Source organism: Bos taurus, chromosome 4 (genome assembly GCF_002263795.3).
Source record: "Bos taurus isolate L1 Dominette 01449 registration number 42190680 breed Hereford chromosome 4, ARS-UCD2.0, whole genome shotgun sequence".
Taxonomy (NCBI): Eukaryota; Metazoa; Chordata; class Mammalia; order Artiodactyla; family Bovidae; genus Bos; species Bos taurus.
In genome coordinates, this window is record NC_037331.1 from 11,715,778 (window position 1) to 11,859,956 (window position 144,179).

At 39.6% G+C, this 144,179-nt stretch overlaps 1 protein-coding gene and 1 long non-coding RNA gene across 3 annotated transcripts; one reads left to right on the plus strand and one right to left on the minus strand.

The window, feature by feature from the left end:
* The first annotated feature begins 60,639 nt into the window (after positions 1 to 60,639).
* Positions 60,640 to 97,336, plus strand: COL1A2 (collagen type I alpha 2 chain). 2 transcript variants are annotated; one of them, NM_174520.2, is given in 52 exon segments: positions 60,667 to 60,846; positions 63,276 to 63,286; positions 63,872 to 63,886; positions 64,531 to 64,566; positions 65,783 to 65,875; positions 67,159 to 67,206; positions 70,285 to 70,329; positions 70,418 to 70,471; positions 70,563 to 70,616; positions 70,937 to 70,990; positions 71,440 to 71,493; positions 72,027 to 72,080; positions 73,600 to 73,644; positions 73,941 to 73,994; positions 74,097 to 74,141; positions 74,503 to 74,556; positions 75,149 to 75,247; positions 75,369 to 75,413; positions 75,514 to 75,612; positions 76,063 to 76,116; positions 76,269 to 76,376; positions 76,748 to 76,801; positions 76,903 to 77,001; positions 77,926 to 77,979; positions 78,420 to 78,518; positions 78,893 to 78,946; positions 79,645 to 79,698; positions 79,851 to 79,904; positions 80,431 to 80,484; positions 81,469 to 81,513; positions 82,876 to 82,974; positions 84,156 to 84,263; positions 85,024 to 85,077; positions 85,997 to 86,050; positions 86,768 to 86,821; positions 86,923 to 86,976; positions 87,073 to 87,180; positions 87,542 to 87,595; positions 88,433 to 88,486; positions 89,476 to 89,637; positions 90,608 to 90,715; positions 91,381 to 91,488; positions 91,833 to 91,886; positions 91,976 to 92,083; positions 92,230 to 92,283; positions 92,889 to 92,996; positions 93,468 to 93,521; positions 93,644 to 93,751; positions 94,302 to 94,560; positions 94,975 to 95,159; positions 95,821 to 96,063; positions 96,771 to 97,336. In NM_174520.2, coding segments are annotated over 52 exon segments (4,095 nt in total). In that variant the 5' UTR covers positions 60,667 to 60,776; the 3' UTR covers positions 96,918 to 97,336.
* LOC132345065 (uncharacterized) lies at positions 71,143 to 78,819 on the minus strand. The gene is made up of 2 exons (XR_009494166.1): positions 78,651 to 78,819; positions 71,143 to 72,358 (listed from the first exon to the last, which is right to left on the minus strand). It is a non-coding gene; the product is annotated as an uncharacterized lncRNA (long non-coding RNA).
* Positions 97,337 to 144,179: the final 46,843 nt, after the last annotated feature.

The window sequence follows — 144,179 nt, forward strand, 5'->3', positions numbered from 1 at the left end:
ACTGTTTCCCCATCTATTTCCCATGAGGTGATGGGACCAGATGCCATGATCTTCATTTTCTGAATGTTGAGCTTTAAGCCAAGTTTTTCACTCTCCCACTTTGAGGCCTGGAATAGTGGCAGGGGGCTATAGACAAGAAGACCGATTGCCAGAGACACTTGAAGAAGTTATATCTCCAGGATCTGATGATTTATTACATGTTTAGGTAAGGGAGTAAGGGGATGACTTACAGAATCAGTAAGACAGAAGATCTATGGGGAATATTTTTATTTTGCTTTTACTTGAGAGAGATGAGTAACATGAACAGTGGGATGGCCCTGGGTATTCACAACTAAAAATATGTCTATTGTTCATTACTGTGTGTCTTGATATTGGCAGCTCAGTAAGCTACTGGGACATTTGCATCCCCACAGGTGGAGAATTCGAAATTTCAAAAGACTGCTTCATAATTAAAACAGGCTAGAAACAGATAGAATGCCTTTTTAAAATAACACAAAGTAAATCATCTTTAAGTTCTTTAAGAAATGGATATTAAGTGGAGGTTGAATCACTAAATCTTGACTTAGGAAAATGACAAATTAACAGCCAATTTTTTTTATTACTCTTTGCCTTCAGATTACGAAGAACTTTACCAAAGATGGAAAAAAAAAAAAAAAAAACAAAGCAAAACAAGCAAACAGCATCTCTCAGGAGATGTTTATCCAAGTGGAAATGCTGGGGAAACAGCCTTATAATAGAGATAGGGAAAAGACATGCTTGATAAGAGAGAAAACTTCAACGTCAAGGGAGGAAATGGTTTTCAGAAAACGTTTTGAAGAGACGCGAGAGGACATGAGGCAATAAACAAATGCTTTCATGTGCGTGGGAGATGAAGTTTTTGAAAGGACCAGAAAATCAAGAGGGCTGAGTACAGAGCGAGAATAACGTTTACGGAAGATGAGAAAAATAGGAGGGAGAGATGGAAGCAGACTTGCTGTTAGAGGAAACAATGACAAAGTGACCCCTCAAATCTCACCCTGAGCTGCAGGAACACAGAGGTCACAAACAGGTTTAGAACACCATCAGAATGCCTTGATTTAGTCATCAAAGCCTTAGTTTTCTCATCTGTAAAAAAGAGACCCAGTTAAGGTTTGTATCGATCATCTCAGGCTGTCATAAAAAAATACCATATACTGGGTAGCTTAAACAACAGACATTTATTTTTTTCACAGTTCCAGAGGCTCACAGTCCAAGATCTAAGGTCTGGGAGAGGCTGTTTCCAGCAAGGGCTCCTTTCTTTGTTGGCAGACTGCACCTCCTCACAAGGTGAACAGGGAGGAAAGAATTGTGATGTCTCTTCTCATAAAGGCACTAGGGCACATGAAATTAAAAGACACTTGCTCCTTGGAAGGAGAACTATGACAAACCTAGACAGCATACTGGAAAAAAAAAGCAGAGACATCACTTTGCCAACAAAGCTCCATCTAGTCAAAGCTATAGTTTTTCCAGTGGTCTTGTACAGATGTGAGAGTTGGACCACAAAGAAGGCTGAGTGAACTGATGCTTTCAAATTATGGTATGGGAGAAGACTCTTGAGAGTCCCTTGGACTGCAAGGAGATCAAACAAGTCCATCCTAAAGGAAATCAATCCTGAATATTCATTGGAAGGACTAATGCTTAAAGCTCCAATACTTTGGCCACTTGATGCAAAGAGTCAACTCATTAGAAAAGACCCTGATGCTGGGAAAGATTGAAGGTAGGAGGAGAAGGAGGTGACAGAAGATGAGATGGATGGCACCACTGACAACGGACATGAGCTTGAGCAAACTCCGGTACATAGTGAAAGACAGGGAAGCCTGGCATGCTGCAGTTCGTGGGGTTGTAAAGAGCCAGACACAACTTAGCAGCTGAACAACAATGACAAGGTTGATAGAAGAAATGTGTGAAATGATGCAAAGTACATTGCGTCTGGCACATAGTAAGCGCTAAACAAATGTTGGCTGATTTTACCCATACATCATTGTTCAAGGTGTCAGCTCTACACTTTTTTTTTAATATATTTTTTAAGGAATTCTACAGATGGAAAAGGTACCTGTTCCCTACTGTCCCTGACAATTGACCAGCTGTCCAGCATACTAACATGTCCTCGGGCCTGTTGTAGAAACATCACCCAGCGCAGAACTAGACACAAAAGAAGCAGAGTCATGGAGAGATGGTAGAGGAGGAAGAGGAGAAGGTGAGGAGGGAGGGAAAGGATAGGAAAGAGTGAGACCCAGCAGATTCGCTCTTCTTCCTACATGCTTACAGTGTGCAGCCAAGTTGTCTGATGAAAGAAGGAACATCCAAACCACCACCTCCGGCGGTGTTCACTGCAACTTTCCATTGCGAAGGAGATAAAAATGCCACTTTCAGACATTCCAGCACTGGTCTCCTGCTATTCCATTCAAAGACCGTGGTCAGCAGATCAGGCCAACATCTCAGGTAGTCACAAACTTGATTGGGAGGTTCTTTTGACTTATAGGGCTTCCCCAGTGGTTCAGACAGTAAAGTGTCTGCCAGTGGTTCGGGAGACCTGGGTTCAATCCCTGGGTTGGGAAGATCCTCTGAAGAAGGAAATAGCAACCCACTCCACTATGCTAATGCTAAGTCACTTCAGTCGTGTCCGACTCTGTGTGACCCCATAGACGGCAGCCCACCAGGCTCCGCCGTCCCTGGGATTCTCCAGGCAAGAATACTGGAGTGGGTTGCCATTTCCTTCTCCAACGCATGAAAGAGAAAAGTGAAAGTGAAGTCGCTCAGTCGTGTCCGACTCTTAGCGACCCCATGGACTGCAGCCTACCAGGCCCCTCTGTCCATGGATTTTCCAGGCAAGAATACTGGAGTGGGGTGCCATTGCCTTCTCTGCCCACTCCACTACTCTTGCCTGGAAAATCCCATGGACAGAGGAGTCTGGCAGGCTACAGTCCATGGGGCCGCAAAGAGTTGAACACAACTGAGAGACTTTACTCTCTGACTTATAACAATCTTTGAGCTTGGAAGACATGCTGCTACTTTTACTCCAGAAAGTGAAAAGTGAAAGTGAAGTTGCTCAGTCATGTCCAACTCTTTGCGACCCCATGGACTGTAGCCTACCAGGCTCCTCCCTCCATGGGATTCTCCAGGCAAGAGTACTGGAGTGGGTTGCCATTTCCTTCTCCAAGGTAACTGTAAAAATAGGAGCAAAGGGTAAGTACAGCTATGAATTTAAAGGGTTCATGGACATATAAAAAACACTTTTATTTATTTATTTTTGGCTACAGTGAGTCCTCATTTCTGCACACAGTCTTTCTGTTGTTGCAGAGGATGGGCTCTGGAGAGTATGGGCTCATTAGTTGGGACACACGAGCTCAGTTGTCCCAAGGCATGTAAAATTTTCCCAGATCAGGGATTGAACCCATGACCAAGAAACTTGGACTTCCCTGGGGATCTAGGGGTAAAGAATCCACCTGCCAATGCTTTTTCATTCCCTGTCATAGATGTTAAAATAAAAATACAGCTAGAAAGCCACTGTATTGCAAATCAGGAAAATGCATCCTGAATCACTTAAATGATCACAGACCCACTGTGATATATTTTTAAACTACCTTCGAAAAGGGGTGAGAAGTGCTAATTTGAAACAAGGCCCCACTTGGCTCTACTATAACTAGAAAGGCCATCGTTTGTTTGGTGCCTGGAATGGCAGGCCCTTTACAAATTCTATTTCACTCACTTCTTCTAGTAATCCTGTTAAGGTTGCTATTATTTTAACCATTTTACAAATAAGTAAACCAAAGAGCTTGCCCAAAGTATGACAACAAATAAATGAAGGTTAGAATTCAAACCATATCTGACTCCAGGTGCATCTTCTCTTTTTTATATCAGAATCATCATCCTTAGGGTGTTGGGACATGTGAGCCTGACTAGAAAAATGGGCCAGGCTGCTTTAAAAAAAAAAATCATGTTGATTCTTAAATCCATGTATTTATTTTTCAGTATTGTTCTTATGAGTATTTACTTTCTCAAATTTGTTTTTTAAAAAAATCACCTGAAAAATGCCTCAATACTGAAAAATTGCTCTACCAATCTAGTCACTTGATCATGTAATGGGCTTTTTAGTTTCAATCTAGAGCAGAAGACTTGGGTTGCAATTCAGTGTTACTACTTCATAAGCATGTGATTTCGGGCAAATTGCTCATCTCCTCTTAGGATGAATTCCTGAGGGAGCATTATTACCTATGTCACAGGGAAATTTTAAGAATTACATAAAGTGAAGTCTGAAAAGCACAGTCAACTGCCGCATCAGTGTTTGTATTTTAAAAGCAGGCGAAAACATTGCCAACATCTCTAGTTCTGAAGTAGGGAAAACAGGAGAGACTGTAAGGATTTTTACAAAGAACCTAATGCCTGAGATTTAGGACTCATTACCATGTAAACTCCAGACATAATCAAAGTTGTTTTCAAGCCTCATTGTTCCAATCTAGTTTATCTCTTTTCTCCCCCAGTTATTTTGATGGGTTTTTACAAACTATACAGACTTCAATAACTCACTCTCTAATAATATACTCCGGATAATTGTTAGCTTCGTGAAATGCAATTGCCTATACTTTAAGTTATAATTAAAGGCATTACTTAAACCCTCAAGTGGCCTCTGGAAATCTGAAAATGGAAGTTGAATTCATAAATGCTAGTGAAGAATAGGAAATCACAGAACCCTAAATCAAGCAACTTCAATTCACGTGAACTCAACTGAAAGAAAAGCCCCCTCTTGTTTTGGTTATCACCATCAGGCTTACGGGGACATTAATAACACCAGCGCTACAACTACTAAATGAGAAAACTGGACTCTTTAAAGTTCAGTACATTTACTGACGGAAAAACCTCTGTAATTCAGCTGAACAGAGAAAATGCAGGTTTAAAAGGCCCGCTGAGTAAGGGGCAATTCTAATCACAAAATAAGTCCAAATGTGCCTATGTGGCATGTGACTGACTGAGAATGGTGAGGTCTGTAAATCAGACGTTCCGTGATTTGATCAATCTGGGACCATTTTCCTCCTTTCTCATGATATTATTCACTGAGTAATATCATGAATATCATTGTTGGAGAATGACCTGATGAACCATATAGGAAGATCCAGAGGTCATTGCCATCCTTGACAGCTTCATTATTCTATTTTATTTTTTTAAGAAATCAAGCATTTGTCCACAATTTAATAACCTTGCCAGAAGAATTCTATTGCACTCACTATTTTAAAATGAAGTTAAGAGCATCTCACCCTTAATTCCTGGTCCAAGTTGTATCTTTTTTTCATCACTGCTTAAGCCTTAATTCTCTAATATGTTCATTAGAGTGCACACACATGCGTGCACAGTCGTGTCTGACTCTTTGCAACCCCACGGACTGTAGCCCACCAGACTCCTCTGTCCATGGGACTTCCTAAGCAATAATACTAGAGTGGGTTGCCCTTTCCTTCTCCAGGGGATCTTCCCAACCCAGGGATCAAACCCTCGTCTCCTGTGTCTCCTAGATTGGCAGGCAGATTCTTTACCACTGAGCCACTTAATACCACAAAAAAACTAAAATCAACCCTTCCTACCTACACAGGCCATTAAAATATAAAACATAAGTCTTTAAATATAGAACTAAACTCCCCTCTGAATAGTCAACAATAGCTTTAACTTTCCTATTAAGTTCTAGTTAATACACATTATTTTTTATTCTTACTGCTCAAGTGCTATCACTAAGATGAGTAAGCCATGAGCCCTCCTCTCAAAGAAGGGCTTTTCACAAAAAAGTAAAACTTACATGACACCTCTATTATAAAATGTAGATGGTGTCCAGTTCATGATCCCATCTTTCATTGAAGACCTATGAAGTGAAGTGAAAGTCATTCAGTCATGTCCGACTCTTTGTCCAGGCTAGAATACGGGAGTGGGTAGCCTTTCCCTTCTCTAGGGGATCTTCCCAACCCGGGGATCGAACCTCGGTCTCCTGCATTGCAGGCGGATTTTTTACCAACTGAGCCACAAGAGAAGCCCAAGAATACTGGAGAGGGTAGCCTCTCCCTTCTTCAGGGGATCTTCCCAGGAATCGAACAGAGGTCTTCTGCATTGCAGGAGGATTGATTTTCTCTTCGATTATCTCTTGCTATATCTCTCAACTAATGTTATTATCTGGACCACTTTTTTTTTTTTCCTAATTAGAATCAGATTAATAGAGAAGAAAATGGCCTGACATCATTGAGACCAACCTACCATTTTATAGGTGAATTGTCCTGAAGAATACTATGCTGGGTATAAGAAAGTACTTAAAATCTATCAGATAAAACTCAATGATAAGCATTCAACTTCTAGTGCAAAATTATTTTATCCCTGGAATTATAATCCAAGAGAAGAAATCTCATGGTACAGTTCTGATTTCTAACTATTCAGAAATGAGTAGGTTGTGTACTCAGCAGGTCTGCTGAGCCTAATTGCTGGCTCAGACCTTGTCCAGAAGCACCAGAAAAGTGAGAGATGAATTCTTTGTCTAAAGGATCAGACATTAGGCTAAATATCTGAAGGCACTTAAGGTATATACATAACACACTGGAGATCTTGGAGAGCTCACAGTCTTCCTCTGAAGATTCACGTTTATAAGGGCCCTACCACTCGCTCTACTCAGGAACTCCTTTGTTCAGAAACCGGGAAATTCAGCTGGCTCCACTCTTTACCTTTCAGTGATGAGCCAGGCTCCTTTTTCCCCTGAACAGATTTAATGGACCCTGGATCCTGTGGTCCTACAGAATGCATCCGAAGATACATAGAGCCATTCTCAAAAGCTCTCCAATCTATAACATGTGTAAGGCCCAAATAAAACACACTTAGCTATCTTAAACCTAAAAATAATAACCACACAGAGAAAAGAAGAATTAGGTTGTACGTTTGTTAGAGTTCTTTATGGTACTTCCATTGCAAATGGTAACTTTTTAAATGTTAGTATAACCTAATACTTTTATATTAATTTTGTTTATATGAAAATTTGAGGTGACTATGTCCTTGAGGGTAAGCTTTGTCTTTTTCATCAGTATATTTTTAAAAGTTGGCAAAGTGCTTTGGACATTATTAATGTTTGTTGATTGAATGAAAGGATGAATAAATGAATATAAGTGAAATTAAGACATATTTCTTACTGACAGACACTAATGACTAAAAAAGGGTTCCAACAAATGAACAGAGTTGACAATTAAAGTGTAAATAGGAATCTAATGAATGCTCTAATTGATCTTCCCTGCTTTAAAATGTAGCCAGGATTTTTTAACCTTGAGATACAATGCTTAGCAAATTAGTAGACTGTCCTTGTGCAAAACTCTCTTTAATCAATCTAATAGTTGTCAACCCAACTAAAGGCTTTAAGACATCTGCCAAATTAGCATTTCATTTTGTTACTCTTAATATACCTCTTAGTAACAGATTCATATACAGAAGCTTAGTTTAGCACTTTGGACTTCTGTAACAATGGTGAGAATATATTAATTTTTTTAAGTCTTCAAAGTTAATGAACCTGAGAGGGTAAAGAAAATTCTCATTCTTTCTGAATAATTCTGCCATCAAGAAACAATACACCTCTAATGTCTGAGTAAGGTTTTAACCAGATTTTTAAATTTATTTTGTTTATTTATTTGGCTGCATGGGGTCTCGTTTGCAGCATGCAGGATCTTTAGTTGAAGCATGAAACTTAGTTGCAGCATGTGGGATCGAGTTCCCTGATGAGGGACTGAACCAGGGCACTCCCCCTGCACAAAGAATGCAGAGTTTTAGCCACTGGACTTTAGCCACAGAGAAATCCCAATGAGATTTTTTTTTTAAATTGAGTCTCTTGTTTTACAGAAGTCTCAAGATGATGGGTGCTAAACATTTTTAAACCCATTGAGAAGTTTGATACCACGTATGTGCTAAGTCACTTCACTCATGTCCGACTGTGTGACCCTATGAATTGGAGCCAGCCAGGCTCCTCTGTCCATGGATTCTCCAGGGAAGAATACTGGAGTGGGTTGCCATTCCCTTCTTCAGGGGACCTTGGCTGGAAGAGCACAAAAGGTCTCCCTTTCTGGAATTCATGCCGGACCAGCCAAGAACCTGTCCCGCTGAGCGGGCTGAAACAGGAAGTGGGGAAATATTAAAATTGTCTTGTGAGTCCACTGGAAGAGGCTTGCTCGTTCACTACCACAAAATTCCAACAAGTTCTGTCATCTGGTCTTCATGACAGGTATTTCAAGAAAGAATGAGGCAAAGAGCACACAGCTGTTGGATATCAATGTGGTTCAGGGGGAAGATAAGCTAGGGATAAGTCATGAAACTTTTCCTCCCAGTTCCTCTAGCCCAGTGCCTCCCCAAGTCAGACTCAGGCAGACAAACAATATCAGGAATTCCTTCTGCTGCCCAGAGTTCAGTATCAGCTGAGACTAAGTTTGGTCTCTCCTTCCCTTAACCCCTTCCCCCCAAGGTTCCTCCTAATGGCTCAAACTGATCAATTTGGATTTTCAAATGCTTATTTATTTGGCTGCATTGGGTCTTAGTTGTAACATGCAGGATGGGCCTGCAGGATCTTAGTTCCCTGACCAGGGATCAAATCCATGCCCTCTGCATTGCAAGGTGGATTCTTAACCACTGGACCACCAGGGAAGTCTGAGCGGTTTGGTTTTTTGACTGTAATGATAATCTGCTTTCCCTGAGACACCTGGGCCCTCTGTCCATGTGCCCTGCCATGAGCCAGGGTCACGGTCTCAGTTGACAGATCTCCTAGACTCTGTTGGCCTGAAAACAAATTCTGTCCACCATCTGTATTTCCTCTGCCCTGCCCCACTGACCAGATTCAGCCTCTTTGTAGCAACAGCCATCCACAACCTCGCCACACCCATGGGGAAGAGCTTGCAGCCAGGAAGACTTTCCCAGATCTGACTTCAGCCTCTACCCAGCAGCCTTTGCTAGTAAGATCCCAGCATGCCTTGTGTCTGAACCCATGTGTGTGTGTGTGCTCAGTCTGAACCATTAGAAATCTGGGGGCGGGGAGGAGGGAAGAACTTGGAATGATTCATTTGCAACTATTTCTAGTCATTAAAAGTGGCATGACCCTTAAGAAAGAAAGGTGGGAGGTAAAAACTGGGACCTTAAAAAGTAGTCTTCTGTTACCACACGAGACTAGGAAAGTAGCCACAAAGTATTCTTAATGTTCCTCGGTGGTTATCATTTCAAATCATATTCAGACCAGGAAGATGCAAGGATAATCATGAAATATGAGGCACACTGCTGCCGAGCACCAGTTAGTTCCAAAAGTGTTCATTTATTCATTTGCAGTAACAGCCTCTGAAATCAGTGGAGTGGTCTCTAGAAAGTAGAGGAATAAAATAATTTTCCAACTCTCATAGTCAGAGGGCTAATTCAAGTTTCAAAAGCAACACTAACTTGCTTAAAGTATCATAAAAAGAGAGAGAGACAGAGTGGAAATTCCATCCTGCTTTAATCATTGTCCACTGCAAGTTCCCTTAATGATTTCCAGCTGTCTCCATTTAAGTTGTTGCCTTGACAGAACTTTCATACAAACTTGGAACATTTTAAAATAACTCCCCCAACAACCCCTGCAAAAAGAAAAAACCTTACTTTTCCCTCAACTGCATTCTAACCAAAAGCAGATTTCTCTTGGATTATATAAGAATATGATGAGCTGGAAGGGAGCAGGGGAGGAGAACGGAGTAAGGCGTCAGCCTCTGCTTTTTTGCAGTCTCCACAAGCCATTCCACAGGAGGTACAAAGGAAAATGTGAAAACCCAGAGAGAAGCCCACACCCTTGTGGAAAGTCAAAATATGCTTTTACTTCAACATACCAGCGTTCCAAAGTGAGGAAAAACTATGCAGAATTAAGGCGCCATGAAACAACTACCCCCAAAGTCGTATCAGTTAAAGTTTTCTCTGTGTGTATGTGTGTGTGTGTGGTGAGTAAATGGAACTATTAACAGAAAATATTGTACTGGCTAAATAGCCTGTAATCCCAAATCACTCGTTCTTTGCATGGGAGAGGGGCACAATGGAAACATGAGTGCCCAGCATAATGAAAGGTTAGATTTTAACTACTGGATAATGCGCATGCATGCTCAGCCATGTCTCACTCTTAGCAACCCTATGGGCTGCAGCTCACCAGGCTCCTCTGTCCAGGGGATTCTCCAGGCAAGAACACTGGAGTGGATTGCCATGTCCTCCTCTAGGGGATCTTCCCAACCCAGTGACTCCTTTGCATTGCCAGGCAGGTTCTTTATCACTAAGCCACCCAGGAAGCCCATTGAATAATGTATTTTGTTACAGATCACGAGTTTGACATTTCATGCCCCTTTAAGTTCATGGTTTTCTTTCCAACATGGCTGCATGCTCTTAAAAAGTAAAGAACAGTCACTTCTTAGTAATATTTGCCTTCCCCCACAGCCCCTAGCACTAGCATCTCAATGAAAACGAGTTAAAGTAAACAAAGGAAAACATTCAGAGACATGTTAGTTAAGCAATAGGATATGCAGATACAGAAAATACAGACGGCTTGAGAATAGATGAAATAAGTGTTTCACTCTCATGATTGCATGGACCTACAGTTTTTCATATATCATTGTTTTCCATGTAGATATAGTTTTACATTGTAGGGCAGAAAGGAACTTAATAGGTCCTCAAATTTTTCTCTAAAACTATTCCAGACTACTGAAAATCTACTCTGCTTTTTTAAAAAAGAGTTCTATAAATTAACTGGCTAGTACTTTTTTTGGTCCACCATATCTGTCAGGAAATATTCCATCTATCTACCTCAAATCCTTTATTTTGCATATTGAACCCTTTGACGGTAGAGGGGGAGGGTGGTGGGATTCCTAACAACATTAACAAATTCACAATAACATTCTACTTAAAACCCAAAACAGGTACCAAGGACGCACAAGAAATAATTGCTAAGTCAGTCTTTGAGTCACTTCTCATCACCATCTTCATTCATTTTGACAACTATATTTGAGTACTTAGGGTGAAGGAAATGGCAACTCACTCCAGTATTCTTGCCTGGAGAATCCTATGGACGGAGGAGCCTGGCGGGCTACAGTCCATGGGGTCACAAGAGTCAGACATGACTGAGTCAGTAAACCACTTAGGGTATAGCAGACGTTGAAAATCCCATAGATGTTCCTCATAAATCTCATTTCCATCTTTTAGGAACATTTGGAGACTCTAGAATTTCGGTCTGTGAGGATGCTGGGGCTAATAATCTGGTTGGCTGGCAAAGATGTCTGTCAACTTTTGTCCTGGAGTTGCATGTGAATATTGAGCTCACTGTTTTCCTTACGTTGCATCTTTCTTTTAAAAATGTATTTATTTATTTGGCTATACCGGGTCTTAGTTCTAAAATCTAGGATCTTTAGTTGCAGCATGCAAACTCCTAGTTGTGGGATGTGGGATTCCCTGACCAGGGAGCCAACCTGGGCCCCTGCATTGAGGGGGAGTCTTAGCCACCAAGAGTCTGAACCACAGTGAAGTCCTGTAAGGCATCCTGCACTGCATCTTATTGGGAGGCCTTGAGGACTTAAATTCCCCTAGCCCTCCTCAAGCCACTTTGTACTGCCTTGAGGATTTGTACTGATTTGTACTGCACTTTGAGGATCTCGCTTTAATAAATTTTTAAACTCTTATTCTGAATCTTTCCAAGCTTTCCATATTATTCTCAAATTCTAGTGTCAAAAACTGTACAGAAGACTCTAATGTGGGTAAGCACATTAGATGAAGACAAACAAATTCATCACGTTATAATTGCTGGGTTTTGCTTATTTGTAAGACTCAGTAATTATACTTTTCAAACAAATTCACTCTTCTTTTGATTCCTTATGACTAGATAATTTCAGCTGCCTATCACTGCAAACAATCATTTATTTTCAAAAAAGTGTTCTGCAAATGAAAGCTGTCAATAATATAGAATGTGAGTATACTCTCTCTGTACTGATTCTTTCTGTACATACCTACCCCTTCTGTTTCTTCTCTTACTTTTCTTTCTGTTAAATATATTAATAAAATACTATTAATAAATATTCCTGTGCCACTTGTTTTTTCTTTCATGATCTGTGTGTTTTGCTTTTACCAGATGTAAGTTTCTTAATTATAAAGACATTGCTTAGTTCATCTTTTCATCTCACTGGCCAGCATCTGATACCTCGAAAAATATTAAGAATAGTTTGCTGAGTGAATGAATGAATAAACCCGAACCTGAACCCTGGAAGGAAGATATAAAATAAATGTTTAAAACTTTAAGAAATAGATTCTAAAGCTGTTTTAGATAAGCCATTAGCAAGTCCTCAAGTCTAACACTTCTAGGAGGCCCCCTGGGGAGGGTCAACATAACCCTATCAGGGCATAAACACAGCTGTTGTTCTCTACAGGATATGATTAGTTTTGATTTATTGCACACATCCACCTGCAAGGCTTCTCAAGCGCACAGAGTCATAATCTCCAAAGTCACCTGGTGACAAGTGAGTCCCTCAGCTCCATCGCTCACCTGGATCAGCAGCTCTCATTTATCTATCAGGAGGCTCAGAACCTCTTACAGCCTCAAGGCCCAAAAACTCAGGCTTTGTCAAATCAAATGGGTAATAATTTACAATTTAAGTATCTTTTACAGAAGAGTGAGTTATTTCTCTTCTTCTTCATCTGTTTTGCTCACAAAATAAAACCCTGGAATTACAGACCCCAGATAGATTTATAGTTAGTGCTTTTCTTTTTTGAAAAGGGAGGTGCATGATCCTGTCATTGGTCACAAGGAAGATGAGGCCAGCGATTGAAAGGGTCCAAGTAAACACATCAATACTTCCCCCAGAAGGGCTCAAAGTACATGGACGGGTTGCAAAAGCTAAGTCACAGAAAATGCCAGAAGGAAAGAAGGACATCAGGTAAAACTCGGTTTTGAAACTGAGATAGAAATGTAAAACAGGAATGAAAGACAGAATGTCCACAAGGGAAGCTATGCTCCCTTAAGGAGTTAAATACTGACTCCTGAGATGTTAAATTCTAGTCAGGTTTTAAGCCAGATCAAGTTACTTCTACCTGTAACTTGCCTCTTCTGTGAAGTCTGTTCTTATTTCCAACTAAAATAATGCATGGACAATAAATACTTGAACATGGGCAAAAGGATACCACAAATGAAGAGCAGCCCGATCAGTGTGATTCCCCAGTGGAAAAAGGAAATTATCCCTGTAGTTATGTTACATTATAAACAGCACTTAACACAGGGTCCCTGAATAAAGTATGCCTTGCAATTAATACTCTCATCCATATATGGCCCCTTTCATCTTAGCAGAAAAAAAAGAAGGGAGCATTTCAAAATTTTACTTGCCCCCTGATAGAACGCTGAATTAGGAATTAAAATTCATGTTTGAATCCTGGTTCAATCTCTTAGCACTGTGTGATTTTTTCAGTGAATTACTTAAAATCTCTTGAAATTTTTTAAATGATAAAATGGAGAGGTTAAAGACATTTGCCCTAATAAACTCCCATATGGTTGAGATAACCAAATGAGATGTTATGTTTAAATGTGCTTTGTGAACTCTAAACTGCCAGGTGAATATGACACTAATTGAACACATTTAATAACATAAATGGCTTTCACAGAAATTTTTTTACCACTCTGAGACAAAGAGCTGTGGTCAATCTTTCCTATAACAAAACAGCATATAAATAAATAGCTCTAATGATACATAAACAGCTTTTCCCTGTCTACAAACCATCTGTCCTGGCTGAAAAACGGCTACTAAAATGAGAGGTAAGCAAATTCTTCCAGGTAGTTCCTTTCTCTTGTTTCATTGAGCTTTAGGGAAATATATATATTTTTAAGTTTTAGTCTATTCCTCCTAACAGGTTTCTGAGGCACATATGAAGGATAATTCTCCAGATGCTCGCTCTTTTCAGAAAGAATTTACTTAGAGAAAATTAGAATTTAATTTATACTGGGTGATCAATACAGACCTTTATGCATGCAATACATCTAATACATTGCAACCAGATTAATTTCTCCAGTCAGTGATTAATTGCCTGTTCTGTCCCAGGCGCTGGAGAGGGTGCCTGGAATTCAGTGGCAAGCGCAATGGACAAGGTCTCTGCCCTTCTAAATGTCAAATCCATAGTTTCGTCTCAGAGCTCATCTTTCTCCACTTCCATGACATTTGATTTTGTTGCCAAATCACCTTCTTGAAACTTTCTTCTCTCTCAGCTTTGAAGACATTGTTCTTGCTTAATGGGGCATATACCACTGGCCAGTTGCCCTAGCCTGAATGCCCAACCTCTTCTCCTTCATCACCCTCCATCTAGAGGTGGAGATGTTATGTACTTCTGAAGAAGTAGATGTGAGATGAAGTCTACTGATGGTCCTGCAATACCTAGGAAGCACTGCTTCCTCTTGCTGATTTCTTCTTCAAAAATGTAGATGGCTAACCAGAACCATAATTGCCAAACTGCAATCATGGGGAAAAGAAATGGCAGGTACAGTCTAGGAGATAATTTATACCAAAGCCAAACTCACCACCAGTCACAGCTTAACGTCTCCTCAAAGGGACCTCCCCAAACCTCCCATCTAAATTAGCATCTCCTACTAAATATTTAGAGTCTGAAATGCAGTTCTTGGATGCAATCTCAAAAATGATAGAATGATCTCTGTTCGTTTCCAAGGCAAACCATTCAATATCACAGTAATCCAAGTCTATGCCCTGACCAGTAACACTGAAGAAGCTGAGGTTGAATGGTTCTATGAAGACCTACAAGACCTTCTAGAACTAACACCCAAAAAAGATGTCCTTTTCATTATAGGGGACTGGAATGCAAAAGTAGGAAGTCAAGAAACACCTGGAGTAACAGGCAAATTTGGCCTTGGAATATGGAACGAAGCAGGGCAAAGACTAATAGAGTTCTGTCAAGAGAACGCACTGGTCATAGCAAACACCCTCTTCCAACAACACAAGAGAAGACTCGACACATGGAGAGCACGAGATGGTCAACACAAAACCAGACTGATTATATTCTTTGCAGCCAAAGATGGAGAAGCCCTATACAGTCAGCAAAAACAAGACCAGGAGCTGACTGTGGCTCAGATCATGAACTCCTTATTGCCAAATTCAGACAGAAATTGAAGAAAGTGGAGAAAAACACTACACCATTCAGGTATGACCTAAATCAAATCTCTTATTACTATACAGTGGAAGTGAGAAATAGATTAAAGGGACTAGATCTGATAGAGTGCCTGATGAACTATGGATGGAGGTTCATGACATTGTACAGGAGACAGGGGTCAAGACCATCCCCAAGAAAAAGAAATGCATAAAAGCAAAATGGCTGTCTGAGGGGGCCTTACAAATAGCTGTGAAAAGAAGGGAAGTGAAAAGCAAGGGAGAAAAGGGAAGATATACCCATTTGAATGCAGAGTTCCAAAGAATAGCAAGAAGAGATAAGAAAGCCTTCTTCAGAGATCAATGCAAAGAAATAGAGGAAAACATTAGACTGGGAAAGAATAGAGATCTCTTCAAGAAAATTAGAGATATCAAGGGAACATTTCATGCAAAGATGGGCTCAATAAAGGACAGAAATTGTAGGGACCTAACAGAAGCAGAAGATATTAAGAAGAGGTGGCAAGAATACACAGAAGAAATGTACAAAAAAGATCTTCACGACCAAGATAATCAAGATGGTGTGATCACTCACCTAGAGCCAGACATCCTGGAATGTGAAGTCAAGGGGGCCTTAGGAAGCATCACTATGAACAAAGCTAGTGGAGGTGATGGAATTCCAGTTGAGCTATTTCAAATCCTGAAATGATGCTGTGAAAATGCTGCACTCAAAATGCCAGCAAATTTGGAAAACTCAGCAGTGGCCACAGGACTGGAAAGGTCCATTTTCATTCCAATCCCAAAGAAAGGCAATGCCAAAGAATGCTCAAACTACTGCACAATTGCACGCATCTCACACGCTAGTAAAGTAATGCTCAAAATTCTCCAAGCCAGGCTTCAGCAATACGTGAACCATGAACTTCCAGATGTTCAAGGTGGTTTTAGAAAGGGCAGAGGAACCAGGGATCAAATTGCCAACATCTGCTGGATCGTGGAAAAAGCAAGAAAGTTCCAGAAAAACATCTATTTCTGCTTTATTGACTATGCCAAAGCCTTTGACTGTGTGGATCACAATAAACTGTGGAAAATTCTGAAAGAGATGGGCATACCAGACCACCTGACCTGCCTCCTGAGAAACCTGTATGCAGGTCAGGAAGCAACAGTTAGAACTGGACATGGAGCAACAGACTGGTTCCAAATAGGAAAAGGAGTACGTCAAGGTTGTATATTATCACCCTGCTTATTTAACTTATATGCAGGGTACATCATGAGAAACGCTGAGCTGGAGGAAGTGCAAGCTGGAATCAAGACTGCCGGGAAAAATATCAATAACCTCAGATATGCAGATGATACCACCCTTATGGCAGAAAGTGAAGAAGAACTAAAAAGCCTCTTCATGAAAGTGAAAGAGGAGAGTGAAAAAGTTGGCTTAAAGCTCAACATTCAGAAAACGAAGATCATGGCATCTGGTCCCATCACCTCATGGGAAATAGATGGGGAAACAGTAGAAACAGTGTCAGATTTTATTTTTCGGGGCTTCAAAATCACTGCAGATGGTGATTGCAGCCATGAAATTAAAAGATGCCTGCTCCTTGGAAGGAAAGTTATGACCAACCTAGATAGCATATTGAAAAGCAGAGACATTACTTTGCCAACAAAGGTCCGTCTAGTCAAGGCTATGGTTTGTCCAGTGGTCATGTATGGATGTGAGAGTTGAACTGTGGAGAAAGCTGAGCACTGAAGAATTGATGCTTTTGAACTGTGGTGTTGAAGAAGACTCTTGAGAGTCCCTTGGACTGCAAGGAGATCCAGCCAGTCCATTCTAAAGGAGGTCAGTCCTGGGTGTTCACTGGAAGGACTGATGTTGAAGCGGAAACTCCAGTACTGTGGCCACCTGATGCAAAGAGCTGACTCATTTGAAAAGACCCCAATGCTGGGAAAGATTGAGGGCAGGGGGAGAAGGGGATGACGGAGGATGAGATGGTTGGATGGCATCACTGACACGATGGACATGGGTTTGGGTGGACTCTGGAAGTTGGTGTTAGACAGGGAAGCCTGGCGTGCTGCAATTCATGGGGTCGCAGAGTCGGATACGACTGAGCAACTGAACTGAACTGACTAAATATTTTCATAGTACTTGGTGATTTTCCTTCATATAACCTTTATTTTTTTTTCTATATTTCACTGTGTTAGTATTTATTTTACATCTTACTCTTCCATGAGATATCAAAGGGAGAATTGAGTCTTTTTATTGCCATTCCACATTCAATACCTCACTGATTATCTAACACATGTTCTCTGCTTAGCAAGTACATACTGAAATTTTATGACTTCTCTAAACTTATATGTTTCAAATTATCTTCTGGGTATCTCTACTTGCATGTTTTGCAGAGCCTTAAAAACAAAGATCCAAAGTAGATTTTATTTTTACTGAATTTCTATTTCCAGTTAATGGCACCACCAGAAACCAAAGCCAGAAACCTCTAAATTCTCCTTATCTTTGACTCCTCCACTCCCCTCTCACAACCAACTGGTATCTAAACCCTCCTGATTCCATTAATTTAATATTTCTTCACCCTCCTCTTCATTCCCTTGGTACTGTTCATCCTTCCTTACTTAAAGCCTTCATTTGTACCTGCATTACTACAGATCACTACAGTGTTATTATCACAGTAGGCTGCTCACCAATCTTCTTGTGTATTTGAATTTTGTCCTTATCAATAATCTTCAACTAACTATTCTGCCAATTTTACAGATCAGAAAAACTAAGGCTCCAAGATTTTAAGAAACCTACCTCTGGTCACCCAACTAGTAAGTAGTAGAGCTGGAATTTACAATGGTGTATATCCCTAAATCAGGAGACTTGGGAGAGATGTTCTAGACCTCGGCATGACCAAAAGCCCCAGTGCAGGCAGCCTGAATTATAAGACTATGTTCTTACATGGATCACCCCTGGAAGTCTGTGCATTTCTTGAGAACAGAGAAAAGATCTTCATCTTGTCCCTTTTTATCACCCATCATTGCCATTCTCCCAGAACACTGCATAGTATGTGTCCATTGTAGAATATCAAAGGATGCTTGAGACAGGAAGGAGAAGAAAAGAAAAATAAGGAAGTCTTCATCCAGGGGAGAGAAAGGGAGAAGGGTTCAAAGCAATAAGATGAAAGAGAGAGAAAGGAATGAAAACGTAACTCAATTTAGATTCTTGTTCAGAAGTTATGCTTCTGCAAAAAAAAAAAAAAAAACAACGTTGGCTTGAATTCTGGCTGCTGTTTTACTCAGTTCAGCACAGGGAAAATTCCAACTTGGCCTCTTCCCTCGGGAACATTTATGAAGAGCTAAGAGTTACATGGTGATGTGAAGTAAAGAAAGTCAATTCACATATACCCTTCCTCAAAGTAAAAGTTAGCAGCTAAATGCCAACAAGTGAATCACCTCTCTTCTAAAAGCTCTCCCCTCTCCCCTTCAAAACAATTACAGTCTAAAAAGCCGATTGATTTGTCACATTTTTATTTCTTTTTTACCATTTTGTGCTTTGAAAGTAATTTGGGACTGTATCTAGGGCTGCAATTTCTCCTCTATAGCAACTTAAAAGCCTTAAACCTTTCAGTCTGATAATTAACCCACCATACTGTTTCACCCAACTAATCTCCTGGAAATTTGATGACGTTACTCCTCCTCCCCAAATCTTTTGTAGGCTGGTTTTTGCCTCAGCACCACAAACTCCTTCCATATCATGTTTCTCATGGGCGGCAGCTGAAATGAAATATGCAAACCATGTAATTGGAAAAAGATTCTGTCTCATTTGCCTCAGCTGTTCTTCCTTGTTGGAAATGCAAAGGAAAAGAAGGCGGTAAGAAAACCTTCCTGCTGACAATTTAGAAGAAAAGCCATCATCTCACAGCCACATCAGCAGGGCGAGCCTGAATTCTCTGCAAGCGTCTAACAAGGCCCTTTGACCTCTAGATATTCATCAAGGTCCCTTGACAATAAATGAGAAGAGTTTCGATAAAGCAATATGGTACACAATTACAGAACACATCCTCAGTACCCCCTACTCATTGGCTCTGTTCCATTTCCAAAATGCTCTTGTTCTGCTTTTCCAAAAAAAAAAAATTTACTTCTGGCCAAAGTGCCACATGTGCAGAGAAATAATATATTCTGTTTTTATTTTTTATGTGTTTCCATAATCCTGGTAATAAAACATATTAAAATGAGAATCTTCCTCATTAAGCTGGGGTTTATACGGGAGATGATTTAAAATTTTATAAATTTTCTATCACTTTTATTTTCTGTTCTCTATCATTTAGAATTTAATTGTTCAATTCATGAAATAGTTATAGCTAGCACTTATTATACTTGCCACGTGTCAGGCACTGTTCTAAGTGCCTCATGTATGTTAATTGTGTCCTCAAAAGATCCTATGAGGTAAATGTTGTTACTATCACTCCTACCTTTACAGATGACTGAAGCACAGCCAGGTTAAAATCTCTGCTCACATCACCGGCTAGGAAGTGGTGCCCACACCATCATGCCTCTTCCTTAGATCGGCTGTCATTTATGTGTCCACTACTTTTTTTTCCCCTCTTTCTATGTCCCCTTTGGGGCCCTTTTATTCATATATTGCTTTAGCAATACCCTTAAGAGATGGGAATACCAGACCACCTGACCTGCCTCTTGAGAAACCTATATGCAGGTCAGGAAGCAACAGTTAGAACTGGACATGGAACAACAAACTGGTTCCAAATAGGAAAAGGAGTATGTCAAGGTTGTATATTGTCAACCTGCTCATTTAACTTACATGCAGAGTACATCATGAGAAATGCTGGGCTGGAAGAAGCACAAGCTAGGATCAAGATTGCTGGGGGAAATATCAATAACCTCAGATATGCAGATGATACCACCCTTATGGCAGAAAGTGAAGAGGAACTAAAAAGCCTCTTGGTGAAAGTGAAAGAGGAGAGTGAAAAGTTGGCTTAAAGCTCAACATTCAGAAAACTAAGATCATGGCATCTGGTCCCATCACTTCATGGCAAATAGATGGGAAAACAGTGGAAACAGTGTCAGACTTTATTTTTCGGGGCTCCAAAATCACTGCAGATGGTGACTGCAGCCATGAAATTAAAAGATGCTTACTCCTTGGAGCCACTTCCCTGGTAGGTAGCTCAGACAGTAAAAGTGTCTGCCTACAATGCGGGAGACCCAGGTTCAATTCCTGGGTTGGGAAGATGTCCTGGGGAAGGAAATGGCAACCCACTCCAGTGTTCTTGCCTGGAAAATCCCATGGACGGAGGAGCCTGGTTACGGTCTACAGACTACAGCCCATGGGGTTGCAAAGAGTCAGACACAACTGAGTGACTTCACTTTCTTTCTTTATTCCTTGGAAGGAAAGTTATGACCAACCTAAATAGCATATTGAAAAGCAGAGACATTACTTTGCCAACAAAGGTCCGTCTAGTCAAGGCTATGGTTTTTCCAGTGGTCATGTATGGATGTGAAAGTTGAACTGTGAAGAAAGCTGAGCACCAAAGAATTGATGCTTTTGAACTGTGGTGTTAGAGAAGACTCTTGAGAGTCCCTTGGACTGCAAGGAGATCCAACCAGTCCATTCTAAAGGAGATCAGTCCTGGGTGTTCATTGGAAGGACTGATGCTGAAGCTGAAACTCCAATACTTTGGCCACCTCATGCAAAGAGTTGACTCATTGGAAAAGACTCTGATGCTGGGAGGGATTGGGGGCAGGAGGAGAAGGAGACGACAGAGGATGAGATGGCTGGATGGCATCACTGACTCAATGGACGTGAATCTGAGTGAACTCCGGGAGTTGGTGACGGACAGGGAGGCCTAGCATGCTGCAATTCATGGGGTCGCAAAGAGTCAGACATGACTGAGTGACTGATCTGACTGACTACCCTTAAGAGAATGTCATCAGTATATGGAGGAGATATGAGGCACACCTCAAAGTCACAAGAGAGGGAAATAAAGTGGGCTTGGACAATCCTTCAGAACATGTGGCAGAAGCAGTCAGTGATCTCTCAGTATCCATGGATTCCTTATATTTCCAGCTTTCCTTGAAGGTGGAGGGAGCCACGTGACACGTTCTGGCCAATGAGCAGAAGCAAAGCCAAGCGAGAAAGTACACAGGAGGACGGAGCATTCGACTGGGTCAAATGCCAGTGGTGGGGCCAGTATGCTGGGAACTGAGAACTGACTGTGAAGTTTAGCTCTGTGGAGGCTATTACTGAACATGATAAAAATAGTTTCCCTATAGAAATCCACTAGCAGCATTATTGAGCCAGTAATACCCAGAAACTACTTCACCACTGGGGACAGAAAATGGGTATATAGAAGTTAATCAATGAATGGCATTAAGTTACAGAACCTAGATCCTTCTCCTCAAACCTATGCAGTTCTCTTACCTAACCCACTCAGAATTCTGTGTCTCTTTCCTTATTCCATTATGTATCCACATATTCACACACATATTGTGTGTCATAAACTGAACTATTGGTCCAAAGTCTTTTACTGTCCTATGGTAGTGTTATACACCTGTAGTTTTGCCATGGTCTTATGGTAAATAGCGTGTATTTCTAAGCCTCTTAACTTTGGACTTGGTCATATGATTTTCTTTGGCCAGTGTGAAAGTGAAGTGAAAGTCACTCAGTTGTGTCTGACTCTTTGCCACCCCATGGACTGTACAGTCCATGGAATTCTCCAGGCCAGAATACTAGAGTGGGTAGCCTTTCCCTTCTCCAGAGGATCTTCCCTACCCAGGGATCAAACCCAGGTCTCCCACATTGCAGCCAGATTCTTTACCAGCTGAGCCACAAGGGAAGACCAAGAACACTGGAGTGGGTAGCCTATCCCTTCTCCAGAAGGTCTTCTGGACCCAGGAATCAAACTGGGGTCACCTGCATTGGAGGTGAATTCTTTACCAACTGCGCAATGAGGGAAGTTGGCCAATGGGACCTGAGCAAAGACAACCTCAGCATTAAAATTGAAACTCACACACCAAAAAAAAAAAAAAAAGAGCAAACAAAACCAAAAAAAAAACACATAGATACAAAGAAAAGATGAATGGTTCCTGGAAGAGAAGGGGAATGAGGGGAGAGCAACATGGATACAGGGGTTAATTATATGGTGATGGATGAAAACTAAACTTTTGGTGATGTGGTGTCATACAGAAGTGAAATATAATGTTGTACACATGAAATATATGGGTTTCTCACATGGCACCAGTGGTAAAAATTCCGCCTGCCAGTGCAGGAGATTCAATAGACACAAGTTCAATCCCTGGGTCAGGAGGATCCCCTGGAGTAGGAAAAACAACCCACTCCAGTATTCTTGCCTGGAAAAATTCCATGGACAGAGGAGCCTGGTGGGCTGTAGTCCATGGAGCTGCAAAGAGCTGGACACAACTGGGCAATATAGCACATACACACACGAAACATATAATGTTATAAACAATGATACGTCAATTTGTAAGTTAAATAAATAAAGTTCTAAGACAGATAAAGAAAGTGAAACTTACCTGAGCAATTGGACTTGCCCTCCTGCAGGTCTACACAGCCCTGAGAAAGTCCACACATTCAGGAGAGGCCACCAGTCCCATATAGGAACCCAAAGCAAACCTCCAACCTGGAATCTAGTCCAACCAACATCAGTCAAACTCTAGTTGACATGCAAAGGCATTAGAGAGAAAGAAATGAATTTTTTGCTAGAAGCTGGTGAATTCTGCAGGGTTTGGTATCTAGCATTATTGGGAATATAACTGACTGAGACAAAATTAAAGTTATAAATCTCTCAAATGTCCTGAAAAAGAAAAAAGACACAAAGTTTTGTCTGGACTCTTCTCTAATTATAAACCTCAGATTAATCCCAAAATGCATAAAGCCACTCAGTGCAGTAACCACACCACACAGTAAAATTGGTTCATTCTCTTAAGAAAATCAAGATCCTTCTTGTCTTCAAAAAAAAAAAAAAGAAAATCAAAGACTTTAAGAACTGGAAGGGGTCATCCGCCACTTCTCTTTACATCTGAGAGTACCCAGGAAGTGAAATGACATGTCAGATATCACACTACTAATCAGACGGAAGAGCTATTAGAACCCAGATTCTTAATGGCTATTTCAGTACTATTTCCACTGTGTCATACCACCTGTTTGAATTCTAAACTGAGAACTCGCAGGTTCAAGCTATATTCAGAAACAAGAAATCTAGGACTCAATACTATAAACGTTCATTCTCTTGTCACCCACAATATCCTCTTTCCTTTTTTATAAACTCCTTTCTGTCAGTGTCTGAACCACTCCAACACACACGCACGCACACCGGGAATTGAATTCAGTCTTTAGACTTCATTCTGAATACGATTCTACATCCTCCAGAAGTCTCTGTTCTATCAACAATTAACAGACATGTTTCAAATTTTTCATTGAATGATGTTTAAAAAAAAAGTAGTGTGCCCAGGAGAACCATAAAAGTATTCACCTAAAGGCTTCATTTTTCAGGCAAGAAAACTGAGCCCTAAGAAAAGTAAGATGATTTAGCCAAAGTCATATGACTGGATGGCTGGACTTTTCTCTAATTATAAACCTCAGATTGATCCCAAAATGCATAAAGCCTCTCAGTGCAATAGCCACATCATACAGTAAAACTGGTTCATTCTCCTGTTAAAAACCTATTGAGTAGTTTTGACTCTCTCTAGCATCTACTTCCCAACCCCTACCATTTATTGTCCTTCTGCTTAGTTGCTCAGTCGTGTCTGACTCTGTGCGACCCCGAGGACTGTAGCCCACCAGGCTCCTCTGTCCATGGGATTCTCCAGGCAGGAATACTGGAGTGGGCTGCCATTTCCCACTGCAGGGGATGTTCCCGACCCAGGGCTTGAACCTGCATCTTCTGAGTCTCCTGCATTGGCAGGCAGATTCTTTACTACTGCACCACTTGGGAAACCCACCACTTATAACAAGGTACATATATTTGTGCCTTTATGGCTAGTAACTTCATTACTTCAGGGGAAACTAACTCTGGGTTACTTTTTCATAGTGGTAGTTTTCTAGAATGGAGACAGAGGTTTTTTGTTTTAGAGTGTAATCCAAGTATTTTTGAGGGCTTTCAAAAGTCACTATGGCTTCTACTGTTTCTAAAAGACAATTTCTCTCTCAAGAAGACAGTGACTTGCCTTTGTATTACTGTGCTTTGAGACAAAGCGGTTGTATATTTAAAAGGCACTTTTTATCTTCTCATCTGCAGAGTTCAATGCTTGCAAAACAACTCATTGTTTCTCCACCTTTTGTTTCCTTAGAAAACAGGAGAAACTCAAGTACTCAGAAACTAAGTCTTTGCCCAAAGTTGGACAAGAAGACACTAATTTAGCATATTGCTTCTACAAAGCTCTGGTATGAACTTTTGTATATTAGTATTACTAACTCCCAGAAAACCAGCACCCATTGAAGTTACACTGTGGTCTAGACACCATGATATAACTTTTATATGCATGAACTTATTTAGTCTACAATTATTGTAATTTTAACATGTAATACTATTATCTTCATTTTACAGCTGAGGATGATGACTCTTAGAGGTGTTAAATAACTTCTCCAAAGTGACACAGGGGGAAGAATATGTCCAGTTTCTGGCGAGGGCTTCCCAGGCGGCGCTAGTGGTAAAGAATCCACCTGCCAGTGCAGGAGACAGTGTTCGATCTCTGGGTTAGAAAGATCCCCAAGGGGAGTAAATGGCAACCCATTCCGCTACTCTTGCCTGGAGAATCCCATGGACAGAGGAGCCTAGTGGGCTACAGTCCATAGGGTCGTAAAGTCGGCCACGACTGAAGCAACTTAGCACAGCACATTAGAAGTTAGGACACGGTTTGCTTTGAAAGGGACGAATACTCCTGACTTGGAGAGAAGCCCACAGTTTTGTGGGAGTCGCTGATAGTGACTTCTTGTCCACAGGGTCTTTGGCAGCACAGGCAAGGTTCTATACTGTGCTCTGGGTGGTTGTTGGAGGAGGCAATGGTGACCCACTCCAGTACTCTTGCCTGGAAAACCCCATGGACAGGGGAGCCTGGTGGGCTGTGGTCCTTGGGGTCGCTAAGAGTTGGACACGACTGAGCGACTTCACTTTCACTTTTCACTTTCATGCATTGGAGAAGGAAATGGCAACCCACTCTAGTGTTCTTGCCTGGAGAATCCCAGGGACAGAGGAGCCTGGTGGGCTGCCGTCTATGGGGTCGCACAGAGTCGGGGCACGACTGAAGTGACTTAGCAGAAGCAGCAGGGCGGTTGTTACGTAGGGGTGTTTCCTTTGTGAAAGTGCTTTGGGAAGGACACTTAGGATTTATGCAGTTTTCTGTGTGTATGTTACATGTTATTAAAGTTCACATTAAAATTAACCTTTGAAAATGTCTAAAAAACATATTCAGCATAGAACCACTGTCTACCTCTGAGGAAATGTTACCTTTACCAGCAGGGTAACAGGGGAGGCGGTATATCAGAGGTTATGTCTGTGCGGGCTGACGATGACAGGTCGTGTTCAGTTCTAACCCAATTAAGGATGTCTAAGCTTCAATGTTCTTGCCTATGAAAATGAAGGGACTGAGCTCAGTGAGGTCTGTTATAGTCTCAGCTGCAGTCTTTGTTCCTTCATCTCCCAGTGAAGGTTTCTGCTTACCTTGTTTGTTAGTCTAGAAAAACAGACACTGAGATGGAATTAAATGTGAGACAGATTTATTGGGGAAAACATCAGAGGAGGCTGAGAAAGATGTCAGCTGCGATGTGAGTCTGAGAAGGCGGGGGTCACCACAACAGATAATGCTTGAAAAGAACCAGGTTTGGGGAGAGGGAGAAATAATGAATTCTGTTTGGGCATATTGAACTCGAGGTGCTTTTTTAGACATCAATGCTAATAAGGAAATGGCAGCCCATTCCAGTACTCTTGTCTGGAGAATGCCATGGACAAAGGAGCCTGGTGGGCTATAGTCAAAGGGGTCACAGAGAGTCAGAGACACGAGTGAGCACACACACACCCAAGATGTTAAAGGGAAACATGGGTCTGCAGTGGCACATTTGTGAGTCATCTGCATATAGGTGGGAATAGAAGCTGGAGGCATAATGAGGCAGCCTAGGGACAGAGTACCGATAGAAAAAAGAAAAGGACCTCAAGCAGTGAAAGATTCTAATATTTAAAGTCAAGAGAGAGAAAGATGAGACTGCAAATGCAAGGAGTCCACAAAGATGCAGGGAGAAAACAGAAAAGGATTGCGTCCAGTCAAAGAAAGTAAGAAACAATCAGTGGTGATGAGCCTCCTAGGGAGGTCAAGTAAGAAGCAGTCTGAACATGTCCATTGAGTTCAGAGACCTGGGAGCCATTGCTGATCATAGTTCAGTGCTGGGAACAGGCCATTCTCCCTATTGAGTTGTGGTGGGCACGGGGAGGTGGACAGAAGTAGGCAGTGTACCCATCTAAAGGGCAAGTGAGCAGACTGGCTTTCTAAAGGACACAGGCAGCTCCTCTGTTAGGAAGAAAGGAGAATAGATTAGATACAGGTATAGGCAGAGATACATTTGGAAAAGAGAAGATGAGAAATCACAGTCTTATATAACAGTTTCCATTTTCTCTGTCAAAAATACCTTCTGAGAGCAATGGAAAGGATAGAAATGTTGGAGGAACAGAGAAATTGAAAGTCTTTTCAGAAGATGGAGGTGGGAACTGGCCAAAACAGGTGGCAAGTTAAACGTCCATTTGCAGTTGTTGAGGATACATTGAGAGCAGATCCAGAGAGCCCTGCTGCACGACCTTCTCCAGCCAGGGTGGGCTGTTAGCAGCACACACACAGCAAGGGCAGATCTCTGGGCTAATCTGGGGCTGAGTTTATGCCAAATGGATGCAATGAGAAGCCGGAAGTGCATGCACTTAGTGGTACTGGCCATCAAGTTCCTGAAATCATAACACGTGGAATCGTGGTTGGAAGGGAAGTGACAACAGAAGAGGAATGATGGGTTGAGAGAAGGCAAGAGGTCACTAGAGATCCCTGCACAGCCTTACCCTCTAGCCTTAAACAACTCTTCTAAGACCCATCAGTTTGGTCCCAGGAAAAATCATAGTATAAATCTTCTGTTTGAAAAATCAACTACATTTATGGCAGAAAACACAATTGAAAAATTGCTTGCCTTCACAGTGTTTGTACTCTAAGGGAGCCAGAATAACAATATTTACTCTGGAGCAATACTATCTACAGAAATCAAGGAGACCATGGATGTAACTTTAATCTAGTAGTCATATTAAACGAAGTAAAGAAAAGAGGCAGACTTGCCAAATAAAAAACAGGGATATGCTTATACTAGAAAAAAATCATTTCTTGCTTATCTGAAACTCAAATTTAAATGGGCACATTATTCTTTTATTTGGTAAATCTGTCCATCTAACAAGGTGAAATAAATCTTAAGATTCTGTATCTTTTTTCATTTGCATATGTAATTAATGTTTTTAAAACTGAGCTATTTTACATTTTAAAAAGTTAAAAGAAAAGTGAAAATTCAGTTTCTTATTCACACTTGCCACACATGCCCCACACATGACTAGCTGTTACTCTGACAGCAGAGTTCTAGATAATCAACTCCGATATCATGGATGGTGCTCACCTTTGTAACCTCTCCCACTGGCTAATATAATAGCAACAGGAGACATGCTCTTTAGAGTATAATTGCTTTACTATCTTGAGCTAGCTTTTGCTTTACAATGAAGTGAATCAGATATATGTGTATATATATAAATATATACATACCCCCCTTGAGCCTCCCTCCCACCCACTGCCATCCCACCCCTCTAGGTCACCACAGAGCTCCAAGCTGAGTTTCCTGTTCTTTATAGCAGTTCCAACTAGCTGTCTATTTCACACATGGTGGTGTATATATGTCAACGCCAATCACCCCATCCTCTCTTCCCCCAGTGTGCCCACAGGTGTGTTCTCTACGTCTGCATCTATTTTCCTGCCCTGGATATTTGGTTCATCTGTACCATTTTTCTCGATTCCACATACATGTGTTAATATCTGATATTTGTTTTTCTCTTTCTGATCTACTTCACTCTGTATGACAGACTCTAGGTTCATCCACATCTCTACAAATGACCCAATAGAAAGGATCATTAAGGAAGGGAAACTTTTGAATAGAAAAGATACACAATAGTGGGCAGAGAAGAGAAGCAGCATTTGTGTTGAACAAAAGAACCTTCTGGAAACCCAAGAAATTATACCCTTCAGACAGAAACATAGATGAAAAAGATGATCCTTAGAGAAACAGTTTCATAACCAACTGGAATCTAATTTTAAAAGAAAAACATATAGCATGTACTTCAGCTATATATACAGAGAAAAGAAAAAGGTGTCTTTTAAGAAAGTTTCTATCCCATTCATTCACCGGACATTTCTTTCTCTGAATTTTGCACAGAGTTTAATTCCTAATATGAATATATGTTTCACAGAAACAGCATCAGAAACTCCACTTCTATAAACTCTACAAAGACAAACTCTCCCTGAGAATTCCACAGTTGTGAAGCTGGATATCTCTGATGAGCGTGGCTATTTTCTCTAAATCCTCTAAGGGTGTTTTCTGTTTTCCAAAATGAAAGCAACCTGGAAATTATTTACTTCACGGAAGAGACCCAGAAGAGTAAGGGCAGGCTGAAAGCTCACAAAAGAGAAGGCTGAAGCTGTCCTTTTCCTCAGGGAAAAATAATCTGAGTCTGATGCAATGTGGTCATTTTTTCCTTGCCATTCTTTTTATCTGCCAGAGCTGTGCTCTCTTAGAGCATTCATCAGTTCTTTCTCAGTTAGCAGCGAGAACTCTGTATGAATTCTAACTCTGCAATATGATCCATCTTGGAGAAAGGAAATACAATGAAAGAAGAGGGAGAGATAATTCTCGTATTGATATTTACATTTCCCAGAACATATAAAACTAACATTTGAAATTAACGGCTCACAGACCAGGCTCCCACTGAGGAAATGTTAATTCAGAGAGAAGATTGACCTAGAGCCCTTTAGAATCAGAGTCACTGTTTTAATTATTCCTTTCTCCCCACTCATCAAATGAGCCCCCTTTATGGCTTGGTTCTTTTGTATTTTCAGTCTGCTGAAGGTTAGAATTCATTCTATCATTTTAATTAGATAACAAGTAAATTTTATAAACTTCTGAACTGACAAAACAGTCATTGGTTTACAGTCTATAAACAGATTTTTTTCAGTGACAATTACAGGGCCAATTTTTGAAGTCAGACTCTACCTATAGTGCTAAGGTTAAAGCCCTGGTTTGTGGGAGAGGATGGTATATAAATTTTAATGATATACCAGTGGTTGGATAATGTTTGAACACTGAAAAAAATGACACCCAAGTATACTACTCACTGGCAGTTTTTTGAGGCATGAACTCAGGAGCAATATCCTGAAAAGAAAGATCACTATTTAGTGAAGAATCATTTCCACTACTCAGCATTTACTAAGAACTGACAAGTTATGAGTCCATCAGCACATTTAACATTCAAGAACAACTCTTTTCATCTTTTTCTTCTCTTAATCTCCCAAATCAGTATCGCAACCCCACAGAAAGAGAACACAGCCTTGGACAGAATTAGGGGGTGAAAATAATTCAGCTTTCACCCTAAAAAAAAAAAAGTCTTACCAGCTCTGTCATATGCACACAAAATCGTTGGCAGACAATTCTTTGCGGATCTCACATTTCTGCACATTTTGCAAGAGAAGCACTGATTGTTCTTTTACTGCAGACTACATTTTCAAGGATGTTTGTACCATGAACAACCTTGGGAGAAGAAATCACTTTGGAGAGACTTGCATGTTTACCATCCAGTAAAACAAAGATACAGAGCAAATACAGGAAAGCTTACTGCCCACTGTAAAAGATTCGGGTTCCCTAAATTCAGGGTTCCTCGCCTACAGTGCAACCTACTGCACGTTCAGATGTCACCTGGTTTTGTTAAATCACCCTGAGGGGCTCAGAGAACTGGGGAAAAAAGCATTATTCCGACTGCTGTTATTACTGAGAGTAATAAACAATCTCCTGTCTCTCATCCAGCAGTCATTTGTCTTCTACCAGTATTCATGAAACTATGGCAGTCTTACTCATTAGTTTGCAAGCAGAGAAGTTCAAAGCCTTAACAGTTCTTAACGGGAAACAGCTAGGAAAAGATGCACAGAAAGATAGGATATACTACTCAAATATTTCTGATATATTCCTTCAAGCTGAGGCCAGAGAGGGCCAGAAAGTGCGGATTTCTGGAGTTAGAGATCACTGTTGTCACAGGGATGGACAAGCCCTTCATCACTGTACAGTCGGGGCTCAATATGTGAAATGTATTTTTGCACAACAGAGGACCTGAACCCTTATGGTGTGGTTCATCTGATAGGATACTGAACTCCCTGAGCACGCGGTATAATATAGAACAGAGATACCTTGCTGAGAGTAAGAGAAGAGAGGTTAAACTCCAGCCCGCAGGAAAGAAAAACTGAGGATTCACTGCAACGTGTGAGGGTATTGCTTCAAAAATGCAAAAGTATTGTCAGAGGATAGGGATTCAAGCTGAGGGACCTAGGTGTGACCAGTTGAAGAGGGTGGTTACTTTAGTACAGTATTGTTTTTTTAGTTTTCCAATACTTTCCCTTAAAAAGAAAACTGTTGTCATCTTTTCAAGGATGCTGATTTGAGAATCTAGAATTCAATAGTGTGCCACAAAGACAGAAAATGATGGGAACCACAGATCTAGAATGTCCAAAGCCATGAGGTGGGTTGGCATTGCCAAGCCCAGTATCCCCAAAGAAACCCACCCCCCACTTCACTTGCACCTCCATGAGGTTGATTCTCACAAGAATTTACAAGTCACACCGGGGTCTAAATACAGAGCTGAGCAAACAGCTGGTGTACTCAGGACCCTTTTCCTTGGTGTCCTTTAAGAAGCTGTGGGAAAATGCTGTCTCCTCAACCCTCTAAGTTCCCCTCTAATTCCTAACACAAACTCAGTGTAGGAGTTATATGAACAGACTTAGAGATGTAAGCCCCCAGACCTCATATATAAAGCTTTTCCAGTCATACCTAAGGGATAAGATAAGAGTGACTCGGTGCACTATCTATGCCAGAGGGAGGCCTCCAGGAGAAGGTCTTTGGGCCTCTGAAGGGAAATGCCAAGATAAGGGAGGGATTCCACATAACACAGACAATGAGTGGCAGGATGCAGGAAGGAACGGACACAAGTCAGCTTAGCCGAGCCCTGTGAAGAATGTGGCAGACACTGATGGCGGGGAGCGCCCTCCAAGCCAGTCAGAACACTCTGCTGCCCTCAGACATTTTAGGGGGCCTGCCTAATGACAACTTTAAAGGAGAGCCGCTGTGCCTATGAAATCCTGGAGTCTGAGCCCCAGGAAGCAACCTCCTCTGACATTATCCAAAGAACAAAGAGAAGTGATGTCTCTTAGGAAGAACATCATGCTTCACCTTTGCTTAAAAGCCAGACAATAAATAAATGTAAATAAACATAAATATTTTAGGTGAGTGTGCTCACTGACCACCTGCTCAGTGTCCAATGAGACGTCGAAGAGGAAAACCCTGCTGTCTCTCTACTGTTGCTGCTGCTAAGTCACTTCAGTCGTGTCCGACTCTGAAGCCTTAAACGATAAAGCCCTTTTCAGGGAAGACAAATCTGAGGTGGCTGTTTGTTTTAATGAAGACTTTTGACCCTTGGGAAGTAGAAGAAGGGACATCCAGAAAGAGTGCTAACAGATTTTCTGTCTTTCTGTCATGATGGGAAATCTTATTTTGGAGAGTTTTAATTCTTAATGAAGAGCCACAGCAGATGACAGAACTGATTAACGCCTAGGAGTTTGATTCTTTTGCAGCAATCTGCTCAGGGTCTGAGTCCCCTACTAAAACTCAATGCTAAGGTCCACAAGTGAGAGAAGGAATGAAAATTCTGTCTTTTGCTTCGAAGTCAGAACGGCCTCCAGCTCTGCTGTGCCCACTTTAAGCAGATTGCTTGGTTTGGCCACTTACACTGTTTTTTCTGGAAACCACTCGTACTTCTTCTGGGTTGCACTCCTAAACCACTGGAAGTCATCTGGTTAAGAAGGAATTACAGTCCAAGTACTTTTTTTATGACTTTGTTTTACCTGCTCCTTTTGAGCACCCTGCCCTTTAACACACAGAGAAAACAAGCTTATTGACAACTTTTTACAACAATGTCCTTTCAGGAAGATTTTGTTGTAACCCACTTCTTTTTCCCAAGGTTTAAGGTAAGACCAGCAACCCTGCAGAATCTAGCTGGTGACTCCCATGGAAAAGTTTACCACAGAAACATTTGCAATCAGTTAAGACTTTGGTCCCATAATGCTTAGCAAAGGAAGCTGAAGACAATTCAGAATGGGAATCGAATTCTGTATGCCAAACCTTGGAGCTAAGCTCTGGAGAATCACCCAGGGGTGATGTGTACTTTTTTTTTTCATGGTTTTTTGCCTGGTGGATGCAGAGGACTGTGTCTTTAACATTTTTATTCCCCAGATTTGTGTCTGCATCTGTATAAGACATTATCTTCCACTTGGCAGGTCACCTAGACTTGCCCACATCTGTTTCTGCTTTCATTTCTGTTACCCTATTCGTTTCTGGCCAGCAGTCAAAAAGAACTGCAAGTTTATAAGTGCCACGGAGGCATATGGTTAGAGGGAATGATTTCCCTTTCATCAAGCCTCTATTCCTCTTTTGACTTTTTTCTCTATTTTTCACTTAATTCAGGGTAATCGCAATTAAACAGAGGGTTTCATTAACTTTCCAGAAAATGGTGTTTTAAAGAGACATTTTTGGAGTGATCTAAATGCTTTGAAACTTTGTTTTCAGTATGGAACTACAACCCTTGTTGAGAGGCAGCTTTTTATTGAAAGACCCTGGCCCTCAGAGCCAGGCAGAGCTCATTGTGATTCTACTTTTTCCATTTACTGGCTGACTAGAATCCTAGGTTTTCCCGTCTGTATTTATGGGATCTTTTAAAATACCTATATCTTCAGGCTGTCGTGAAGAATAACTATAAGTGCATGCTAAATGTCTGGTAAAAGAAGTATTATTAATAAAGAATAGCTCTTAGTAATATTTTGTAGCAGAAAAATGCAACATTCTGGTCGCACTCAGCAATTAAAAAAAACCCTGCTGGTTATCATTTCCATGAAATCTATTATGTAGGGGGTTTTCTATTACTCCCAACAGAAGGTCTTTGCTCATAATAAAGGATGCAGAGTCACTGAGGCATAGAAGTAGTATTTGCTGAATGTGACAGAATGGGCCCAAGGACAATACCATTATGGTTTCAGAGAGAGAAACAAATTGCACTAAAAGCATCAGCAGGCTGAACATGTCAGAGAGAAACTCAACTCCGATAAACAGGAAAATAAGTTCTGGTACCAGGAATAAGGTGAAACAGTGATTATCTACTGGAAATCCAGAGAGTACACCTAAGTAAAAACAGACAAGATTAGCTAGAGGAAACCATTCTCCATCTCTCTCTATTCTCTTGGCTATTATCAGTTGTGACTCTTAACTGAGCAGGGAGAGAAAGGTGCCAGCCAGGTAAGGCCATTGCCAATCAGAGTCAGCCATCTGACATGACTAAGTGGATGTCAATTTCAGTTTGGCCTTAAGCAGGGAAATCAAGCACAAAGACTTACTGGCACTCATCTAGTACATAAACATGAAAGAGACAAAGTTAGAATAAAGAATTCGGACAATATTTTAAAAGATGACATTTTAGGTGTTTATTTCACTTTCAGGGTTATGCAAAATTGAGTAAGATGCAGTGTACTATTCTGATAGAATTTACTTAATTGACTGGACTTAAACATTGCTTCTTCTGTGTGGGTGATGGTGTTTGCTGGATCAGAGGAGATTTTTTATGAGTCTTATCTTTAAAGCAGTGATTATATCCTATCATTTCTAACAGTTTCTCGGCACCCACAAAGATAGCTATGTTCATTTATTCATAGCCTCTACAAACATATTGTATGTCTTCTCTCTCTCTTAGGTGAGGTTGACTTTCATAAAGAAAGACAGAGATTCAGGTAAACAATGGAGTTTTTCTTTAATCAGTTTTCTTGTCTCCTATTGGGTATCGCTTACTTCCCTCTGGGTCATTCAATGAAATTAGACTTCACTATGCCATACTAAATAAAGGAAAAGAGGAGTGTGCATTAATGAAGTTTGGATAATATAATTCTTTTAATGAAATTCAGATTTATTACTTTAAAGAATCTATGGTAATTAAAACTAGACTGAGAACTTGTTTCATCAAGATTCAAATTTAATAAATAACAAAGCAAGATTTGCAATTAGATTATCATATCCAGGTGCCAGTCTAAGTATTGCCAATGCCTGTTCATGAGTATATTATTTTAATCATTTGTTCATTCTTTCTTTCCACACAAACTTATTGAGCACATATTATTTGCCAAGAACTACAGTAGATGCTAAGGACAGATTGGTTAACAAGAGAGAATTACTTTTTCACTTGCTTGTTACACTTGAAAACTTTTCCTTCTAATTAATCTCTCTCCTGATGATCTTATTAATACTATTCCATGTATTGATATATTCACAAACTCACAATTAAGTCTAAATCAATGAGGCTTTTTCCTACTTTTCTCCAAGGGCAGAAACTGATCAGCAACTCTTTCTTTTTATGCAGCTGTGTATCTTGAAAGACAAAAGGCTGTCTGAATGCATTTTCTTTTTCTTTAACAATTTGTAGGAAATGGGTGACTTCTAAATGGAAACTATTTATCAGGTCAGTCTTTTCTCTCTTTCCGGCTGCACCAATTATTACAAGAGTTCTAGCAAACAACAAGTTAAGGGAAATACTATGAAGTCAAGCAAATATTTTTGTACAGTAAAAATGTGGGGATATACATTTTCACGGGAAGAAGTGGTTCACAGTAATACAATTGTCTCGAGTGGCAGGTCAGCTTTGGAAAGTTAAGCACGCAAGTGCTCTGTGGTGTGTAGCACTCAGAAGTACTGACCCCCTCAGCAGGAGGCTCTAGCCATTAAGGGCATGATGGAAAGTCTGGTGGTCCCAGTTCTGCCATGACCTTGGGCCAGTCACCTCACCTCATAGGCTTGCAGCAACTCAAAAGCACAGGAGTTGAAATCCAGAGCCTGGTATGACTTATGACTGTGGGCAGAACTCTTTCCAGCAGCAGACTCTTCTGTCAGAAGGATGACGTCAGACCAGAAGTTTTCTAAATGAAACTCCAGCATTAGCATTCTTCATTTCGAGAATTAGTTAACACCAGAGTTATTTTCCAGGTGGAAGTTTTTTTAAATTTAATTGTTTTGAATGACACCTGTCCCTTCATTCACCACTCCACTTCATGGTACTTCTTTTGGGATCATTGAACTGACTATCCCAGCACAGAGAAAGTAAAAGTGTTAGTCTCTCTGTCGTGTCCGACTCTTTGCGACTGCATGGATTGTAGCCCGCCAGGCTCCTCTATCCATGGGATTGTCCAGGCAAGAATATTGGAGTGGGTTGCCATTTCCTTCTCCAGGGGGATCTTCCCAACCCAGGGATTGAACCCAGGTCTTCTGCATTACAGGTGGATTGTTTACCATCTGAGCCGACAGGGAAGCCCCAGCGCAGAGGAGAAGGTAGAAATCCCCCAAATATGTATGTTGAATCCAAACCCCCAGAACCTCAGAATATGGCCTTATTTGAAGATAGACTTTTTAAAGAGATAAGCAAGTTAAAGGAGGTCATTAAGGTAGGCTCTAATCTGACATGTTTTTATAAAAAGGGGAGATTTGGGTAGATACACACAGAGAGGATGTGAGTTGAAGGGAGAAGATAGCCATCTATAAGCCAAGAAGAAAAGTGTGGAACGATCCTTCCCCCACAGCCCTCAGGAGGAATCAAGCCTGCGGACACCTTGAACTCAGACTTCCAGCCTCCAGAAAGAGGAAACAGCAGATTTATGCTGTTTAAGCCACCAGGTTTGTGGTACTTAGTTTTGGCAACACTAGCAAATGAAAATACCCCATGAGGTAGTTCCAAGAAAATTCCAAAGGGGTCTGACCATCCCAAACAACAAAAAGCATTAGGCTTGGATCCAAGATTTCTTGCCCCTTCTAAACACACACCTCATTTTGCATGATTCCCTTTCCTGGTATCTCCCGTATCTCCCCCTCCTCAAAGCTGCCTCCAGGCACACTTCAACGAAATATGAGACGCTGACGCGAAGTCCAGGATGGATCACCTGACTTGTCCAGGCTTCCACACTCCACTTGTCTCCCCCAGAAAAGTCTCCTTTGTAAACTAGTTGGTTGGATTTGATAGTGAGGACCCATTTTAGCTGCGCTTCCCCGATAGCTTGGCGAGTAAAGAGTCTGCTGGAAATGTAGGCGATGCAGGAGACACGGGTTCAATCTCTAGGGCAGGAAGATCCTTTGGATGAGGAAATAGTAATAGCAACCCACTCCAGTATTCTTACCTGGAGAATCCCACAGACAGAGGAGCCTGGCGGGCTGCAGTCCAAAGGGTCGCAAAGAGCCAGACATGACTGAGCACACTAGCATGCCCCTTTTAGCCACCACCTCCACATAAACATATATGTTGGGTAATAAGATCCCCTGAGACATTTTGAGAGAGGGAATGAGATGATTAAAATGGCACTTTAGGACAATAATTAGTGACAATGGGAAGGAGGCATTAGAAGGAGACAGAAGTAGAGACTTAGAGACAGCAACAATTGTCATTTTTCAAACAGGTGATGTGACCAAATTGTCAACAGGATTAGACTAGAGCAGTGGTTCTCAAACCTGAGGGTGGACCAGAATCACCCTTGTTAAAGAGACTTGTTAAAACACAGACTGCTGGGCCCCACCCCTAGAGATTCTGTTTCAGGAAGTCTCGGGAAGGGGCCCAGAATTTCCATTTCTGACAGATTTCCCAAATGATTCTGATTCTACTAGCTTAGGATCCACACAGTAGGAACCACTGGAATAGACTGTCACAGACATAGTGCTCTGGATAATTTGGGTTATAAGTCCAGTTCTTCTTAATCTGTTTTTTTGTTTTGTTTTTAGCAGGGGGATGGCTTTTGGCAAAAACAGGGCTTGATTTTGTTTATTTTATTTTGGCCTGAATTATTAAAGCTGTTGAAGATGCAAGAGTACCAACTCAATGAAAATTGATCATGCAAAATTCTATCTTAGTTGAGGCCATATTAATCAGGGATTAGAAGCCGAAGAACCTAAAACTGAGGGGAAAAGATGCTGAATTGGTGTCCTCCAATCTGGCTTCAGACTTCTTCAAGTTAAAAAACCTGGGTGACTGCCACTTCTCCTCCAGCTTCCCCAGATTCTCCAGTTGAGAATCACTGATTTATAATATGCAAAGCCTTTCCATTTGACTTTCCAGAGTAATTGGGAGATGCACAAATAATGGTTCTGTCCACCATTCCATGTATGCAGGCTGGGAAAATACTATCCCCAGTTTACAGGTAAAGGAAATGAGGCTGAAAGAGGATGTTACCCCAACTCATTTCTGTCCTTGCCAAGATTTGAATAATTTGTAGAAAAAGATTAATCTTCCAGCTTCAGAAGCTTCCCTGAACGCGAATGATTAGGAACAACATGAGACATATCATGAAATTCACACAAGTAATTTAAGGCAAAGAACCACAGAATTAGAGTCCGCTTAAAAAGAGTCAATTGGCCCTAACAGATCTCTCCAGTGATAAATGATAGATTTGGCTTGAATATTCATCCTATAAGATTGATCGAACTTCTGTTGCTTTTCTCTGTGTTCTTAGTTAACTTGATAGGCACTTCCAGCTGCCGAATCTGCAAATAGTCAATCGTTCAATGAGAAAATAAGCTTCTCTTTTCTGATTTCCTTCAAGTTCAAGGAGAGGGAAAAAAAAAAAAAATCCAAGAACTGTACTTTCTATTAAACTGAGAAGCGAGATGTGTAATGAGGAAAGAATTTTGTTCAACAATAGCAGCAGTGCCACATAGCTGACCGGCTGGAGGCCAGCCCAGCTGCAGTCCCGCTGCCCCCGCCTTCCAGCAAGAGGCCAGCGTGGCTCCACAGATGCTCTCACAGAGGGCACCTGCCCCCGGCCGCCACCCCAGAGACCCGTCCATTCCTGTAGCGGAATCCACGTGCTTATAAAACACACGGGCCCTCTCTCTCCGTCTCTACCTTGATCTCTGTCTGTCTGTCTCTCTCTCTTTTTTCTGTCTCTTTCTCTCTCCCTAATTCCTGTCTTTTAAATCAATCCTGTAGCTTTCACAGGAGCTTTTTGGTATGTGGGATCCACCCAGGCTATCTTTGGATTTAAATGAAAAATGAACTGCTTTTATCTCCTTCGGGCTTCACTGTACTCAAAAGATGAGGCTTCCACACTGAGACTTTATCTTCATGAGAGAGCAAGAGAGAGACAGAGAGACATTGAGAAAGAGAGCCCATTCTGAGACCAGCATTTCACCCTCTCCTTCCTGACTGCTATTTAAAGCACTTATTCTAACTCAGAGAAAATGTAATATATAGTTCCTTAATGTGTTTAGTTAAGGACCTCATGAATCATGCGGATTTCTCCACAACCTAAATGGTTATTATGCTGACCCAAGGGTGTGCCGCTTTGTGGACGCTTCATCTTTGTGTCCCGATTTATTTGTGTCGAGCAAGCTCAGTTCTGTAAGACACTGATTAGAGGCACAATGGAAGTTTGTTATCTACTGTAAGCTGCGTACAGCAAAAAGCTGCCAAGTAGCGTTCACGTAATTGAAGATGCGAGTTTTCAGACTTGATTGTGATTTTTGGTTTGGGGCTTCCAATTCTAGCTCAGGCTCTCAGGAAGGCCAAGATGATTCCTCAACCTGAATTATTCCTTTTCAGGAATAACACTCCAACTGGGCATCTCAGAAATGGCATACCAGTTGTTGCATTTAAAACCTTTTTAATGACAACAATCTCATCTTTATTCCTCCCTAAACTAATGAACCAAAGCTGCTTCCTGGGCTTACCACTGGATTTCTACTCTCGAAAGGCAGTGGGGGATGGGGATGGCCTGAGTTACTTCTATGGCTGAGCTGAGCGCAAGGGAGACTGTGCTTTCTTACCAGCTGTTATACATCAAGAAGAGACAGGCTGCTGTAACCCTTTCCTAGCTTGCTGGTTCAAAACGAAAGCCAGATGCTCCGATTTGATAAAAGATTTTTCCTCTGGAAACATACAAACAACATAATCAAATTTGTAGCTAAGCAAGATTAATAAAAGGTGACCCTGTTTGTGTTTTGGATTGTCACAAGCAAGTGTGAAAGGCGTTCCATGGCCTTGGTCACGTTGGCATCCCCAGAAGGTGCTGTGATTTGCTTCTTTTTCAAGGAAAACCACTCTTTTCCCCTGAGGTGTGGGTTAGGAAAACACCAATCTGAAATACAGAAGGAAAATGGCTAGGGTTGGACGCACTCTTGATCAAATTCCAGACGTATGTGTATTCAGATGTGATCCCCTCACGGGTTAAGGGCCAGACTCCTCCCAGGAAATGACAAATGGTTCCTCAGACAAAGTTTTCCTCACTCCCCTGCCCCCAGTATCCAGACTTGCAGACTTCAAATAGTTAGAAAAAAATGTTTGGTTTGAAATAATTCCTCAGCTTCAACTGGCCTCACAAACCACATTCTTTTTTACCCTCCTCCCTTAGCCCAGTTTAAAAAAAAAAAAAAAAAAGGCAGAAAAGGAAAATGGCCTGGAATTCTGATGATAGACTTTCATAAAACTGTCCACGTTGCCTGCTGAGACAAAAAAAAAAAGTCTATCCCAAGTATAAGACTTCTGTTGTTCCTAAAATCTTTGTCTTCAATATAGAGATATTTGTCTTCTATGTGGACTTTTTCAGGTCTTGTATTCTTACTGTAGTTTTCATTTTGCAATTTTTCATTTTAAAAACTTCATTCTGTTTTAGCCCTACCCCCCATGAAGACATCAACCCTTTTGTAAAGCTCCAGGTCCCGAGATATACCCAAGCTCACAAGTCAGTGTCTGTGAGATTTTTTTTTTAACCTGCGGATGCCTGGGACCTGCCTATAAAAATTCTCAGTAAATCTGGTTTGGGGTCTTACAGAGTTCATTGGTCCTCCAGTGATTTTAACAAAGAGCCTGGCTGGGAAAATCCTGCTATAGAGTACATGCACACACACACAATTCCTACATAATGACTAACATCAGAGAACAGTCAGCATTAAGAGTGCTAATTGCAATTCTGTTGTAAAGCATACCCTATTTTTCTTTTATTGCTAAACTTCTTGGAAAAGTGGCCAGGTCTGCCTTCACCACTCTCCTTCTTCCTAACCCTACCTCCCGCTTATACCAGGCCCTCCTAATGATACTTAGGGCAGTGGCCAGTGACTTCATCAAGTTCACTGGCCTTCTTTATTCTCTGCCTCTAAAACACATGCTGAGCCTCAACACTTGACCATCTTTGCCTTCTTCCTTTGGATTAAGGAGCTTTGCACTCTCTCAGGTCTCTTCCTAATTTTGTTCTTTCTCTGGATCCTTATTATTCTTTCTATGTCAAAAAAATTCCCCTCACATCTGTCCTTGGCTGTTTTGTTTTCCATCTCCACAACTTCTTTTCTGACAAGTTTATTCAACCCCACAGCTTCAACCAGGACCCCCTCACCAGGCAGTTCTCAGATCTCCCTCTCTCTCTCCCTCTCTCTCTCTCTCCTTCTGACCTCTCTCCCTTTCTCTACTCCTCTCCCTTTATTGTTTACAAGACTCCTTCATCTGGCTCTTCTACTACACCTTCAATGTAACATGTTCAAAAGGAAATTAATCTTTTCTCCCAAACCCACTGCTTATCTGGCATTTTGTGATTCTGTAAACTGTAGCTCAATCCTCTCACTTACGGAGGCTGGAATCCATGCCATCTCTGACTGATTCCCATCACTATCCTACAATGTTCAAACAGGTATCTAGCCCTGTTTATTCTTCCCCTCAAATATCTCCAACTCAGGCTCCTCCTTTCAAGTCCTACTGCCAGACCATAAAGACTGCTGCTGCTGCTGCTGCTAAGTTGCTTCAGTCGTGTCCGACTCTGTGCGACCCCATAGATGGCAGCCCACCCGGCTCCCCCATCCCTGGGATTCTCCAGGCAAGAACACTGGAGTGGGTTGCCATTTCCTTCTCCAGTGCATGAAAGTGAAAAGTGAAAGTGAAGTAGCTCAGTTGTGTCTGACTCTGTGTGATTCCATGGACTGTAGCCCACCAGGCTCCTCCATCCATGGGATTTTCAGGCAAGAGTACTGGAGTGGTGCCATTGCCTTCCCCATAAACACTATTGCATTTTAGATATAGAGAAGATTGCTTTGAGAACAAGAGTATTCAGAGAAAGATTCAAAATGCTCAAGATGAGGAAAATCAGTAGGATTTAGGTAAGCCAAAGGAGAGGTGGAATAGAATCTGGTGAGAAGATAAACATGGGTCAAGCCAGCAGCAGGAACAACCATGGCATGTACACAGTCAAGGAGACATTGACTAAATGTGTCAACTAAAGCTACATGTGTTTTATTCGTCTCCGAATGTTGCTCCATCATAAGCCACACTTCCAGGTAATCATACCTGTGTGTAACCCCATCCTCCTGAATCTCAGGTGGCACTGAGGCTCTCTTTACGATCACAGAATGAGGTAAGTGACACTGTGTCACTTCCATGGCTAAGACAGAAGTCACAGCTTCTGCTTCAGTCCCTTTAGAACCCTCTCTGTGGGAGCCAAGTGAGAAAACTGACTGCTGTGCTAGAGATGCCTCGTGTAGGCATCTCTGTCCACAGGCCCAGCTGAGCCCAGCCTTTCAGTCATCTCCGATAAGGCAACAGATATGTGCACAAAGCCATCTTGGACACTTTGGACCAGACCAGCTGCCAGCTGAACTCTGAGTGACCTCATTCAATAAAAAGTAAACACATCACCCAACTAAACCCTACTTGAATTCCCAGTCCATAAATCAAGAATGTATTGTTTTAAGCCACTAAGTTTATTAGGCATGAGCAGATAACCAAAGCACAAAGGTAGATTTTCTGGAGCAGTAGAAAATCAGATTGAATGTGTAGGATGCTTCCAAATTATGGAAAGTCTCAATAATGTCAAGCAGAGAGGTTTTCCTGCTGAGGTACACTGATAGAGAACTAATAAAAGTTGTTGAGCAATAAGATGATAATCATAGCTTTGGATAAAAGATCGTTTGACAGAAATAAACAAAATCCATAGATGATGGCAAACATTTGGCAATTTGATACAGAAGATCTGGGACCTAAACTTGGCTTTGTTAATATTGAAAAAGTTACTAAATTCGGCTTGCTACCACCTCAAGGGGTTGTCGTGATGGGTAAATGGGTCATATACATGCCAGTACTTTGAAAGCTCATTCTAAATACCACGTACAATCAATTCTTTTTAGTCACATGAGGGAAAGGCTAGCGGCATCGAAAGAAGGTCGAAAGTTGGAACAGCAATCTGGGTGTGTAGAATGACGCATTCCTTATTTGGGATGACTGATCTGATCCCTCTTGAGCCTTATTTCCAGCCACTTTCTGCTGCCTAACTTGTGTTGTAGTCATACTAACCATGGAGGGTAGCTTCAACAAGCCATACCTTTCCTGAGCGTCAACTCTCTTGTTCACGCTCTGCCCACTACAGCTACAGCTTCTCTGCTTTACTCTCATGCCATTCCTGGTCATTTTCAAGACTCAGCGAGGGTTTTTCTTCTCTTGGAAATATGTCCTTGATTTTCATAGTTTGAATTCATTATAAGAGCCTCCACTATACGTCACGCTCAGCAAATAATTATATACTTGTAAATAATAATAACATTTAATAACATATTAAATGGTATTTGCTGCTTTACATATTCACCTAGTCCAGTGGTACCACACTCAGCACCTCTGATTACCTGACATACGTAGGGTCTTAATACATATTTTTCTTTTCTTTTTATCAACTAGAACATTGGGGATAACAATATAGGAAAGATTGAAACAAGTAGCAACAGCAAAAAAATAGGAGTTTGTGATTGACTGAATTTGGTGAATGAAGACTATGGAAGCGCCAGGATTGATCCTGAGATATGACTAGGAGAACACTGGCATACAAAGAGATTCAGGAAACATTATATGGATTCTGGATGCAATAAAAGAATTTTGGAAAGCTTTTAGATGTGAGTATGCTGAATTGAAAAAAATGACAAAACATCCAGATGGAAATATCTAGAACTAGTTGTATATATAAAGCTAATGTTGAGTTCCTGGAGGAAGAGTCAAGCTTTAGTGGTTAGAGTGATGATATTTGGTTATTTCTTTGATAAAAGGTCTTCTCAGAGAAGTAGAAGAAGGGGCTCATCTTTGCGAACCAAGAGAAGGAAAGGAGTTACAGAGGGAACCTGAAATGAGCCAGCATTAATAAGGCTACCGGTAGTGATGTCACTGAAACCAGCAGCTGTTGCCTGCTAGTCGGCAGCAGATGGACATCCTGCCTCATTCTCAAAGATACCACATGCAAATCTAACATCAGATCCATAGCTCTGCCTTTCCTGTTCTTTCCCCATCTCTGTTAATGACATCACCATCCACTCAGTGTTCCAAGGGTCATTTACGAATTATTCACAATTCTTCCCTCAATCCTGATATTCTTGAAACAAGTTCTATGCACCTGTCCCTGAAATATGATTCCTTTCTTCTTTCTCCTAACCAACTGACCACCACTGTGTCATGCGATACAGGTGCTTTTTAACTACCTGCCTCCAGTATCAACTCCTTATAATTCATCCTTCCCATTGTCAGAATAACTGTTCTCAGACACAAAAGTGCCCTACTGAGAATCCATTCTTATAAGAGATACCTTTTCTCCTCCATGCCATCAGTTCAGTTCAGTTCAGTCGCTCAGTCATGCCTGACTCTTTGTGACCCCATGGACTGTAGCACGCCAGGCCTCCCTGTCCATAACCAACCCCTGGAGTTTACTCAAACTCCTGTCCGTTGAGTCAGTGATGCCATCCAACCACCTCATTCTCTGCCATCCCCTTCTCCTCCTGTCCTCAATCTTTCCCAGCATCAGGGTCTTTTCACATGAGTCAGTTCTTCACATCAGGTGGCCAAAGTATTGGAGTTTCAACTTCATCAGTCCTTCCAATGAATATTCAGGACTGATTTCCTTTAGGATAGAATGGTTGGATCTCCTTGCAGTCCAAGGGACTCTCAAGAGTCTTCTCCAACACCACAGTTCAAAAGCATCAATTCTTCAGCACTCAGCTTTCTTTACAGTCCAACTCTCACATCCATACATGACTACTGGAAAAACCAAAGCTTTGACTAGACGGACCTTTGTTGGCAAAGTAACGTCTCTGCTTTTGAATATGCTCTCTAGGTTGGTCATAACTTTTCTTCCAAGGAGCAAGTGTCTTTTAATTTCATGGCTGCAATCACTATCTGCAGTGATTTTGGAGCCCAAAAAAGTAAAGTCTGTCACTGTTTCCATTTTTTCCCCATCTATTTGCCATGGAGTGATGGGGCTGGATCCCATGATCTTAGTTTTCTGAATGTTGAGTTTTAAGCCAACTTTTTCACTCTCCTCTTTCATTTTCATCAAGAGGCTCTTTAGTTCTTTGCTTTTTGCCATAAGTGTGGTGTCATCTGCATAGCTGATGTTATTGATATTTCTCCCAGCAATCTTGATTCCAGCTTGTGCTTATTCCAGCCCAGCGTTTCTCATGATGTACTCTGCATATAAGTTAAATAACCAGGGTGACAATACAGCCTTGACGTATTCCTTTTGCTATTTGGAACCAGTCTGTTGTTCCATGTCCAGTTCTAACTGTTGCTTCCTGACCTGCATACAGATTTCTCAAGAAGCAAGTCAGGTGGTCTGGTATTCCCATCTCTTTAAGAATTTCCCACAGTTTATTGTGATCCACACAGTCAAAGGCTTTGGCATAGTCAATAAAGCAGAAAAAGATGTTTTTCTGGAACTCTCCTGCTTTTTTGATGATGCAGCAGATGTTGGCAATTTGATCTCTGGTTCCTCTGCCTTTTCTAAATCCAAATTGAACATCTGGAAGTTCACAGTTCACATCCTGTTGAAGCCTGGCTTGGAGAATTTTGAGCATTACTTTGCTAGCGTGTGAGATGAGTGCAATGGTGCAGTAGTCTGAGCATCTTTGGCATTGCCTCTATGACGTGGATACTGCCTATTGCTCCCCCTCTCTTCTGAACCTTTATCATAATCAGCCCACATATGCCAGCCATGGGAAATTATACTATTTCAAACACAACATGCCTGAAAGGGAATTGCATATTCCTTTTTATTTCATGCAGTGTCAACCTAAAAAACCTAACCCATCAAGACTCATCATCTCCTTTGGGGGGGTTCACCTTAATATTCTCAGGCAAAGTTAGATACCTCATTTTGGTTTTCCCACAAAAAGACCTCTATCACATTGTTTTGTCTCTCTCTCACATGTCCCCACTACATTTTGAGCAACTGGAAGGCAATGATCATCTTAAGCAGCCTTCTCTCCTCAGTGCCTATGATTCAATACATGTTTGTTGAATGAATGGACATATGATTCCCTTGAGAAGGAAATAGGTCAATATTTCTTCCAATATTGACAGATGGAGTGATCCTTTTCTAGTAGCAATTTTTATTTTCAATCAAGATATATACATAATTTCTATGAACTTACAAAACCGAAAGAGACTCTTAGAGAACAAACTTTGGTTGCGGGGGGAAGGATAGCGGGAAGGGATAGTTAGGGAGTTTGGGATGGACATGCACACACTGCTATATTTAAAATAGGTAACCAACAAGGACCCACTGTATAGCACAGGGAGCTCTGCTCAACATGAGGCAGCTGGCTAGATGACAGGGGGGTTTAGAGGGAATGGATTTGTGCATACATATGACTGAGTCCCTTCACTGTTCACCCAAAACTATCATGACATTGCTAATTGGCTATACTTCAAAACAAAATAAAAAGTTTATTTCTTAAAAAAGATGTATATACCTAATTTTTAAATGACGTGTTTCTATAAAAGTTGTTCATTTAAGAAATAATTGCCCCCAACTCTTGCTCCCAGTGATAATTACTTTCACCTCTTTCACTTTTCCATTGTATATTTGCTTTCATGTTTCTAATAATGTATTTATGTTGAGTTTTGGATTTTTTTCAGGTTTAATAATTACGCCCTTTGAATAGCAGGATTGAGCTTTCTTAAACCCACTACTCCTCCAAGCCCCACCCCTCCCCATGGAGCTGTCTATCCTATTACATGATTCTAATTCTCCATTACCATACTTGGGAGTTACTGTAAATATATGTGAAACAACATACTATTTTTTAAAAGGTGTGCAGGAAATAAGAGTATATTTATATAGTAATTTTGCATCAGGAAAATACCTTCAGTTGATTGTGAGATCACTCTGCCAACTCTTTATCGTTCACTACAGTACATCTCTGAGCCCACTCTTTATTTTTAAAAACAACTTAGGTAGTGGAGATTCCTTAATGTTCTTTGGAAAACTGGTCTAAAATGTTTTAAAGGCCATTTGACTTTTGTGTGTCATGAGTCTCCATTAAACTCTCTTGAACAATTATTTTTTTATTTGTAATCCTTCGACTTACCACTGTCATTTTCTAGCTTTATTTTCTACAAATATTTTGGAGATGAAGTCTATAGAAAGAGAAGATTAAAGTTCTAAGAACTGATGAACTGTACGATTTCAGACCTTTGCCACTGACTGGCCACGCGACATTGATGGAACCACTTTATGTCTCTGGAATAACTCCATTACGCCTTACACGAAGTGCAGCAATCAGCACTATAAAAACAGAACAAATGGTCTCTTCAATCCCTCCTTGCTCCCTGCTCCTGCCATGGGCTTTCATAGCCACTGAGGCGTTTTCTGGACAGTTTTGTCCGCTTGAAGAACATTTTGTATCATTTGAGACAATTAAGGATAGCTCTCATTTATTTGCCATATTTTTTTTCACTAGTCTTTCTCGTGAGACTGTGAGCCTCCTTTAAAAAAAAATTATCGAGGTAAAATTCACATAACATAAAAGCAACCATCATAAAGTGTAAAATTTAGTCAGTATATCCACAGTGTTATGTAACTATAACTATATACTACATAGTTCTGGAACATTTTCATCATCATCAAAGGAGACCCCATACCTGCTAAGAAATCATTCTCCATTGCCACTACTAGAATGTTTCCGGCCTCTGTGGATTTACCTATTCTGGATATCTCAAATAAATGTAACCAGACATTATACAAATTTTGGTATCTGGCTTCCTTCACTTAGCATATTTTTGAGGTGCATCTTTGTTGAAGAGTGCTGAAGTGGTTTGCATTCCCTTCTCTAGGGGACCACGTTTTGTCAGAACTCTCCACTTTGACCCGTCTGTCTTGGATGGCCCTACATGGCATGGCTCACAGTTTCATTGAGTTTGATCCACGTGATCATTTTGGTTAGGAATAATCCTAGAAAAGACCCTGATGCTGGGGAAGATTGAGAGCAGGAAGAGAAGGGGCGACAGAGGATGAGATGGTTGGGTGGCATCATCGACTCAACGGACATGAGTTTGAGCAAGTTCCAGGAGACGGTGAAGGACAGGGAACCCTGTAGTGCTGCAGTCCATGGGGTCACAGTCAGAAACGACCAAGTGACTGAACAACAACCTTTTAACTATTGTGAATAGTGCCGCTATGAACAAGTTCATTTCTTAAAAACTGGAATTTTTTACCATGACTTCCTTAGTGCCTGGGAAATGGGTTAATCAAAAGTCTGTGGAGTACACAAATATAAGCTAATATTTTAATAGATACACAGAGACAGGCTCACACACACGTATGCCACAAATCTTGCTTCTCCTCCTATCTTCCTCATCTCAGGAAATGATACCAGCATCTACTTCGCAGCCCAAAGCAGAAACTCCTCCCCCATTTTCTATATTTAATTAATCACCAAGTGCTAAGGATTCTAAGTCTTAAATCTCTCTTCAATCTGCCCTCTTCTGTCTTCACTGCTTCAGCCTGCGATTAGGCCCCCAGCATTCCTGACCTATTACAATGCTTTTCTAAGTGACTGTCCAGCCTCCAGGCTCTTTCCTCACTGCTTGGTCCTCCTAATAAAACATAGATCAGATGGTGTGAGTCTTCTGCTGAAAACCCTCCATGGAGCAGTTCTCTGCAGACTATACACTAAAAGAAGACTCCTTCAGATAGCACAAGATGCCCTTCATAATTTCTCTTTATCTTATCTATAACCTTATTTTTCCAATACTCTGTAACTCCACTCAAGCTTCTAACTCTGAATATGTATTTTCCCTCCCTAGACGTTCTGTCTTCTCTTTCATGCCTCCATTCACTCAATAAATTTAAAGGATTACCAACTCTGCCTCAAATCATGCGAGGTCCTGTAGTCACAGGGGTGAATAAGACAGGCTAGGTCCCAGCTCTCATGGGACTCACCTTATGGAGAAGAGACCATGATGATTTAAGGTGGATGCTTACATGTTATGGAATCTGTCTTATGTACTATAGGAGATTTAACAGTATCCTTGGCCTCTATCCACTAGGTACCAATAGCACACTCCACACCTTGTTAATTGTTATGACATTAATTACTTTTAAGTACAAATTATGATAAATGTCACTTACCTCTACACATGTTATACCATCTCCCTGGAAAGGGTTTTCCTTCCTTTTCTGTCTGGTCAATTTCTCGAAGAGTCAGTGCCCACATTCCTTTCACTGCTCAAACTTCCCAAGTGGAATCAGTTACTTCATGCTCTTTGATCCTCCTTATTGCCCCTCTTAGACCTTGCTAATACGTTGTTCACTGAATAAATGCAGTGAAGTAATAAATGCAGTAAAAGATCTCTGTTTTCATGAGATAATGCCTTACTTTCTCCAGTTATAAAGTAATTCCTCCCTGTGAGCAGACTGCCCCTACTCCAAATTTTAGTAAACAAGGGATTTCAGTTGATATGGATTGAGTTTTGTATACTTTTCCCCAACCACAAGAATGTTAGTTCCAGTATAGAAGAATTATGAGTTACTCCTGCTGGGGATAATTAGAAAAAGGAGAAATTGGGTGTTGGGACTGAAAAAGTAAAGTAAAGCAGATGGCATGGCAGTCACAGAAGTTTTTGCCCAGAGGCTTTAGGAAAGAAGGGACTCTGAGGAGACATAAAGCAGTACCTTAAAATGGTGCTCCTTCAACTGCAAGGAGGAGGAAGTGATCTCTGTGTGAAGGGCCTGGTGGCATGTGCTGTGGACAGCTATCCCTGGGACCCAGAATGCAGGAGTCAACAATTCAAAATTATGAAATCTGAAAGGCCTCACACATTTGGATGCAGAAATAGATATGGGGCGGTGGGGGTGGGGAATATCCTTTCATATGCATATTATCTTCAGCAAAGCAAAGCAAATATATGGGCATTTCATTGAAATGGCAGAGGAGAAAGACCCTGAGAAATTTCTACTGAGCAAGAGATGGTAAATGGAAAGCAACTGTATCATAACCCTTACTAGTAATTTAAGACATGAAGAATGCCACTGATACTCTCTTCATTTAGCATGCTGTCAGCCCAGTCCAGTATTCTTGCCTGGAAAATCCCATGGACCGCGGAGCCTGGTAGGTTACCGTCCATGGGGTCACAAAGAGTCGGACACGACTGAGCGACTTCACTTTCACTTGATGTTTTAGAGATGAGTCAAAGGTTTATAACGGCTTGTCTTTAACCTTACTGTCCCTCTAAAATCTTAAATACCTCAACGAAAATATCTCCTTCCCCTCACAACTGGGGAGGGTCCACTCTATTTGTGATGTTTCCTGAGACTGGCATCTACAGCTTATCCCTTTATCCCTGTATCTGCACCGGGCACAGAACTGAAACTATCACTGATAATCGAGGATGCGATCCAAATCAAGATGTGGTTGGTAAAACCCAGCCTCTTCTCTCAGATGGAGATCTAAGAGAAAGGCGGAGATTGGGAGCAGGCGTGACAGCAGTGGGCTCAGCTGCAGGCAATAGCTGGAAGCTGGGAGGCGGGAAAGCACAGAGATAACTATGCCGTGCTGGGCCCAGCCAGGCAGCCAACAGCGAGGGGAAGGAACGCCGGTGTTGCAACCGGCGCTAAAGTAGAGAGCCCCGAGGAAGCAGAGCCTGGCAAGCAGGTTTGCCACGGTAACAGACATGAACGTGGAGATGGGTCTGAAGTTCAGGGGCAAGACTCCTGTCTCCAGGGTGTCGGGAAAGGCCGGGTTGCCAAGATCCTAGCCCAAGCCCAGTTTCCAACACTGCATCTTGCCTAGAAAATTGGTTTGTTTTTTTTGAGAGACTTGTCGTTTTTTTTTCTTCTTTCAAACTTTAAACTTTTTATTTTGTATTGGGGTATAGCTGATTAAGAATGTGCGGTAGTCTCAGGTAAAGAGTGAAGGTATACATATATATGGTATATGTGTGTATATATTCATACACATTCTCCCCCAAACCCCACTCCCATCCAGCCTGGCACATAACACTGAGGGTTCCATGTGCTATACAATACATCCTTTCTGACTATCCATTTTGAATACAGCAGTGTGTACATGGCCTTCCCAAGCACAGACAACAGGTTTCTTGAGTGATTGAATGCACAAATGAGTGAATGGAGTGAATAAAGCCAATTAGAGAGGAAATCGGGGGCAAGAAGACAAGATAAGAAGAGGTGTTCTCAGAATGGGCTTACCATGGAGACTGGGTTTCAGATGCATGAAGCTCAGCTAAAAGAGTGCCATGGATTTGACATTGGATTTGACAATGTCCAATGAATGGTAGTTAGAAAACGCTAGAAATGGAGCTTCTTCAATTCATCATGTGCAGGGACCCGGCCTGTTTCCAGAGTCTGGACAGACCGGCTTTGCAGTTGTGCCTAAATGGTTACAGCTGTAAAATAAGGAACCTGTCAGAAAACCCAGCAGGGACTCACAGGCAAAAACAATGACTTCCGGGATTGTTTTAGCCCAATATATTGCACATTCTGAAATTCTGAATAGGGAGATCTATCCTCTTAGATACTCTCTTGGGTGCTTCAGAAGGAAAGTCCATTTTTCAAGGCTGTGGAGTGCCATTTTAACTCAAGTATCAAAGCATGACATGGGAAAGAGGGAATAGAAGCATATGTCTATGACGTCAATATAGAAATCAAACATTTCAAAACATCACCTGGGCTTTGTCAGGGTCAGGGGGAGCATTTTCTAGAATGAGTAATGGATTTGCAGTAAACCATGAATCTTTCCTGTCTCACCCGAACTATTTAATTACCCAAGGGATTACACCCCAAGTTCACAGAGTGGTGAATTCCAAGGTACTATAACAGGAGAAGTTAATTGGTCCAGAGATGAACTGATGTTACAAATGAGAACTTCATGTTCTAACCATTAGGCAAATCACACTCAGGTTTCTTGCGTTAAGGTAATATAACCTTTTAGCACAAATTTTTCCACTCTAAATGTTGTGCTACCCAAAGAGCCTTAAAGTTTGGAGCAGAAAAAAAAAGGCTAAACACAGTATTCCTTTGATGTTAACAGTATTGTGAATAAAAAACAATTAATAGCCTTTCAGATACCCATCCTCTTGAACCAAGGAGAATCAAGAAAAGATGCACTGTCAACAGATACATTAGAGAGCAAAAATGGGTGTGGTGGAATACAGTATAATAACGCATATATAGGGAATTTAGAAAGATGGTAACAATGACCCTATATGCGAGACAGCAAAAGAGACACAGATGTAAAGAACAGACTTTTGGACTCTGTGGGAGAAGGTGAGGGTTGGATGATTTGAGAGAATAGCATTGAAACATATGTATTATCATACGTGAAATAGATCACCAGTCCAGGTTTGATGCATGAGACAGGGCGCTCAGGGCCGGTGCTCTGGGATGACCCTGAGGGATCGGATGGGGAGGGAGGTGGGAGGGGGGTTCATGATGAGGAACACATGTACACCCGTGGCTGATTCATGTGAATGTATGGCAAAAACCACTACAATATTGTAAAGTAATTGAGTGAGTGAAGTCGCTCAATTGTGTCCGACTCTTTGCGACCCCATGGACTATAGCCCACCAGGCTCCTCCATCCATGGGATTTTCCAGGCAAGAATACTGGAGTGGGTTGCCATTTCCTTCTCCAGGAGATCTTCCTGACCTAGGGACTGAACCCGGGTCTCCCGCATTGTAGGCAGATGTTTTACCATCTGAGCCACCAAGGAAGTCGTAAAGTAATTAGCTTCCAATTAAAATAAATTAATCAATCAATTTTTTTTAAAGGATGTGGTGGAAGCTCTTTGGAATCTGTCTACAATGCAGGAGACCCCAGTTTGATTCTGGGTTGGGAAGATTCCCTGGAGAAGGGAAAGGCTACCCACTTCAGTATTCTGGCCTGGAGAATTCCATGGACTGTATAGTCCATGGGGTCGCAAAAAGTCAGACACAATTGAGCAACTTCCACTTTCCTTAACTGGACTTTCCTACTTTACTTTCCTGTCATACTCACATCTGTTCTCTACAATACCAGAACTATCTAATTCAAGTTTAGGGGCTTCCCTACTGGCTCAGTGGTAAAGAATCCACCTGCCAGAGCAGGAGATACAGGTTCGATCTGGGTCAGAAAGATACCCTGGAAAAGGAAATGACAACCCACTCCAGTATTCTTGACTGGGAAATTCCATGGACAGAGGAGCCTGGTGGGCTACAGTCCATAGGTTCACAGAAGAGTGGGACACGACTTAGCGACTGAACAACAACAACAATTCAAGTTTAACCATAACAGTCACATTCCTCAATACTAAATCACCCAGAGGGCTATTAAAACACAGATTGCTGCTAATCCACATCCCAAATTTCTGATTTGGTAGATCTGAGATGAGGCATGCAATTTTTCTAACAAGTTCTAAGGTGATGCTAGTATTATTGATCCAGGGACCACACTTTGAGAACCACTAGCCTGGAGAATATTTTTTCCTTTGTTGAGCCTCAATTTATACTCTGTAAAATAATAAGTAATGTTCAGATTGTTGTAATGGCTAAATATTGCAAAGTATTCCAGACAAACGCTAAATGTGATTTTAATCTGAAGAAAAGAGCAGGAGACTGTGAATCAGGAGACTCCTGGTTACGGGTCTGCCATAGGCTAGCCAGCCACATAACCTCTCCAGGCATGTTTTCTCACTTATAAAATGTGTTAATTCATGCAGCTAAAACTTATGGAACACCCACTGTATAACTGACATCGGCCAGACATTAGAAATATGGTAGAAAAACAAGCCCCTTAATTTGAGAGAATAGCACTGAAACACGTATATTACCATATGTAAAATAGATGACCAGTGCAATTTTGATGCATGAAGCAGGGAACTAAAGGCCAGTGCTCTGGGACAACCCAGAGGGATGGGGTGGGGAGGAAGGTGAGAGGGAGGTTCAGGATCGGGGACACATGTACACTGATTCATGTCGATGTATGGCAAAAACCACCACAATATTGTGAAGTAACTAGCCTCCAATTACAATAAATATTAATTAAAAAAAAAGTCCTGATTCCACACACTATAATTATGATTATGATTCGGATGATATCCAAATTGTCTTCCAACTGTAAAATTGGGTGGCTTTATTATTTTAAAAAAATTAGCTTTTTCCTATTCTTCAATAACTTTGTCCTTCATAAGTCTGACTTAAATAAAAATTTTATAAGCTATCAAGGAGTAATTAGGTGTTACTATCAGGCGAGGTGGCCAAAATATAAATATAAAATATTCATATATTATTCAAGTAAATTTCGTGTGTTGATTACCACTCTTACCTATTAATAAAAATAAAATTTTAAGTGTGTGGATTAAGTGGCAAACCATCAGTGAAGAAAACAACTGGAATTTACATTTAGTTCCATATTCTCCAATTCATTTGCATTTTTCAAATGTATATTTCAGTTCAGTTCAGTTCAGTCGCTCAGTCGTGTCCAACTCTTCACGACCCCATGAATAGCAGCACGCCAGGCCTCCCTGTCCATCACCAACTCCCAGAGTTCACTCAGACTCACGTCCATTTGAAAACATACAACAGGCAATGGATCCAAGCCCAAGAATGGATGTGACCCATTCTAGCATATCTGGGAAGGCTTAGACAAGTCTGTTCACCTAAATCTCATTTCTTTTTACTTGTAAACATGGGAATAATAAAACATACCCCACCAAGATTTAGATAATGATTTTTGGAGGTTTGAGATAATTTATGTAAAATTACTAGCACAGTACTTAATGCGCTGTATAATAGGTGGTTATAATGTCACATTAACTAGAAGATTATCTATGCAAGTATAGAATTCCAAAGGGCAAAATCAAGTTTAGACTCTATAAAGAGTCTGTCAGTAATACCAATAACTTTATTTGCTATTTTTAAATGAAATATAAATTATATAAATTCTAAATGTGGTATCGTATATAATTAAGTCTTTATCATTCTTTTTCTGTATGTAATATGTCTCAATTCAACTTAATGGGTGAATCAATCAATTAACAACACCCAGAATCTTCCACTGCAACTGAAGTTAAAGTCTCCTTATTTCTTCCAGCCACTAGAAAAGAACTGAAAAATTTAAGTCTGGAAACCAAGATAATCAAAGTCCCAAAAAGCCAGAGTGGACTTTTGGAATGCTCCAGCATTATGGTGCTCTTCAAATTAGGGACAGATTTGGAACTAGCTGAAGAAATGTAACACCTAATTTCCCCTTGATAGCTTATAAGAAACCACCTCAAAGAAAAAGGGGGGCTTAAAAGCTGAAATTTACATAGCCTAATATATTCCTCCGAATTACCAGGCTTGGAATAGTCAATAACAAGATGCCACAAAACACCTACAGCCACACAATCTGTGCATTCCAGAATATGAGTTGTGCTTAAGTAAAGAAGTGATTATTTCATATTTCTAAACGTGAAAAATTGGAGAAGGCAATGGCACCCCACGCCAGTGTTCTTGCCTGGAGAATCCCAGGGATGGTGGAGCCTGGAGGGCTGCTGTCTATGGGGTCACACAGAGTCCGACACGACTGAAGCGACTTAGCAGCAGCAGCAGCAGCAAACATGAAAAATAGGGCACTGAATCCCAAATGAGTCCCTCAGATTAAAGTGGGATTCGAAAACCATGATATAAATTGACTCTGTCTACACATTTTAAAGGGATCTCCTGAAAAAAAAAAAACCTGATTATTCACTACCAAGTTTAAAAAAAAAAAAAAACCCTGCAAGTCCTTAGGTGTTCTTTGCTTCAATGCTGCTGCTGCTGCTGCTAAGTCGCTTCAGTCGTGTCCGACTCTGTGCGACCCCATAGACGGCAGCCCACCAGGCTCCCCCGTCCCTGGGATTCTCCAGGCAAGAACACTGGAGTGGGTTGCCATTTCCTTCTCCAATGCATGAAAGTGAAAAGTGAAAGGGAAGTCACTCAGTCGTGTCCGACTCTTAGCGACCCCATGGACTGCAGCCTACCAGGCTCCTCCGTCCATGGGATTTTCCAGACAAGAGTACTGGAGTGGGGTGCCATTGCCTTATCCGAAATTCTACTCTAGATGTATTTATTTCCTCATTCTTCCACATTCTCTCAGTAGGATTTCATTCCATTGGAACCACCCTCACCAAGGACACCAGTGATCTCCAATTTGTTAATTTGTTGTCTTTCTAGCCTTACTTGGCCTTTCTTGCTCTCCTCCCCCAAACAATCTGTTTCCTTTCCTTCTGTGATGGAGACACTATGGTTTTCTTCCATCCTATGTGGATGTTCCTTCTCAGTCACCAGTATGGATTTTCCTCTTCTGCTGTTGGCTGCTTACATGCTGGAGCTCTTCAAGCTTTTGTCCTAGGTTTTACTGATGTCAACTTCCATTTGCATGTACAACCTGGGGGATTTCATCCACTCCTGTGACATCAGGAATCTGCTGACTCCCTTATTCATCAGTCTAGGCCATGTACAAGTTTTGGATTTCAGGCCTAAATATCTAACCAACTATGAGACCTATCCACCATTGTGGATAGGACATAATCACCTAAAACTGAACACAGCCAGACTTGACCTCTTTATCTTCCCCCTCCTTCACTCCAAGTCTCCCCACTCAAATGTTTCCCTGCTCAATAGCTGGTACCTCCAAGGCAGTCAGTTGCTCAGGCAAGAGATCTCCTGATACTCCCCAAGTCCGTCTCTCTCACTACCCACAACCAGACATCAGTCTTTTTCTTCTACTCCCAAATGTTTACAGAGCCTGCCAACTTCTCTCCAACTCTGCCAGCCCGACCCCAGGCCACCATGGCTATCCTTCAGAACTCCTCCTGCAGCCTCCTAACTGGCTTCTTTGTCTCCACTGAGTTCTCTTTCTAATCATTTCCCTACACTGCAGCCACAGTCATCCTTCTTAAAAGCACTCTCTACTTACACAAGTTTTCTGCTTAAAAATCATCCAAACACTCTCCATAGCATAGTTGAGAAAACAAACTCCAGAACACAGCTGAAAGGGTGCTTTCTGATCTAGTTCCTGCTGAATCTACCGGTCTCGTTTCCAGCTCCTTCCTCTGCTCTCTCTCCCTTCGCCAACCCACTGTGCTGAGAGGCTTCCATTCCTCAGAACTCCCAAATTTGCTAATCCCTCTGTGACTGGGTCTCTCCCTCATCTCGTCTGATCCTATTCATATTTAAGGCTTGAGCTTCTTGCATCCTCCAAGAAGCCCTCTTTGATTTCACCCACCTAAGTCTGACACTGGTGGAGACTGAGGGCAGGAGAAGGGGGCAACAGAAGATCGAGATGGATGAGATGGTTGGATGGCATCACTGACTCAACGGACATGAGTTTGAGCAAACTCCCGGAGATGGTGAAGGACAGGGAAGCCTGGCGTGCTGCAGTCCATGGGTGGCAAAGAATCAGACATGACTGAGCGACTGAACAACAACCACCTAAATCTAGGTTAGGTGTCGATGTAATCCTCCCATAAACACCCGGAAGCACCCTGTGCTTCCCCATCACTCGCCTCTTGATCTCCAACAGATGTCCTTGCCCCTGAGGGCAGTGACCGTGTTCTGTACCCACCAGTTAGCACAACGCCTGGTTCCAGTACTAAATAGTATTTCAGTGAATACTCCTCTGGTCCTGTGCAAATAACCAAATGTTCCAATTGTTAAGATGTAGGGCAGGAATCTCCATGTCTTCCAAACAAATGTCACAGAGAGAAGTCAGCCCTCAAACCTCTTCAGCTGCCACCTTAATGATCAGCTAATACCTTCTTAGCAAAAGACCATCCTACCTAGAAATAGAATAAGATAGTGTAGTATTGGTGCTTTCCACAGAGTGAATCCTCAGAAATGTTTGTAAGGCAATGTCAGTTTGAAGCTTGATCAAAGGAAAAAAAGGAATAAAAGCATAAGACAGCATGGTCTTATCAGGCTGTTTTACATTTTTTTTGCATGTTTTTAAAATTATTTTTAATTGTAAGAAAATTGCTGTACAGTGTTGTGTTGGTTTCTGCCATACAACAGGATCAGCCATGATTATACATCTACCACCTCCCTCCATTCCCTGCATCCTCCCCTTCCAGGTCTGCTCTGGATTTTTTCAATCAGAGGGTCTCTTGACCCTCCTCTTGCCAAACTTTATGGTGTGGCCTGATTTGTAAACTGAGAGCTGTAGGGAGCTGAAGGGATCATCTTATTTTCAATGGAGAACAATTTAGGAATAGGAACCCAGGTGTTAACTGCCTAACAGCAAAATCCAGAGGTCTTTGCTATCTAGCTCCTTTCTTCTTTATCTCCCCTCCTCCGCTCTCTGCCTGGATCCTGCTTTAGTCTCTTACTATTTTTTTTCCTCCTACTGGGTCTCCAATCCCCCCACCCAGTCACCTAGGCTTCCCTTCACTCAGCCACATCATCACAGCCATCCCCAAGACTCTCAGTTTAGGCTTTGGGTCAGTTTTCTTCCCCGTCCCACCCCACCAGCCCCCACTCCCATTCATTCACAAAGATTCTCCTTTGTTTGGAGGCACAAAATAGTTAACAGACATCTGTTTAGATTACAAATCGGTTTAGATTACAAATGCTTACATTTATAAGCATTAAAGAACTCCTCCAATAACACAAACATTTAATTAGCTATCTTCCTCACTAAGTGGCAAGAAAGAGAAGGTCAAAATAATGTGTAAAAAACTGCTGGAACAAAAATGTCTCCCTCTTTAAAAATTCCCTTTCAGTTTTCTCCATCCTCATTGTTTCCTCTGGATCCACGGCCTCCCACCAAATGGCTGACGACTGCCAGCTTCAAACTCTGCCACATCAACAGGGAGGGAGCCGGGCAGCGTTAGCTATTTGCATCAGGTTCCAGGAATGCTTTTCCAGTTATCAGTTTACTCTGCAGAGAGATTTTTCCTTTAGTTTATAAACGTGTGCTCGAATTTCTCGAATTCTCCAAAACTTGCTGAGAATTTTGTTATCCTAAAAGGTAAATTATAATCACATTTCCCAAACAGTTACTGCAATTTCAAAAAGTCTTCTAAAGTTATCTCCCACATCAGTGCTCTTAATTAGAAAAAGAGGTTTTTTGGGTTTTTTTTTTTTAGTTTTGGGATTTTTCTCTTTTATTTCCACTAACTTTGTAAGTTTAGAGGAAGCAACTAGTTTAAGAAAAGTTTATTTTATAGCAGCTGCTGATAGAGTTAACTTAGGCAGAAATTCTTCCTTATAGGAGAGGGGTGGAGGAAGGAGAGAAAAGATGGGGGAAAGCAAGGAAAAAAGATTAGAAAGGAACTACAGCCTACTCATTTCTGTTTGGTGGAGACAGAATTGACCTAAAGATGCCCCTTTTGTGCTACCTTCTGGGAGAGAATGGTTGTCTCATTGGGGGTGCTGAGCAAGCAGGGACGCAGCCCCAGACCAATGGCCTTTCCTCTGGGCCTGAAATGAATCTCAAAAGGGCTGGGGAAAGGGCCGTCTGCTGACGTTGACTGCACTCAGTATTCTGGATTCTCAAGAGTTCCGGTGTCTCACTTCCAGTGCTTCAGGGTCAAGGTCCCAGCTCCTCCTCTCCCTGGTGGGTGAAGGGGGTTGGGTGTGGGGGAGAGATCTAACATCCACGCTGGTGGGAGCTTCGCTTGAGGTGTGACCAGAGCAGACAGCCTGTATCTCAAACTCAAATTAGAAGTCCCTCTAGATGGCCTAGGCTTTTTCTCCAAGGTGTGGAGAGGAGCTGGGAGGTGCTTGGGCGTTTCCTGGGCAGAGAGGGGAAGAGGGATGGGTGGGTTTGGGGGACTCTGAGTTTGGGCTTGGGATGGAGCTGGTAAATCCAGACAAGGAGTCGGGAGAAGAGGAGGGGGAGACTGGAAACCTGAAAGGGAGAGGGTGGACTTTCCATGCAACCTCAGGAAGAGACTGCGAGTGAGAGAGGAATCCAGGTCCGTCAGTTACAATCACTTCGCAGGGTCAGATAATCCCCAAAGCCTAGGTTTAGGATCAGCCTCAGCAAAGAGTGGCCAGGAGATCTAGGGTTTCTCCGATGTGGTCGATCTGGTCTGCTGGCAAAGCCCATCCTCCCCGGTGCGGGAGGCCACGCTGCCACTAGCGCGCATCTCTCCCTTTCAACAGTGGGTCTCCTCGGGACTCCAAGTCCACCCTCCAACAAACGGAACCCCCCTCTCATCCTTCCCCGGAGCCAGAAGAGAGAGGGAGCGTTACTTCTGAAAAAGTGGGCGCACACACGCCCCAGAGTTGGAGAAAAACGGGGCGGGGGTGAGGGGCAGGGTGGAGGGGGCGGAAGGAGGGCGGCCTCCGGGTGCGCCACGCTGTCGGACCCGTTCTGGGTCCTCTGCCCCCAGGGCCCTCCACCCTGCCGGTGGCCCGCAGGGCACAAGGTAGGCAGGGCTGGACAGCTCCCGCTTTGATCTCTGGGCTCCGGTCCCTTCTCCAGCTGCCGGGCTGCCGCCGAGAGCTGCAAACTCTGCCCACGTCGGTGTCAGCAGAGCCCTCCGACGTGTCCATAAGTGTTTCCAAACTTGGAAAGGGCGGGGAGGTGGGGGGAGTTGGGGGGAGGAAGGCCAGAGCGGGGGATGGGGAGGGCGGAGGTATGCAGACAGCGAGTCAGAGTTTCCCCTTGAAAGCCTCAAAAGTGTCCACGTCCTCAAAAAGAATGGAACCAATTTAAGAAGCCAGCCCCCGTGGCCACGTCCCTCCCCTCGCTGCACTCCCTCCTCGGCGCCCCCGCAGTCTCCTCCCAGCTGTGGCTGCCCGGGCCCCCAGCCCCAGCCCTCTCATTGGTGGAAGCGCTTTTGGAGGCACCCTCGGGCCGGAGAAACTTGGGCCGTATAAATAGGGCAGATCCGGGCTTTATTATTTTAGCACCAAGGCGGCAGGAGGTTTCGGCTAAGTTGGAGGTACTGGCCACGACTGCATGCCTGCGCCCGCCAGGTGATACCTCCGCCGGTGACCCAGGGGCTCTGCGACACAAGGAGTCTGCATGTCTGAGTGGTAGACATGCTCAGCTTTGTGGATACGCGGACTTTGTTGCTGCTTGCAGTAACTTCGTGCCTAGCAACATGCCAATGTAAGTGCCTTCAGCTTGTTTCGGGCAGTCTGGGGAAGAGGTTAGAGGGGTGGGCAGGAAAACCTGGTCTGAAATGGAAAACCTCGCCAAGTTCCAGGTACAGCTAGGAGGGCAGGCTCTCTGGCATGTGGAGAAACGCTGGCATATAAGAGAAACGTGGAAAATACTGTAGAAATAAAAATCAAAAGAGGCTCTCGACTCTCGCCAAAAGTTAGGGAACTTTTTCTCTTAACTCGGAGTGAGGCTGTGAACTTCATCTGGATCCTCCAGCTAGTGAAGCTCAAAGGGATCAGAGAATCTTTTTCTTTAAGGATGAGATGTTATCTGACATGACCAAGGAAGCCAAAGGCCTCCACCTAAAAGGCCCCATAACTGCACTGATGCCCACTTCTGTGAAACCTGAGGCCTGGTTTAGAAAACCCTTTAATTAAGTTATTAAAAAAAAAAACTCACGCCCTAAAGACTTTTCTGGGTGTTTTAAGACTGGTCTGGATGATGGTGACCATGAGGCGCCCTCTGGAGGGAGGACAAGGAGAGCACAGGGGACCAGGGCTTAAGGCTCGCGGAGTCACCATTTAAAGACTCCACAGGGTTATACAGAGAATGTCTGCATTTCTCCTTGAACCCAGTCCCAAAAGCTAGTCAGTGTTTCCCGGCAAGGAAAATGGATACTTTCTGAAATGTAATTAGCTTCTCATTTCATTACCTGATCATGGAAATGGTAATATGCTTTAGCTAAAATCTGCCCTGCCTTTTGTTGAGCCTGAGAGTTATCTCTTTAACATGTTCCCAGTGACAGGCATTCTGAACTTAGCAAGTTGGGAAATTATCAACACTGATCTGGGTCTCAAGAGACCCAGGTTTTTCCCATGACTCTGCCAATAATTTATCATGTGACTGTGGACAAGTCAAACTGAGCCTTTTCTAAAACACGGCATAGAAACTGGATGGACTCCAAGGCTGCTTTCCAGCTGTAGGTTTTATGACCCCATTGGGTATCTGGCCACACCCAACACTCTAAAACTTGGCTCCACCCATATGCCACGGTGTCTACCATTGCATCATTACTGATGCATTTGTGTGTGTGTGTTTTCTCCCTTCATCAGCTTTTAGTATACACACTGTGAATACTAAGGAATAATTGCATTGAACTAATTCACATTACCAGGTTCATTTTTTATGAGATCTGAGGGTGGTAGGGGAAAAGGGTCTTCTCCTAAAGATGAAAATAAACCTCGGGAAGTTTGAAGGTACAAAGGACAATTCAACTTCTCATCAATATCCAACCCCAGTCTGAATAAAAGTTACCCAACACACATTCTTCAAAATGGCTCAGTCTGAATAATTAGAAGGCAAATTTCCAAAACCATGAGGACTTCCGTTAATCAAGCCCAGGCATAATTATTCTTCCTACTGATGAACACAATGAAGTAAACATATCATTTTTCTAATTTAAAAGTAATTCTCATAAATTGCCCTTAAATATCAGGGCTGGATGTGGTCCACCCTCCTGAATTGTGACTGCTACAACAGATGTTCTCACTCCAAATGACACACTTCTTGGCCACCTAATTAAAGCAATTTTTGGGGTGATTCATTTTGTTGCCAGCTTGGCCACATTTATATCCTGTGTTAGCCTGTAATTTTTATACTGTAGGAGCGGAATTCAGTCTTTAAGGACTTAAAGCAATTATGGCAAAGGGGGAGGATACTACTTTGGTGTATTTTTCCCATTATTTTTCTAGATCTTTAATGCAGTTTTTTCCATTTATACAGAGCAATTCTTTCTCAGGGCCAAAAGTGATACATGTTGGTAAAATGTCCTTACCTAATTTAAGTGAACCTATTTAAAGCAAAACTTCAGGTGTATAAATGAATCCATTTTCATGGTGACTAATTCACAAATTAGTCCTTTTGAAAAAGGACATTAAGAATGGTACAAACACTGTAATGTTAATGTTATATAAAAAACCAAAATCTGCTTTAGGTAATGTAGTTTCCTAAATTTCTCCCCTTTTAAATTTCTAAGTATCAAAAATTTTCTAAACTACAAATTATTACTCATCAATCTGCTGGTTTTGCTCACATTCAGTGAGTCACTGTGCAATTTACCATCATAATTACTAAACATTACAAGTATCCTTTAGACACATTAATGTTTCACAGCATTTATAAAATAGTAAATAATTAACAATTTAATTCAAAGTATATTTACACATTAATATTTAAAACAAATGGTCCTGTTGATCCCTGCCATAATTCTGACCTGCATAATTTCCAAGTCATTAGAATATTCTTAATAAAAAATACAACTGGTCCTTTAATTAGGTAAGTCAGTTTTATAGACAAGTATACCCATTTGTTAATCACTGCTGGTGATCAGTGAAATAATACTAATAATTATTTCTTTTTTCCCTTTTTCTCTATAGCCTTACAAGAGGTGAGTAAAATTATTTTTAGAATTTTTAATTTTAGACTTTGATTGCCTTGGCCACAGTAGTCGTCTCTGGGGAAAGAAAAGGAAGCTATATTGGTATTGACCAACCTGAATTTCCAAAAAAAGTCAAGAGTTAAGGTAGTCCAGCCTTTCTGGTTGCCTTAGCAAGTACCCACCCCAGTTTCCAAAATGGGCGGGGCTACTGAATAAGGCCACCCTAAAACCTACACCCATAAGAAAAGAAGAATAAATAATTCAGTGGAAGGTTGGGTGTTAGCACCAGCTTCCCCGGAGTTAGACTTCATCTAGCTAGAGAATTTTGTCACTCCCTGGAGTCATCTGCAAGATTGTTATGAGCAAATTCTTAGCTCATGAGCTGAATTTGAGGTATAATTATAGATAAGTATATATCTGAGATCTGTACATATTTTTATTGGTAAGATGTAAATTGTACTTTGAAATATTAAGATAATAATAATGTGCAGTATGTATAATTTGTAAGTGTATTTGTATACTACATGGAAATGGGAGCCATTTTTAAATTTATACAGTTTTCCTCATAATAATCTTTTACTTATTCTCTTCTAGGCAACTGCAAGAAAGGTAAGAGTCTAATATTTCTCTGTATCTGAAATGATCAGAGATAACTTAGAGTTTAACTAAACTTATGGTACACTACAGAAGGAATACACCTTGTCAAGATTTTGTGCATATGAATATGCATTAGCTAAACCATAGAATGAAGTAGCTTTGATATGTAAGATAACAAAGTTTTATTATCTTCCAGAGTCATCTCTAATTATATTTATATTATACAACTGGTGACTTACATACTAAAGGAAAAGAAAAGATTTATTTTGTTCTAGAGATGAACTGAGTATCATATTAATTATAGGTAGTAGACAAAAGTTTATTTTAAAGAGCTTTGACTATATAAATATGCTGTTATTGATGTTACAAAATGATAATTTTATCCACAGAAATTATCTTTCTAAAAATAGTGGTTACAATATTGGCCCTAATGCTGGAGACTATAGCCTCCAATCTCCCAGTGTAAAACAAAATTACATGTAATTATAATAAAAACAAAAAACTTTTATCTATTTTATTGTGCTATTTTTATAGCTACTATCTAGTAACATTATGGTTAGATCAGACTCCTGACTAATCATTATCAAGAATGCTTTGCTCATTCACTGGAAATTGCTTAGACATTTATTATTGTGCTGTTTGTATCTTCCTTATAGGGCCCAAGTGGAGATAGAGGACCACGCGGAGAAAGGGTGTGTAATTTTTGAACTATTAAAGAGCTTTGGCCCATATTTTAATAACTACATATTAGAAACTACAGGAGTCTGACAGTTTATAAAAATGTTATGTATCCAGATAATTGCCTACCTTTTAAGCAGATAATGCCTTACAGAAAGTGAATGAGCATTATTCTACATAATCAATATTATTTTTAGGTCAAGATTATCCTTTAAGAAAGCAAACCTATTATAGATAGCCACATTCTTTGCATGGTCTATCTTTCTTTGCTTGAAGTTGACATGTCCAACACATAGATGAGGGAGAGGTGCCTACCCACTACAACATGACCCTTCCCTTTTTCAACATGCTTTGTTTACTTTTCAAGTAAGATCTCTGATGTAGGCTGAATGTAATAGTGAACCAGCAGTCAACAACATGTTTCTGTTTAAATTAATAAATGTATAGGTTAGGCTTGCATTTTTTTCATGGTATTCTTAGATCTTGCTATATTTACGTGGTATCAATATATAAATACCCATACCTTGTAACCATTGAGAAGTGCAGACTTCAATGTATTCCACTCAAGCAATTTATTACAGGTAGGATTATGTCAGTAAATTACTTTAACATAAATAGTATTAATGGTAGGAAAACTGCAGGATTTTCTATACTGTGATGACTATTAATTATCATTTCATCTACTTTTCACACATAACATACTAAAATAATTGAGTAAATTCATCAATCAGAAATTGACCGTCAATATACATAGTGTATCTGGAGAAGGAAATGGCAACCCACTCCAGTATTCTCTTGTCTGGAGAATCCCATGGACAGAGGAGCCTGGCGGGCTACAGTCCATGGGCTTGCAGGGTCGGACACGACTGAGCGACTTCACACATACATAGTATATCACTGTGCACTGTTAACCATATGAATTTATAGCTATAAGTTTTAGCTTTATTTGAATACTGGAGCTCCTTTATGCTTCAATAACAAATGGCTGACATAGTCCTCTTCCAAGAGGAACTATCCTGTCTTGTGTCTTCTTTGGACACCAGCTACTAAACCTCCTTCTAAAACAGACCTGTATCAATAGTGACAAATGTGGCAGTTTAAACGTCCACATCACGTGTACCTTCTGACCAACTTCTGACCTTGTCGCATGGATTCTGAGGGCTCCTTTCTGAAGTACAGGTCTCCATGGAGTTTGTCTAACCCTGAGGTAATTCACTTTTTCCATCACAGGGTCCACCAGGCCCACCAGGCAGAGATGGTGATGACGGCATCCCAGGCCCTCCTGGCCCCCCTGGCCCTCCTGGCCCCCCTGGTCTTGGCGGGGTAAGGTGTCTTTCAGTATCGTTAACTTCAGTTTCTTGTACCTGTATTGGAAGAAGACTCATTGGGGGATTTATTTTTAGTGGTTTTGAGGGAGAGTCTGCTATTTGGATATTAGTATAGTATTTTATTTCATTTCTTTGGTTTCTTCATTCAAGATTCTGCTTTGGCAGAGCTCTTTGTGTGCCCTTGTCAATTACAGGACAGCTCTTTGTGTTCACTGAAGGTGGCTGCAGCCCTTGCGACCATTATTTAATTTGGGAATTTAATATCTTTTATCAGTGGGGCACAAATAAGAGGTGTTGCATAATTAAAAAGTTTGATTAGATTGAATTATAAATGAAATCCCTGATCTTAAGCAATTTCACAAACATCCTACTCTTTTTATTCTCCTTGGCTTGAAGTCTGCAGAACCAACATTCAAAGCCATTTTGGGTTTAATTTGCTTGAAACTAATTTGAGAAAAGTACATTTCCCTTTTTCATTAATATCTTCTTTTAGCTTTATGCTTTAACAATGGTATGAGCACCAAATGGCCTCACTGCAGGAAGAAAAACATATTTGCTTAATTGGTTAGCACTATGAATCAGAAGCCTGATTCTAATACCCAACTATATGCCAGTAAAATAAGACCTTTCTCCCCCAAAGATCTTATTATGATTGCTTATCTACTGAGTGCATTAAAAAGCACCTTCTTTAATAGATCTACCACTATAAGAGAGATCTTTAACAGTAAAGCTATTACTGTGAACTATTTTTTAAAAGTTTAATCTTCCAAGGGGCATTTTAATTTAATTTTGCTCTAAACTTGAATACTCTTTATACTCTTGTTGAAACTACAGCAAGAAAAAGATCCCTTAGTCGTTTTGTATAGTTCCAGAGGAACAGGGCAACAGGTGGAAATGCAAAGTTGTTCTCTTGGTTTCTGCTTTAATTTATCAGGGGCCCCCACTGACTTTTAAAGTTTAGAAAGCTCTCTTCCTCAATGTACAGGTAGAGGGTGGGGACTGAAGTGAGAAGGTTAACAGGGAAGGAAAAGTTTCAAAATAAAGTAGGGAAGTTCCCTATTTCAAACTTGGGGTGGCCCTAAATTTTAAATTCTTAAAATTTTTTAGGAATTTAGCTCAGTAGGGAAGTCTAAATTAAGAATGATGTAAAAAATACTGCTCCCTTTTAAACATCAACAGAAAAATCTTTAAAAGTAGAATGAGAAAAATGAACTATATGGTCAATAGTTATTTTATATATATATATATTTTTTTTTTTTTTCTTTTTCTCCCATCTAGAACTTTGCTGCTCAGTTTGATGCAAAAGGAGGTGGCCCTGGACCAATGGTATGTTTATCTCTAATTTTTATCTTAGCCAAAAAATTATTAAATAGGGAATTTACTTTATGTTTAAAGTTCACATAGCCATTTATTTAGCTACTTAGGTTAATAGTACTCAGATCAGATAAAAGCAGTAGCTATTTTTGTATTCAAATCTATAAAAATCTAAGCTTAGATAAAGGGGTTCCATTTTCTCTACAAACATGCTTCCTTATGATAGATCAGATATTTATTTCCAAGAAATAATCTCTGGAAATAGTAACCATAATTTAAGCAAACCAATTTAATTTAGAAGAGTGATCACTCTAATTAACTTTCTTATACCCTTTAATATTGCACAGAATTTTAGGCAACCAATAGAGACACAGAACTATTAAGTTCTATGAACTTGCTGGAAAGGATCAGCAAGTTCTAGTCTAGATCAGCAAGTTCTAGTCTAGCCCGTTCATTTTCTCTGTGTGTGTGTATTAGTCAGTCAGGCGTGTCTGACTCTTTGTGACCGAATGGACTGGGGCCCATCAGGCTCCTCTATCCATGGAATTCTCCAGATAAGATTACTAGAGTGGGTTGCCATTCCCTTCTCCAGGGTATCTTTGCAATCAAGGATCGAACCCAGCTCTCCCGCACTGCAAGTAGAGTCTTTACCATCTGAGTCACCGAGGAAGCTCATTTTCTATTTAGAGAGTTGAAGGTCTTTCCCAAGGACATACATGTGGTTAATGACAGAATGTCAGGCAAGATGTCTGATAGTCAACATCATAGCTTATGTATCTAGTACTTGAATAAAACATTACATCATTCAACAAGTATTTACCAGTTATCTTCGGTGAGACCCAAACTCTATTATGCCTTTGGGATACAAACAGTGACTGTGACAGATTCTCACCATCTCTCAAGGAATTAATAACATAGGAAATGTTTCTTTTTATCCATTTTTGATAAAAAATTCTTTTTAAAGTCTGATTAATTATAAATCAGTATAGGAGAGAATATGACTGTGGTGATAAAAGTCTATCTTTTACAAGTAAACCTTCTCACAAGCATTAGTGAGTTTTGTTAGGGAAAAAAAAAAACTGATAAGAAAATGCAAAATATATACTCGGATGTATAAAACAGAGGGGGAAATTGCTACAAGTAAAAACATTAAGTTGATTAAACACTGCAGTTTAGTACGTAGCCACACATACTTTAGTGAGTTTTTAATTAATTATTTGCAAACAAAAGTATTTATCTGCCCAAAGTTGAGATAGTCCTTAAAATATAAATTTTACCTGGACAATGTATACAACGCTCTGTCTTCAAAAGATGTTCTGCCGTAGCTAATAGTCCGCAATAAACTGATACACCGTAAGGGCAAGACAATATTTTCTGTAAATTAAAACTCTCACTTGAGAAGTAATAGGCCTTTAATTGATGATTTCCAATTTCCTGATTTTGCTGGTAATTTAAAGCATTCATAGCTGAAATGAGGAAGTAGAGATTTTCTCTTGGCTTTGTTTATACTGGATATTTGAAATTAGCCATTTCAGCTAATGCTGGACATTAAAAGCAGTACCCATATCTCAAGAAGAAGCTAAAAAAAAAAAAAAAAAAAACTAACTCATTAATTAAAAAAAAAAAAAAACACCTACATAAGTCTGGTAAGTTAATATGGATTTCAGATTTCCCTGACTTCGGAACATCTTTCTGGTGGGCAGAAAGCATTATGTTTTACTTTTAAATATCAGTGAAATATAATTTAAGCTTGCACATTGACAGGCATTCACAGATATATGTAATCAACAGATATTTGTTTCACAAACAGACAAGATAGGTAGCAATAAAGCATTAAAATAAATTTCCATGTTGGAAAATCAATAACTATAAAACCCCAAAGGGTTCTTCTCTGAATTAATGAGTAATCATCCTGTACCTAACAGCCTCCACAAAATAAACTACCTTTTATGGAAATGAAATTGTTGCAAATACATGGAAAAATGAATAAATATAATTAAAAATTCATGGTGTCAAGGAAAATTATTTTTTAATATACCCCTGAAAATGTTATTTTGATTGAATAGTGACAGTGTTTCTTTTAACATGGAAGCAATTTCTAAAACCAAAAAAAAAATAATTCTTATAATTAAAATGATGTGTTTTTAAAAAAATCCGTATTGTTTCACTCTGGGCATTAATACAGTGGGGCAGACTTGACTGCAGAGTCCCCATAGACAAGTTACCTGAGGCTTGTTTGTGCAGTATTTTCAGTGTTAGAGGCACGGCCCCTACAGAAGAAATTACATGGGCCTTGCAAAGGGGGCTCACAGGCGTATGCAGCTCCCAAACCAGAGACGCTTGGTCTGAATCTGTGTGCTACAGAATGAAGAACCAAGGGGAGAACAGTCCGCTGCCATTTGGGCCATATTTTCAATAATGATAACATATAATAGATTCTTCCAGTAGGACATTTCAATAGTATTTTATTTTTCCTTCACCCCTTACTACAACCACTCTTGTTTGACATTTTCACCAGCCACTAATAGCTTTTAATGGAGCCTTAAGATTATAACAAAGATTACAACATAAGATTATTAAACAAAAGATTATAACCTCCCTCTAATCATTAAGAAAGAGTTTCTATCCTTTGCAATTTATGCCCCTTGTGGCAAGAAAAACACCAGTTTCCTAGCTAGGTATGATATGAGGAGATGACATATGATCAAGGAAATCCAGATGGAAATGCTTCACTGGCTGAATGCACGGTAGTTGTATATTCTGTACCATCCAAAGACCGAGTCACTTCATTTCATTAGAAGAATCTCAGTATGCCCAATTACACACGAATTTAAGGAACTGGTGGCCACGCCATCTAACCAAGTTATGGTCTAGATTAGGAGAAGACGTGAAAGCAAAGGCAGAGAAACAGTGGAAGAAACTTGGGTCAGTAAATGCTTCCTTGGGAGGGACAAAAACTTATGAAATGAAACCAGGACAGTTCTGTTCATTGGTGCATCACAGACTGTGGCACTGCCGAGCTCGTCCTGTCTAATCCACCCCGAAGCCAGGATGACTTGCCAGTGCTAACTGTGTCTGTCCTCTTCACAGGGGCTGATGGGACCTCGCGGCCCTCCTGGGGCCTCTGGAGCCCCTGTAAGTACCGGGAGCCTGTACTCTATCTTATGTAAAGAAGACAGAATTACATAAAGGCTTGGAGTGTGACTTACTGTGTTTCTTGTAGGGCCCTCAAGGTTTCCAGGGACCTCCGGGTGAGCCTGGTGAACCTGGTCAGACTGTGAGTACTTTTCCCCCTGTGTGATAAGTATTTTTTTCAAGAGGTTTATTAATATAACATTAACAAAATGAGGGGTCTTCTGTTTTCCCAGGGTCCTGCTGGTGCTCGTGGCCCGCCTGGCCCTCCTGGCAAGGCTGGTGAGGATGTAAGTATTTACTCGTAAGCATTTCTAAGTGTGCCATTTAAATACTCCTGCCTCAAACAGAATTTCTAGATTCAAATGAAGTATTCTGCCAAAAGCTGAATATGCCTGATGTAATTCTCCCCATATGGAAAATAATATTTTAATGAAATAATGATTAATTTTCTTGCATTTAAGGAAATATCATTGTTAATTAGATACGTATCTGGATCCACTTTTTTATATAATGCGTTTTTCCCCCGGTTGTAAAAACCAAGATGTCCCCACTTTGATCTGATAGCTTACTAAGAAAAGGTTGACCCTGTGATGCTTTGATGTTTTAGGGTCACCCTGGAAAACCTGGACGACCTGGTGAGAGAGGGGTTGTTGGACCACAGGTAAGATTCTTTTTTTATAACAGCATTTAGTCCAAACATCAGAGGTATCTCATGTATAAAATAGTTGCTAAAACTAGAATCAGACAAAGTGGCAATGTAGATGTCGTACTTATGACACTCACTGGGGGCATCCAACAAATAAAGGAGCCTAGTTAAGAATGCATAGTTTTTATTAATGCTGATAATGTAACAGTAATGACAGTAAGCCTACTGTAAACAACTAAATTGTGGGTTCTCAGAGTATCATAGGATTAGTTACTCAAATTATAGCATCTTAATCACCTCTCTGTGCTTACACATAGCATCTTAATCACCTCTCTGTGCTTACACATATGCTAGTCTTTGATTCCAAGCTTGGACTTTGATGAGAAGAAACACTTTGGAAGGAAGAAATCAGGATCTTTTTATTTAGGATAAAAATGTCATCTGTCATCTGTGTTTCTTTTTAGGGTGCTCGTGGCTTTCCTGGAACTCCTGGACTCCCTGGCTTCAAGGGCATTAGGGTGAGCACCGTCTTTACCCACAAAAGAGAAAATGTTGATTACTTTTAGTAAACCCCTCAGGTACCTTTAAACTTCTGGATAACACATATTGGTTCCAAATTCCTGGAATTTGCCCAAGTGGAGAGAGAGTTAAAGAGTAAGGTGGCCAGAAAGTAAAGTGGAATGTAGCTTTTTTTTTTTTTTTAAGTCTGTTCATAGCTTCCAAGAAATGAGGATCCTACAGAGAAAACTGTATAAAACGGGTGCAACATAAGAGGTATTTAAAGTCGTCCGAAGATCATGAAATTATTAAAGATGGAAAGTACGTGAGAGAGCATCTAGTTCTTCATGCTTCTCTTTCAAGTGAGGGAGGTTTAGTGACTTAGCTAGGGCAACAGAGGGAGTTTGTCAGGGGCTGGGGCACTGGGACTTCTTATTCTCCTGAAGCAGTCACAAGGTTCTTAGAGAAACAGTAACTGCGAAGATAAAAGATGTTTGAGTTGACCGATCACTGTAATGAAATAGCATTTTAATAATGAGGATTTGCCTTTCAGGGTCACAATGGTCTGGATGGATTGAAGGGACAGCCTGGTGCTCCAGGTGTGAAGGTAAATACTAAATCAGAAGTCCTGTTTTTAAAACGATTGTCATTTCCTATCACCATCAAACAAATATGTTTTACTGAAGGCTACTCATATTCATAAGTATATCTGATTTCCTCCTCAATACTTTAAATCCCTCAATGGTCAGGACTATGGGATTCTATAACAAAAGGCCAATTATTAATAATATTCATTTAATTTAATACCTATTAAATGATTGAGATAAAAATAATGTCAATAGTTTCTTCCTCCATTTCCTTTCCTCCTGTAATTTCAGTTGTTCTCTGCAGCCAAAATAAAAGTAAATAAACATATAATCAGATATTAGAACACTGTGTTATTTTAAACTGTAAATTCCCCTTTGCCATGCACTAATTAGATAGGTACATTCATGTCACAATACACTTTTCAACCTCTTTCCTGTGATTTATCTGCGCACACTCAAAAAAATTTTAATTAGGTAATTAAAGTCTCAGAAGTGTGTTATCTCTCGGCTGGGCTCTTCTCTGACAGCGTTTTCAACTATAAAATGTTCTCTCTCCTATTAAGGAGATAATGTGATATTAAAGTGAATACCAACGTAATTACAAATTAATGAGTAACGAATACTAGTGGGACCAGAAATGAACATGAATATGGAGAATATGTTCTAACTTTGCAGCTGCCACACAAATGGATAAGGTCAAACTTAGCCTCCCTGGAGCCTAAGATAATAGCTCCGACTACTAATCACAGCACCATCAAATGCTAGGGCTGCGAGGAGCCTTGGAGACGCTCTCATTTTGCAGATGAGGGAAACTGAGGCTTAAAGAGAGTGAGTGACTTGCCCAAAGTCACACATCTAGTAGAAGGGCACAGGCTAGAATTCCTGACTCCCACTCTAGGGCTTACTCACAAAGAACACACTTCAGATAAAAATCCTAGAAATGAAGCCTCTTAAATGGTCTCACAGACCAGGTTTCTTCTATATCTAAATTAGATTATCTTGAAGGAAAGTTCCTTTTCATGTGCCATAGTATTAAATTACCACCACCACCACCACCACCACCATGGTTTTTACTCAAGAATGTAGCTTGGAAATAATACAGCTCTATAAAATATTAGGAAACTTCCGATTTTCATGCATATTTTATAAAAGTAAAAATATTATGTTCAAAATAACTTTAAAGAGGGTAAATATGTTGCAAGCAATTTACCGTATTGTCTCTTTTTATGTTATCGTTCTAATATATAAGCCTCGTCTAAATGATATCCAAAATCTAAGGGGAAAACTGGGGAAAGGGTAAATAACACGCGACCACATCTCCCTAATACTGTGGTATCTTATATTATCTAAATAAAAACCCATATTTTATAAATTTTTAAAACTTACGTGATTGGCATAATTGAGAAACAGTCTATGTAAGAAATGTGACATGAATACATGAATGGTTGAAACTGAAGTGATGGTGTAAAAATTACCCAATCAGAAAAAAGTAATATACATATATAATGAATAAAAACTCAATCCTTCTTTTCCATGTAGGGTGAACCTGGTGCCCCTGGTGAAAATGGAACTCCAGGTCAAACGGTAAGTATTGATTACCTTACTGTAAATAAAAAATGTGTACACTCTTTGCAAGCTGGAACTTCTTTAATGTTTTTGCTAATTACCATTTCCCTTGGCATTGTATTCTTTGATATTTTTCTAATAGGCTTCTTCCTAGTTAATTGAAATCCATTACCTTTTAGTTGGAATTAGAACAAGACCTATTTATTTCCAGTGGATTCTTGCACATGTTAGAAATTGGAAAAAAGCAAATGATGCCTGTGACTTTTCCCTGAATTAGCAATTCTGGATTTCATTGGAAATATTTCTGCTTCTAGGGAGCCCGTGGTCTTCCTGGTGAGAGAGGACGTGTTGGTGCCCCTGGCCCAGCTGTGAGTGCTTCCAGTTTGGTTCTTTTTTATTCTTTCTTAAAAGCTTCTAATATATGCCATTTAACTTTGCACTTGACTTTCTTTCCTCTCTTTTCTTCATAGGGTGCCCGTGGAAGTGATGGAAGTGTGGGTCCTGTGGGCCCTGCTGTAAGTTTTGACACTGAAGAATTTGGAAGGATTGGGAGTGTGGGATGGAGCTGTCTTCTTTATTAATTCCTTGTGAAATAACGCCATTTTAGACACCTTACTAAATGTTCTCTGAAGGGTCTGTTTATAAGAACTACTATCCTCGAGGCTTGTAGTTGATATGTAAAATAAAATCTACCTCACCTGGGATTCTTGGAATGTCTTCCCTCTGATAATATACCATTGACAACAGACTGGCTGTCAGTTTGCTCTTGGCCAACGTTAACTGTGGCCACACCACTCTAAGCCGCTTCAGTCTTCTCTCAATGTTTTGTGAATTTACTGGGAGGAAACTTCTCAGCACCGTCTCCTGTGATTTCAGGGTCCCATTGGGTCTGCTGGCCCTCCAGGCTTCCCAGGTGCTCCTGGCCCCAAGGTAAGAACGCCCGTGACCACTGTCGTTACCTGAAAACTTTTTATTGTGACGTGAAAGAAAGGGACTATGTTTGCAGGTAGCTGGTTACAGAAGAGCAGCTTAATTAGTCCTTCCTTCAAACTGGATACAGAACAGCTGGTTTTCTCTCTCTAAACCTGAAATGGATTATCTTTCTGTACTCTGAGCACAGTGGGCATAGATAAAGATGGTGGCATGGAAACTGATTCCATAGGGCTCCTCTGGCGTACTCTCTCAGACGAGCTGGAACTGACTAGTTGAGAACCGGAGTCTCTACCGAGAGAGACAGACGTAGATAGCAGACAGCAGATAGCCAAGATGGTCAATCCGGGCCAGGAAAATAGAAATGCAAACCCACAACTGTGGTGCATGCTCAGTCACTCAGTTGTGTCCAGCTCTTCACGACCCCTGCCTGCCAGGCTCCTCTGTTCTTGGAATTATCTGTGGTACCAGACCTCATAAGGGAAATTATTGCAATTCTGAAGAAATGTCATGAAACTTGGTGACCTAAAAGCAGAGATTTGCTGTCTCATTTTTTGCTGACTAATGCCTCGGTGTCTATTCCTGCTTTTAGGGTGAACTCGGACCTGTTGGTAACCCTGGCCCTGCTGGTCCCGCGGGTCCCCGTGGTGAAGTGGGTCTCCCAGGCCTTTCTGGCCCTGTCGGACCTCCTGTAAGTAGCCAGTGTCGTTAATCTAACCGAGCAGGAGGAAGGAAACGAAAGGAGTGAAGGCAGGATCATAGAACGGAAATACCCCTCTGAACCGTATCCTTCTCCCTTCTTTTCCTTACAGGGAAACCCCGGAGCCAATGGGCTTCCTGGCGCTAAGGGTGCTGCTGTGAGTATACGGCTAAAGCGCGCCGCTGTGGCTGTCAGTGTGTTTAGTGGGCGCTGTCTCTCGTTGTCTCGTGATGGACCTTGCTGCCTTTCTTCCCCAGGGCCTTCCCGGTGTTGCTGGGGCTCCCGGCCTCCCTGGACCCCGGGGTATTCCTGGCCCTGTTGGCGCTGCTGGTGCTACTGGCGCCAGAGGACTTGTTGTAAGTGGTCGTGGCTGATGCTCCCCTCATTCTGAAATGCCGTCCCTACCATCCTTTCATCCCCGTCTAGACTTCCACTTGCCTTCTAATCATTCTCTTTCTTCACCAGCATTTTTAATGTGTATTTTTCCTATAAGTTCAGGCACCTGTATGTGTACCGTCTCCCCGCCTCTCTCTCTCTCTCACACACACACACACACGCAGACACACCCACCCCTCCTGTTCTCCTGGAACATCACCCAGAGGTCAAGGAGGCACATCTCTGTGGTACCAGTCTCATCCTCTCAAGTCAAGACTATTCCCCTGTAGGCCGTTCACATGTGAACTGAGCGTATTTCATAGAGAACTAAAGCTCGCGTCACCTTGACTCGTGAGCAGTCCCGATGTTTGTCTCCCAGAAGACTGTGACAGATGTCTGTCATTTGACCACTGTTTTGTATTGGACCCTAGGGTGAGCCCGGCCCAGCTGGTTCGAAAGGAGAGAGCGGCAACAAGGGCGAGCCTGTGAGTAGTTCTGTAGTCACAGTTTTAAGTAATTACTACTTTTTCAATCCAAAAAGTAATACTGTTGTTTTTAAGTTATTGCTTTTTCTCTAGCTGGATGTAAAGACAATTTTTATTTTCCTGCGTTTCCTTTTTTTTTTTTAATTAAATAGGGTGCTGTTGGGCAGCCAGGTCCTCCTGGCCCCAGTGGTGAAGAAGGAAAGAGAGGCTCCACTGGAGAAATCGGACCCGCTGGCCCCCCAGGACCTCCTGGGCTGAGGGTAGGTTCCAAACACTCTTGACACCCAGACACGCCAGAGGCACTCCTTCACTGGGAATTGGTTAGAATTACCAAGTGCATTTTCTAGATGAAGGAGGCATCTGCTTTCCATCTGCTGTCTTAAATCACTGACTCTCAATTTGATATGTTATAAAATTGGTCTGGAAACAGGGTTGACCTACTTTTGCAGAATGCTTCTCCCACACATTCCTTTGGGGTTTGGAGGAAGTTTTTTGGCTTGGTTTGTTATTGTATCCCCCGCTGAAGGGCATCAAGATTTCTTGCATGCGTGCCATGTTTCAATAAATTCTGTTCTACCTAATGGAAGAATTTTCTCTGATTTTCTTCTGTGTTTTGTGTACTTTCTTACAGGGAAATCCTGGCTCCCGTGGTCTACCTGGAGCTGACGGCAGAGCTGGTGTCATGGTAAGTTGTCCATTATTCATATCCTGGAAAGGAACTTGATGCTTCTGGTGGTGGGTATGACACTGGCTTTAACAAGCTCCCCTCCCTCTTCTTTTAAATAGGGTCCTGCTGGTAGCCGTGGTGCAACTGGCCCTGCTGGTGTGCGAGGTCCCAATGGAGATTCTGGTCGCCCTGGAGAGCCTGGCCTCATGGGACCCCGAGTAAGTTTCAGATTGATTCTGAGAAAGTCACACCTGGCACTGTTTCCTTTTTTAAAGGGATGATTAATATTTGAAGACAACAATAATTTTTAAAAAAACAAAAGTTAATTTGTTAGTAAACTTGCTGACAGTTCTTTTTTTAATTTAACTTTATCAAAGCCAAGTAGATATTTTGACGAATTTAGTTAGTTCATAAATGTCCTATTTATTACTTGATACAATGGCTGTGAGGTTTTTGGAAGAATAGATTTATTTTAATATATCCAAATTAGGTTGGTTCTCCTATCAGCATGAATCTTTTATCTCAATTTGTGAGTTTTATATAAGGTGTTCACGAAATGTATTAGGACTATACATTATCAGGTTATTACATTCATAAGTGAGTCATTTTTCTAGCAATCACAAAGTGCTATAATGTATTCAGCATCACACTAGCCATGGAGAAATGACCTTTGGAGCCGTAGACGCTCTAATCCATAGCAATAGAGTAATTTTTTGCCTCCATTATCTCTTATGGATGGGTATCAACTGTAATTGTACCATAAATAAGTAATAAAGACACCAAACATAGCAATAAAAAAAAATCCACTTTGAAAACTGCTTACTAAAATTATTTGTTTTTCTATTACAAGATAGAAAAACATATACGTTTTGCCCATATGGTGTTGTTCAACAGTTTCTTGAGATATCTTTAAATGGGTCAGTTGCACGAAAATTCAATAAAAGGAAAGGCATTTAAAATAGAATGAAGAAAGTTTTCAGGGCTTTTTCATACCTCCTGGCTAGGGCTGATATCCCTAATTTTTGCCCTAAGGCAACAAACAAAAATTGGGAGAAAAGTGCTTTTGTGACATTTCAATTCATTGGAACCGTGAGTAGATGTGTGAAAGTGCCAATAGGAAGGCATCCTCATTTGTTTTACAGGGTTTCCCAGGTTCCCCTGGAAATATCGGCCCAGCTGGTAAAGAAGGTCCTGTGGTGAGTATCACTTATATTTTCAAGGACACTTAATGCACCCTTATCAAGTCTATTCTGTAGCTTATTTACACATGAAGACGTTTATACTGAAAATAAGTATCAGCCACACATATGTCTGGGAATGCAAAGTAATAGATTGTAATTACAGAGTCCAAATGAGCACAGGAGGCAAAAGGAAAAAGAAACAGGGCAGGGAAAATGGAAGAGGGTGATAAGGTTTGGAAAAGAAGGAGAAGGGAGGGATTGTGTACAGAGGAGATTGACTTGGGTGCGTGTGTACTGACATCCTATTTGGAAAAGGAAAATGGATTCATGACATCTTCTAGAAGAAGTTCTATGCATTCAGAAGATGATTCTTTTCATCCCATGGCAGAATCATAAGCTTGAGGTTGTGAGATCCTGTAGATGCTGAGTGAACACTAAATAAACTCTGGTTTCAGGGTCTCCCTGGTATTGACGGCAGACCTGGGCCCATTGGCCCAGCGGGAGCAAGAGGAGAGCCTGGCAACATTGGATTCCCTGGACCCAAAGGCCCCAGTGTAAGAATCACCACCACCTCCTCTCCCTCAGCACTTCTTTGCGTCACATTTCATCAAAACTCTCATTTCTCTCTGGCATCAGTCCCCTCTACCTCAAGGGGTCCCTTTCAACACAAGAAAACCGTAACTTACCACTTAGCACATTAAAAGTTGACCTCCAGTATGTCATTGTGAAAACTCACATCCTGAGTTGCTTACGTCTGCGGACACAGCTGGACTTTATTGTAATCTAGATCTGCACAATGATGGGTCATGCCTTAGATAACAGAATTCAAGGATGAGGAAGCTAAAAAAAAAAAACCAAGATATTCATATTTCAGAATTGTCATGGTTAATTTGACATTAAATGTATGTTTTTTAAATGTTTATTATAGGGTGATCCTGGCAAAGCTGGTGAAAAAGGTCATGCTGGTCTTGCTGGTGCTCGGGTAGGTGTTCATTTCTGTGTGACTCTATCCACGTGGTATTTATTCACACAGGATACACTCCTTGGAAAAGACCCTGATGGCAGGACAGATTGATGGCAGAGGAGAAGGGGGTGACAGAGGATGAGATGGTTGGATGGCATCACTGACTCAATGGACATGAGTTTGAGCAAGCTCTGGGAGATAGTGAAGGACAGGGAGGCCTGGCGTGCTGCAGTGCATGGGGGTCACGAAGACTTGGACATGACTGAACAACTGAACGACCACAACACATCTTTGAGGCCATTACATATCATTCCATCACTTTCTTTCTACAGTGGTACCCCCAAGGTTCCTTTTACAATCAAACAATGTCTTTTCTCTTTAACCACACTTAGAAGGCAGTGAGCTATAGAACAAATCAGAATGTATACTAAGTCAAAAATATTTATGGATGCTTTTGGCTTTTATTTAATTCATTTTGTGATTTAAAAGCTATGAATATGCTAGTAGCATTCTCTGGCCCTTCATTCATGGATTTCCCATAAGCCATATCAAAAAGTCAGTAGGCAGTATTTGGGCCTTGGTTGGGGACCCACAATATATTTAACTCATGCAAAAATGTCAAGCTTTGTTTAGAGGAAGTCACACGTGCTTTAGGGAACCTTATATTGTCTGACTCAGGAGTGACTGACACTGAGCCTTTCTGCTAAACATTTTAGGGCGCTCCAGGTCCCGATGGCAACAACGGTGCTCAGGGACCCCCTGGACTACAGGTGAGTATTCTCCCACTCTTGTCCTATTCTGCCCTAAAATGAATCTAATCCCGCAAAAATGGCCATTTCTGTTTCTTCTCCAGTCTGAAAGTTATGTAGCTAGAAAGCAAGGGTGGCATGTGCCTCTATGTAATCTTTCCTATCACTTTCAGGGTGTCCAAGGTGGAAAAGGTGAACAGGGTCCTGCTGGTCCTCCAGGCTTCCAGGTAAGTCAGCTAAAACATTCAGACTAGGGGTCCGTATGATTACTTTGGTCAGACTGTCCAGTGGTAAATCATTACACCACTCTCCCCTACCACACAGAACATGATTTCAGAACTGAAGCAAATAGATGGCGAGTGAGAAGCTGCTCACAGCTTCTCTGTGTAACACAGGGACCCCCCAGTCCGGTGCTCTGTCATGACCTAGAGGGGTGAGATTGGGGTGGGAGAGGCAGGGTGGCTCAAGGGGGAGAAGACTTGTGTATACTTATGGCTGATTTACAATGTTGGCAGGAACCAACACAGCACTGTAAAGCAATTCTCCAACTAAAAAATTTTTAAAAGAACTGAAGCAAAGAAGGGTACATGTTTTTCAAGGCAAACTTTTCTGTAATCCCTTCATAACAGTTATGAAGGGATTACAATATGGTTAGTGATCATATTGATATTAGATAGTTCCCCCCAAAACCAATTATTAGACAATCCCCCAAATATAGTCATAAAGATGGAGGTTTGTATTTTTTTCATCTAGGGTCTGCCTGGCCCTGCAGGCACAGCTGGTGAAGCTGGCAAACCAGGAGAAAGGGTGAGTAAAACAAGTGATCATAAATTTGCCTAAACTTGGGACTTTTCCTCTGTTTAATATCCTACTGCAGTGCAATTATGACATACAAAAGGAAACTTCATATTTCATATGTTAATGATAGTGTTCCACGTATGTTGGTACTGTTGGAGAGAATGAGCCAAGTTACTCATTTTCATTCAAATTACTTTGTTTTAAGGATTGAATGAAACATCATATTATGGAAGTGAAATATATCATGAACATTCCATTTAATAGCCTTACTTTTTTGTATTGTTCTTGGTAATGTTAAAATACAGATTATTTCCCTCTCCATAGAAAAGAAGTAAATGCACTGATTTTCCATCAAACTAGGCCCTGAAAAATTGCTTTTAATGTTTTTCTTGGCATTCAGACATGACACTGCTATTCACAATCAGGGCATGAGCTCTGAGTCATTTTATCTATAATTGTGATGAATGTGCTTCAATTCAGCTACATTCTGCGGCCTGCTCTCCTTTGTCAACAGTGGGGCACATTAAGGAGACAGCTGGTCAGTAATAAAGGAGATACACTTGGGTATACAATTAACTAGGTAATGGGCAGAATATGATTGTTTCTATTAAGAGAGCAGTCTGTTATATAACTAAAAATAGGCAATGTCTGATACTGTTCATCATCATTATTTATTATATTATCAAAGGAGAAGAGTCTTTTGTCACCTTTAAAGAAGCAATACACTAAATAATGAGAAACTAAAATTTTCTACCAGGTTCTAGGGGAGATCTATCTTTCGTATCAGTGGAATTCTCACTTTTTAAAAAATCTTTCCATACACCACGGAAAGTTTTCTTGTTCCTAACAGCCTGTGTACTTATACACTTGTGGAGGTAGAGCCCATTTGGCTTTATTTTACTCTTTCAAAAATTTTCTAAACATCGTAAACATAAGTGGATCTAGAGAAAATACGTAAATGTCATACTTTATTTATTCCCATGTTTTGCCTAGGGTATCCCTGGTGAATTTGGTCTCCCTGGCCCTGCTGGTGCAAGAGTAAGTATTACTTTCATAATCTCCTGGCAATATTTTTAAAAGAAATATTGTGCTTTCTTCTAAAAACTACTGATGACCTTGTAACAACAAATTTCTGATATTCTTCTATAGTCAAATCAATTTCTAAATTGATAATAGACTTTTGTATCTAATTGCTCATATTTCTTATTAAAAATCCACAAAGTATAAAAAACATAAGTGAACTAATATGTGTATTATATTCAGTGACTTATACACATATGTGAGGTATGTTTATGACAGTGGCTTGACCTGAGCTAAGGAAAAGTAATATCCTATTAAGATTTAAAGTCAATTTTTGCAATGCCTGTTGGTACTCAAAGCCTAAAATCTGAAATCATGAGCCTACTCTTATTTAAAAAATTAAATTTATATAATTTGCCTGTGGTCATTAGACTAACTGGAAAGATTGGTTGGCCCCTAAAGTATCCTGTTATGTAGTTAGTTACCATAAAGCTGGGATGCCTGCACAAATGTAGTGACATACGACCATTGGGAAGATCCCCTGGAGAATGAAATGGCAAGCCACTCCAGTCCTTTTGCCTGGAAAATTCCACAAATGGAGGATCCTGCTAAGCTACTATCCATAGGATTGCAAAGAGTCTCACAGGACTGAGCAACTTCATTTCTTCAGGACCATAGAACCAAATTGTAACAAGGGTCTTTGAAGCAGTTACAGTGTGGACTTACATGTTAAATATTCTGAACCATAGAATGCTATGTTGTAGTGATATTTATATGTAAATTGGGACATATTTAGATAGGTAGAAAAATAAATAGACATATATACAAATATACACATTTCATATATATATATATTCTGTTTTATATATATGTATACACACACACACACATATATATATTATACCTGTTACATCCCTATTGTGTGCAATTGTAAAAAGAGAGCATAGATATGAGGATATATAATCTTATTTAAGATATGTAAATCTTATTAAGATTTATAATCTTAATCTTCTCACTGAAAATGATACAATCTTTCCCTTTGAATACTGTGTATAACTGGCATCTGTTTTTACCTATGGATCTATTAATATCACAGAAAAAGGCCAAAAAGAGGAAATGAATTCTAAAAGTTGAACATTATACTCGAGAGGCAACAGATTTTGACATTGTAGCCACAGACCACTAGAACTGAATAAGACCTTAGAGATTGTCTCATCCCATCCTTTTGTTTTACTAGCAGAGAAATTATGGGAAAGTAATTATAATTTGCTTGTAAATGGAGAGCTGGGATTCAGAAGCTAAACAAGCATGAACTCTGATGTATAACGTGATATCTCGGAAAATGATGAACAGCACAACACTTCTGCTTCCTTCCCACAGGGGGAGCGGGGGCCCCCAGGTGAAAGTGGTGCTGCTGGGCCTACTGGGCCTATTGGAAGCCGAGGTCCTTCTGGACCCCCAGGGCCTGATGGAAACAAGGTAAAATGTGATCTCTATTGCTGGTTTGGCCCAGTATGCTCTAGAATAAGTAAAATCCTTTACAATAGTAAATGAATTATTTCTCAGGTTTTTTAAATTTACTTTCAGTTTGGTAATGATTTCCACCTCAGTAAATAACAGTCTGATTCTAGTAGACCCAAATTATTCCAAAGGAAGCAAAACCCCAGTGTTGTACACACATAAATGAATTAGTATGGGTTTTTACTCTTTTCTCATCACACTATTCATACTTTTGTCTTAATCTAGAAACACCATACATATCTGGACACAATTTTTAGAGAATGAACCTTTATACTTTCCCAACATCCTAGAGTAAAATTTCAAAAAGTAACTCAATTTTAATAAGAGAATTTGTGATGATAAAAACTAACTGGACAGTACTTTCATCTCCAAAACCTAAGCCTGAAAACTTGCGTTTCAAAATAGAACCTGTGATTTAGATCTTAAAATAGATGGAATCATACATTTCTGAAAAACAGATTACTTTAACCACGGTAAAAAGAAGGCAATTTATACTACTTCTGATTCTTACCTTTACGGGGTAAAGAGTCACTGTAAAAAGCTATTTTGGTATATGGAAGGATATTGGAAAAAATAACAATAAGGTAGGAGGGCGAGAGGAAGGAAGAATGGAAATATTGGTTCTCTGAGAAAGTACTTTCAAAGGGTTTTATCTCGGAAGCCAGTCAACAGATTTTAAGTACATGGAATTGTAAGGTGTTATAGAAAAATGGAAGCTATAGTCCCACTCTTAAGAAGATTAAAATGTAAACATCTCCCTGGTTGATGAGGTCTCTTTCCACATTTCCTGTCTAGGCTAAGAGACTTCACCTTGAAACATGTTTGTGGGCGCACATTCTTCCCTTTCTGCCTCCCATTGTCGTCCTCTCTTCTCCTGCAGGCCTGCCTGCCTTTAAGAGCGGGTTATAGAAAACTTGGCGGGCCCCCGTCCCCACCCCCCACTTCTCTTCGGTCCTGGGTCATTAACAGCGTCTCCCTCACTTAGAGCCTCCCTCTTTCGGTCAGCCTCCTTTGTGTCTCTCTAGGCAGGAGAGAATGCTATCCATTAAATGTATAAATTGGAAGCCTTCAAGAGTTCGTCTCTCCACTTTCTTCTTTTTACCGCAGCAATAATTGATTTCGCATGTGTTTGATTCAAGGGTGAACCGGGTGTGGTTGGCGCTCCAGGCACTGCTGGCCCATCTGGTCCTAGCGGACTCCCAGGAGAGAGGGGTGCGGCTGGCATTCCTGGAGGCAAGGGAGAAAAGGTACTCTCGGCGCTGGGCCTTAACACATACTGTTGATGAACTCTAGCAAACAAGGCTGCACAAGGTTAACCTTTTTTTTTTAAACGGTTCTTGGCAGGTGGTCTGGTAGCATTTTGATATCTATCTGTATACATTTCCCTCTGCCACCTAGCACCTACGTGTTTCTAAACTCACCAATCTGGCAAAATTCCTTGCTACCATGGAATTTCACGCAAACAGATGGTGTTGAGTAATACATGAGGCTCATTTTAATGCCACTAACAATAATGCCTCCGCCTGCCCTAATTAATGGGAAGAAGCTATATTGAACAGCTGTCAACCGTGCTGCTGCATTAGTTATGCCATAAGAGGGATCGGCCGCTGAAGCCCATTGTGATGTTGCCTTATAATTCTGTCCACATGAGTTTGTACCTCACTTGATTATGCTTCAGGAGGGTGCATGGAAATTAGTAAAGAATAGTTAACACTAATCTGGAAAGGGACTTGAATTTTTTTGTTGTTGTTATTTTTTCCTTCCGTATTTCTATCAAATGAGTATTTCCATTCGAGTTTTTAGAAGATGGTAGGAAATCAAAACATTACTAAAGATCTTAAATGAATTATATTATGAATTATATTAAATTATTTTATAATTTTATTAAATTATATTATGTTATGAATTATATTAAATGAATTATAGCTTCTGTAGAAAAAAAAAACTCAATTTTGATTCAAAAGTTTGGTTGGGAAATAAAAAGTTGCTTTTGCTTTATACTTTTAGGGTGAAACTGGTCTCAGAGGTGACATTGGTAGCCCTGGTAGAGATGGTGCTCGTGTGAGTAGAATTCTATTTGTACTTATATTGGTGTTTTTTTTTTAAACATTTCACTCCATTTGAGTTGAGAAGCTTTCCAAAATGGAACTGACAAAAGAGAGAGTCAGGGTTAGTAAAAGGGTATTCCAATCACATCATTTTACATGTTCCAAAAGAAAAATTCAAAAGAGGACTTACTCCCTTGAAAATTATGAAAATTATGAATTTTCTCCCTTCCTTAGTTTTAACTGTACCAAGTGCAAACTACCACCCCAAATCTCTGGGTTTAACAGAACATTAAATTATTGTTTAAACTAACATAGGGCTTTAGGAAAAAAAAAAAAAAAAAGCAGTAATTCTTGCATTTTAAGAAGCCATATCCTATAACAAGGTTCTATATACCCTAAGAATTTATCATTCAAGAGCCGCCCCAAGATTAACTGTTAATGGCGTGGAGGTGCCAATGATAGTCCCATCAAGGTATAATAATCCTACTCTAGAATACTGGCCTCATGGCTTTTCCGGGCCATAAGCCCCTTTGGTTCTTCTCACCTCTCCCTCAGTGCTGGGAGCTCCCTGTGACACATTCATCATAGTCCTGTCTCTGAATCACACAGTCCTAACTCTTCTTAACAACGCTAGTCATTTGCTACCCTCCAGGGAATTTTAAAAGAGCAGAGAGTTCAGATCTCTGCAGTTCCTAATCTGGCCATAACCTAGACATTTCCATGACCTTCACCACTGCGGTAACTCTCCTCCTGGGAGTGGCTTCTGATGCCTTGATAATTAGAACTGAAATGCATCAGAGGCTTTCTTGATGTCTATCCCGAGTGTCCAGTGAAAGTGTTCCACCACTGAATAAGCACAGCAAGGGGAGAGGGTAAGTGTCCCTTCTGATGGTACGGGGTGTTATTGACAAGACTTCTCTTTTGGGGTCTAGGGTGCTCCTGGTGCTATTGGTGCTCCTGGCCCTGCTGGAGCCAATGGGGACCGGGTAAGCATGCATTTTCACTGACTTGCAACTCTCTGACTGATAGCAATATCGAAAATTCCCTGCTGCCCTGATCCCATAGGGCCCCAGCAATTCATTTTTATGCCTTTGTATAAAGCCCATCTATTTAAAAACATACCTGTTAGTGTGGGGCAGCAGAGAACAAATGCTACGTGGTTAAAGTTCTCTTCCTTTTCTATACATGTGCCTGGTATCTGAGCTATATCTTAATCCCTATCATTTGTTTGAAAGTCTTTTGGGGTTGCCCATTAACAATATCCTAATGTACTGAGCTTTGCTGAAGCCTTCAATTGTAAAAAAAAAAAAAAAAAAATCAATAAAATACATGTGTTCCTATTTCACATCGAACAGTCCACTTAAAATAGACATTATTTATTGTATTGTGCAAATTGCCACAAGTAGATCAGCCTCGTGTCCATCTAAAAATTAAAATGTCCTCCTTCTGGTATTGCGGACACTGACTTATAATATTTCTACAAGTGTATGACCAATGCCCCTGCAACCTCCAAAATGAATACAACATTAGGCAGAGTAAGAGTCCATTTCACTTCTATCTGTGAGATGGGGATTAGTCGCCTCTTTGGATGCAGTTGTGAACTCTGACGAGAACCCACTGGCTCCCTCTGTCTCCTTTCCTGCCTACCTCTTTGAGCATCTGTGGGAGGCGCACTGATGCACTCATTTTGGGTCCCTTTGTAGGGTGAAGCTGGTCCCGCTGGCCCTGCTGGCCCTGCTGGTCCTCGTGGTAGCCCTGTAAGTAGATCAATTCTGGATCAATTTGGACCCTCATAACTTTTAGACACCGATGAGTCTGAGGTTTGCTAAGATATTTTGCAATCCCTTCTCCCACCTAGGGTGAACGTGGTGAGGTCGGTCCCGCTGGCCCCAACGGATTTGCTGGTCCTGCTGTGAGTATCATGTGATGAAAGTTCATCCGGAAACACCCCAAGTGAACAAATAGAGTGCACTGGAACACCTGAACTGTAACTGTTCCTTTCCTACAGGGTGCTGCTGGTCAACCTGGTGCTAAAGGAGAGAGAGGAACCAAAGGACCCAAGGGTGAAAATGGTCCTGTTGGTCCCACAGGCCCCGTTGGAGCTGCCGGTCCGTCTGTAAGTTGAATCCACAAGTGGTCAACACAGCCTGGGCAGTTACCCATGAAATCTTGTAACAACATCTATCAATCAAGTGCCTACTACCCATCAGGGAACATAGCAGACAGAAGACTATTTTTAAAATGAGTTAAAACTTGTGTACCCACTTTACATATTATAAAAGTATCATAAATATTGTTTTATCTCATTTATTGGATAACCCCCTAAAGGTGGTAATATTGAAGTGGGGATTTTATGTAACAAAGATAATCTCTAGATTTGCTTCTAACAGACATGGAAATAATCCATTTGAAGAAAAGAGTAACATTTATAAAGGTTGTTCTGTGATTTGACCCCATCTTTCTTTGTTTGCATGTAGGGTCCAAATGGCCCACCTGGTCCTGCTGGAAGTCGTGGTGATGGAGGGCCCCCTGTGAGTACTTACAGTGGATTTGTATCGCTTTTCTTTCTTCAGAAGCTATTAGGGACAACTAGAGAGTTTGGGAATTTTTGGTAATTTGGACTATAATAAGGGGAGTCTTGAGGCTCAAGCTAACTCTGGAGAAATTCTGATACTGAAGTTAAGGGTCATGTTCCTGGAATGTTAACTTAAATTCCAGCTGGAACTCAGTGCATTGTATATTCTTACCACTTTACTTGAGGTAGTAATAACAAGGTTAAACCCAGGTAGTTTCATTGTGAAATGGATAAAATATTTCTTTGGTACCTTTTATCCTTCTATTGATACACCCCTCTTCTGCCTGACCAAGTCCCTTCCCTGGGTCACATTGACTCCCTAGAGACCCAGAGCTCCCTAGGAATGAACTCCACTGACTCCTTCCTCCTCTCATTGGACAGCAGTTAATACCTTGGTCTTTTACTGTACCTTCCTCTGAAAACAAAATGACTTACTCCATGTCCATTCCCTTAGCACCTAGCCAGGTGGTTAAGAGTTACTAATATATACACATTGATGTATAATAATATAATAGTGTCTTGCCTTTATAACCATCATATAATCTAATAGCATTTCAGAAAGAACTATCAGAGCCTTAATGCAAAACACGTGCACTGCAATCTGGGCCATGCTGGTCAGGAAGATGTGCGGAGATGGAGGGTCTTTGGGGTCCTGGTTAAAATAAAACCCTCTCCAGGGCTGTCACTCCCTACTCTTTGGTCCATCCTTGGTCACATGTATTGAGGATTTTCCTTCTTACCCAGATTCCTGGAGTTGGTGCTGACTGGGGAATTTTAATGTGCTTGCTTTTAGGGGGCTACTGGTTTCCCTGGTGCTGCTGGACGGACTGGTCCCCCTGGACCCTCTGTGAGTAAATCACTTCCCAAACGTGTCTTCATTTATTTACTCTAGCCAAAATCCCTAGCCTCTAGAAGGAAACTGTTAAGAAACTCTCTATGAAGAAACATGCTGCTAGCATTTTGCTATGACTTTCCTAATCTGAAATCAGTTGTTCCGAATCATTAAGGCAAAATCATCAGAAATTATATTTTCTAATATCAGTTTAAGAGGCTTTTATTCATATGAACACAAGTCCCCTTGCCCCTTTTAGGGGCATGGTCTCTGTTTAAAATAAAAAATCAAGACAGTTTTAGTCACTTATCAGTTATTTCTATATCCAATTACCCTTTATGGCCAACATTCTGCCTCCATTGTTAAAGTATAATTGTTCCTGAATTTAAAGGTGGTTTGGCCTCTAATTTAATTTTGATTCGGACTCTCCTGTCAGGACTCAAGAGAATTTAATTAATTACCAAGGATTAAGTCTTCCGGTTAAGGTTTCTGGGGGAAAAAAATAGCAGAGATGTTGATTTCTTGGAATCCTTTCACAGGTTCATAACAGGAAAATCTTCATTCCCTGTAGGCATTTAATTAAACCTAGTTGAGAGCATATGTGATTCCTCAATTATGAACAAAATGCCTGTACTGGCTTTCTTCGAAAAGAAACAAGTGGAGTCCTCCAAAACCCACAGTCCCATTCGTTTACAACTGACGATTACAAGTCAGCATAGCTCTGACTCCAGTGTGCTGCAACTGTGGCACAGCATTGCTTTTCCTCACAGATATCTGCCATACCCTCTGCCTCAGTTGTTCAGTTTATTACAGCCTCAGGAAGGAAGAGGAAAATTGCTTCTTTCTACAAGATTGTTTAAAGGTCTAAACCTTTCTCCAAAATGGCCAGGATATTATTTTGTGGCTTCAAATTGTTGACATCTTAATATTTAAAACCTCAGCTGCTCTCTCCCTGCTCCATGATGATTAACAGAAAGTAAGTGACCTCATACATTTGCTCACAGGGTATCTCTGGCCCCCCTGGCCCCCCTGGTCCTGCTGGTAAAGAAGGGCTTCGTGGGCCTCGTGGTGACCAAGGTCCAGTTGGTCGAAGTGGAGAGACAGGTGCCTCTGGCCCTCCTGGCTTTGTTGGTGAGAAGGGTCCCTCTGGAGAGCCTGGTACTGCTGTAAGTGATTTCAGACTCTTCTTTCTTAATACCTTATGTTGAATTAAAATAAGTCCCATATACAAATCTTCACATGGCATATATTGGTTGATGAGTATTGCAGGTTCTCAAGTAGAACTCAGTTGAGCCAGGAAATCTGTCCAACAGACACTGAGGTGTCAGGGCTTCAGTAGATACTCAAAAGGCACTGGGTGGAGGTAACAATGAGTGAGTGAACTCACTGTTTTATCAACAGAGCCTTTTAAGCTGTTGAGGGTACCTTACTGGTACTGGGATTAGAGCAAAATTCTATTGCTGTGGTCATCCTACTGTAAATTAATCGATCTCAGTAAGCTACCAATTTTTTAAAACATGCAGTGTGCAGTATTATTGCCACTTCTGAAATGTGATTTTACTAGACCTGGTTTAGTTAGAGGCCAAGGTCAAAAATTTTGCTTCCCAACATAAATTCTATGACTCTATTCCCTCACTCTATGATGACTTCATTAATCCCAACCACGTGTTTTTAAATGTCATTCCACTGGTCTCAAGGAGAAACCAGGTACAAAGAAATATACGTGCCAAAATGGAAACTAATTGTCATCACTAGAGAAAAGATAGCCAAAGATATGTCCTACTAATAGGAAGTCACTAGCCTTTTTCCTGGGTTTCCCAGATGGCACTAGGGGTAAAGAACCTACCTGCCAATATGCAGGAGACTTAAAAGACATGAGTTCGATCCCTGGGTCGGGAAGATCCCCTGGAGGAGAGCATGGCAGCCCACTCCCGTATTCTTGCCTGGAGAATCCCATGGATAGAGGAGCCTGGTGGGCTATACTCCATGGGGTCACAAAGAGTCAGACAGGACTGAAGTGACTTCGCACGCACGCAGCCTTTTTCTACACTAAGGATAAACCCATTCTCAGAATCTCAAACCAACCTGTATTATCCTGTAGGGTCTTACAGTAATAGTATTTTTATTGTTGTTTAGGGGCCTCCTGGAACCCCAGGTCCACAAGGCCTTCTTGGTGCTCCTGGTTTTCTGGGTCTCCCAGGCTCTAGAGGTGAGCGTGGTCTACCAGGTGTCGCTGGATCTGTGGTAAGTGTTTGACACCATTCTTATCCTCGTTAACATAATAAAAGATGTTAAAAGCTGCCACTTCAACTGTGACAGATTGATCACTGAATAACTCCACTTAAGATTTTTTATTCATGGCATTTCTTTATACAGATCACATGTCACTTAACTGAGACGCTTTAATACTACCTCCCTTAGACACATGTTAGAAAGACACAGCTTAACATTATGCAGAACAATTTTTGTTCTTTTTTACATGCTTAACAACAATATAAGCTCTAATTGCATTTACTCCTTTGGAGTACGAAATGCTAGCATCATTTATCCTGGAGCAAGAATGAAACTCTGCAAGTTCTGAGTCATTCCATTAAACATAGTATGTGACAGTAACTAGGAACCATCTAATCTCCATAAACTCTCACCTTGATGAATTCATTTTATCTGGATTATCAGATGAAATGAGGCCCACTTTGTTTAGGACGTTCCCAAAGTACATACAACTGACCATCTCAGTGTACAGGAAGAGGGCAAGGATGACACTACTAACACTTCTCACCATTAGGTGACCCCTCACTTTCCACTTACCTCCTCTCTCAAAACTGGAATCCCCTGACTAGGATGGCTTTGGGAGAGTAAGACTAGCCCTCCATCCAGTGAAAGGAAGTTTGTCTTCTCTGCCTCTTTAGGGTGAACCTGGCCCCCTCGGCATCGCAGGCCCACCTGGGGCCCGTGGTCCCCCTGGTAATGTCGGTAATCCTGGCGTCAATGGTGCTCCTGGTGAAGCCGGTCGTGACGTGAGTCCAACATTTGGCTTGTAAAATCTAACTTAGCAGTACATCACTGTGTGCACCTTTGTAGCCTGAGCTGAAGTCTAGTTGTACTAACCACTGTCAGGACTGAAAATACTAAAGATAACTTGGAATGAGTGTTTAAGTAGCATACTTCAAGGTGGCCGAAATATTAAAAACACCTCTAAGAAAAAAATCTAGGTTTGCAAGTTTCTTGTTCCTGTTTTTGAACAGCCTGAAAGCAGGTTGTCTACTGGGCACTGGGAGTAATGAAGGCAGGTAGCCCAACTGTAAGGGGCCGGTGGGCTACAGTCTCTCTAAGTGCCTTAGCTGGTGTGATGTCTTCACAGGGCAACCCTGGGAATGACGGTCCCCCAGGCCGCGATGGTCAACCCGGACACAAGGTCAGTATGCCTCGTCATTGTTCTGTGACTTCAAAGGGGACTACAGTACACGCCAGACTGACGCTGAGCTTCATGTTTGCCTTCCATAGGGGGAGCGTGGTTACCCCGGTAACGCAGGTCCTGTTGGTGCTGCCGGTGCTCCTGGCCCTCAAGGCCCTGTGGGTCCCGTTGGTAAACACGGAAACCGTGGTGAACCGGTGAGTGTGTCAACACCCCTTAATGCTGCCATCCTTATCGGGCTCCACCCCTGGCCTCCCCACGCTTGGGAGCTGGGGAGGGGGCGCCCAGGGAGGAGGATCTCGGGCTTGGCTGCTAAGTTGTGTTTTTCTTTTCTGATTCACAGGGTCCTGCCGGTGCTGTTGGTCCTGCTGGTGCCGTTGGCCCAAGAGGTCCCAGTGTATGTACATGGAGATGGTTTCTGTGCAGCGTTTAGGGAGGATCAGTCTAGACTGTCCATTAAGAAGACAAATAATACATAGACTATATATATATTTTTTTAAAATTTAGTCCATGTTGAGAGTTGCTACAGACAGCTTTTAATCTCTTGTATTTCAAATCTCTTCTTATTGGTATTAAATAATCACAAAGATTGGACTTTCTCAGTGGCCCAGAGAATAAAGAATCCGCCTGCATTGCAGGAGACCCGGGTTCGATCCCTAGGTCGGGGAAGATCACCCTGGAGACGGGAATGGCAGCCACCCCAGTGCTCTTGCCTGGAGAATTCCATGGACAGAGGAGCCTGGTGGGCTACAGTCCATAGGGTCGCAAAGAGTTGGACACGACTGGGTGACTAACACTTTGATTTTCAATCACAAAGATGAGCCACTTAACAGAGAGCTGAACTAAAGAAGACTAAGGAAAGCGGTGGGAGTATCACCCCCCTGGCTTTCAGACCTTTCACATACAGAGTTATGTTTGTAAATAGACTGAACAATATTTGTGAAGACCTCAGTGTTGTTTTTTAACGGTAAATGTCCTGTCTGTCCTTCTTTTTCTTCATAGGGCCCACAAGGTATTCGAGGTGACAAGGGAGAGCCTGGTGATAAGGGTCCCAGAGGTCTTCCTGGCTTAAAGGGACACAATGGGTTGCAAGGTCTCCCGGGTCTTGCTGTAAGTACAGTATGGAGAAACAGCTTATATCTGTACAGATCTTAAAGTCCTTCAGCTGAGAATGAACTTCCTCTGAAGTTCACTGCTGTTGTTCTAAAATGTCCTACATCGTATTCATTTCCTGTTCTCTGGCTAACTCCATAGCTCAGAGATAATGCTGTTTCATCCCAACATGGAAGGGTGAGGGTTAGAGGAGGTAGAAATGTACATATACTAAGATCTCCTGGCAACAATGTCCTTCAGCCCCAGTTAAATAAATATAATTAGAGGAATGACTAATACTGCACTGTGAAATAGCTTATAGAAAAAAAAAATAATTGAATAGACATAATGAAAGAAAAGAGGCCCATTTTACAATTTTAATTTTCTCAATCCAGAGTCCATTGAAACTAAAATTTTCTGTTCAGTTTTTTAAAATCTGTTCATCAACACATGTTCTAAAGGTGTGATTTTCCTGTTCTCTCTTTAAAGGGTCATCATGGCGATCAAGGTGCTCCCGGTGCTGTGGGTCCCGCTGGTCCCAGGGTAGGTAAATCTAAGAGATGTTTATCTCTGAAAAGACCCTATGGCAGACAGTGAGTCCCAGACCGCTTCTCCCTTGTGAGGTGTTCACTGGCACACACAGACTTGGTGTCCTTCTTTCCTAGGGCCCTGCTGGTCCTTCTGGCCCCGCTGGCAAAGACGGTCGCATTGGACAGCCTGGTGCAGTCGGACCTGCTGGCATTCGTGGCTCTCAGGGTAGCCAAGGTCCTGCTGTAAGTATGATTTGGGGAAATAATAAAGGGCATCACTGACCTATGGGAATATCTTCTTTAGACCAAACCAAGACAGTGAAGGGCTTCCTTGGTGGCTCAGAGCGGTAAAGAATCCGCCTGCAATGTGGGAGACCTAGGTTCGATCCCTGGATTGGGAAGATCCCCTGGAGGAGGAAACAGCAACTCACTCCAGTATTCTTGCCTGGAGAATTCCCTGGACAGAGGAGCCTGATGAGCTACAGTCCACATGGTCGCAAAGAGTCGGAAACGACAGAGTGACTAAAGCATACAAGACAGTGATAACAACACATTAAAGTAGTCCCCCATTTCCCTGCTTTCTAAAATATATAAAAATTATCTGTACCTGATGAACTCTTTAAGCCCATCCCTGCAAGTATGCCTTGGAGCAAGTTGTTATTACATGAATTTGATTCTGTTTTACTTGTTAGGGCATGCTTTTGTGTGAATCTCCATGAAAAACCTGTTATCATTGGTGTCCCTCACTGTGACCAAACCCAAAGCCTCTTGTCTCTCACTTCCACCTCTGCAGGGCCCTCCTGGTCCCCCTGGCCCTCCTGGACCTCCTGGCCCAAGTGGTGGTGGTTACGAGTTTGGTTTTGATGGAGACTTCTACAGGGCTGACCAGCCTCGCTCACCAACTTCTCTCAGACCCAAGGATTATGAAGTTGATGCTACTCTGAAATCTCTCAACAACCAGATTGAGACCCTTCTTACTCCAGAAGGCTCTAGGAAGAACCCAGCTCGCACATGCCGAGACTTGAGACTCAGCCACCCAGAATGGAGCAGTGGTAGGTTGAGATATCCAATTAGAATGACCCTTCTCACAAGTTAGGCCTTTCAAAGCCATCTCCCACTGATATGAAAGGGTATTTGAGTCAAAATGGCATTATGTGAAATCCTACTCAGTTAATAAAGTATTTTCTTTTTCCAACCAGCACCCATTTTCAAGATTGTATTGATTTGTATTTCTACCCTTTCATGGTAATACATACCCTGCTTTTGATTTTCATGGAGAGGAGAGGAAGAACTGTCTGATTTTAAAAATAGTCACCCTCTTCCTGTTAATGTAGAGTAGACAATATATAACTGTATGATAAAAAATGCTACTTTTGGGAATCAGAATTTCTCAGTAGTAATTTTTAGAACCTATGCTCCTGTCACTCAATGAGAGGTTTTATGATCTAGGTCTTTTTCTTTTAAAGGTTACTACTGGATTGACCCTAACCAAGGATGTACTATGGATGCTATCAAAGTATACTGTGATTTCTCTACTGGCGAAACCTGCATCCGGGCTCAACCTGAAGACATCCCAGTCAAGAACTGGTACAGAAATTCCAAGGCCAAGAAGCATGTCTGGGTAGGAGAAACTATCAACGGTGGTACCCAGGTAAGGAATTTTATAAACATTCCTTTTCCTACTAAATACTATCTAGCACTATTTGCTTTTTAATTATCCTCATTTTGGCCTTTTACCAAAATGGGCTTTTTAAAAGAACCTGCTCTGTTCTTGGGTTCTGTTACTTCCTGGATTGCGTATTACAGATAGATTGATTGGACATGTCCATACAATCCAAAAGTTATTATTCAGATATGACTTAACTGATAGTCACTGGAGAAAGTGACAATGTCACATAGTGTGAAGGAGTACAAGCCATCATCTAGTCCAGTATCCATGAACATATGTTTTCAAGATGTGAGCTTTTCTGAATTTCTAATTAAAAGTTTTCATTAATTTTATTGGTGGAAAATAAAAGGGTCTAAATCTCTACCTTCTTGTTCTTATTTTTAAAAGGAAACATATATGTAGAGAGAGAGGAGCTTTATCTGAAATAGGTCACTTTTTGAGATGACTTGCCTCGGCATGGTAGTTCCTGTGTTCCTTCTAGGTAGCTGCTACTTCAAAGACAAGTGAATTGAGTCTCCTTTAAAAGTTCAGGTTCATACCTGAGTCCATTATTCTTCTCTATACCAGACTATTTTTTTTAATTTGACTTTTAGTATCTGAGTCCTTCTTCATTTAACTGGAATTCCCATATTACTCTCTGTAGTTTGAATATAATGTTGAAGGAGTAACCACCAAGGAAATGGCTACCCAACTTGCCTTCATGCGTCTGCTGGCCAACCATGCCTCTCAGAACATCACCTACCATTGCAAGAACAGCATTGCATACATGGATGAGGAAACTGGCAACCTGAAAAAGGCTGTCATTCTGCAAGGATCCAATGATGTCGAACTTGTTGCCGAGGGCAACAGCAGATTCACTTACACTGTTCTTGTAGATGGCTGCTCTGTAAGTAATAGTGGAATATGGGAATAACAGTAATTTGGGAAGTGGGATAGTGGAGCTTAGACCATTAAATGAACAGATGAATGAGAGACCTAACTTATTTTTCTGTCATAAATACATTTGTTTAAATTCAGATGGTAAATCCAGAGCATTCTTAACAGATCTTGCCTCCTGAAATTCTCTGAAATACTGAACTATATACTATGTTCCATGTATTATTTTTCTTTTAACATGTTTTTTAAATGATGACGTAAAGCCATAACTTACAATTACTTGAGGTTAAAAAGGCCCAGGCTGTAATTTATAATATAGTACATAAGGGGCTTCCCAGGTGGTGCTACTGGTAAAGAACCCACCTGCCTATGCAGGAGACATAAGAGATGTGGGTTTGATCCCTGGGTCAGGAAGATCCCCTGGAGAAGGGCATGGCAACCCACTCCAGTATTCTTACCTAGAGGAGCCTGGAGGGCTACGGTCCATAGAGTTGCAAAGAGTCAGACATGACTGAAGCAAATTAGCACACATACATAATAAAGTAATTCTATATGAATAATATCTGATATATATTTCTATATAAATGTGTGTTCTATATAATTATATATTATACAATATAATTGTATGTAATATATCTAATTATAATATGATACAAGATGATTAGATTCCATAACAGTGCTGCTTTATGTATATTCCTGTCTTCTCTTTTTAAACAGAAAAAGACAAATGAATGGCAGAAGACAATCATTGAATATAAAACAAACAAGCCATCTCGCCTGCCTATCCTTGATATTGCACCTTTGGACATCGGTGGCGCTGACCAAGAAATCAGATTGAACATTGGCCCAGTCTGTTTCAAATAAACGAACTCAACCTAAATTAAAGAAAAAGGAAATCTGAAACATTTCTCTTGGCCATTTCTTTTTCTTCTTTCCTAACTGAAAGCTGAATCCTTCCATTTCTTCTGCACATCTACTTGCTTAAATTGTGGGCAAAAGAGGAGAAGGATTGATCAGAGCATTGTGCAATACAATTTAATTCACTCCCCCTCCCTTTTCCCCTCTCCAAAAGATTTGGAATTTTTTTTTTTCAACACTCTTACACCTGTTGTGGAAAATGTCAACCTTTGTAAGAAAACCAAAATAAAAATTGAAAAATAAAAACCATGAACATTTGCACCACTTGTGGCTTTTGAATATCTTCCACGGAGGGAAGTTTAAAACCCAAACTTCCAAAGGTTTAAACTACCTCAAAACACTTTCCTGTGAGTGTGATCCACACCGTGAGGTGCTGACCAGAGATGAGCTGAGGTATTTGTGTTTTTTTGTTCAAAATACGAAGGTGCTAATTAACAGTATTTCAGATACTTGAAGAATGTTGATGGTGCTAGGAGAATTTGAGGAGAGATACTCCTCTGCTGTTGAGCTGTATTGTGTATTTTTTTTCATTTGACTTAACATCAGTACTTTACATCTTATTCCCACAAAGTAAGTGGATCATTTGCCCAACATTGTCCTCTTCTTTAAATTCAGCATTTGTTCTTTGCCAGTCTCATTTTCATCCTCTCCCATGGTTCCAAAGAAGTCTTGTTTCTCGGACAAGCAGAAAAATTAAATTGTACCTATTTTGTATATGTGAGATGTTTAAATAAATTGTGAAAAAAATGAAATAAAGCATGTTTGGTTTTCCAAAGAAAATATTGAGTAGAATTCCTTGCTTCAGTGCTCTTCTCAATATAAATATAGATTATAGCAGCTCCACCAGCCATAATACCAAGTATTTCTCATTAGATAGAAAATCTGCAAAAAGGGCAGTTTGGTATGGTAGAAAGAGCAGAGAACAAGGACCCTGGGGATCTGAGCTCCAATTCTGGCTCAGCATCTTCCAGCTAACTGACCTTGGACATTTCACCTTCCTGAGTTTCGCTATTTATCTATAGTATAGGGAAGATTCCTTCTCTGAACTAACATTTGCCCTACTCAAAATACATAATACTTAAGCAACATGGCAGAGGTTGACCCACGTTTATGCTAAGTAGAGGTCCATAGAACCTTTTGGTTTATTATCCATTAAGCACTTTGAAACAGTGGCTGCAAGTTGGTCTATGCACAATTAATACTATTAACTAAAACCGTTTCAAATATTCAGTGAAAAACGCCACACACTTGCATCTGCTGCAGCTGAGTACAGTGCCTGTTAAGAGGCAACGTGTGTGCTGTCAGTCAGCACAGACTCTTGTGGATAATAGTACTGTGAACACCCACCTGCCAAATCAAGTTCGTTCTCCTCCCCTGCACCTTTCAACGACATCTTTAACACACTTAAACATAGTACGTGTCAAGGAAAATGTTCAGATTCATTTAGGACTTATTTCCTGTTGCAGAACATAATTGCGATTGTAATATTTGCCTCCTGCTATAAAATCATCGAGATTGATCCACGATACTGGATGCTTGGGGCTAATGCACTGGGACGACCCAGAGGGATGGTATGGGGAGGGAGGAGGGAGGAGGGTTCAGGATGGGGAACACATGTATACCTGTGGTGGATTCATTTTGATATTTGTCAAAACTAATACAATTATGTAAAGTTTAAAAATAAAATAAAATTTAAAAAAAAAATTAAAAAAAAAAAAAAAAAAGCAAAAGACTGAACATGATAAAAATCTAAAATTAACTCTGGAAAGTTAGCAAGGTCTACTAACCAAATGATAAGTTCAAATTATGGTCCCTCTACCACCAAAATCAGATCCCTGGGATGCTTATTGAAATGCAGATTCCCAATCCTCAGCCACCAAATTAAGACTTAGTAAGGAATTAGTATTCTTTTAAGCACCTTGAAAACTTCTGACAGCGCACCAATTGGGATACCATTGGATAAAGTGATTTCAAACAATCCTTTGTAGCTTTAACATTTTATGTCTGGCAAGAAAGAATCAATACCCTTGACCAAGTAACATAAAGAAAAACTGAACCTTTGGGATCATAGTATGAGTACTCCCCACAAATTGCTAATTGAAATAACAAAGGTAAATTTATGTAATAACCAGTTAGAAATCTCTGGATTAAAAATATGCTATGCTCAGGCTTGCAGTATAAGAAACAACCATAAAGATAGCATAAAGAAGGGAGAAAGAAGCAGGAATAAAACCAACATTTATTGACTACCAACTATGAGCCTAAACTACGCTATATGATAATGACTGGTCAAACTATATCCAAATAGGGAGATTTCCTAATGACTTAATAGTCATTTACTCATCTATCTGTGACTAGTATAGTGAAATAGTTAAATAATGGTAAACCTGATAGATAACAATAAGGAAACAAATGATGGCGTATCTAATAAATACCAATGAGGAAAAAATGATATATCTAACACATAATAATGAGAAAACAGTGAAATAAAATTTTATATCCCAGTAACATTTATGAGGATAATTAAAAGTAAAAAGATAATAGAATGTCACAGTCTTTAAAATATATTCAGGTACACTGTCATTAAAAATATTTTAAATGCATATAAAAATACTAAGAGTAGGGATATTCATGTATTAACAATAGAAATGATTTTATTTATAAATTATCCAAATTTTCTGCAATGTAGTTATATTACTTTTGTCATTTATAACAAATTTAAAATATCATGAAAAGAAATACACAGTCACAAGTGAAAACAATCCTGGTTGAGGAGTGACCAACCCCAGGGGAAGGGTGGTCATCCTCCCCCTCACCCCCACCTTCTGATAAAGAAGGAAAATCCTGACCTACAGTGTCATTATTCATCACATCCCAGCTACTCTGGGGGACACTGGGGAGAGGAGTACAAAGCCATACCGCAGCAGCGTCCTCAGGGATCTCGCAGTTCAGTTGCAGAGAGAGAATAAAATAACGTGTATACACAATTTTAAATGAAGTGTCCTCCAACAGTAGCAGAGGACTCCATTAATTAATGAGATGAAGTGTCAAGAAACTGACCCTAGCCTCATGCAACAACAGTGATCCTGGGACTGGCTGGCTAGCTCTTGCCAGAGATCTCACTTCACCTTCTAGCCTCTGCCTAGCTAAACATTTCTTCTCTGGAGGCCACACAGTAGAACAGTCTGGTACTTACCAAGCCAGAAGGTCCACTGTTTCTGTTCCCAGTGCTGGGCAATGACCTGAAGGCTTGGCCCTTGGACGGTAGATCCCCTCTTTAAAGGCTAATCACCAGACTCCAGGGACCCTCCTCACAACATCTCCTGACCTTTGGTCATACAAAGGTCAGCCGCCTCGAATTTGTGCTGGTATGAGAGGAAAGAAGATGGCACAGGAGAGAGTGAAGGAGCTAGGTAGCTAAGAAGAGGGAAAGAGATATTAATCAAGTCTGGTAAAAAGTGTCATTTAAAATTCTAAAATCAATACAGCTAATACACGGGCAAAAAGCAGAGACACCTGAGCAATGCTGAACACATCTATATCTTTAATGCCCAAAGACTTTTTTAACCTATTCCACTTAATATCACTGAAAAGGAAGTTCAGAAATTGAATTATATATAAGGAAAGTTGGAAATGTCATTTGGGGTCAGAACTATGATCCATCTAGTTGAGTGCTTTGCCTTTGACAGTGGCACCTGGGGAAATTTGGGAGAAAAGTGGTTGGCACTTCCCATGAAGCCAGCCTCAAAACCCCCATTTAATAACCCATTGTAAATCTTCTTTGTACATAGATGTATCTAAACCCTTGAAGAGCCCTCTATCCGTTTTGAAATATGTTGGTATTACAGTACCAAAAGGAGAGAGCTAATGCTGAATTGTGAGCTCAGCTTCCTGGCCCTCTGATCAAGCAACTAAAATAGGCTTTGTGTGCCTATGCCTGGATCAGCCAGGGGGCCAACAACTCAGTGTCCTCAGGGAGCACCAGTAACACAGCAAGGGGGCCACAGGCAGCCCAAATGACTGGCTTATCCCCACAGTTCAGTCAAACGAGCACGTAATTTGTGGTCAGCAGCCAAGGTCATGAGCACCAGCTCCACTACTGACTAGCCAAGGGCCCTTGGGAGAGTCTCTAAAGTTTTCTGAGAACTTGGTTAACGAATCTCTGCTCTCAGAGATTTCCATGAGCACACCTACTCTGCCTGTCTCACAGGACCACTGGGAGAAGCAAAGGGGGCAAGTGTGAAACTGCTTAATGAAGTGTAGACAAACGGTACTTGTCACGTTAGGTTCAAAACTTCCAGTCACTTGCAGTCACCTCTTGATTTAAGGTCCTATCCGTGGCCCTCCAATTTAGGGGGAGCAGGGATTAGAATTTAAATTTAGTTAGCACCATTCTCTAAATTGGTAGTCAATCAATTTTGAGTTGTGCCTTCCTATCGGTAAAAATGTAAGTTCTTACAATTAATTTTGTTAGCCTCTTTATATACTAATGTTATATATATACTATAACATTATGTGTACTAATATATTATGTGCAATATAAAACCTAAATGGAAAAAAATTTTAGAGAAAAAATAAAAACAAAGAGAAAACTCCACACTTCTCTGGATCATTTGGCACATCCCTTGGTGTGCACCACCTGTCCACTCCACATCTCTGAGACCATTGTTCTAAACAAGGATTTGTGGTAGGCTCCAGGGGAGGGCAGAATATGAATAAATTCCTTGAAACAGAGGGCTAAATTTTGTGCACATATGCATATTTATTGGAAAAGGGTCCACACCTTTCTTCAGCTACTCCAAGGGGTCTAAGACCAAAAATGATGTCATAAACCACCAACCAGAAGAAATACTACTCACTTCATTAAACTTGGACTTTTCTGAACTATGACTCTCATATCTCATCTTGGGTCTCATACTCAACATGCTGCTTCTCCTATCCTAAGACCCAAGAGAACAAACCAATGGCCCAAATTAAAATGGAGGTTTGTCATTCACTCTTCCACTTTCCTCCTATAGACCCTCTAGCCTATGTTCAACAAGTCTCAGCATATGCTTTATGACCTACCTTATACTCTGCAACATCAGAATACACCAGTCACAAAACCTCTTCAAATGAGAACAAAGTCAATCATGGAGAACAATTAATGAGCTATTCTCTTTATGTAAAATATGCAGATGCTGGTTATATATATTTTTTTAAAAAAAAGAAGTTTTAACCTAAAAGGGAGTAAAACCTGGCCACTGTTAGAGATTGTAAAGACAATAATAGGAACATGATTTTCAGGGACCCTCAAGTCATTTCATAGAACCAAATATCTCTTCTTCATCTGGCTGTCCTCAAGCAGATATATTATTCTGAGTCCAAGGTATAAGAATAATCTTGGACAGAATTAGCAATCCTAATGGATTCTAGAAAGATATCTTTAAAACTGCAATTCACTACATATTTATAGATGTTCTCTACTACTGAACATACACATGAAATGTATTTTTCTACTAAAGTAAATTTTTTTTTTCTGCTGCAGCATTGATGTTGGTGTCCAATGACTTAATTATCCATAAACAGCATGGAAGAAAATGAAATTAATTTTTTTCATGGAACCTGTTAATGCCAGGCAGGATAAGAACACTTAATTCACACCACTGTGCTAAGTGGATTGCCTTTCTCTCCCTACAGGATGTCACTTCAAGTTCGCTGCTCCCCCTGCTGATGGGATAACAGAACATCCCAGCCTTTTAACACTGCCATATGGACATCATCAGAGAATGAACACTCAGATTTGGGAGAAAATAGAACAACTTCCTGTACTTATTTCCTGCCTGCCCCAGACACATAGCCTTCTCTCCAGATGGTGGAGAGACAGTGTCCATAGGGGTCTACCTTTATGTCCTTAATGCTCTCTTTTCCTTCTTCCCCTCTATCTTAAAGAGATGGGAATACCAGACCACCTTACCTGCCTCCTGAGAAATCTGTCTGCAAGTCAAGAAGCAACAGTTAGAACTAGACATGGAACGATGGACTAGTTCAAAACTGGGAAAGGAGTATGTCAAGGCTATATATTGTTACCCTGTTTATTTAGCTTATATGCAGAGTACATCATGCAAAATGCCGGGCTGGATGAAGCACAAGCTGGAATCAAGATCGCTGGGAGAAATATCAATAACTTCAGATATGTAGATGATGCCTCCCTAATGGCAGAAAATGAAGAGGATCTAAAGAGCCTCCTGATGAAGGTAAAAGAGGAGAGTGAAAAAGCTGGCATAAAATTCAATTTACCCTTCTAATCTATCCTTAATCTCTCTCCCATGGAGCTAATAAGTGGAAATCCCAAGGAGACAAACATAAAGTTCAAAAGGAGAATGGTCTTTTAGGTAAGCAGAGCTGTCCCATGCTAGAAATTCTGCCCCCCCAATACAGTGAGTAACCCTTCAGGATTTAAGCAAGAGGGTTTAAAGATTATATGGACAGAGAGAAGATGGTGTGAGAGAAAGAACAGGGGCTTCGTAAGCAGAGCTGTCTGGATTTAAATCCTGTTTCCACCATTTCCATAAAACGGTGATAATGATGATACCACCCATTGGACTGTTAGGGTTGGAAATACGAATGCAGAGCAGCTTGTAAGGTTGGTGTAGAGCAAGTTCCCAGCAACCACTGTTATCATTATCCTACAAGGCTGGATCTTCTCTGAAAGCCCTTAACTGCACTGCTAACAAAAGCAATCACCTTTCTACAGGTACCATCTTCTGTGACAGCAACAGCCTAAAACAACAGCACCAGTGCACTTTAATTTTTTCTACCACAAATGGATTCCAGCAAACTTCCAAACCCTCGCAATTTTGGTGAATACCACTCCACAATCCAACTTTAAGAAGTACTTTTATTAAAAGCTTGGAAATCTTTTCAATTTTTTACAACAAAAAACAATAATGATTCCACGTTGACAGTTTAAAAAAAGAACATTTCTGACAAATAGAACAAATTTGCACTTAACTGGTCTCTGCCCTATGCCATTAGGAGCTTCCAACTTTGGAGAGAAAGTTTCTGAGCATAGAAATGGTCCTTTTGCTTACTTGGAAGCCAGTTTTTCTATACAAATGGGCTATAATTCATACATTTTGAATAATCTAGACTTCTGATACTTAATTTTCACAATTTGATTTTTTAAAATTTTGTCTCTGGCACTAGTAATCCTATCTCAAGAGTTATCAGTACAAGAAATGATCGTAATTATTAAATTCATGTCCTCTGGGAAATTTCTTGTCCTGTATAAATTTATTCAAGGGTTTTAAACATCATTAAATCACCTATTATTGCCAGTGCTTTGAATGTCTATATGAGTAATATCATAAGTAGATCCACTTCAAAGAAACATAGAAGAAGCTTTGATTAGAGTTATTTCCAACATGGTTTTTCTATTACTGATTATCAGTCTCCTTTCCTTTGTAATACAGAAGTCTAAAATAATTTCAAGAACTTTATCAATGTAGCGAAAGTTTCCATCTACCACTTTGTTCATTACGATATGCTCCTAATTTAAAAAAAAAATTGTTAAAAACCTTCTTCAGATAACATCTAGAAAATTGCCCATTTAACCATTTTTCTAGATTTTTCACAACAAATATTTACCTTGGGCATGTTATTAAAATACAGTGAACTTACGGTCAATTTGAAGCACCATATGTTTTCTTAGCTTTTTCTTCAACTAAAATAATACAATAAACACTCACCTTGCCATCATAAATTATAAAAAGAGCTGTGCTGTTCTTCTCTCAAGCTTAGGAAGACTATCTATCAAAACAGAGGACAAAGCCCACTAAATCCTTTGAACCTCTGAAGAGAGAAAGACAAATCAATGCCAAAAATGATGTGCCTTCTCACCAATACACAAATTAAACTCTGTATTTTGTAAGATTTATAGGGTAACTGAGCTCTTTTTATTATCATTTTTGCTAGGTATCTGTCAAGTGAGTCTAATTTAGCAAAACAAATTAATATGTTGGGGAAAATCTCTAGTCTCCATTCTCAGTTGGTAAAAAAAAACCATGCAGACAGTTTAGTCACCCTACACCACTCATATTATGATTTAATTGGTCTGAAATATTGTTTTAAAACTCCCTCAGTGATTGTAATATGCAATGAGTCTCCAGAAAATTTGTACTAAAGTCACAGTAAAATCACTGGTAAAGTTGGAAGTGCTTTTTTCTAGAAAGAAAGTGTGCAATGCTCCTCCAAGTTTTTCCAGACCCCACATAATAACTCCCTAATCAGAACTGCTGGGGATGGAGCCAAGGGATCTGTATTTTCAGTGAGTAGTGAGGTGATTCTCATGTCCTCTCAAAGTTCGGGAACCACTGGTTTATTGCTCTCATCGTATTATTGACGTATTCTTAGATGATTCTGTTCCCCTTTCCCCAGAATGTTTAGGACTACAGCTTTAAAATCATGGGCTCTTTAAGCTGCTTTAAATGAGAACATGTAATGGCTCATTGAACACACGAGCAATTAATTTGGGAACAGTTGCAATATTACAAATGTGATTACTTATTGCAAACCCAATTAATCTGGTTGGGAGGAATGTTAATTACAAAGGAGTTTGGAAATTAGCATGAGTGCATGACTAAATGCCTATATCTCGACCTTATTGTATTGTCTGTCTGCTAATTTATTTTAAAAATACTTCTACAGGAGGGCTCATGTATATATATGCATATATGTAATAAGGTAACATTACCCCACATTCCAGGCCCAAATAAATAATCTTGGAATTACCCTAACTATGAAAATTCACAGTTGGAGAGGTGGCTACTCTGGTATTTCAAACAGCATTATTGAAATCTACACCAGAATATATATATTAATTAGCATGAAAGATGTTAAAAATAAATTTTCATAGTTGACATAATGGCTTGATATTTTGACTAATAAATATTTAATATTAACAAAATTTGGGCTAAACCTTGCTCTGCTTATTGCATACCACTTGACAACAAGATTGATAAGAAAAGACATATAGTCCAATCTATTTTCAACCACCAAACACTACCTATACTTACTCCAAACTCTTGAATCACTAAATTGGCTTAGATCAGTCCCCAAAATTGAGAAACATCAGGAGATGACCAAGAAAATGACAAAAATAAAGCAAAAATATATTTGATTAAAAACTAGAATAAAACAATGACTAGCATAAAACAATAAATGTATTTTTCTATGAGCAGTGGAATATCAATCAAAACAAATTCAGATACAGAAGAAAGCAATCAGGAGGTTTCCAAAGCTGCCAAAAAATTCTCTCCTAATTTGGGAACAACAAAGTTTTACTAGGTCTGTGCGCTTTTTTCGGTCCCTCCCCCTTGGGCGTAATTGAAAAGATAGAGGCAGAGTCTTAGCCAAGCTGGGCCATTCCACTCCTCTCCTCTGAGAATTTAAAACTTGGAGTGGAGAATGACAGAGACTGAGAGCCACTGAAGTTGAGGCATCCTAATGACAATACTCCAGAGACCACAATGAACTTCTGTTGATGAGGTGCCAGAATAGCACTAGCTAGGGGTTGTTCTTTGAATTATGAAATAATCCAGTGTCCTTCTACTAACTTTCTTTTTTAAGTTAGAGAAAATTGGTTTCTGTTAAATAAAACAAGCGAAAAAAAAATACAGTTTTGGTAAATACACCTACTTAAAAGAATATACTAAAAATGGGAAAATACAGGACAATTTCAGAATAAGTAGATACTTAGAGTTAACAGAAATAAGAACCAACATTTGAACTGTTTTATAAAGTATCCAGAGAAAGAATATTGTTGGAACACAATTCTCTATGGATTTATAAAATTTCTGTAAAGTGTCTTGCAAGCAGAAGTATGTTAGTCACTCAGGAGTGTCCACCACTTTGCGACCTGATGGACTGTAACCTGCCAGGCTACTCTGTCCATGGCAAGAATCCTGGAGTGGGTTGCCATACACTGACTATCTATGTTTTGGGCTACCTTTTCAAGGATGTTTGTTTAGTAGCCTTGGAAGACAGAGGCAGTGTCTCCCTCCACAGTGGAGGGCAAGCTACTGTCCAGTATAATAAAGATGTTTCCCTACAGGGTAAATGTCAGGCAGGTCTGATTACAATTCACTGTAAAAGATTGGGGTTCCCTGTACTTGGTGTTCCTCATTTGTGACACATTCACGGAGTTGCCCTCAATGCCCCTGTGAGACCTGGGGGCAAGAGGACCAGAAGGAAACAGAAAGCTCATGTGACTTGCCTTGCTGTGAGTAATAAAGTCCTTTTCTGACTTGGAAGTCACGTGTCTTCTGCCAGCATCTATTAAACTGTGGCAAGGTAATATCATAGCTTTAAAGGAGAGGAAAATTTCAGACCCTTCACAATTCTTGACAAACATTTCAGAGATGAATTCATATCATAATGAAGCTGCATCAGTTCTGTATTCCTGTATTTCAAGTTGCCTAGCAACTAGTTGGTCACCACTGATCTGACAATCCGTAGTAATGAAAGAGCACGCTACATAGAAAAGCATGATTGAACTATGTGCTTCTAGGTGACAGATTGCCTGATTCGTCTCTGTATCTCCTTTACCACCTAGCCCAACCCCTGATATAGACAGCGTGCTCAATGATTTTATGTTGAACAAATTGTTAAATGAAAGAATTGTTGACTATTCAAATAACTCTGCTGGGACAAATATAGCATTGTAGGAAATAAGATAGTTTTAAAATCTGTGTTACTTTTCCTCAGAATCATTCTGTTTCTTCAGGGTCACTTAAATGTAAATAATAGAGGTCCATTCAAGGAAGCTTAAGAGACAGGGAGGTGTATAGGGGAATAAGAGCAGGAAAGGTAAACAGCTTTGCTGAAACTGGAGCTGGAACGTGGCTATTTAAGGTGGCTTTAGAGATCTCAGGAGCAGGAATTTGTGACTCTTTTCTCTACAGCTCCACCACTAATCTGATTCATTCATATTCTGCATGTTTGTCCTTTCAGATCTGCTATTAATTGGCAATCTTTTTTTTTTTTAACTTGCTATTCTAGTTCCCTAGGGAGACATTGCAGTGCAGTTCATAAATCCCTTGGCAGCCTATTAACTCATGACCTTTGAGTCGACATCCCATCAGCTCTGATCATTAAAGTCATGTGGTATAACACGTGGCCATCAGAAGCCATGGATGGGGCAATTTTTAAAGAGGGTGAGAGCCTAAAGGCCATGAAAGGCCATTCTGTTTGAATGTATGTTGTCTCCATCCTCACACTCTTCCTATCCCATCTTTCTCTTGATAAATACATGTCTTATTTCACCAGGTTTGAGCATTATTTTTAAATACCAAGTGCTCTTACACATGAGCTTTTATTTTAAAAATGCTTGCACCAAAAACCTTGTGAGAGAGGGGACAAAGAACACAAATTAAAAAATACAAAATGAAAGGTCATTAAACAGACAAAAAACAGTTCAATTCCTCTAACAATTAAAGAAATATGAAGTAAAACTTCACCTGATCTATGGCTAGGCTTCTTTTGAAAATAATGTTTTAGACAAAAGATCAGCCCCATGTATAGTTGGCATGATGTGTGTGTGTGTGTGTGTGTGTGTGTATGTAGTGACATTATATGACTATGACATATAGGCTCATACATAAACGGGTACAAAATTTCTGGAAAGCAGTTGATCAGTATGTATCAAAAGAATTTAAAATGTTTATACTTTTGACAAGTTACTCTTCCTCACCTAGGAATGTATCCTAGGAGATGAATCCTTGATTTTCCTAAAGATTTTTGGATGAGTGTCTACATGAAGAGTTTCCCAAAAAGCTGTGAAACCCTGGTTTTCTACTGCCCAAGTCACAGCAACACACAGCTATCCTCCAATGAAACTGTTTAGAGCAACCTAAGCTTTGAAGGACAGCCATGCCAGTCTGAAGGACAAGCACGTGAATCACAGAAGTCTGAGAAAATGCCAGAGTGTTTGCAGAATTAAGCCAACAGAAAGAACCAGAACACCACAACTCTCAAAAAACGTCACAGCAAATACATTCTGTGAACCGGCTCATGTGACTGAGTGCTAATCTCTCTGAACAGGAGGTGTTGTGGCAAGAAGTCCCCCCAAAATATCAAAGATTGTATTTAAAATATATGTCATATTGCCTCCTCTTCCATTAAAGGCAATCTCCCATTGGTTATTGTGAAGTCACATTCCCCTAGCTTCTATACTTTAAGAGTATGAAATGTTAAAAATTGCCTGAAGGAAAGATACCACAACAGCATCTTGGACAACCATGTGCAAAAATAATGGTTGATCATCACGTCGTATCTTGGGTGCAACAGCTGTCCTAGCCTTACTTAACACCAAGCATTGGAAAGCAATCAAATATCTAAAAAATAGTGGATTGGTTAAAGCAGTTATGTTCTCAAAGAGTACTTAATTATATGAGAAAAAATTCATAACTAGATACAACATGTTGATTACAGTGAAGTTGCATCTCATGCACTGGATTTTAAAATCAGCACATGATTTTAAAAATCTCATATGGCTAAGACTGCCCATGAAAATCTCCAGTTTGGACTCCAAATACCATAACTTCAAGACAGGTTTTCTTTTTAGTATTAGAATAGATAGCTGTTTCTGTGACTGAACATCAAAGCTGTTGGCTTAAGTTTTGACCATATTGTAGGAAAAATATGCATTTTTGCCATTAGAATCATAGTCAGTGTAGCAAGATGCAGAGAACTGAGACACACTGAAGAAACAGCAGATACCTTTCCCCTGTCTCATGCTTATTCCATGTACTCACAAACTAAATGAACAGGAAATTTTAAAAATCTATTTAAATTGTTCTCTCTCACACACACACATGCAGAATAAAATTCACATAAGTTAAAAGTAATGTCTGTCTACATAAATCATTATAAAAGTTCAAGTTTGTTTAAATTTTTTCATTTTACAAACATATGTATAAAAAATCCAGAAAGGATCTATGTAAAAATTTTAATAACCATCACCTTTAATGAGAAATGAGTATTGTCAGGTTTCTTTCCTGTATCCTTCTTAATTTTCCAAAAAAAAAATGTAAGTGAACATTTAATATTTCTATTACCAGAAGAAAACTGATTATTCTAAGTGATATTAAAAAATATAGATGATATCTTTAAAACTAAGCTTTATGACAAATGCTTACCGATATGTAGTTTTTGGTGTGTAATTTCTGTGTCTAGGGAACAAGCATTTGGTTAAACAAACTACTGCTAAACATGACAGAAACACGCGGATACATTTGTAAGGCAGGAATTTCAGTCAACAGAATTCTATTAGGTTACCCCCGTAAAGCAGGGCTATTAGGGACTATTGAACACGAAAACAGCCTCCTTACATTGAACTGGACATGTAAACATACCTGTCAAAGGAAAAGAAAGGTTTTATCTAGACATGGATTATATAAATACACATAGTCTACAGTACATTACCTCAGAAGTGTCCATAAATTCCTACCCTTTATGCATTTCCTTAAAATATCATTAAAATACCTATTACACAATACTTTCTCTCCCTCATTCACAAAAGATGCATTCATGTAATAAAGGAAATTTCTCACTAAAACACATATATCACTCTAGTAAGGCTATTTCAGTGATTGAAAAAAATACATGTCTCATGAGAAGGGTTCAAAAGACAGGTCAATTAAAATAGTTCTTTGATTGCATAAAATTACTGGTGGTTGATCCATTGTGTCAGATGTGAAGTGAATCAAACAGTCAGTTTTAAATTCTTAACATTAAATTGAATTAATAAATTGAGAAAAGACATGGTTCAAGCAGGATTGAAAGGTTTTCTGCTACAACCAGGCTGTTTAGATACATTAGCAACACAGATACTAAGACCGAATATCTCATCAGAAAGCAGTATAGGCTGCAGAAAATTAACAGAGTGCTAGACCCAATCTTGGTGTAGAATTACATGGAAGGGATTAGGAAGTGAGGGGAAGGTAATTAAGTAGAAAGAACAGCCGGAAAGAACTGAAAACCAAAAGATCAGATGGTCTGAGTTTGAGCCCCTCACCATCTGTTGGCAATCATCAAAATTTATTTGATCTTATTGTGTATTTACTTTGTAAAAGGGGGGAAAAAATAAAACCTCATTCTAATAAATGAATAGGTGGGATACAAGGCGAATGCCTATTATAGCAGAGCTCATTATGACAGCAAGCAAAATCATTCCCATTGCAACATAACAAATACAATTAATGTGATTTAATTGTTCCATCTTTGTCCACGTCCCTAACATCAGCATCATAAAAAGGTTCTTATGTTTTCCAGGCTTTTTGTGATTTAGTCGGAGGGCTTTGTCTGTAATTTTACTGTCATTGTTTATTGTATGTCTGTCCATACAATTTGCTCTTGTAAAATTTCTGAATGATTGCATGTATCCATTAGGAAAGTAGCTCAACCAGCCACTTATGTTTCCCCTTTCTAATCAGCACCAGCACCTGTCATTTCAGTACCATTTAAGGATGTTACCATCTACCCAGTTATACAAGGAAGAAAATTCATTCTTTCTTCTGCTTTACCTCTGGCCTCCATATTCACTCAACTACTAAATCCTTCTAAATGTTCTTCCTACATGCTTTATCTTTTAAATATTTTGGTGCTTCCTCTTATCTGTGGTCTGGCCTTTCGTGGTCTTTCACCTTAAAGACTACCTGCCTCTTTTCCTGACTCCCTCAAATCCATTCTCCATCATACAGAGAAAATACAAATCTGACCTTTTAGTTTCCCTTTAAAAGATTTCTATTTTCACAGTTATTTACAGGATAAAGTAAAAAGGCATCTGTGTGGTATATGAAACCCTTAACCACAGATTCGCCTGACAATTTCACCTCTCTAGCTCTTTACTCCCATCTCAGAGTTTATACCCTTCAGCAAAACCAGAGTGAGTAATTTATAAAGCAACTAGTAATAAATAATTAAGCAATTTTTATTATAATCAACTCATGAGATGCCTTGGGGATGAGTATTTTCATTCATTCTTTAGGTCTATGCCATGCGTTACTATTTTAATATTAGCTGGTAGGGCTTCAGAGTGAGACAGCCTTGCAAGTAAGGTGGAACAGACTACACACCCAGCTGTCCCACAGGAGAGTCTGAGCAAAAGATCTCCAAACAGCTCAGCAAGCCTGGCAGATACACTGTTGTACCTCTGGACACATATTAGTGTTACCTGCCAGTCAGGCGGTGTGCAGTTACAGGAGAGCTGTATATTTTCCTTTATTAAAAAATGATTGAGACCGTATTTTCCTTTGTATCAGCTTTCACGTACCTAGCAACACACTTTCAGGATGCCAGATATTTGGAAGCTTTATCAGAAAAGAATGGCTGCATCGAATCAAGAGTTTTATTTTAATTCTGAAGTTGCTTGATGAAAATTCATTGATGTCAGGTGTCTAGGGTTATATTTGCATTGCAGATGGACTATTTAACAGTCCACATAATCAGTAATATTACTGCTGAAGCCAAGTTTGTATTAATGAGATATTTTAATATCTGGGTAAGAAGTTTGCTTCTGAAAAGTCATATCATATTTGCTTGCTTAAGTTTGTTAATCATAAGAAACTACTTTTTTTTTGATGAAATAATAGTTGAATATTTCCACAAAGCAGTCAGCTCCTTGTACATGATGCTAATTTCCTTTTAGGGACTAACCTATCTTGATAAATGGAAATATTCTACTCTACTCCCCCCACCATCCCACTATAGAAAATAATGTACAGATCCAAATCTGTGTAGACTGGTTTAAAATGCTGATTCATTGCAGTGCCAAATGCCAATGAGGGGATATTTTAAATATCTTGGGTATTCTATATATCAATAAATGGATGAAATAAATATTGAGCTAGTAAAAGGTAAACACTGAATGTTTTAGATATTAAATTTTCTTTTTAGAAAGAAAGAACAAGAGTTGTATGTATTCTTTAACAGTTTTATTGAGGTATAATGGTGGTTTAGTCGCTAAATCATGTCTGACTCTTGCAACCCCATGGACTGTAGTCCACCATGTTCCATTGTCTATCAGATTTCCCAAGCAAGATTATTGGAGTGGGTTGCCATTTCCTTCTCCAAGAGATCTTCCCGACCCAGGGATTGGACTCACATCTCTTGCATCTCCTGCATTGCCAGGTGGATTCTTTACCATTGCTCCACCTGGGAAGATCAAAGATTATATATATATATATATATATATATATATATATATATAAATGCACATCTTTGTTTATCAGAAGTAAAATATTTACAAAATGAATGATAAAATAATCACCTCTAACTAGGAATATAATTATACAAATAACCATACAAATAACCACTATTAAACTCTCAAATAATTTTAATTATAGTTATGAATGTACATAGGTACATATAACATATATTTTTATTAAACTAGTAATCAAAGTACATGTATTATTTCACACCCTAATTTTAAAGGAACTTTACTAAGCATTTTATGTATTTGCAATTTTACTGTTTTCAAAAAAATTTTTTAATACAGAATAAATAAAGAAGGAAATTATCACCAATAACTCTGGTAGTATGATAATCACTATTAAAACTCTGAAATAATATCCTTAGGGAGAGATAGATATAAATAAAACTGTGTTATTACTTAAACCCTATTTGTAATCTAAATTCTAGATGAGTGTTTTTCCATATTATTAAATATATTTTAAGGAATAATTTAAACAGCAGTAGAGTTTTATAATATGGAGTACTTTTGTCTGTATCATCTTTCATCTACCAAGCAACACACTTTCAACATGTCAGATATTTGAAAGCTTTATCAGAAAAGGAAAACATTTATCAGAAAACACTAAGTATAATAACATTTTTTAAATCTTGGCCAATTTTATAGTTAAATTTTTCAGTTTTCAAAACATATGTAATCCTTTGATTAGTAATGAGGTTAATATTCTTTTCAAATGCTCACAGGCCTTTTTTTAAAAGTCTTATTTCACTTGTCAGTTCTATAAGCTCTAAATATTTTTCCTAAATATTTTATCATTTGTTTTTCTGGTGATACTTATACACAGACATTTTCAACATTCTCCTTTATAATTTTTCCTTTGTTTTTTGCTTAGCCTAAATATTAATTTATATTTTTTAATTTATTTCATTGCATATTTTTAATTTTTCACATCTGGATTATATTCGGTAAATGATGTGAGGTACCCTTGCACATGAATTTGAAATGGCATCTTTATCACATAATAAATTCTTATGTATGCATTTGAATTTAAAATTTGTGCTAGTGGAGTGATGAAAGCTGCAGTTCAACCTCCAGGCTTTTGTTCCTTTTGTATCTTTTTAGTTAAACGTGGCATTGATTTAGGGTGGCGCTTTTTTTTTTTAAACACTCTATCAAGTGCCCTTGTGAAACTTACATTTAGATTTATGTACACTAGCATATAGCTATTTTTCTTCTTCAGATTTATATTTTTCTTTTAAAGCAATATAAGGTTTGCATAGGGGGAGAAAATATAACTCCATACAAATGTAAAGAAGCAACAAAATTTATTTTATTCCCTCAATCTTAGTAGTCAACAGCAACCACTGATAACGCTTAGGCATATTCTGAGTTTTTTTTTTTTTTTTTCTCTTCTCCCTTTCGTAGGGGCCACAAGAGATATAAATAAAGATTTTTAAATGGTTGCAAATGATAGAGTTTTTAATTTTTTCCAGTAGATCTTTAAAGTGTTCCAGAATAATAAAAATCTTTATTCTTCTAGAAAAGTTTAAAATATATATTTTTAAACCTAAACATATAAATTCATACTCCAGAAACAGAAAACAAATATGTTTTCCTAAATTACTCATTAAAATGGAAATTCTCTATTTTCACCAGCGGGTGGCAATCTCAACATATACACAATTTAGTATTTTCAACAGAACTGTTTCATGCAAAAGGAAAAACTACTTAAAATGTCTGACAACCCTAACTCCAGCAGCTGTTTGTTGCCCTTTAGTTGTTGTGATTAAAAAAACAAAATGAGAAAACTGCAGGAATAATCACAAGTGAGAACGTTACACAACATGGAACAAAATTACCTTAGCTTAATGTCAGCTCAGTGAATAAAAGCGATGTGTTAAAATATTATTCCTCGTGTGCTTCCAAAGAATACAGTGTTTTAAATATTTGATATTTCCAGGCAGGACTAAGAGTTTACATCTAACAAATATCCTACAATTACATGAGTTACAACTATTGCTAAAAAACAAGACAAAATGAAAAATAATGGAGAATATAATTGTGATGGGAAAACAGCAAGTTTGAATTGTTAGCAAAACATCCAAAACAGAGCTGAGCCACCATCATAGTCACAGTCAGTCAGGACAGTAGAAAGCTTGCAGGGCCAAGAAAACTGGGGGGAAATGCTTGCCAACAACAGTCTGAAATGGCACCTATCTCTGATCTTATTTTATTTTATTTTATTTTAATTTTATTTTTAAACTTTACATAATTGTATTAGTTTTGCCAAATATAAAAATGAGTCTGCCACAGGTATACATGTGTTCCCCATCCTGAACCCTCCTCCCTTAAACCAAAATGAACAGAAAATCAAAGTAATTGCTTTCTACGTGCAAAATTCAGTAATGCCCAACGTCAGATCATGAGAAAAAGCAGTTTGGGGTGCTTTCATGGACAGTTTTGATCCACGTATTTATACACTCAGTCTCCAAACCAAATATAGTATAAATGTGGCAGTTTTTTATTTTATGGAAAAACCACGGTCTTTCCCACTGGTAAGTTAAAGTAATTTGAATTTTAAAAATCACTTGAGAGATAGCCAGAGTGAATCCTCAACGTCCAGGGCAGTCTAAAATTGAGGGCAGGGTTAGCAGTACAGCTGTAGAGTTGGTCTTCAAACCAAGTTCATGCTCCAGACGGGGCCCCTTGTCTCTCTACAGTTAGTTCCCATTTCCTGCTTGTTTCTATTCCACTGCTAAAGCCTAGTAAGCCTGGGGGAAAGGGCAGAGAGTTTGACTCAGGATTTAGCAACACTGAAGCCCTCTGGCAAACTGGTCGGCACTCTCAAGAAGCTCATAAAAACTTAGGAACCTCGAGGGAGAACTCTTTGAGGGGGAAAAAATGGCAAGGACGGTAAAACTGACTTAGGAAAAAAGCCACAGGAGCTGCGAGAGTAAGGGCTTCGAAAATGGGTAACTCTTGATGGTAACTAACCCCAGACCAGCCTCGGGAGCTCAAGGATTAAAACTTGACTATGAACAGAAATCTAAAAAGAGCAAAGCTCTCCAATAGTGCCTAACATCAAAGAAAAATTCTTACCTGCTGTACCACCCAGTCCTCGCCACAATTTCTCACAATGCGTAAGGTTTCCAGACTCTTCTATACTTACTTTCTGTTATCTGTGTCATTCTCAGGGTGCAGGTTCCCATAATTAAGCCAGATATTCTAGTAATGAGGAAGAAAGCAGGGCTTCCATAAGCTAGACACGTCTTCTTCGTGAACAGGGTGCCACATTCCTTTAGCTTTTTTACTATTGACCTTGTTGTTGTTCGGTCACTAAGTCATGTCCGACTCTTTGCAACCCCATGGAATGCAGCACACCAGACCTCCCTGTCCCTCACTCTCTCTCAGAGTTTGCCCAAGTTCATGTCCATTGACTCAGTGATGCCATCCAACCATCCCATCCTCATCTAGGATTGACCCAGAGCTGCAAGTAAATATTTGTCAGAGATTAGTTTAACCTGAGCAGCACCACTAGGCAATCTGCTATCTTGAACACTGTGAGCCATGTTCAGCAATCTAAGGGGGATTAAAACCACTCACTAGATGGTGATGGATGAATTAATGCATGATCAAGTGCCAAAACGAGCACTGCAGATTCCAAGACCTTTAGTATTTCAGAGTCAAGGAGTAGTTGCGGCAGACAGGACTTAACAGCTAACATTTGTTGAGTATTCATTTAGTGCCAGACTCTGTTCTGTGTCCTTTAGTAGCATGATTTCATTTAATCCTCATATCAACCCTATGAGTTAAATACTATTATTATCTCCATTTTACAAGCAAGGAAACTAAGGCCTGGAGACGTTAAAGAATTTATCCAAAAGTACACAGTGGTAATTGGGAAGACCTGGTTCTTAAACCTAGATAACCTGACTCCATTCTGCTGAACATTCTCCCTACAAAATGGTGGTATCTCTGGTTTTACAGTCATGCCCAAAAAAATCAGAGGTGTCTCATTTAGCTTAGTTCATGGTGACTGCTTTCTGATCTTCAGGGACTTACACTTCTAGGCTCCCTTTTTAATGTGAAACCAGGCAAACTGGCTGTAATGAAACAGTCTGAAGCTTTGTCACATCTGAGTCCGCTGCATTCATGAGGATCTAGCCCATGCCGATGGGTTAGGGCTCTGAAAATGAGCAGCGAAAGCATCAAAATAACCCATAATAGAAGATTTATGAAGAGCACTGATATTATGATTTGAGGATAGTTACACAGATAATTCAAACTATTTACATCTTTTTCACTCAAACAACAAGCAAGGCAGAATGCAAATTATGTGCAAGGCCCTGCAATAGACATTATGGGTATTCACTGCAGGGTTTGGAAAACCTCTGCACCTCTTCAGAAACAAGTGTACTTAATATTTTTTATTACAACTTAAGGTTTTAATTCTAAGCACTCTCATCTTAGTAGGTAAGTTGAGTGTGGAAAGTACTACATACCAATAAGGGGAAATACACCAAAAGGAAACCCCCCCAAAAAGAAAAATTAGTTGAGAATACTTATATTAAATAAACGCCAATAACTCTAGACCTACTGTGATCATATTCACAGCTGCAAGAGGACAGTGCTACAAATACTAATGAAGTAGAAAGAATTCCTTCTACAGTAATAAAATATTTAGTCTTTTTAATACTGTTCCTGGGGGAACAAAACCAAATAATTTTGTCAACAAACACAAATGATCTCTATTAGAGTAATGAAAAGTGGAAAAAAACTATCAGGAAAAGGTGGGGTTTTATGTCCTTTGTTAAATAACTTAAACATTTATCTAGATAAGTATCATATTTAAGGAGCCAAAGTCACCCTCAAAGGGAACCAGCTGGCCATGAAATACAATCTCTTTAGCTGGATGGAAGATAAGGATAAACAAAGTTCAGTCCTTCGTGCAGAACATGGAGTGAAGATAGAAAGCACATTGCCCTGGGATTTGTCCGGAGCAGGTGTCAGCAGCCTCTGTGAGATGGCTGCCAAGCCTTTATTTATTCACTTCTCATGAACTGGAAGAGGGAAGGGCTCTAGTATCTTTAGGTCTCTCTCTCTCTCTTTCTCTCTCTCTCTCTCTCTCTCACACACACACACACACACATGCCCAGGATGCACTTGGAGACAGCTAAGTTAATCTAGAAGCAGAAACACTGAAAAAAGCACCTGCTTTACGTTTTCTGCTCCACCAAAAATGTGGGGATAGGACATTTCCCCTCACTCTCAAAGAATCCCTGTTCCCACAATTCCAGTTACTGCTCCTAGGGCTTCTCTAGAGCCTTCAAGAATTTCCTTCCATACTACAAATAGCTTTAAGACAGACCACACCTTACATTCATCATTGCAAAAGCCTTTGTGAAGCTGAAAGACAGATAACGTTCAAGCACAGTTATGACATTATGACCCAAGCGGAGAACAATTCACTTCTATGTGTTTATCTGGTCCCACTGGTGTGGATCCAGGAGGCAGAAAGGGTAACCCTGTCGCTGGTTAAGAGGGGGAGTAGCTGCTTATTTTCTCGCTGTTCTATTTTTATCTGTGTTAAGATCTCAGAGGAAGGTGTAATAAATCAGTCTTGAGGCTAGAATTCCATACTACAATCATATTTTACATATATTTATACTACTGGGTGAGTTAGTAAACAAGAAAAATTGAGTTCTGACCAGAACCTAGAGCACTGTATCTGGGATTTATGGGAACAGCAAACACAGTTTGGTTTACCCCTAGGTTGCTAGCAAACAGATTTTTTTTTTTTTAACCACTATTTACCTATACACTAGAGCCAAGTGGAGCAATGCAATTAAAGTGTTCCAGGTCCTCATAATAAATAAAAAGAGCCTTAAGGTATACTTGGATAATTTAATAAAACATTTACTTTTTCTAATTTACTCCTATATATTTCTATTTCTTTCTTTCTTCTGTTTAGTTTAATTCTAAATAAATTTTAAATAAGTAAATTAGTCTATATATAAGAACAGAAATAATATGTAAGACTGATGACAGAGCACTAATTAGAGACCTTTAAAAACCTTTATAATTTAATAAATTGTAATCAAATAGAAACTCACAGCCACCTTTACTTACTACAATTGGGAGTTTTTTGCCTATTTATCTATTTTCTCTGTCTTCAATATTCAACCATATCTATAAGACATGTTGTTGTTGACTATCCAATATCATGTCACGCTGCTTAAAGTTAAATTGCAGTTTTCCTTGGCAAACTATTTATCTTCCCTCTGAGTCTCAATCTGTGTATTTTGGGTGGCATGCCATCCTGATGCCTAGTCAATCAGAGCAAAAGATCCCCCAGGAGATTGGGTCAGAGCCCATATGATCCAAATTGGTCCCATTACAGTGGATCCCAGGAAATTTACATGGAAATTTCCAGAGGACGCTTTCTCCCATTTCCTCTGGACTTGAACACTGGAGAGGTTAGGCTTAGCCAGCCTGAGAATGAAGCCAACACACAGCATAGCTGAATGAAGAGTGATGGCAAAACCAGGTCCTAATGATAGTATTTTAAGTCCTGTATCAAACCTCTGGATTTTCTGTTACACGAGTCAACATATTCTTTTTCTTAAGCTATTTGGAATTATTTCTCGTTTTCCATGTTGTCAGAGAAGACCTACCCAACACAGAGACCAACTTAGTTGCTTTTACCCTATTATACCCTTTTTGTTTCTATTCTCTAACTCAGTGTGTTAGATATTTACTAATAACAAGAATACCATATCTTTTGACTAAAGCAAAACTTTTTCATACTTTGTGGCCCAAGAACTTTGATGGATAAGTTGTGATGCCAACGTCCGTACACAGACATCCCAGTTAAGGAGTTTGTCATTGAGTCGTGAGCCTGTTTTCAGCAGTGGTGTCACATGCTATACTGTTACTTACAGACTGAAATTCAGATTTCAAATGTTCATTTAACATGCTCTCAAAATGAGTACATTATAAAACCACTGAAATGAAACAGTATTGTGAGAGAGGATACCTGGCAGAAGTCAGGTGATACAATTAAAGGCCCTGGAAATTGCCAGATCTTTTTAATAGATCATCAAATTCTCAAAGTGGGGAAAGACTGCTACAAACAACACATGATTACAAAGAACCACAGTCAGGCCTCCAAATAGTTATCTATTAAAATCTTTGGCTGACTTTCAAGAAAAGCTATTAAACTTCCAGAAATACTTAAGTCATTTAAAGATGAAAAGAAAACACGAACTTAATCAAATAGGAAATACAGACAGAATCCCAGTGCTGTTCCACATTATAGTGTCACTGTTTCAAGTCTAAACATACTAAAGAAGTCACTATGCTAGGAAGTGTGTTTTTCACATGGTGCTACATTTGAGTGCCCATTGAGAATGACTCAGAAAAGTCTTTTAAACTCCAAATACAAAGAAGCATTATAACTCTATCTTTATGAAGGATAAGACACAAAATGCCATTGTTTATGTAAATTCATTAACAAAAAGGTACTAAATTTCATTTATAGATTTTGGTTCTAAGATGCAGACTAACACACAACACCAGAGAATAAAGAAAAAGGAAGGAAGAGAGAGGAGAAGGAGGAGGAGGAAGAAGGGCAGAAAAGAGGGAGGGAGGGGAGAAGGAATGAAGACAGGAAGGAAGGAAGGAAAGGGAGAGAAAAGAAAGAAATTAATTCTTTTTTTTATTCAAATTATTTATTTTTTTAATTTACTTTATTTTATAAGAAATTAATTCTTAACAAGGAAAGGAATTCTTGGTGGGCATGAACTTGTGGAAACAATGGAAACAGTGACAGACTTTATTTTATTGGGCTTCAAAATCACTGCAAATGGTGACTGCAGCCATGAAATTAAAAGACACTTGCTCCTTGGAAGAAAATCTATGACAAATATAGACAGCATATTAAAAAGCAGAGACATTACTTTACTGACAAAGGTCCACCTAATCAAAGCTATGGTTTTTCCAGTAGTCATGTATGGATGTGAGAGTTGGACCATAAAGAAAGTTGAGTGCTGAAGAATTGATGCTGTTGAACTGTGGTGTAGGAGAAGACTCTTGAGAGTCCCATGGACAACAAGGAGATAAAACCAGTCCATCCTAAAGGAAATCAGTCCTGAATTTTCATTGGAAGAACTAATGCTGAAGCTGAAGCTCCCTGGCCACCTGAAGCTGAAGCCCCTTGGCCACCTGATGCAAAGAGCTAACTCATTAGAAAAGAGCCTGATGCCAGGAAAGACTGAAGGCAGGAGGAAAAGGGGACGACAGAGGATGGTTGGATGGAATCACCAACTCGATGGACATGAGTTTGACCAAGCTCCAAGAGTTGGTGATGGACAGGGAAGCCTGGTGTGCTGCAGTCCATGGGGTCGCAAAGAGTCAGACCCGACTGAGTGACTGAAGTGAACTGAACTGATGAACTTGTGGAGTATTGTTAAAAGAAAGACCGGCAGTCATAGTGAGCCAAAATCACAAGAATAATTATAAGAGGCATCCATTGTGTGGGAAGCCATCACAACTGGAAGTATTATAGGCAGGAAATCTTTGGGACTTTTATATCTGGTGCACGCCACAGCTGCTGAGCTAAGAAGTCAAGACAGACATCCTGAAAGAAAATACCGCCCTTGCTGTAGCCATGTTCTGTGGTATTAGGAGAACTACATCATCACCACTGGAAGTCATTTTGGACACGCAGGCAACTGTCAGTACTTGGCACACATGCAGAAGAATTCTGTCACTGGAGATAAATATCCAAATAAGATTTACTAATCCCATGGCAACACCATGAAAGACTGTCATCAAGATCAGTCATTCAACTCACAACAAAGAACTTTGACTTAAGGAGACGAATTAATGGAAAGGTCTTCAAAGAATGTTTAATACTATAGGAGAGACAAAACAGGAAATTCAATAAAATACATAAAAACAAGAAAAAGTGATTATGAAGCAAAAATAATAGTAATAGAAGAATCAGTTAAAGGTCTGTCAATGAAAAATGTACTCATTAGTAAATTCCATTGTTGTTTAGTCGCTAACTCATGTCTGACACTTTTGCGGCCCCATGGACTGTAGCCCACCGGGCTCCTCTGTCCATGGGATTTCCCAGGCAAGATCCTGGAGTGGGTTGACATTTCCTTCTCCAGGGGATCTTCCTGACCCAGGGACTGAACCTGTCTCTGTTGCATTGGTAGGCGGATACTTTACCAATGAGCCCCTAGAGAAGCCATATACAACTTAATAAACACACTAATATACTGGATCTACTTCCAAGTAAGTTGGTAAACTGGAATTTTACCAATTCCTCCAGGACATAATACAGAGGTAATGAGATGTAAACTCTGGAGAAAATTTTAAAAGACACAGAAAACAGATTCAGAAGTTCTAATGTCTGACAATGAATCTTCCTAAGAGGAAAAGAAAGACAAAAAGGAAGAGCTATGGTTGGAGAAATAGAGACAAAGAATTTCTAAGAACTAAGTGACAGGATTCTTTTGTCCAAAGAGTTCATCACTGCTACCAGAAAAAAATAATTCAGAAAAAAAAAAAAAATCATGAAGGTAAAAAGAAAAACCCTTTGTTTCTCCTTTTCTTCCTCTACGTAATAGGCTTCTTCCACTTTCTGAAAGCACAGGAGACAGCAGTGAGTCTGGAGCTGACGAGGCGTTGGGCCACGCAGCAAGCAACCGATTCAAGGGGGTGGCAGTAGGGACCAAGGCCGGGCAGACACGAGGTGGGGAGGGTGGGAAGGGGGTGAGCAAGGGCTGATGACGGAGCAAAGGCCAAACACACGGCTCCTGTGGTCCGGAGATCAGTTACGTGCAGAAAGACTGAGAAAAGAAGTAACTATATTAAAGACATTAGGGGAATTCCCTGGTGGGCCAGTGGTTAGGACTTGTGCTTTTACTGCTATGGGCCTGGGTTCAATCCCCGGGCAAGGAACTAAGATCCCACAAGCCATGTGGCAGGGCCTAAATAAATAAATAAACGACACTATAAGATGACTAGTGATACTGTGAGCCAGATTTTTCAGTGTTGGAGAAGTGAGTTACAAATAAGAAAAGGAGGACGGCTAGAAAGAAGCTTGAGCTGTTAAATTGGAATTGGAGATATCAATGCGAACTCACGTTTGAACATACTTTATACCTTTCTATGGATAGATATACGAATAGACATAGATATGTATGTGTCATAATATGTGTATACATATGTCCATAATGCGAACTCACGTTTGAACATACTTTATACCTTTCTATGGATAGATATACGAATAGACATAGATATGTATGTGTCATAATATGTGTATACATATGTCCATACGCACATATATATTTTGTACCTTCTTTGGAGACCATCTAGAAGCAATGACACTTTAGTAACTAACAATGAACATAAGTGAGTGCCCAGATATTAGTTTCAAAATTCCATCTTCCTCTAAAGGAACCTAAAATCCTTGGGGAAATAACTGATTCCAGGATGGAGGCAAGAAAAGTATAAGATAGATGGTCCTGGAATATCTTGGTGTGCCAGAATATAAGAAAGTACTTGAAGAATAACTGGGCAGGGTGTGGGCCGGTTACATAATGGGTAATATATCTGGTTACAGATCAGAAGAATAATTGGGCATTGTAAAAGGACATAAGAGCCAGCTTTGAAGAGGTTCATACTGGCCAAATTAAACAATTTGAGCATTAAAATAATGCTAGTAGTAGTGGTAATGTTCGTCACTCAGTCGTGTCTGACTCTTTGCAACCCCATGGACTGTAGCCTGCCAGGCTCCTCTGTCCCTGAGATTTCCCAGGCAAGAATACTGGAGTGTGTAGCCATTCCCTTCTCCGGGGGATCTTCCTGACCCAGGGATCAAACCTGTGTCTCTTGTGTCTCCTGCATTGGCAGGCAGATTCTTTACCACTAGCACCACCTGGGAAATCCAAATAGGAATTGATTAAAACTCAGTGAATAAAACAGAAATCCCTGAGTTGATACATACATATACACATACATAAAAGGGGTGATAATTCTACTACTTTCTTAGTAGAATTCCTATTAACAAGTAGACAAAAGTGGGAAAAAACAGAAATAGAAAATTACCATCCGGCAACAGCCATATGGTAGTTGATTCAGGTGGAAGTAGTCAATAGATGATAAGGTTTCTGGGTTTGATGAAGAATGGATATTGATATAATCCAATATCTCCCTCCAAAATGGCTATCAATTACAAAAAGGAAAATGAAGCCTTCATAATGAAGTAGAAGAAACCAATATGATCAGGGTCAACATCAAAAAGAAGTTAAAAACATGACTTTCATAGAAATTCAGAAAGATCACACGTCAAAGATTTATAAACTGCTTATTTGTAAGTAATCAAAAATGAAAAAAATTGTTAATTTAGGCAAAAATATTACCTAGAACTTGGAAATAAGGCAGCACATCTTTTAATGTCATTAAAGAGCAAAGATCTACCCAACAATTACTTAAGGCAGAGTTCTGCAGTTTTTATCAGTAACGTACTGAAGAGCATATATTCTTGATCTTGCAAGCCACAGGGTGTCCATCACAACGACTCAACCCTGTTGCTGTCACACAAAAGGAGCCACAGACATCCCCCATATACAAATTAATGACTGAACTTGACTCATACTGCACTGGATTTGCCTGCAGGCTGTAGTTTACCAAGCCCTAATGGAGAGAAATATATGTAAAATAAGAGGAAATGGGTGGGGAGAGAAACAAGAATTATAATAATTTGAAAATTCATACAAGAGAGCAGAAATAATTCTAAACATATCAGTAATCATAATAAATATGAATGGATTAAATTATCCAAAACAGATTTAAACTATTCAAGCTATATTTAACAACAACAACATGCCAGGCTAGTTATAATCAAAAGAAACCTGATAGTGTCTGATTAATAAAAGAATTGAAGGCAAAAGTCATTAAGAAATGGCTTCATTCACATAAAAGCCATAAAATACATAGTCATCAAACAACATAAAATGTATCAGAATGAAAAGAAAAAACTCAGAACTGGAAAGATAAACTAACAGGCTTACAGAAATAGCAGGAACTTTTAAGATACCTATTTCAGATAGCAGAATAGATCAAGCAGATTCAAAATAAGTGTGGTGGACAACGTCTGAATGATATAACAACATTTGCTAATATATATAAATATGTACATGTGTGTCTACTTAGATATTTCTATACATACACAAACATATGTATATATAGAGAGAGATACCAGTATATACATGAATACATACACACACTCAGAGAATAAACACTTTTTTAATATAAGTAAGAAATTTATGATAAATAACCACACGCTACCCACAAGGGAAGTTTCAACAAATACAAACACAAAACCAAAAAAAAAAATACTTTGCACACCATGTTCACTGCCCCAAATATAATAAAATCAGATGTATATAACTAAAAGATAGTGAAAAAACAGTAAAAACACATGGAATAATGGTAAATTATTTTGGGGCTTTCAAAACTATCATTTGAAATTGGTAACATCTTAAAATTGAAGAAATATAAGCCTACATTTTCTATTCAAAATTGCAAAATCCAGAAAGCTCTGAAAAGTCTGAGGTAAGTTTTTAATTTATCTGGCATCAAAACATAATCTGATCTGAAATTTTTAGTAGGAAAAGATATTCTGAAGTGACAAGAGACCATTTAAAGACTTAATCCTATGGAGTGTGAATATTCACTTTTTGCCATTCATTGATGGCAAAAAAAAAAATTTCTGAGTAACCAGTGCTGTCCCAGGCCCCTCTGGAAGAAGTTACATAATAAATTTATATGAATTATGTTACCATTCTAAAAATCTAAGAATTTTTCAACTCCAAACAGATATTAAACTCAAGTGGTTTCTAAAGGGATTGTAGACTGGTACAGTATTTCTTCTATATTCTGAACCTAAGAGAAAGCACAATGAAGGGAGCTTACCAGCTCCAATATCAATTTTTCTACCTCCTAAAAGCATCCTAATCAAATACTTTTCTGTGGCAAGACTCCAATTTTATGACTATTATAATATACAAACTTAAACTTTTTAATTTTTTCCCTTTCATGCAGAGAATAATGGAATGCAAATATTTTTGCTTGCCTAGAGGCAGGGTTTGAATATTAAGAAAGAGAACTAATATTTTGCTTGTTAATGATTCAACCTCTAAAGGTAATGAGCCATCAAAGTTTACTGTGAGGAAAAAACAAAAGAACTAAACTAGGAAAGAAAAACTGCCTGTAAGGAAAGTCCAAATAGAGAGGAACAGATCTGCCCCTCTCCACCCATTATTCCTGACAAAAAGGAAGTTGGAAAGAGGTGAGGAAACGAGAGGGGGTAACAAAAAGGAGCCCTGGGAAATTTGGAGCCCAAGAAGAGAGCTTGCAACCTGGGAAGAAACCAGTAGGTAGATCTAATTAAGAACCACTGCCAAGAGCACCAATCAAGTGCCCAGATGGTGAATGCAAGCTGAATAAGCTGGAGCCTTCACTTGAGTGAGAATGTCACACAACTCCAGGTGATGCTCTCCTTAGCAACAAGAAAGGACTTTAGAACCCAGTGGTTCATCTACTGATTTTGAGCCTTGATGATGTCTTCTGGACTATAGGATTTTATTGTTTGAATAACCCAAAATCTTCCTCCTAATTATAATGTTTCAGTTCAGTCAGTTCAGTTCAGTCGCTCAGTCGTGTCCGACTCTTTGTGACCCCATGCATCGCAGCACGCCAGGCCTCCCTGTCCATCACCAACTCCCAGAGTTCACCCAGACTCATATCCATCGAGTCGGTGATGGCATCCAGCCATCTCATCCTCTGTCGTCCCCTTCTCCTCCTGCCCCCAACCCCTCCCAGCATCAGAGTGTTTTCCGATGAGTCAACTCTTCGCATGAGGTGGCCAAAGTACTGGAGTTTCAGCTTTAGCATCATTCCTTCCAAAGAAATCCCAGGGCTGGTCTCCCTCAGAATGGACTGGTTGGATCTCCTTGCAGTCCAAGGGATTCTCAAGAGTCTTCTCCAACACCACAGTTCAAAAGCATCAATTCTTCGGCGCTCAGCCTTCTTCACAGTCCAACTCTCACATCCATACATGACCACTGGAAAATCCATAGCCTTGACTACACAGACCCTCTTAAATTCAAGATGCATGCATGTGTGCTTAGTTGCTCAGTAGCGTCCAACTTTTTGTGACCCCATGGACTGTAGCCTGCCAGACACCTCTGTCCATGGAATTTCCCAGGCGAGAATACGGGAGTGGCTTGCCATTTCCTCCTCCAGGGATCTTCCTGACCCAACAATCGAATATACATCTCTTGCATCTCCTGCACTGGCAGGCAGATTCTTTACCACTGAACCCCCTGGGAAAACCAACGATAGGAGAGATGAAATCCTGGACAACTAGGGTAGTATTGATGATGGGGAAATTACTCCTTGCATTTCTGGTGCCAATGAAGGGGTACAGAACTGAGAAAGATTTTATTTTGTAAGTGGCTTAAGAGACTCTTCAAATTCTGAATGATTTGTAAATATATAATAATACATGTTCCTCTTTATTGGTAATTGTTATCAGAAGTGTGGGCAGTTTAGTTACTAAACCAATCTTTGAAATAAAGAAACAAACCAGGCTTTGAAATAAAGAGTACAACAAAAATCATATTAAAAATAATTGCAGTGTGTGTAACAGATTTAATGCGAAAAGATTTCTCTATAGGTACTACTAAGGTACACAAACTAAAGCAACAACAAAACCTGAGAAATCTTTGTCATCTTAAGGACATATTTCCTGTGCTGAGTGGGTCTTTATCTCAAGCCTGGGGGAAGAAACAAGCTCTTGTCTTTCATACTTTCATTGACCATTATTATACTCATTCAAATCTACCTAAATTCCATCCACACATGAATTCACTTTCCATTAAGAGTTTCCATAAATGACAAGCCCAAGGGAGCATTAGGTTAGATGATAATTTTCAAAAGAAGATCAAATGTCATTCATACAAATGTAAAATTAACACATGTCAAAGATGTTACTTAACTCATTAATTAAATGAGGGACCCATTTCAATGGGTTCAAAAGGGGGATCGCAAAGAAGACATACTGCTAAATCTGTAATACTGAGATGAATTTGCAAAACTGGCTTTCCCACAGGAGGAAAATGTTTTCCTTCTACCAGAAAAATATTTTTACATGTCTACAGACAAGAATTCTTTGCATTATGGTGCTACTGGTACAGAACTCGCCTGCCAGTGCAGGAGACTTAAGAGATGCGGGTTCAATCCCTGGGTCAGGAAGATCCCCTGCAGGAGGACATGGCAACCCACTCCAATATTCTCGCCTGGAGAATCCCATGGACAGAGGAGCCTGGCGGGCTACAGTCCACGGGGTCACAAAGAGTCGGACACAACTAAAGTGACTTAGCACGCGTCCATTTTATACAACTTTGTACAAAGTTGTAAAACAGCTTAGTTAGAGACAAAGTTGCATATCCCTATAGGTTCAGATAATCTCCAAAGGCTCTAAAATTGCATTGAAAATATAGAGTCACTCCTTTGTTTGTCTTGCAGTCATAAATTTCCCCATTACAAATATTATTGAAAACAATTTTTTAAATCTCACAGCTATTTCCATAATTCTCCAAGTAAAGCTGAAGGTTCTGTTTTAAAGGAAATGCTTATCACTTATGTGGATTATAATGAAATGTCAAGACTTTTGATAGTTGTCAAAGTATCAATGATAGTGAGTAGGCAGAAATAATTAGTTCTTGTTCTGACACTTAGTAGATATACTTAGAGTTTGCAGACACTTAGGCAAGGATAAAGAGAAAAATATTTTGTCAATTGTTACTTTAAAAACAATATTCAGTAGAAGAAACATCTTGATAGTCATCAACAGCAATATCAATAAATATGTTTATATGTACTATAATATTTCTGGGTAGAACTAAGATAAATAGAAGGAATTTGTTAATTTTCAAAAAAGGCTTCAGTTCAGTTAAGTTCAGTCGCTCAGTTGTGTCTAACTCTTTGCGACCCCATGGACTGTAGCAGGCCAGGCCTCCCTGTCCATCACCAACTTCCAGTTTACTCAAACTCATGTCCATTGATTCAGTGAGTTGATTCAGTGAGGCCATCCAACCATCTCATCCTCTGTCGTCCCCTTCTTCTCCCACCTTCAATTTTTCCCAGCATCAGGTTCTTTTCCAACGAGTCAGTTCTTTGCATCAGGTGTTCAAGTACTGGAGTTTCAGCTTCAGCATCAGTCCTTCCAGTGAATATTTAGGACTGATTTCTTTTAGGATGAACTGGTTGGATCACCTTGCAGTCCAAGAGACTCTCAAGAGTCTTCTCCAACACCACAGTTCAAAAGCATCAATTCTTTGGTGCCCAGCTTTCTTTAGAGTCCAACTCTCACATCCATACATGACTACTGGAAAAACCATAGTCTTGACTAGATGGACCTTTGTTGGAAAAGTAATGTCTCTGCTTTTTAATATGCTATCTAGGTTGGTCATAACTTTTCTTCCAAGGAGTAAGCGTCTTTTAATTTCATGGCTGCAGTCACTATCTGCAGTGATTTTGGAGCCCCCAAAAATAAAGTCTGTCACTGTTTCCATTGTTTCCCCATCTATTTGCCACGAAGTGATGGGACCAGATGCCATGATCTTAGTTTTCTGGATGTTGAGCTTTAAGCCAACTTTTTTACTCTCCTCTTTCACTTTTATCAAGAGGCTCTTTAGTTCTTCTTCATTTTCTGCCATAAGGGCGGTGTCATCTGCATAGCTGAGGTTATTGATATTTCTCCCGGCTATCTTGATTCCAGCTTGTGCTTCTTCCAGCCCAGCGTTTCTCATGATGTACTCTGCGTATAAGCTAAATAAGCAGGGTGACAATATACAGCCTTGATACTCCTTTCCCGATTTGGAAACAGTCTGTTGTTCCATGTCCAGTTCTAACTGTTGCTTCCTGACCTGCATATAGGTTTCTCAAGAGGCAGGTCAGGTGGTCTGGTATTCCCATCTCTTTCAGAATTTTCCACAGTTTATTGTGATCCACACAGTCAAAGGCTTTGGCATAATCAATAAAGCAGAAATAGATGTTTTTCTGGAACTCTCTTGCTTTTTTGATGATCCAGCAGATGTTGGCAAGTTGATCTCTGGTTCCTCTGCCTTTTCTAAAACCAGCTTGAACATCTGCAAGTTCACACTTCATGTACTGATGAAGCCTGGCTTGGAGAATTTTGAGCATTACTTTACTAGTGTGTGAGATGAGTGCAATTGTGCAATAGTTTGAGCATCTTTGGCACTGCGTTTTTTTGGGGATTGGAATGAAAATTGACCTTTTCCAGTCCTGTGACTACTGCTGCGTTTTCCACATTTCCTGGCATACTGAGTGCAGCACTTTCACAGCATCATCTTTTAAGATTTGAACTAGCTCAACTGGAATTCCATCACCTCCACTAGCTTTGTTTATAGTGATGCTTCCTAAGGCTCACTTGACCTCACATTCCAGGATGTCTGGCTCTAGGTGAGTGATCACACCATCGTGATTATCTGGGTCATGAAGATCTTTTTTGTATAGTTCTTCTATGTATTCTTGCCACCTCTTCTTAATATCTTTTGCTTCTGTTAGGTCCATACCATTTCTGTCCTTTATTGAGCCCATCTTTGCATGAAATGTTCCCTTGGTATCTCTAATTTTCTTGAAGAGATCTCTAGTCTTTCCCATTCTGTTGTTTTCCTCTATTTCTTTGCACTGGTCACTGAGGAAGGCTTTCTTATCTCACCTTGCTGTTCTTTGGAACTCTGCATTCAAATGGGTATATCTTTCTTTTTCTCCTTTGCCTCTAGCTTCTCTTCTTTTCACAGCTATCTGTAAGGCCTCCTCAGACAGCCATTTTGCTGTTTGCATTTCTTTTTCTTGGGGATGGTATTGATCCCTCTCTCCTGTACAATGTCATGAACCTCCATCCATAGTTCATCAGGCATTCTATCAGATCAAATCAAATCAAATCAAAAAAGGGTTACTGAGAGAATATTTAGCAAGTTGCTCAAAGTTTTTTAGAGACATTTTAAAGAGACTTGGGCCACTCAAATTGTTTATTTTTGAAATATGTTTTACAGTCTAAAACAACAAAAATACAGTGAATTAAATGCTAAGGATAACTGACACATTAAGTATGGATCAAAATATTGGTACAACAGGTTTTCTTTAACATATTATATATCACGTATCTTGAGGTCTCATATATAGCCCAAAGAAACCCAGCCTGCTTTTATAAATTTTGAGTCATCATATCTCTGTGTAAATGTTATAGCACTGACACATAATTTTAGGGCACTCTCCTTACAATTTAAAGCCAAGTCTTCCAATCACAGATAAAACCCACAAATTATAACACCAAGAAAGTATCTTATTTTCTAAAAAGTATTACTTGCTGACACAACAGAACTATACTATAGTAAAAAGTAGGAATTCTCCTTGTATATTTCTTAAAAGAAAGCTGGGAAGACTCTGCTTCCAGTTAATACAGCAAAGTTAAATATCAGAGTAATTATCTTGTCAAAACTAATTATAAAATGCATGAAACAATAGCTTGACACATTAGCGAATGCTGACAGCAGGGAGAACGTGAGAAGCAGCCGTCCTGGAGAGAAGGCAAGCACGCGGAGATGAGCCTCTCTGCTCTGTGATCTTCCTCAAGACACCCGCAGATCTGCCGCAGAGAGAAACAGAGGCTAAACACAAAGACAAACCTGGCTGCAACATTCTCACTGGGCTGAAGAGACAGGATTCAGAGTTGAGGGCATCCAATAGGGTAGACTGGAGAAGGAAATGGCAGCCCACTTCCATATTCTTGCCTGGAAGATCCCATGGACAGATGAGCCTGGTGGCCTAAATTCCATGGTGTTGCAGAAGAGTTAGACATGGCTTAGAGGCTAAACAATAGGGTAGACTTGAAGAAAATGAGAAAACACATAAAAAGTGTACCTGAAATTCTGCATGCAATTTCCCTGCAAAGGGTTTTCCATCTTTGAAACCACATATGCACAGAGCAAGACTCACAGAAACCTAGCCAAAAATAGTAGTATGACAGCGAAGCAAAGATCCTGGCAGTATGGTAGTGCTGAGGACATGTAGGTTATCATTCAGGGCTCAGAAAGTAGAGGTGACACAGGAAACACCCTCATGACTGAGACCACAGAAAAACTATGCCTTAGAAGGAAGGACTTTGTCCTAAGAATGAAGGCAATTTAGAATAAGACCAATGCCATCAGAGTAGAGAATCCATTTTCCACTAGATCAAGGTGATCTGCCATGGTCTCTCTTCCTGTCAAATGAAAGTAAACTGTCTTGGGGAAAGACACCATCACCTATGATCTCTATGATTTTTCATTCAGAATATCAATACTTCATCAAATATTACTAGAGAAAATAAGAAATTGGAACACATAGAAAAAAAATAGGAAAAATTAGAGAACAGATATAGAACTAAAGATGATTCAGCTGTTGGAGTTATCATTAGATTTTAAAATAACAATACTTAATGTATTCTTTATAACAGAGAGAAGGGTGGAAATTTTATAAGAAAACAGGGATCTACTAAAAAGAATCAAGTATAAATTGTATGAATGAAAACTGATAATAATTGAAATCAAGAATCCAAAACATATGTTTAATAGCAGAAAAGGCAAAGATTAGAAAACCGAAAGAGAATAACTAGGAAACATACATGAGAAAAGGCAGAAAGAATATTCAACAGGGACAGTTCAAAGGGAAAAGAACAGTCTTTTTAAAAGTGGCCCCGGGACAGCCTCAAATGCACATGCAACAGAATAAAGCTGAACCACATACAAAATGAACTCAAAATAGGTTATATCCATAAATGTAAAGCTGAAGTCATAAAACATCTCCAGGACTCTAGCTTTAGCAATGGTTTCTTAGATATGCCGCCAAAAGCACAAGTGACAGAAATTTAAAAATGCACAAATTGGATTTCAATAAATTAAAACATCTGCACGTCAAAGGACATCACCAAGAAAATGAAAAAAAAACACCCTTAAATAATGGGAAAAATATCAGCAAATTATGTATTTGATAAGAGATACAAACAGAATATAAAAAGAACTATAAGAAAGAATGAAGTACATATATATGCTCATATAGATAAAGCTTGAAAATATTTTGCTAAGTGAGAGAAGCCAGACAAAGGTGATAGTTTTGTGATTCTCTTTTTATGAAATGTCCAAAATATGCAAATTTATAGAGACAAAAAGGAGATTATCAGTTGCCAAGGGCAGGGAGAAAATGGAATATGAATTGATAACGAGTACAAAGTTTCTTCAGGGATGATGAAATTAGACAGCATTTACGACTGTATAAATATAAATTAGGCATTATATTTCAGTTCAGTTCAGTTGCTCAGTCATGTTCGACTCTTTGCAACCCCATGGACTGCAGCACGTGAGGCCTCCCTGTCCATCACCAACTCCCAGAGTTTACTCAAACTCATGTCCATTGAGTCAGTGATGAAATCCAACCATCTCATCCTCTGTGGTCCCCTTCTCCTCCTGCCTTCAATCTTTCCCAGCATCAGGGTCTTTTCAAATGAGTCAGTTCTTCGCATCAGGTGGCCAAAGTATTGGAGGTTCAGCTTCAACATCAGTCCTTCCAATGAAAATTCAGGACTGATTTCCTTTAGGATGGACTGGCTGGATCTCCTTGCAGTCCAAGGGACTCTCAAGAGTCTTCTCCAACACCACAGTTCAAAAGCATCAATTCTTTGGTGCTCAGCTTTCTTTATAGTCCAACTCTCACATCATACACGACTGCTGGAAAAACCATAGCCTTGCCTAGAGGGACCTTTGTTGGCAAAGTAATGTGACAAATAAAGACAGAATATTTAGAGCACTACAAATATAACAAAAAATAATGAATTGGAAATCTTTAAAAGGATGCATTCTATGCTCTGTAAATTATTAATATGAATCCAGCTGTTGTAAACTAAAATTCAAAACCAAGACTGAGAGAATTCAATGCAAGTATACGCTAAAAGACATACTAGCAAGGGTTTTTCCGTTAGGAAAATGATGAAGCTGTAAATCTTGTGATATAGGAATTAAGGAAAAGGATCAAAAGTTTAGAATGTAAGTAAATCTAAATTAATATTAGTTTATTTTTTAAAGTGACTTATGGGATTTTAAACATATGGAAACTAAGACATATAACAACAGCAGCACAAAAAATGACAGTTACTCTGGTAAGAATGTTTATGAGATCCTTGCATTGTCCAGAAAGCAGTAAAAGCACTAATTTAAGCTGGATTCTAATTTAATGAAGATAGTAATAATTCAAGAATGCATGTTGTAATCTCTTTATTAACTGTAATATCTTATCATCTGGAATATTTTCAGATGTATTATTATCAAGAAAAAATAGAAAAGAATAATACACTTATTAATTCAAAATAATTTAGTAAAAAGGAAAAAACAGACAAGAAATAAAATGAAATCAAGCCTAATATAGTACATTTAAACATAAATAATAGTAATTATATCAAATATAAATGGATCATATCCTCCAATTGAAGGACAAAATTATTCAAATAGATTTTTAAAAATCTGTATACTGCTTATAGAACCTTAAATTAAGGTATTTTATTTAAGACCTTACCTTAAATGTAAGGAAACAAAAGTTGAAAGAAATGTATGGAAAAAGAGATTATATGCAAACACTAACCAAAAGGGAGATGTTGAAACTATAGATAGATAAGATAAAGAAAACTTTAATGCAAAAATCAATAACTAGAAATAAAGAGAGATGTGAGAGTATGATTTTAAAAACAGTCAATTCAAAAGTATTTTATAATAATCTATATTTGTATGTACCTAGTAATGAAATGTCAAAATATGTAAAGCAATTACTGACAGTTAAAAGGATAGTTAATACACAATTCTGGCTGAAGATATTAATAAAATTTTAGTAACGATCAGAGCAGACAAAGATATCAAAAGGATATAGCAAGGCAAGAAAAAGAAACTATAAGCATACAAGTTGAAAAGTAAGAAGTCTTTACTTGCAGACATTAAAATATTCTATGTAGAAAACCCCAAGGAATATGCTTTAGAAATTAATAGAACTAATAGAGAAGTTTTCCAAGGTCATAAGATATAAGATTAATATAAAAAGTTAATAGTATTTCTCTATATTAGCAAAACAATCCAAAAACAAAATGAAGAAAACAATCACAATCACAGTAACATTAAATTTAACAGTAAATTGAGTTACAAATTCAAGTTTGAGCTAACATTCAAAGTCTGAATTACAGAATCAACAAAATAATGATAAAATCCCAGTAGTTTTATTTTAAAAATTAACAAGTGATTCTAAAATTTATATAGAATTGCAAATAATCTACAGCAGCTAGAAATTTTTCAAGCAATGAGAAAAAAGTTAGAGAGTTTATACTACCTGATTTCAAAATATACTATAAAGCTACAATAGTCTGGACAATGTGATCTTGGAATAAGGATAGACATACAGAACAGACAGTCCAGAAATGAACTTATATTACAGCCAACTGATTTTTTTTCAAGTCATGCAAAATATGTGTTAATAATACAAAGGTACTTTTAAAATCCACAAATCTTTAAAAACTAAGTAACAAATTTCTAAACAGACCCTATGGCCAACAGATTTTTGACAAAGACACCAAGATACTTTGATGGGAAAGAATAATGTTTTCAAAAAACAGAAAAAATATCCACATGTTAAAAATAAACTTAGATATCTTATATCACATACAAAAATTAACTCAAAATGGATCACAATCCTAAATACAAGATATAAAACTATAATATTTTACGAGAAGATGTAGGAGAAGATCTTTGTGACCTGAATTAGGTAAAGAATGTTTAGATATGATACCAAAGCACAATCAATAAGAAAAAACTATAAATTGAATTTTATTAGTATCTTTTAAACTTTATTCTTCAAAGAACACTGTTTATGGAAATAAAAAGACAAAGCACAGACTAGGAGAAAATATTTACAAAACATATATCTGATAAAGGACTAATATCTAAAACATATAAAGAACAATTAAAACTCTAGAATAAGAGACATACAACTCAGTTTTTTAAATGAGCAAAAGATTTGATGGCACAACAAAAGATGGTCAACATTACTAGTCACAGGAGAAAGGCAAATTAAGCTACAATGAGATACTACTACATCTGCTAGAATGATTGAAATTGGAAAGACTTATCAACATCAAGTATGATTGAAGATGTGGAGACACTAAAACACTTTTATGCTGCTGGAGAGTGAAAGATAAAAGTGGTCTGGCAAATTTTTGGATGTGGAAACCTATCATATGTCCAAGAAATTCTATCCCATGTATCTTTGATACATGTAATAAAAAATGTATGCCCACACAAAGAATTGTATTAATATAAGAATGTTCAGCGAAGCTTATTCAAAATAGCCAAAAAGTATAAACAAAAGAGAAGAGACAATGTAAACATCAACCCCGGATGATCCAAACATTGAAATTAGTAGATGTCAAAAATCTAGAAATAACAAAATTAAAACCACCAAACCAAAAAATAGTATTTAGTCAGAGTTTATTGTGCATTTAAGAATAGTTTGTGAACTGGGAGTTTTCAAATTTAAAACTAATATGAAGCTCAGGGTATGACATTATAGGGCAGCTTATAATGTAAAAATGATTGATAATTATTACAATGGGGGTTTCCATAACACAGGAAATTTGTTAAAAGGATTATCTGATATCAGTTTTAGGAAGACAACTTAACGTTTCTTTTATAATTGTCAGAAGCATTTACAAGAAGCTAATCAAGTTAAATTTCACTTGCTTTGCAAAATAGTCTAAATCAAGTTACACTTACAGGATTTAATTGGTCTTGTCTGCTCAGGAAATTATCAAGTCTGGGTTCCATTTTGTACTTAATTTTAACACAGGCAAGGATTTTTAGAACAGCTATTGTAACTATACTCATTGAGGCAAAGAAAATTAGTATGGTAAATGATAAGTTTATTTAACTTATATACAGAGTACATCATGAGAAACGCTGGACTGGAAGAAACACAAGCTGGAATCAAGATGACCGGGAGAAATATCAATAACTTCAGATATGCAGATGATACCAGCCTTATGGAAGAAAGTGAAGAGGAACTAAAAAGCCTCTTGATGAAAGTGAAAGTGGAGAGTGAAAAAAGCTCAGCATTCAGAAAACGAAGATTATGGCATCCGGTCCCATCACTTCATGGCAAATAGATGGGGAAACAGTGGAAGCAGTGTCAGACTTTATTTTTTTGGGCTCCAAAATCACTGCAGATGGTGACTGCAGCCATGAAATTAAAAGACGCTTACTCCTTGGAAGGAAAGTTATGACCAACCTAGATAGCATATTCAAAAGCAGAGACATTACTTTGCCAACAAAGGTTTGTCTAGTCAAGGTTATGGTTTTTCCTGTGGTCATGTATGGATGTGAGAGTTGGACTGTGAAGAAGGCTGAGCGCCGAAGAATTGATGCTTTTGAACTGTGGTGTTGGAGAAGACTCTTGAGAGTCCCTTGGACTGCAAGGAGATCCAACCAGTCCATTCTGAGGGAGATCAGCCCTGGGATTTCTTTGGAAGGAATGATGCTAAAGCTGAAACTCCAGTACTTTGGCCACCTCATGAGAAGAGTTGACTCATTGGAAAAGACTCTGATGCTGGGAGGGATTGGGGGCAGGAGGAGAAGGGGACGACAGAGGATGAGATGGCTGGATGGCATCACTGACTCAATGGACGTGAGTCTGAGTGAACTCTGGGAGTTGGTAACAGACAGGGAGGCCTGGCGTGCTGCGATTCATGGGGTCGCAAAGAGTCGGACACGACTGAGCTACTGATCTGATCTGAAATGATATGCAGGTCAGGAAGCAACAGTTAGAACTGGACATGGAAAAACAGACTGGTTTCAAATAGGAAAAGGAGTACGTCAAGGCTGTATATTGTCACCCTGATGGTTTAACTTATATGCAGAGTACATCATGAGAAACGCTGGGCTGGAAGAAGCACAAGCTGGAATCAAGACTGCCAGGAGAAATATCAATAACCTCAGATATGTAGATGACACCACCCTTATGGCATAAAATGAAGAGGACTAAAAAGCCTCTTGATGAAAGTGAAAGAGGAGAGTGAAAAAGTTGGCTTAAAGCTCAGCATTCAGAAAACTAAGATCATGGCATCTAGTCCCATCACTTCGTGGGAAATAGATGGGGAAACAATGGAAACAGTGTCAGATTTTGTTTTTTTGGGCTCCAAAATCACTGCAGATGGTGACTGCAGCCATTAAATTAAAAGACGCTTACTCCTTGGAGGGAAAGTTATGACCAACCTAGATAGCATATTCAAAAGCAGAGATATTACTTTGCCAACAAAGCTCCGTCTGGTCAAGGCTATGGTTTTTCCTGTGGTCATGTATGGATGTGAGAGTTGGACTGTGAAGAAAGCTGAGCACCAAAGAACTGATGCTTTTGAACTGTGGTGTTGGAGAAGACTCTTGAGAGTCCCTTGGACTGCAAGGAGATCCAACCAGTCCATCCTAAAGGAGATTAGTCCTGGGTATTCATTGGAAGGACTGATGCTGAAGCTGAAATTCCAATACTTAGGCCACCTCATGTGAAGAGTTGACTCATTGGAAAAGACCCTAATGCTGGGAGGTATTGGGGTCAGGAGGAGAAGGAGATGACAGAGGATGAGATGGCTGGATGGCATCATCAACTAGATGGACATGTCCATCAACTGGATGGACATGAGTGAACTCTGGGAGTTGGTGATAGACAGGGAGGCCTGGCATGCTGTGATTCAAGGGGTAGCAAAGAGTCGGACATGACTGAGCAACTGAACTGAACTGAACTGAATGAATGAAAAGTTAGGGAATCTCATTGAAGATATAGAAATTATGCAAAAGAAACTAATAAATTCTAAAACTGAAAATGAAATCTCAAATTAAAAAATATCCTTGGATAGGCTTGAATAATAGAGATGACAGAGAAAACAGCTTGATGATACAATAGAAATTATCCAATCTGAAAAATAACCCAAAAAATTTAGAAGAAAATTAATAGAGCCTCAATGTCAAAAGATCTAACACATATGTATTGGAAGCCCAGGATGAGAAGAAGTATGGCCAAAAAGTATTTGAAAGAATAACCAAAATTTTTCCAAATTTGGTGAAATGCCTAAAAATAAAAGGTTGGTGAACCCTGAACATGATAAATATTTAAAAAGCTGTATGTAGAAACATCATAATCTAACTGCTGAAAATCAAAGAAAAAGAAAAATCTTGCAAGCAGTCAGAAAAAAAATGACACAGTTACACGGGAGAAAATAATCCCAATGATTACAGACTTTTCAATCTGAACTACAGAGGCCAGAATTTCATAAAAGTATCTTCCGGGTGTTGAAAGAAGAAATTGTCAGTCCAGAATTCCATATGCAGCAAACACATCTTTCAAAAACTAAGGTGAAATAATGTTTTCAAATGAAAGAAAACTAAGAACATTTGTCACCTAACAGATATGCCGAAATGCTAAATAAAATTCTTCAGGCTGAAGGGAAATGAAAAATTCAGATCTTCAAAAAGGAATAAAAATACTTGGGTATAAATTAAATATCTGAGCTAATATAAAATATTATTTCCTCACTTAATTTCTCTAAAATTATATGTGTTAGAATATACCTAGGTGTTTAGGTCAAAAATTATGAGATTTTCTTGTGAGGTAATAGAGGTAATACATATGAAAATTATTACATAAAGATTTGTTGGGGAATAATAGACCTATACAGCTGTAAGATTTTTACATTTTATGTGAACTAGCTCATTATTAACTCTAAATTGAAATAAAAAGTTAAGTATATCTATTAACCTGTGGGGAACCACTTACCCTGGAATTATAATCTCTTAAAAAGATGACCTATTTTATTCGTCTTTCATCCTGAATCATAAATCACAGAGTAATGAATCTAATGACTAAATAAATATAATGAAACAATGTTTGTTGAGATGTTTTGAATCAACACTTTAAACTGGCACTCATTCACAGCTGAGTCATGATTCTACTTTTAGCACAACTGGATGTAGTAAAGGCATGATAAATGCTATTATTAGTGTTCCTAATGATGTCTTTGGAACACAAGAATATCATGGGTGACAAATTTTAAATCACCAAAGAATAATCAATTCATAGATAAGGGCACAGGTTCTAGAGTGCCCAAACTTAGGTTAGAGTTTTACTAACCACCTGTGTGACCTCTTAATTTTTGTCTAAAGTGAGATGGTGATCAAACTTGCTTTATAGAGCTGTTGAGAAGAGTAAATAAAAATCAATGTAAATTGCTTAATACAGTATTTGGCACAAGAAAGTACTCAATAAACACAGGCTGCACTTACTGAACACCCAATACAAACTTTAAATATTTATAATCCAGGGACTTTCCTGGTGGTCCAGTGGTTAAAAATTCATCTGGCAACGCAGGAGACATGGGTTCGATCCTTAGTCCAGGAACTAAGATTCCATATATCATGGAGCAACAAAGCTCATGTGCCCAAAGCTAGAGAGCCCGTATGCCACAATTATTGAAGCCCACGCTCTGGAGTCCAGATGCTACAACTAATACCGGATGCAGTCAAATAAGCAAATAAATATTTTTTTTAATTTATACTATCCATGGATATTATATGTATATATATAGCAACTCTACACTAATTAGAATATTTGATGAACCAGAATACCCATTCCCCAATCTCATGTATCACTATTGATATCTCATGTGTCACGTAACTCTACTGAGTTACAAAAACGTCCACATTCAGTCTAAAATGTGACACAAATGAACTTATCTACGAAAAAGAAACAGACTCACAGACATAAAGAACAGACTTACGGTTGCCAAGGGGAAGGGACATAGGGGAGGGATGGGCTGGGAGTCTGGGATTAGCAGGTGCAAGCTTCCGTATAGAATGACAGACAGCAAGGGCCCAGTGCACAGCACAGGGAACTATCAATATATTCATATCCTGAGATAAACCACAATGTTAAAGAATATGAACAAGAATGTACATACATGCACACTGATCACTTTGCTGTACAGCAGGTATTACTATAACACTGTAAATCAACCACACTTCAACAAATACGTTTTTTTAAAAAGAAAGTTTCTACATTTTCAAATCATTTGTTTTGTGCCCAACAAGTCAAAAACAAGATTGCATCTACTACTCTACCACTTGAAATAATAGCTACACAGATCTACTATCCCCCTGCAAAACCTTTGGGACTTGATATTTTCTGGAATTCAGAATGTCTCAGGTTTAAGAAAATCATGGCTATCTTATGTAACAAGTTTAATGGAGGCTGTCAGGTGCTTTTAATCAAACATATTAATAATTCTTCAGTCATTAACATATAAGCCCTCTGTATCCATGGGTTCTGCATCTGGGATCCAATCAACCACAGACTAACAATATCCTTTTTAAAAAAACCTAGAAAGTTATAAAAATAAAAACTTGAATTTGCCACAGGCTGGTAACTATATGCAAAGTATTTACATTAGGTTAGGTACTGTAAGTAATCTAGTGATGCTTTTAAGTATATGGGAGGATATGTATAGGTTATATGCAAGTACTACCCCATTTTACGGAGAAGGCAATGGCACCCACTCCAGTACTCTTGCCTGGAAAATCCCATGGACGGAGGAGCCTGGTAGGCTGTAGTCCATGGGGTCGCAAGAGTCGAAGAGTCGGACACGACTGAGCAACTTCACTTTCACTTTTCACTTTCATGCACTGGAGAAGGAAATGGCAACCCACTCCAGTGTTCTTGCCTGGAGAATCCCAGGGACGGGGGAGCCTGGTGGGCTGCCGTCTATGGGGTCGCACAGAGTCAGACACGACTGAAGCGACTTAGCAGCAGCAGCAGCACCCCATTTTATATTAGAGACTTAAGCATCCAAGAATTTTGGTATTCACAGCAGGGCCTGAAACTAGTACCTGCAGACACCAAGGGACAACTGTATTTACACAAAGGAGGGGAAAGTGCACCTGTAAATTGCCACAGGTCATTTCCAGTCGGATCTTACCACTTAATGAGTTCACTGCAATAGGCGTTGGTTTTTTTTAAGTTTGCAAATAAGGGATTGTGGTCCTGTGAGAGTAAACACTTAGATTGTATGTATCATGATCCAAGCATACTCTAAATACTCTACATATCCATATATTTGACCCACAGCAAGCCTATCGGGTAGACACCAGGATTATCCTCATTATACAAATCAAGAAAGGAAGACACAAAGAGGGTAAGTCATTTACCCAATGTTACATACTTAATAAGATGTAGAATCAAGATTCTGTTCCAGGGCTTATGCCTTAACCACCTCGTTTTGCTGGCTTTCTGAAATCTAATTTAAATTCTAATTATCTGTAAAGCAAATGCGTTTAAAGGTCATTCTAAACAACAATTTCAAAATTCAGCTGGATACCAGTCATTTTCTGACCAAGAGACCATTAGGACCGTAGAAGCACTTCTGCGCTCTGTGTGCACTCCCGCACTGTGAACAGAAATAGGAACTTGTTCAAAGTTCCAATAGGTACAATACCCACCAATATGTGCCAATAACCACATTTTTTTTCTCTGCCATGCTGGCAGTGAAAGAAATAGCAGGGAGTGAGAAATTAGTGGGAGAGGCAAGCAGAAGGGAAAATAACATGTGAAAATCAATAACTCCCAAGTGGGTAGCCTTTTGTCATCCCCATGTGTTCAAGCCCTTCTCTTGAGAGAACAAGGTGACAAGTGTCTGGGCTTGACTGGAAGTTACAATGCACTGGGCCTCCAGATCTCCTCTTGAGAAATTATATAAAAGTCACATTCGAATGCTGGTTATTGATTTAGAACATTTCTCGCCTCTGATTCACTCAGCGTATTATATAAAAACAACTTGAAAAACTTTCCCAGAGTTTCTACAACTTAAATTCAACTACAAATGTATATTCTTTGAGGTCTCTTTAGTAACTGCAGAAAATCAAGAAATTAGCTTTTTTTTTCCAAATTAGATTTCTTTACAGGTATCTAGTAACCACATTTTGCCCAGATTATCTTCTGTTTGGGTGATTGGCTTTGCAGTTTAGGACATTACTGTTGAAAACGTACTTTTTTAATGAGATGTTTTCACTATTAGCCAAAGAAACAAGGCATTCATTGTGTCCCTTGCCCTCCTGGATACAGTCAAATCTAGGCTGTGCCTGCAACTTGAAAATCATTTTAATTATATGTCTATATCCCTGTTAGAAAACAATCTGCCTTATTTTATACCCTTGTTTTCCTACTCTCATTTCATGCCCTCGGCCCGCAGCATTGGCTCTTACATTTGAAAAACGACTTTAGTGAGATTAGATTTGATTCTCTATGGTGAAAAAAATGTTGATTCACTATAATATTGTATTTATGGCATTCAGAGAACATCCAGAAGATAAAGAAGTCTAAGAACCAAAGGCTCCACAAGTTACTTAATTCTTAAAAAAAAAAAAGAAAGGAAAGCTAAGATAACCAGACCAATTTTGAAAGATCTGAAAACAAATGAGAATATAACAATGTATGAAATGAACTACTTCCAGACCCCAGCCTTGAATGCCATTGAGTATTTTAAAAAAGAAGGAATTTAAAAAAAGAAAAAGCTTTATATTAAATGGATACAAGTGGAAAAGGACAAAACCACATAGATGAAATTTTCAACCAACTCAGTAACCCTTATAATCTCTCTCCCCAAGGGCAGAAGGGGCATTACTGCCACTGTAGGACAGTGAAATATCCTCCTCATCGCCAAATTGAACCAATCTCCTCTCTTATCAGTGATCACAGCAAGGGTAAGTACA

What these genes read in the sequence shown, in the direction of transcription:
- COL1A2 (XM_059885409.1), top strand. An exon ending in CAGGTGCTCCTGGCCCCAAG is followed by an intron (nt 74,557 to 75,148) that starts GTAAGAACGCCC and finishes TCCTGCTTTTAG; the next exon opens with GGTGAACTCGGACCTGTTGG. An exon ending in CTGGTAGAGATGGTGCTCGT is followed by an intron (nt 85,078 to 85,996) that starts GTGAGTAGAATT and finishes TTTGGGGTCTAG; the next exon opens with GGTGCTCCTGGTGCTATTGG.